This window comes from Protomyctophum parallelum (assembly GCF_964188405.1).
Source record: "Protomyctophum parallelum genome assembly, chromosome: 1".
NCBI lineage: Eukaryota > Metazoa > Chordata > Actinopteri > Myctophiformes > Myctophidae > Protomyctophum > Protomyctophum parallelum.
Genome location: NC_139697.1, coordinates 56,382,378 through 56,523,920, shown reverse-complemented (window position 1 = coordinate 56,523,920; position 141,543 = coordinate 56,382,378). Strand labels below are relative to the sequence as shown.

General features: G+C 42.7%; 11 protein-coding genes across 19 annotated transcripts in view; 10 read left to right on the top strand and 1 right to left on the bottom strand.

Annotated features, from left to right (window-relative positions):
- The window catches only part of LOC310877322 (multidrug and toxin extrusion protein 1-like), a gene marked incomplete at its 3' end in the record, with an annotated part of 69,599 nt that extends 59,855 nt beyond the window's left edge, over nt 1–9,744 (bottom strand). The window contains exons 1-3 of the mRNA XM_083791142.1: nt 9,680–9,744; nt 5,654–5,908; nt 5,287–5,363 (exon numbers count right to left, since the gene is read on the bottom strand). Coding sequence (XP_083647268.1) covers nt 5,287–5,304 — 18 coding nt within the window. The 5' untranslated portion in view covers nt 5,305–5,363; nt 5,654–5,908; nt 9,680–9,744. The remainder of the gene's footprint in view (nt 1–5,286; nt 5,364–5,653; nt 5,909–9,679) is intronic.
- Nucleotides 9,745–9,896: 152 nt separating this feature from the next.
- Nucleotides 9,897–15,633, top strand: pimreg (PICALM interacting mitotic regulator). Of its 2 annotated transcripts, XM_083773816.1 has the most exons (6): nt 9,897–9,973; nt 10,497–10,816; nt 10,951–11,294; nt 11,520–11,615; nt 13,565–13,603; nt 14,168–14,302. In XM_083773816.1, exons 2-5 carry the CDS (start codon nt 10,508–10,510, stop codon nt 13,593–13,595), a joined length of 780 nt encoding a protein of 259 aa, XP_083629942.1. In that variant the 5' UTR covers nt 9,897–9,973; nt 10,497–10,507; the 3' UTR covers nt 13,596–13,603; nt 14,168–14,302. The 2 variants fall into 2 exon arrangements, with proteins under 2 accessions (XP_083629942.1, XP_083629941.1); XM_083773815.1 differs by lacking the exon at nt 13,565–13,603 and having other exon boundaries at nt 14,168–15,633.
- Nucleotides 15,634–16,066: 433 nt separating this feature from the next.
- Nucleotides 16,067–24,948, top strand: cct8 (chaperonin containing TCP1, subunit 8 (theta)). 5 transcript variants are annotated; one of them, XM_083764999.1, is made up of 16 exons: nt 16,067–16,206; nt 17,838–17,928; nt 18,058–18,137; nt 18,230–18,379; nt 18,892–19,072; nt 19,244–19,305; nt 19,395–19,532; nt 19,713–19,891; nt 20,671–20,737; nt 21,111–21,198; nt 21,279–21,394; nt 21,874–21,945; nt 22,589–22,753; nt 22,943–23,062; nt 23,700–23,808; nt 24,636–24,948. In XM_083764999.1, the coding sequence occupies exons 1-15, from the start codon at nt 16,147–16,149 to the stop codon at nt 23,805–23,807; spliced, it is 1,677 nt and encodes a 558-aa protein (XP_083621125.1). In that variant the 5' UTR covers nt 16,067–16,146; the 3' UTR covers nt 23,808; nt 24,636–24,948. The 5 variants fall into 5 exon arrangements, with proteins under 5 accessions (XP_083621125.1, XP_083621126.1, XP_083621128.1 ...); XM_083765000.1 differs by having other exon boundaries at nt 23,700–23,828; XM_083765002.1 differs by having other exon boundaries at nt 23,700–23,838.
- A 1,043-nt stretch (nt 24,949–25,991) lies between these two features.
- Nucleotides 25,992–44,271, top strand: rskrb (ribosomal protein S6 kinase related b). Its single transcript, XM_083778001.1, has 13 exons — nt 25,992–26,101; nt 31,640–31,936; nt 32,190–32,273; nt 32,616–32,684; nt 33,480–33,549; nt 36,726–36,833; nt 37,162–37,202; nt 38,354–38,381; nt 38,687–38,776; nt 39,815–39,903; nt 42,972–43,082; nt 43,276–43,389; nt 43,681–44,271. The coding sequence occupies exons 1-13, from the start codon at nt 26,072–26,074 to the stop codon at nt 43,915–43,917; spliced, it is 1,368 nt and encodes a 455-aa protein (XP_083634127.1). The 5' UTR covers nt 25,992–26,071; the 3' UTR covers nt 43,918–44,271.
- A 4,143-nt stretch (nt 44,272–48,414) lies between these two features.
- aldocb (aldolase C, fructose-bisphosphate, b) lies at nt 48,415–64,627 on the top strand. 3 transcript variants are annotated; one of them, XM_083779049.1, is made up of 9 exons: nt 48,415–48,530; nt 54,695–54,832; nt 55,807–56,018; nt 56,755–56,809; nt 57,422–57,582; nt 57,746–57,829; nt 60,735–60,909; nt 62,304–62,503; nt 63,313–64,627. In XM_083779049.1, the coding sequence occupies exons 2-9, from the start codon at nt 54,721–54,723 to the stop codon at nt 63,403–63,405; spliced, it is 1,092 nt and encodes a 363-aa protein (XP_083635175.1). In that variant the 5' UTR covers nt 48,415–48,530; nt 54,695–54,720; the 3' UTR covers nt 63,406–64,627. The 3 variants fall into 3 exon arrangements, with proteins under 3 accessions (XP_083635175.1, XP_083635177.1, XP_083635176.1); XM_083779051.1 differs by lacking the exon at nt 48,415–48,530 and adding an exon at nt 49,136–49,262; XM_083779050.1 differs by lacking the exon at nt 48,415–48,530 and adding an exon at nt 52,489–52,580.
- Nucleotides 64,628–67,700: 3,073 nt separating this feature from the next.
- Nucleotides 67,701–76,851, top strand: pigs (phosphatidylinositol glycan anchor biosynthesis, class S; the record flags this gene model as incomplete). The annotated part of the gene is made up of 12 exons (XM_083791029.1): nt 67,701–67,719; nt 68,659–68,798; nt 70,214–70,325; nt 70,578–70,667; nt 72,263–72,354; nt 72,551–72,791; nt 73,188–73,330; nt 73,458–73,572; nt 73,920–74,065; nt 74,223–74,323; nt 74,744–74,954; nt 75,490–76,851. 12 exons carry the CDS (start codon nt 67,701–67,703, stop codon nt 75,766–75,768), a joined length of 1,689 nt encoding a protein of 562 aa, XP_083647155.1. The 3' UTR covers nt 75,769–76,851.
- A 59-nt stretch (nt 76,852–76,910) lies between these two features.
- On the top strand, nt 76,911–82,625 carry srsf1b (serine and arginine rich splicing factor 1b). 2 transcript variants are annotated; one of them, XR_014569934.1, is made up of 5 exons: nt 76,911–77,754; nt 78,614–78,822; nt 79,169–79,341; nt 80,214–81,499; nt 82,028–82,625. XR_014569934.1 is itself a non-coding variant. In XM_083776215.1 (4 exons), exons 1-4 carry the CDS (start codon nt 77,561–77,563, stop codon nt 80,388–80,390), a joined length of 753 nt encoding a protein of 250 aa, XP_083632341.1. In that variant the 5' UTR covers nt 76,911–77,560; the 3' UTR covers nt 80,391–82,625. The 2 variants fall into 2 exon arrangements, 1 of the variants encoding a protein (XP_083632341.1); XM_083776215.1 differs by having other exon boundaries at nt 80,214–82,625.
- Nucleotides 82,626–84,135: 1,510 nt separating this feature from the next.
- Nucleotides 84,136–87,755, top strand: dynll2b (dynein, light chain, LC8-type 2b). The gene is made up of 3 exons (XM_083784347.1): nt 84,136–84,259; nt 86,519–86,655; nt 87,050–87,755. Exons 2-3 carry the CDS (start codon nt 86,524–86,526, stop codon nt 87,185–87,187), a joined length of 270 nt encoding a protein of 89 aa, XP_083640473.1. The 5' UTR covers nt 84,136–84,259; nt 86,519–86,523; the 3' UTR covers nt 87,188–87,755.
- Nucleotides 87,756–89,685: 1,930 nt separating this feature from the next.
- heatr6 (HEAT repeat containing 6) lies at nt 89,686–105,485 on the top strand (the record flags this gene model as incomplete). Its single annotated transcript, XM_083790899.1, has 20 exons — nt 89,686–89,967; nt 91,628–91,735; nt 91,951–92,091; nt 92,471–92,586; nt 92,769–92,883; nt 93,011–93,112; nt 93,598–93,744; nt 93,937–94,199; nt 94,527–94,701; nt 95,247–95,453; nt 96,068–96,167; nt 99,153–99,559; nt 99,729–99,851; nt 99,945–100,031; nt 100,207–100,341; nt 100,454–100,576; nt 101,071–101,195; nt 101,387–101,483; nt 102,206–102,410; nt 104,682–105,485. 20 exons carry the CDS (start codon nt 89,686–89,688, stop codon nt 105,272–105,274), a joined length of 3,651 nt encoding a protein of 1,216 aa, XP_083647025.1. The 3' UTR covers nt 105,275–105,485.
- Nucleotides 105,486–107,278: 1,793 nt separating this feature from the next.
- On the top strand, nt 107,279–116,029 carry ddx52 (DEAD (Asp-Glu-Ala-Asp) box polypeptide 52). The gene is made up of 15 exons (XM_083788524.1): nt 107,279–107,389; nt 108,793–109,033; nt 109,385–109,515; nt 109,716–109,901; nt 110,303–110,446; nt 110,988–111,099; nt 111,193–111,265; nt 111,690–111,893; nt 112,613–112,703; nt 112,813–112,935; nt 113,421–113,571; nt 114,277–114,352; nt 114,752–114,823; nt 115,306–115,605; nt 115,836–116,029. The coding sequence occupies exons 1-15, from the start codon at nt 107,303–107,305 to the stop codon at nt 115,903–115,905; spliced, it is 2,061 nt and encodes a 686-aa protein (XP_083644650.1). The 5' UTR covers nt 107,279–107,302; the 3' UTR covers nt 115,906–116,029.
- Nucleotides 116,030–117,672: 1,643 nt separating this feature from the next.
- LOC310861734 (large ribosomal subunit protein uL23) lies at nt 117,673–122,280 on the top strand. The gene is made up of 6 exons (XM_083769332.1): nt 117,673–117,734; nt 119,407–119,587; nt 120,203–120,379; nt 121,664–121,733; nt 121,940–121,999; nt 122,219–122,280. The coding sequence occupies exons 1-5, from the start codon at nt 117,710–117,712 to the stop codon at nt 121,952–121,954; spliced, it is 468 nt and encodes a 155-aa protein (XP_083625458.1). The 5' UTR covers nt 117,673–117,709; the 3' UTR covers nt 121,955–121,999; nt 122,219–122,280.
- The last annotated feature ends 19,263 nt before the right edge of the window (nt 122,281–141,543 follow it).

Genomic DNA, 141,543 nt, shown 5'->3' with positions numbered 1-141,543 from the left:
AGAGAGAGAGAGAGAGAGAGAGAGAGAGAGAGAGAGGGGGAAAGTTTAAGAGAGGTGAGATAAACAGAATATAGATAACGAAAACAATCGAGGCACGCTGGGAGGGAGACGCATGACCAGGGATGGAGGGAGAGAGGGAGGAAGAAGAAGAATGCACGCAATGGTATGAAATGGAGCATGCCTGTGTGCTGTAATGACGTTGGAGTCGAATGCCTTGAGTGTAACTCTATATTTGAGGTTGAGTTAACCTATAATCAACTACAACTTGATTAGTTGATAAGCTTGGCTTTTGGTGAAGAAGGTACTTAAATAAAAACCTGCTTCTGTCATTTCAGTGGCAAGACTTCTACCCTGGTTGACGCGCAGACTAGGAGGTGGTGCAGTGAATGTGACACGCTTGCACATGAATCAGCAGAGAAGGACCACCACACAGACAAAGAACAAATTGAAGATGTTGAAGAAGTTCAGTCCAGTCAGGTCAGCTTTATATATATATATATATATATATATTATTATTTTTTTAATTTGAAATATAATGACACTGTCTTTCTTTGTTGTTGTTTCTTTATTTTCTGTCTTTGTTATTGCCTGTGGGATATGGTTCAACGGTACATTGGATTATTATTATTATTATTATTAGTAGTAGTAGTAGTATTGTTGTGGTTGTTGCCGTTGCCGTTGTTGTTGTTATACTGTTGCTGTAGTCTGTCTAGTCATCTGAATACAGTATACTTTCAACATAAAATATAAATGATCCGCAACCTCGTATCAGTTATCATTATACTAGCCATACAGAATTTAGAGACGTCTAGCTGTCATTTAGAGTAGGCCTAACGTTACACTGAAACTAACTTGAATTTTCACCCTGCTTTTTTAACCTGCCCAGACCACATGGTTGTGCAGTTTTTTTTAACTCCCTTACTCGCCTTCAAATCACACGTGTATTTACTCGTCGTTTCCCCAGTCCTCAGATGGTGATGTTACTAATGGGCCCTCAGATGGTGATGTTACAAATGGGCCACGAGGTAAGGTTGACACAGATTGTCAACAGGATGTACCTCTTAGTGACACAGAAACCATGCCAGAACAGACTCCGCTAGCCAGGGACCCACAGGAGGAAGCTGACTATCTCCTATTGTCACCGACTCCAACAGAGGCAACCCTCACTGAGAACTCACTATTAACAGAGGTCTCCAGCAGACTCAGTAAGTCACTTGGATATGCGGGCTGTGATGGTGTAGCTGACAATGGACCATATCCATGGTTAGTCTATGACTGTCATTGCAGTGTTTTAATGCATTTTTATTGGGTTGATTGTAGTTCAATATTCAGGTAGGTTCGGCGATGTTTTCAAAAGAGAATATGCTAAATCAAAAAATAAAGCCATTTATAAGAAAGGGCTGAGACTGTGACAACTGTCTTGATGCAGGTATGGTTTCTAAAGACCCACCTCTATATTTGAGTAGTTTGACTACCGAGTTCGAATCTCACACCTGCTTTGAAAACATTGTGAAACTGCACTATACAACAATTTAGTAGTCGCACAACGCGCCAAACGTGACGTCAGACAATGGCTGACAATAACAACATCAACAATAGGTATAGGAAATGTCCAGTCGGCTCCATTTAATGGTTTTGATGAGTAACCTATAATGATTATGGGTTGATAACATTCGAATCCGCTAAATCTCACCTCGGGCCTTCTCTAATGTGTGTCAGGATCTCGGGATTCGGGAACCACATAGAAATGTGGTGGCTCCAATGTGGACCAGCCTGTGACATCATGTCATCTATGACGTTGGCCGTCAATTAAATATGACTGGAATGTTGGAATGTATTCAATTCATCAACATAGCATAAAAAATAACACACTAATACATGTCATCAACAAATACAAAATACTAGATTAGCTTGACTGTGGACGTACATGTTCTTTTATACTGGATTGTTTGAATTCTATTTGCGTATTTAAATGACCAAAGCAAAGGGCAGCAGTGGACCAGGAGGTACAGTGGCCATCTGGGAACCCCGGTTCGATTCAGGGTTTCCTTATAGGGCCCATTTACGCTGGCAGCCTGGCTGATTTGTTTAAATGAGTGACATGTTGGACTCATTTAAACCGGATTTCAATCGGATTTCAATCTCGATGTGGCACAGATCTGATTCAGTGTTTGTCTGCCAGTGTAAATAACAGTCCCTGAGCAGGAGACTAACCCCCCCCCCCCCCTAACTGCTGCTAACGGCTATGTGTGCACACTTCTCCTATGTGTGCACACTTCTCCTATGTGTGCACACTTCTCCTATGTGTGCACACTTCTCCTATGTGTGCACACTTCTCCTATGTGTGCACACTTCTCCTATGTGTGCACACTTCTCCTATGTGTGCACACTTCTCCCAATAGGATAGGTAAAATGCAAAGAAACACCTTTCCTAGGGGAGCACTATAAATAGAGAGTATGCAAGTGACATCATCATACCCGGAAAGTATGCGGGAACACCTACTAAGTGTCAAAAAAATACTTTTTGGCCTTGAAAGTCCATACATCCAAACAGAAAAGTCTGATTGCATTAAACAATGTTAAATGACGTTAAACTCACTTTGTCACTCACTTTGCCACTCGATTTGCCACTCAATTTCCCATTCACTTCATGCATGCGCATACCCTCTATGCGCGTCGCCAATATCAAGGAGTGCCATGCGGTTAGGCTGTTGTCCAGAACCACCGATACGACTGCTATGCCCATTATGGTCATGTGCATAATGGCTTCAAACTCGGCCGACTTTGACAAGGATTTGAGGGGGTGCTGTGCCTGGCCATATATGGACATATCGGTTGGATCTGCAGTTTTGGACAATCATATATCAGAACAACTCTGTGGCGGGCACCCTTGCCGGACCTGATCACCCCTATATCTCCATATATGGAGCTGGCCTGTTCTGACATCACAATGATAGTCACAGGCTAGTCACACAACATTCCGAGATCCACGTTGTAGCCAGGTGTGCGATCGATCGATCCATATTATTTTCTTAAAATAAGTGTTAAATAGCTCTATATTCCTATAGCAACCTTTGCTATAGAGTGCTAGTGGTTCATGGACCATAATTATATGCACAATAATAATTACATGGGGAAATGTTTTAAAATGTTGTAAAAAACAAATCAAAGCTATGTTTCAATATTTTACAAGTCCATCAAATGTAAGAAAAATAGGCGTAGTGTGGGTGGATTAAAAATAAAAATAAACAAATAAATAAATGATATAATTAATTGCATGCAGTGATAATAGCAGATCTACAAACTGACAATAGTAGACTGACTCTTGACACTGACATTGATATTTTCGGTGTGTGACACCAGCCTGTAACTATTGATACAAAGAAATAAAAATAGAAATGGCAGTGTTTATGTCTTCTTATACTAAATATATGTTGTGGGGAGGTGGGGTGGTGCTTCATCTGTATTTGTGTGTCTGTCTCTTCACAGGGCAGCCTTCAGAGCCCTGCTGGTACTGTCTAATGTCTCTTCCCTTGGAGCTTCGCCCCAAACCTTTGGAACAGGTTTTATTTCCTCTCCAAACCTGCATTTATAGCTTGTATGGCATTTCACACCAAATGTAAGGTGGAGCTCAGGCTCACATAAACATCCTCACGGCGCAACTCATCAAGAGTCATCAGAGGTCATTAAAAGTAGCTCTTAGTAACAGAGCCCTCATCATGCTAATTTTATTCCATTGCATTTGCATGCTATTGTGTTGCAGGAAGAGGAGGTAGAGTCTGATCCTTTGTCACCACTGCCCTCTGGTGGCAAGAAAGTAAGCTACCAGACAGATCCTCGAGCTCACTTTGGTGTAGCCTGCTCCTCTCATTCCACCGCACTCCCTCTGTGGGGCAGTGAGGGGCCAAACTGCAGGCACCGGGACCAGGATGTGCCCGACCAGACACACTCTTGCCCTCACTGCCATCTTGGCATGCTACCTGACACACTGCTCTGGCATGAGGTTGGCATACTGACTGACTCTCTCTGATGTTACTTACTCTCTCTCTGTTTATACACATACTCAACGGTCATTAAATATCTATGCCTCTCTTTCATTCTGTTATATGCAAGCAGACAAACAAACGTGCATGCACACGCCACACGCACACACAGACACAGAAAAATAATAATACCATCATTCTGCATGTACAGAAAAGGCCCTGGCACATACTAATTGTTTTTCTTTTTCTACAGGCGAAATGTCTGCTGTTTGATAATTTGAAGAACACAGTGATCAAAACATACTCTCTCCCCATGCCGAATGACTTAAGTTAGAAGTGAGAAACATGTTGCTTCCAGATATATCTACGTTACTCAGGAAATGAATGTTCCTAACAGTGAAAATGTGCAATAGCTGCTCGGGTTAATGGCTTCTTTCTTTGTGTACAAAGTTCACCCATGATTATTTCATTATCTTTTTGTGTTCGTATTTATAATTTATACAGGGATATTTCCACAAATAAATATGTGTACAAAATAAATCTGTCTTTTTCTGTGTTCTCTAATATTCTTCTTAACTTCTGCAACAAAGCGAGTGTGAACTCATAAATCCTCCATGCCTGATAACTGTGGATGGATAACTGAGATTTAGTTTAAAAAATCACACCTGTGTGAAGTGAGGGGCGCTCTTATCATCGTACTGTCGTCTCATCTCATTCTGGCCAATCAGAATGCCTGTTGCCACAAATTTACGTCATATTTGGCGGACATTTGACCTAATTTAACCTTTCATTGTCGTGGCCTGGTACGAATTCATTCATTTTATTCTCTAGACCAGTGGTTCCCAAACTGTGGTGCGTGCACCCCTCGTGGTGCGCGAGCGCCTTCTAGGGGGTGCGCGACATGAAAAGTCTATGGTGGTGCTATGGTTTTATATTAAATATATTAACATATTATGCCAATATATGGCAATTAATGCAGAATATAGCCTATGCTGCATATATTATGCCATTATTCAGGTTCATATATGTGCATATACGTATGTATGTGGATAAAAAGGAAATATATGTCTCTATATAGCATATGCATTTTATATTTTCATCAACCCCCCTCCCCCCCCACACACACACACACACACACACCACCAAAATTGGTCTGTCTTACCGCCTACAATTGTGCTACAAAAATTTAATATATTACCTGTATATAACATCGAGATCAAAGTACATTACAACCCAAACTATTATCATTTTATCAATTCTTATTATTAGCATTGGCTTCAATATTAGTAGTAACATGACTCACCTTACTGTGCATTAACATGTGTTAAACTGCTGTCACTGCAAAACCATGGTGATGAGCCTGATAGACACACAGTAGGCCTACAGGTGAGGAGGAAAAGATGAGGTGTTAATCAATTGATTTATTTATTAACTGAATACTTTATTAGACAGAAATGTAAACAGCACAAGGTACAGTCAGACATTTGAGCTAAAAGGATAACAAAACAGTCCTGGGAACTTGTTTTATATGTGTACAGATGGATGGAGCCCTCACACCATAGTAGGTATAAAAGGACTTCTTTATTCATTTGACGAAGTATTTTTGTACCTAATATGGTGTGCGGGCTCCATCCATTTGTAAACTGAAGTCTCTTTAGCCCAGCACCCACCTGTCGATGTGTGTATTCTACGCCCTCTCCCAACTTGTTTTATGTGAGCATCCATGGCAGGTTCTTGGGGAAAAATGGACAAAAAAAGAACCAAATGCACCCGTAAGGGTCCTTTTGGTTCCATGTATACACTCTCAGAGTTAGGGTCCATTTGGTCCTCTGGTGGTCCCCGGACCTGATTTTGAGAACAAGTGGCTTTGATCAATGCTTGAGCATTCGTTCTGCTTTCTGCCATCCCACCCAGCAGTCCAGTACCTGGATGGGAAAGGAGAAAGATACATACATTCTTCAAGACATGTTCTATGTTCTGTGTTATAGTATTGCAATAGGTGGAGAGTCACTGTGGCATAATTGCAACAGTGGGCCCCTGAGAACACTGGGCACGATTAAAAAATAAATAAAAATAAATGGCTGTCTGTCAGTGGGGAGTGTTGGCTGGGAGGAGGAGTAGGACTAAGGCCCTATACGTCCTCTCTAGGGAGGGGGGGGGGGGTAACTACCTGTCAGTGGGGAGTGTTGGCTGATGAAGGAATATCAATATCCTAAATACAGTATATATAATTAGATCAATTGTCACACCCCTAAAGTCCTTGCATTGAGTTTGACAGATGATTAGGATGTAGTGGAGATCAGAGACAGCAGCTGGGGTTAGTGGGAGGGGTGGGGGTGGTGGAGCAGGACGGTACCGACGTTGCCAGTCTGGCTGCAGAGTGCAGACCGTGTAGGAATACTTAGAACAGTCCCTGTGAGTCCATGGTGGACAACCTAGCATGGAGTGTACGACCTGGAATTGATGGGCAACCTAGCATTGATGGTCAACCATATTTTATGTTTTATATTTGATTTCATTATGGCCCACCATTTCTGCAAATGCTACAAATTGCTACAGAACCCGGAACTAGTGGCAACTGGCAAGCAAACTGACACTGTGGGAGCCAACCCATGGTAAAGCCAAAAAAGGACAGAAGCACACCACCTACTGTACGTACAGTATACACTGTGGCTGCGGAAAGCCAGATCCAGTCTAAAGCCTGCCATGCACAGCGAAGTCTGTCTGTCTGTCTGTCTGTCTACCCCTATTTTGTTTCCAAATTGCGTACCACGTGGCCCAGGGCCAGGGGGCCCTACTACTGTAAATCTGCGTGTTAGCCAATAGCCAGTCATTTTGGGGATAAATGTTACATGTTGGAAAAAAGCTCCAATTTAATATTGAGGTGCCCACAAGGTTTATGTGCCTACTGGACCTGTATGGGCGCTTCTACACACCGTGTCACAAAAATGCCAAATGCCGCTTGCGGCACACTTCCTGGTTTTTAGACAGCTGGTGGCCAGAAAGCCACAAACCTTTGCCGATGCTGCAAGTTGCAGCGTGGGTGGAGCTTCATTCCCATCCACCAGCTGTCTAAAAACCAGGAAGAGACTCTGCCGCGACATTTGGCATCTTTGTGACGCAACTGTGTGGATGCAGTCTATCTGGATTCAAGCAATGCTGTAGAGAGCATGAAGTGGAAGTGCATTTAATTCAGATAGAAAATGCATGGATGCACAATTTAAGCACATGCGCAATAATGATAACAATGATGATACTGTTACCAATGATGCTGCTCATGATTAACACAACAGTGATGATAACACTGAACAATGTTTATGTTACAAATGATGACGATCACGATGACAAGAATGAAGATTATAACAATAACATGGACTCAGCTAAGAGTATATAGAGAATATATATTCTGTGAAGTATAGCAGTGGTTCTCAACCTGTGGGTCGGGGCCCCCACAAATGATTTTGGGGGTCCCCAGATAAGTGACAGTTTAAGGACTTTAAAAGAAAAGCAGGGGGGAGAGGCCATTATTACTGCATCAAAAATTATCAACAAACTATACTATAAAAACTGGTCAGATATTGGCTAAATTGTCAAATAATAAAAATAAACATTTGAAAATAGTTGATCTACAAGGCAAGCACCTCGTTGCGAGGCGTTGAGCTTATCAGCTATTTTCACAATATTTATCTGTGGAACCGAGGAAAATGTAATGCCTGCCCTAAACTCCTACAATCCCAAGTGTTTGTCAGTGTGCAGGGTGTCTGTCCCCTCTCCACTGCAGTTAAAATCTGATTATTTTGGGGGGTCGCGGCTTGAAAAAGTTGAGAATGAGAACCACTGAAGTATAATAGGACAATGAAGAGGAACAACGACATCTGGAGGAAGAGCTGTCATCATGATACAAACCTCTGCAGAACTGCCTTGATGTTCTATAGGCATCATTTGATGCCAAGCATACAAACACATACACTGTAGGCCTAGGCCTACTCACAAATATGAACTGGCTGCACTTCTGAAATATGACCTCTGATGAGAAAAGGTATCACTGCATATGGATACAATACATTTGATATGTTTTGTGTATTGTGTTTTAAGATATATTTTTTGTATTCACTCACTCTCTAGCCTCGATACCCAGGCTTTCATTTGCTCTGCTTAGGTCAGGCTAGCCTGACCTAAGCAGAGACATTTCTGGCCTAGATGGGAGGGTCGCGCCTCAGAAAAGCGCGCACCCTGATTGGATCTCATCGATCTGTCCGTCACCCCCGGCCCCTCCTCTCCCCCCTAGTGCAGCGCTACGTCACATCATTTAGAGCGACGCCTACGCGGAAGGGTTGACTCCCACTTTTAGACTGGTTCAGCCCACGGCTTTTCCAGGCTTTCATCTTTCGCGCAGACGAAATGAAAGCCTGGGTATCGAGGCTAGCATAGACTAGACTAGAGTATAAACATTAAAACAGGATGAGCAGAGTGAAAAGCAACAGCCATCTCTTTACAGACACCTCCTGGTGGTTCATTTCAACACAAATCACTTATTCCCCCCCCCCTTATTCCCAAACACAGAATTTAAGAATTACCGCATAGGCTACATATATATTATGTCTTGTCTTTGGCATGTGTTTCTACAAACATTTTGGGTCTAAAATGTATTTCCTATTGCAGTGTTTGTTTGTGAATCAGTAGCTGACAAGAAAGGCCTGTGTGCCATTACATATCTGTTATGGTTAGTATGGCACCTTGAACCTGCCAATGACCATCACACCTTAAACACTTATGTCTTACCTCATGTACTATATAGCTTTCCTACCTATACATTTTATATTAATATATAATTATATTTATAATACTATATCTAGATTTATTTTCCTCCTTAGCCTATGCTCCTTCCGCTGTATCATTTCTTTTCTGAAAACTATAGGCTACAGTGGACTGGAGCTAGCCCAAACATTTAGAATCTCGTAGAGGGTTTTTTTCGATTCTGACGAATCTCTCTACGAGAGTCTAAAACACAACCCCCCCCTTTACCGTCGAAAGTTGAACGTTTGTGCCTCAAAATCACTCTTACCTTGTACAAATGCAAAATCTAAGCTGCTTTTAATGTTGCCCCACTTGTTTGTGAGGTGTACGGATTCAGATTAAACACGGAACATGCTTATTTTTCAATAAAAAAGCTATTTTAATCCACTCTGTCTCGGAATCTGGCGGCCATCTTGCTTTTCTCTCCATTGTAAATGCGCAAGAGAACCCTGGCCGCTAGGGGCGCGGGCAATATTCTGTTGCGCCGTTTACCGCATTTACAATGGAGGATTCAGAAACAGAGTGGATTAAAATAGCTTTTTTATTGAAAAATAAGCATGTTCCGTGTTTAATCTGAATCCGTACACCTCACAAACAAGTGGGGCAACATTAAAAGCAGCTTAGATTTTGCATTTGTACAAGGTAAGAGTGATTTTGAGGCACAAACGTTCAACTTTCGACGGTAAAGGGGGGGGTTGTGTTTTAGACTCTCGTAGAGAGATTCGTCAGAATCGAAAAAAAACCCTCTACGAGATTCTAAATGTTTGGGCTAGACTGGAGCGTGAATCAAATCATTCCACCCACTTCTTTACACTTCTTTTAATCAAACAGTAATCTCAGCAAGGCTGATTCTTGGTTAGAGTGCGTGACAATATTATCACACGTAAAGATGAAATTACCTGTTGACATCTGGTCACGGTGACGGATGACGGTTATGACAGACTGACCGTCACCATCCACCCGGGTGACTGTCTGACCCTGACCCGGACTAGCAGCACTGGATTTAGGATTGTTGCGTGGTTACGTCATTGGTCTCTACGTTTGACTTCGGTGGTCCACCCACCCTATGCACCACCCACCCACCGCCAAATCACCACATTCAAATAGTAGAAGCAAGAAAGAAAGAACCCAACGCGGAGCGGCAGAGAAAAGTACATTTAGCGGACTCAAACTTTTACATTAGACGGTATACGGTAAGTTATGGAAAAGATACTTTTTACTTTCATCTTGTTGTTTTATCTATCCATGGGTAACGGAGAAAATGTGGAATCTCAGTGAGCACATTGTGATCGAGTGTTGGGCTTGGATCTAACGTTAGCAGCTTAGCAAAACAAAGCCCTCAGAACCGCGTGAGATCAGATTTCTTAATGTTTTGTCAATTGAATGTGATTTAAATGTGCTCGTATTAAGGATCGGTACGTCCTCTTTTATGTAAACATGTTTTACATTTCTAAATGTATTTGCACATGAATAGTTGATTCACAAATATGACATATCAAAAACTATAATGAGGCTATAGATGGGGATAAATATGAAATTACATTCAGTATACCGGTACAGTACAGGACATAATGAACAGCAGTAAATACAGGAGAGAGAGAGTGAGAGTGTGTGTGTGTGTGTGTGTGTGTGTGTGTGTGTGTGTGTGTGTGTGTCTGTCCTGCTGTGCTCGGTGTGCTTACAGTATACATTTGCAAATACACTACTCTTTATTAGATTGAATCTACATGGCATCTTCAGTGATGAACGGTCTTGGTCTTGCTGTGGTGGGAGTGTGGCGGGCCCACACGACCCTGGATGAGTCTGACGAGGCAGAGGGCTCTCCAGAAGCCCCCGATCGCTTCCGCAAGCTCCGCTCCTCATCCTCGCTTAACTCCCTTCGAATGTCTCTGCGGAAGCGGCTTCCACTGCGGTCTGTCCAGGCCAACTCCCTCCCAGAAAATCCAACCTGGGAAAACCTGCAGGAGGAGCCCAAAACCAGCACCATCCGCAAACTCACCCGCAGCGCAAGGAACTCTGTTACAGAAGTATATCAGGTAGGTCTAATAATAATAATGAAATGACATGATTTGAGTGTTGTTAAATCAAGGCCCAGGGATGCGCTGACAAGTGAGAGGAAAGAATATTCCCTCATGCTGTCCCTGATGGCCCATTCCCTCCCTCCCCTCAGAGAATGCAGAGGAACTCTTCACGTGAAGAGTGTTTGGTTGCAACACCGGTGCGGATATGTGATGGTGAAGAAGAGAATGGCATGTCATTGTCAACCTCTCGCACCCCAAGACGCACTCCTGGTCGACTTGCTACCACCACGACCCCCGGGCGGACGCCAAGACGCACCCCGAAAGCGGCAGTGACACCCCGGCGTACTCCGGGCTCAAGACACAAGTCGGGGATTAAGGGGGTTCCAGAGGCTGATAAAGATGTGCGGGGGGTGAAGGCAGGTGGAGGACGGAGGCAGCTTATCCGCATGGCTGCGTTAAGAAGTCCCTTTGCCTCCCCCAACATCCAGAGACAGTGAGTGCTTTATGTACAGCCCTGTACATACAGTAATAGTAGGCTATAACATAGACTGTGGAGCATATTTGTGAATTAGATACAATTTTTATTTCCACATTAAAGAAAAGTTGTGAAGACATAAAACATAAAACTCCCCCGTTTTATATTGTTTTATTTTTTAGTTATATTGTATAGTTTACCCGTATTTCTTTGATCTCATTGGTTGCCTCTCTTTTCTGACAGGAAGTTTGACCAGGACTTGGAGAGTGTTTCCAGTGGGCTTCGGAAGTTGAAACGCCTGTCCAGAGCCTTTGATGACGTCATCAGGAGAGAGGACAGGTAAATTCTCAATGTTGTTGACAGTGCTGCCAAGACGAACATTGTTAAGGCCTATTCATACTAGTTCTAGGTGATACGGTGACCACCGAACACAACAACATGACGTCACTCCAGTGGTAAATAGGGTTGGGAGATTGAAGAACCGGAGCCGGTTCCATCGTATTTAAATGATCGGTTCCCCAAACGGGTCTCGTCTGTCTTCTTTTGGCTCAGTTGTGTCTGTGTGAATGCATCCATGCGGCGCCACCTAAACGTGTGAGTGAGGTGGATACGCCCACTGATCTAAAAGGATCGGTATGCTAGTAGAAGTGTGGTTGAATGCTTTCGTGCTAGCACGTTGACTTTAAGGAAACCTCTCCACAGAAACAAGGTTATAATATTATCTAATCAATGTATCATACCTAGTCTGACCCAACCCAAAGCACGACAAAATACGTGACCAATTGGACTCGCCCAAGTTAAAATAATAGTTGTACAATTTGTAATAATAGTGTTGTATTTTTTATGTAGCCTAGTAATCACGCCAGTGAATCACTTTTTTACAAGTAGAAATTCTACCGTTAGGAACCGGAACCGTTAAAATCCTAACGAGTCCCAACCCTTGTGCTAAGCGACCAAACAGGCAAACACGTCTCTCTGTTTTTACTAACCACTGTTTGGTGGTCACCTTATCACCTAAAACTGGAGTATGAATACTCACCGAACACATCGCTAGTTGTTTTGTTATTGCTGAGGTAGTGGAAAAGGTTAATTTCATTTGACAGGTTAAGTGTCTTTGTTTTGTTCTGATAGGCTACCACTCTACTGCCAAATTTACTGTATAGTCATCCACAGGCCCATGTGGACATGCATGTATAGTGAACCCAAAGCAGACGCAGACCATAGGAGTAATAATTTTTTTGTCTATGTGAATCTGGCAAAAGGCAGTGGACATTCCATCCATATCTATCATGTGTGTGTGTGTGTGTACATACAGTACATACATACATGTATACATACAGGTAGGTATGCGGTCTAGCTTAAACTTGGACTCAGGGGGGTGGACGCCTCTGCCTTGCATAGTCCCCAGTGAATAGGCAGTTTGCCCTTCACTGGTAACCCTATTTTGGACTTATTTTTAAATATATGAAGGTATTGCGGGCAGGGGTTTTTACAAAAAAGCCCCCCTTTTAAACTACATACACACATACATACCTACATACATTTCAGAAGTTTTAGCAGTTTTTAAGTACCCACTTTTAGGCCTAAACAGATGTTGGGAATAAAATCAGAATCCTGTCTGTTTTCAAGTTATCAACTCTGGGTAAGGAAGGGGCGGCACTAACAGTAGAACATGTGAATATGGATAAGTGAAATGTAGATAGATTTCCATGGATTTTTATGAATGGACTCATTTTCCATCTCCCTGTTGTTGAGCCATGATATTAATTTCTGATGATTTATTAGAAAACATGTGCTGAATGCATGACTGCCCCGACCTTCAGTGACCCACCCACTAAAAGAATCCCAGTGTGCTCTGCAGCATCTCCCCCAAAGACCCCTCACCCCTCCCCCGCTCACATTCTTCCCGCCCGAGTTTCAAACTGGGGTCTGTGTTTCTGGTATTTAGTTGAAGAGGGTGGGGTTAATGGGGGGAGGCAGTTGAAGAAGGAAGCCTGATGAAAACAAATCATATATGGTGTGTGTGTGTGTGTGTGTGTGTGTGTGTGTGTGTGTGTGTGTGTGTGTGTGTGTGTGTGTGTGTGTGTGTGTACAGTGACACTCAAACATTTGAAACATGCAGGCAATGAAATTCATGAGTCCAGTTGGTTCCATTGTCCTATTTGTGTGAATTCCAACTGCTCAGTGAACATTCAATGCCTGGAACAAAAGCAAATGAAAAACATGGATTATTTTTTTTATAAATGTAACAGCATTAACATCATTATTCATTTTACTCCCTACAACAGGCGGTTCAACTATTCCCTAATTACAGAGTAGGGATGAAGGTACATTTGCATCCCGAAATGTGAATGATACTGTAATAAGTTAACTGTATGCTATATTTACTAAGAGGATGGCATTTTTGAGCATGTCAAAAAACAGCATGGTTGATCCGGCTTGCCAGATGCATGACGGGGCTGCTCATCAGAGCTCTCAGAGCGCTTTCTGATAGAGAGTCAGAATACAAAGTTGGTTCTTCTTCTTATGTTTTACTTAACTGGTAATATACTCACATATTCAACAGACAAATACATGCTCTTCTGCTTGCATCTCACTTCACTGGCCTCTTCGGCTCTCAAACCCAACTTTTTCTTCTTTCCCAACACTTATGTGACTAGGGTGATGTAATGCTCTATTCTATAATCTATGTTTGACAATTATCGACATGATATGCAGCATTACCGCAATATATTTTCTTTATCAATTCCTGTTGTGTCACTTATTGCATCTAATATTAACTGATCATAGCAAAACATTTGGGATTATGCAGCATGCAGCCCTAACATACACTAATTAAAGTGCTCTTTTGGCATTTTGATCGATTTTTCTCCCTCTCCACTATTCCTTAGAGTCCCTACCAGGACCAATGCAGTGGAACATTATGGGGGCATGATGAGGAGAAGATTGGACCCCAGCGGTAAACTCAGCCGCTCCAACCTCTCACGCAGAGCTGCAAACCTCTCGCACACATTAGGAGGCTGGGCACACACAGCTGTCAACAATGTCCGCAAGCCTAACTGAAACAAATGTTTCTGTGTCTGTTTAAATGAACAAATGGACCTTTTTTGTAGACAATTTCTATACATTCTGACTGTTAGATTTGCAGTTACGGTTTATGTGGACCTTCATGGGTAGTACCTACTTTATGTAAACGGGACTGTCATTTTCATGTGCGTTTACATGTTTCAATGTAGCTTGTATTGTTGTCGTAGCTACCAAAGGGATTCCTATGTCGTTATGTTATGTACGTGTTATAGCTGCTACTTCTGTGATAATTTTGTCACAGCTGGGAAAAGCTGTTGTGCTTTATGTTCTCTCTATGCTCGTCACACAATGAGCATGTTTTCCTGATCTTTTTGGGCTTATGACCAAATTCTTTGCAAGTATGTTTCCCTAAATACTATATTTTGTACTCACACTAGGGCTGGCAATATGGATGAAATCAAATATATTTTGACCAAATACTGTAATATCAATATTGTGACAATATTGTGAAGTTGGCTATTGGTGCATTCACTATGCTTATCAAGTACTAAGTGGGTAAATCATAGAACGGTCAGTAAACTTCAGAAAATTACTATAATGCACTAATGCAGCCTTTATCACAAAGAAAAGACACCACTTCAAAATCCCAGACAAAGTGCCATATACCAGTAACTCAAGCTATGCTCAAAGAAAGTGGCTGAAAACGTCACTTAGAAATCATGAAACCAAAATTATGTGATAATAAACTAACACAAAATCTTTGACAGGAGCTATATGCCTGTTTTGTGAAGTAGGCAATAAATAACATTTACAATACCTTAATATCAATATATTGTCCAGCCCTGAATCACATTATTCTCATAGAAACTGTGTCTTAATACCCAATTAGAAATCATTATATGAGACCATAATTGTATGTGATAAACTAACACTAAATATCTTTGTGACAGGGCCTATTTGCCTCTGTTCTATTAAGTATGCAATTAATAACTAACATTTATTATACCCTTTTAAGGGTTTGATCCTGCCAAGCTACGTATATATACTGTAGTATACGTACTATGAAAGACACTTTTAATTTTGTACGTTTCTCTGTTGGAGCCTGTATTGACCTGAATATTGTTTATTAGACCAATACATTATACATGAATGATTCCGTAGTATCCAGGGGGATGTGAAGGTCTTGACCTCATTCATTGGTTTGATGTAATGAAGCCATATATAACTGGGGACTGTGACCTTTTTACTAATGTTTTTATATATTGACGACTAGCTCCCAGTTTGTCTTATATAAACAAAGGGAGAAGAATGAATTGTAAACCTTTTTTGTAACTACACGTACACAGCAATAAACCCTTTTAGGAAAAAAAATGTTTTTGTTGATTTTTAATATTACACAACTGAAGTAAAAATGTACTTGACAAATTATTACGATTATTGTGCTCATAGTTAGATAATTCATTGTTACAGTGCACTATTCAATGGCAAAGCTGTTAGTACAACTACATTGAAATGTATGGCATACATCAGTACTATTCCTATTAAGCTTTGAGTATATTAAGCTATTAAGACCTTTTAAACAGGTGACTCCTACTCTCCTAGCCTCGGTCCCAGGCTTACTTTGGTGACTCCTCTCGCACTGAAGGCAATGGTGTAGCCAAGTGGTGGAACTATGCAATAACCATTTTCCAAATTTGTCCCTCACTTCTTCCCGTCGGTAAGCACAGCAGTGACGCTGTATAGGCTCCTCCTCTCCGCTCTGTCTCTCTGGCTTTGTGTTTAGTGCCGAACCCACGCTGCAGCTGCCTTCTCTTGGATACCCGGAGCTGCAAAACACCTGAAAATGGCCCTCCACGTACCCAAAGCTCCGGGCTTTGCCCAGATGTTGAAGGACGGTGCTAAGGTGAGACTCGATAGCAAGATGAAAGGAGTGAACGAGTCTAAAACGAGACATTTGTGATTTTGTGAGCTAGCTTCTTAGCTAGCATCTTGAGGAAGCAGCGCAGTCATGGGCACAGTGTCATCATCATGTGGGAGAGTTCTAGAAACACCGCTAGGCCGCTCGGCTCAACCTGTCCGCATGCGGTGCCACCACGGCTTCTAGTCGGTCTTATTGTACTCCTCCTTGTAGAATATGTTTACGGATGTTTACGGTGTGTCCTGTAGACATCACATTATATGCTGTACACAATTAGTGATTAGCGATTAGCCATTGTAGACAAGGATACACCCATTGTACACAGATAAATCTGAGCCATTGCACTGTGAGTAATCTTTCAAGTGATGCTCAGAAAAGTTGTGATGCATTTTATTTAAGCCCAATTTAAGGCTGCAGAAATTCCCATTTGTTGCATCTGACGTTAATATAGCCCTCCAAGCAGAACCCAATGGTACTGAAGTTTCTGCATTTTTTTAGACCCAGACCATGGGGTCCTGTTCCAGCAGTACCCTGCCACCTGGTACGCGGACAGAAATAAAACGTATACACCGTGAATATGGCCTGTCTGCGCTCTTTTACGGCTTTTTTTCCTCTGAAGGCTTCTGAATCTGTGAACTTTAAGTACCTATACATACCGCTGCGAATATCTCCTGTGGCGCGGAAGCCGTTAAGTATTTTTAATCTTTGTTTGACCGATTTGGTCGCTTTGATTCTTCTCTTCCTTCCTTGTTTATTGACACCTCATTGTACCGCCTATCTGGCTAGCTAGTGGCGCTATAGCTATGACAGAGCAGATCAGAGGCAGGAACGTAGCTGACGCAAGCCAACCGCACACCGGGAGGCGGTACAATAAACGGTAAATAAACTAGAAGAATCAAAGCGACCAAATCGGTCAAACAAAGATTAAAAATACTTAACGGCTTCCGCGCCACAGGAGATATTCGCAGCGGTATGTGTAGGTACTTATAGTTCACGAATTCAGAATAACTCAAACAAAAAAAAGCCGTCAAACGCCGCAGATACAATGTTAGCGAGCATATGTCCGCGTTCCAAAATTCCCATACAAAAATATAAATATGGACAGGGACCCTACACAAAGCGACATCCAAATTTCAGAAAAGCTTTATGGAGGGTTCCGAGAGGGGCTAACGTTAATATTACTTTTTCGTGCTAGACAGTGCCATTACTTAGTAAGGGCAGTGAGGCGTTGGATAGCCCCTTTCGAACCCTGTATAATTGTTTGTATTTGGGATAATACGGGTTCCGAAAGGCTAGGCGTTGGAGTACATGTTTTAATATGACTTTATTTCAAAGTCGTAATTACAATCTGTATGATGTCTACTGTCATTTTCAGGCCTTTTTAATTTTTGGACCCCCGGTTTGATTTTTGCCTCTGGGGCCCCAATCTACAGTCTAAAAGCCCTATTGAATTACTGTCAGACCTGTAAGGGTCTATACTTAGTTGACCATCAATCAGTTAGCTGATGACCCCCTGGAAACCACACAAGATCCCATGGTGGTCCCCAGACTGCATGTTGGGAACCAGTGTTCTTTGGCCTTTCCCATGTATTGATTCATTGTGTCTTTCATTTCAGCACTATTCAGGACTTGAGGAAGCAGTCTACCGTAACATCCATGCCTGCAAGGAGCTGGCTCAGACCACACGGACAGCTTATGGGCCAAATGGTGAATGTCATAAATATTATAAGCTCCTCCATTTCTGATAGGAAAGTGATTTGTAAACTTAAAAACTGTGAGTTTTGTGAAGCCTGTTGATACTACATACTGATTTCATAATGCATGTTGTCGTCCCAGGCATGAACAAAATGGTGATCAACCACTTGGAGAAGCTATTTGTCACCAACGATGCTGCCACCATCCTTAGGGAACTTGAGGTGAGGCTATCCGCGGTATTTGTTCAACACGTTCCCCTCTAATGCAAATTTAAATTCAACAACTTCAATATCCTCTCGCGTGTCATTTACAGGTGCAACATCCAGCTGCCAAGATGATCGTGATGGCCTCCCACATGCAGGAACAGGAGGTTGGTGATGGGACTAACTTTGTGTTGGTGTTTGCTGGTGCTCTGTTGGAGCAGGCAGAAGAGCTACTCAGAATGGGTCTGTCTGTGTCTGAGGTAAGTTATACTCCTTTTACAGAAGTTAACAGAATGGGCTTTTTGTTGAAGCCCATCAAGTTATCCAATCGACCTGAGACAAAGATCATGTATTTTGAAATGACAACACAATCATACTCAACAACTGATAACGGTGTGTTTATTGATCACATGGGGGAAATTAAGTTGTACCACCCCCGGACAGATGTAGTAAAATCACACATGTGAAGTGAGGGGTGCTCTTATCCATCATACATCATCTAATTCTATTATAGCTAACTAAAAATCACTAATAATAATATTCAACAAAGACAGTCATAAAACCAGATAAATAGAACATTACATTTAAAAATGTAATAAACACCCATTTCCAGTCATAGAAAGAATTCTTTAATTACCTTTGGTATATTCCACTCCTCCACCCTTGTGTATTGGAATTTGGAATGAGCTTCTACCTACCTTATGTTTTAGGTTTGGTATAAGATACAAATGATGCTGTATGCTTAGCCTTCCTATCCCACTTTGTCTTGTAGGTGATTGAGGGCTACGAGATGGCAATGAAGAAGGCACTGGAGATCCTGCCAGAGTGTGTGTGTGCTTCAGCCAAGGACCTCCATGACTTAAACGAGGTCACAGCTGTGATCCGCCCAGCCATCATGAGCAAACAATATGGCAACGAAGACTTCCTCGCCAACCTCATTGCCCAGGCCTGTGGTGAGTCAGCAAAATATTCTAGTAGTAATATAATTCAAATTTATTAGAAAATATTTGAGGAATTGCTTGAAAATGATTGAGGAAACCAAAAAAGTTAATTGGATTACATGGTCTTTGTGACAACAAAATGTTTTAATTTGCACCTAATTCTCGAATATTCTGTTGCTGCAGTCTCCATTTACCCGGAATCCGGCAATTTCAATGTTGATAGTGTCCGAGTATGCAAGATCTTGGTGAGTGTGGCATTGTATACTTAAAGACATCTAAAAAAAATCAGTGTGGGTGTTGGCTTCTTCTAAATTGCTATCTGTGGTGTCTCAAGGGTTCCGGTTTGACGGCTTCCACCATGCTGCATGGCATGGTGTTCAAGAAGGAGGCAGAGGGAGACGTCACATCAGTAAAAGATGCCAAGATCGCTGTTTTTTCCTGCCCGTTTGATGGCATGGTGACAGAGACCAAAGTAAGGAAGGCTTCAATGATTTTCTAGTGCTTTATAACAGTAAAGCCGAAATTTACTTTTTGCATTAGTTTCTGTTGACAGACAGTGGCATGTCCAGGGGGTGGCCTGGGGTCATTACACATTTTGTGTAGCCGATCGACTCACCAGTGTTTCCTGGCTGTCAATTTCTCCATGTCTTAGGGCACAGTATTGATAAAGAGTGCTGAGGAGCTGATGAACTTCAGTAAGGGGGAGGAGGACATGATGGAGGCCCAAGTGAAGGCGATCAAAGAAGCCGGTGCCAACGTGGTGGTGACTGGAGGCAAGGTGGCTGATATGGCACTGCACTATGCCAACAAGTACCAGCTCATGGTGGTCAGGTAGGAAAAATATGACGTCCCTGAAATGTTCGTGATCAGACCACATGAAAGACTTGATCCGAATTGGTGAACTGGAAGAATAATCAATCATATATAGTACCGCGAGGTCACAGGGATTTCTTTATTGAGTTCCTAAAACATTGATGTTCTGTATGAACACCTCAATCTGAGCTTCAATTCCGAGATAAACGCCGCTAACGCTAAATGATAGTAGCTCGATAGACAACTCGTTCAATGTCGTCCTAGGCGATCTGGGACTTTTATAAAAGTCGTATTTCTTTTTTTTTTTTTTTGGCTTTTTTTTTATGGAGGGACAGACGTCCAATGTCATTTTTAATCAGATAGTGAGTTAAAATGATTCGGTTCCTGTCTTACATCGGTTGTATGTTTGTTTTATATAATTTTGTTCCTGCTTTTATCATTTGTCCTATGTTTATCACTAGCTTTATCATAGCATTTTTAAATGGTTATTAGTGACATTTTGAGTTAAAATAAGTTAGATATCAAGCCAATTTATCTTGTAGATGTAACTTATGAGTGTCCAACTGAGGGGGGGGTTGTGAACTTGTGAGTGCTGATAAATGCACATTTCAAAATAAGATGATAGTTTGCCCTAACCTTATGAGACACTGCAGCCTTTCTTAGTAAATCCTAAAATAGCCAATCTACTGTACAAGCTCGGCACGCATCAAATCGCAGAACGCGTAGCTTGGCACACGGCACTGCTGCATAACTAAGTATACATTTGGCTCAACTTACTCTTTTATGTCCCCCTCCAGGTTGAACTCTAAATGGGACCTCAGAAGGTTATGCAAAACAGTGGGAGCTGTTGCACTCCCCAGGCTGGTGAGTTCTCAAGAGTCTGGTCTGTGTTAAAATATTACAGTAACGACAATACCTAAGAGGACCTTTTAATCTCACTATGGAAATGGTGCAGTGCCAAATTAATCAATTTGATTTGAATGAATGAATGCATTTTTATTTGTATAGCACCTTTCCAAACGTATAGTTACAAATGAACCCACATTTTGCTTAGTGGTGAATTTACATGAAGATTTTTTAGTGGTGAATTATTTTCATGTAAATTCACCACTAAGCAAAATGTGGGTTCATTAGGCTGTTGGTGGAATATATAGAATGCCTCTCAGCCAATCAGAATGTGAGGGTCTAACTGGTATTTGTATCAGCCATGTTTGACATCAGTTATTTTGTGTTGCAGACCCCTCCCACTCCAGAGGAGATGGGTCACTGTGACAGTGTCTACATTTCAGAGATGGGAGACACGCAGGTGGTTGTCTTCAAACATGGTAAGAATCTCAGACCTGGACCTTTATTTCTCCAGAAGGTGTTTCACCTTTGTAACACATTCTAAATAAATTGTTAACAGAGAAAGAAGATGGAGCCATCTCCACACTGGTGATCAGAGGGTCCACTGAGAATCGAATGGATGACATCGAGAGGGCTATCGATGACGGAGTCAACACCTTCAAGGTCCTCGTCAGGGTAAGTCCCTTTTCACAAGGACACATGCAGCATTGTAATCAGATTAAGTATTTAACAATGAATGCAACCTGTGTGGGGTGTTTCAGTCTGATTTCAATAATTGGGATGGAACATTTACGATGTATCCACTAACTACTGGTAAGCTTAATAAAATAAAATATTGTAGTATACTCCTTGGTAAACCAATAAATATTAAACTCATCTATCTCAAGAGGTAACTATGACATAAGATTACATAGAAACTAAGCAGTTTGGAGTTGTATTGTGTTCTTAGTCTTATCTTAGAATTGAGCTTAAGATATACTATGTGTACAGTCTCAACTCTTTAATATAGAGATGTGCCCATATTTCTGCACTTATTTTTGGTGCAGTAGAATAGTGTTAAACAGAAGGTGAATAATGGCAAATGTTTTGCTAAAATGTCCAGACATCTCTGTTGACTCAGCAAAATTCTAAACATGGTTATTTCTTTTCTCTAGGACAAACGTATGGTACCTGGGGCCGGAGCCACTGAGATTGAGCTGGCCAAACAGATTACATCATATGGAGAGGTACACGGAATTGATTGTACTGACATAGGCTAGGTTTACACTTAACCATTTATTATATGAATGGGTGGATGTGTACGGTAGTAATTTTTTTTTAGATATTTTTGGGGCCTTTTCTGCCTTCATTAATAGAGATAGTAGACTGACAGGAAATGGGGAAAGAGAGATGGGGAGTGACACGCAGCAAAGGTTGTCGAGATTAGCACCCTATGTGCCCAGACTGCTACGCTAGCTGCCCGGGCCATTATAATTGTATCTTGAGGGGAACCAGATATCATACTGTAATAGCTGTCAACAATATGGTTTGGATCACTTTCAGAGTGATTTGATGAACCTGTGACAGACTCACAGCATATCAAAATCCACCAGAAGGACAACTGGGATGCAGTCGGTCGTTTTGTTATAATGGGGGTGGGAGATGATTATGCTAATACAGTAGCTAACAGTGGTAGGCTAGCTGGTATGAGTGTGGACTGTGGACGCTCACATAATTATCGTTATAGTTATTGATTTTGTTATTTGACAAGCCTTAAGACTTGTATTTCCTGCACAGTAATAATGTAATACAGTCTATCTTTACACTGAGTTAAACTAACTGATTTTTCTGCGTCCACAAACATGTCCTCTGTCTCCTCCGTCTCCCTAGTCATGTCCGGGTCTGGAGCAGTATTCCATTAAGAAGTTTGCTGATTCCTTCGAGGCTATTCCCCGTGCCCTGGCAGAGAACTCTGGTGTCAAGGGCAATGAGCTCATTTCTAATCTATACGCAGCTCATCATGAGGGAAACAAAAACATGGGCTTCGACATTGAGGTATGTGTACTCATTGTGCATTAGTGCAGTTGTTAAATCATGTGACATACTTTGTTGTCTGAGAAATTGTGTCCAATTGTCCAATGTAAAATACTTATTGGATGTATTTTGTTGCTTAAAGGGTTACCATTACATGCACTATATTTCAGACCCTATGACTAATTGTGGGGGTATGTTTGTGTGATGTAGGCAGACGGTCCTGTCCTGAAGGACATGCTAGAAGCTGGTATCATGGAACCTTACCTGGTCAAATTCTGGGGCATCAAATTGGCTACCAACGCTGCCGTCACAGTTCTTCGAGTGGACCAGGTGGGTGCCCACCCACCCACATACACAAACACACAGGCACTACAATATGTGTAAACTTAGTGTTTTCACTGATTTTGTTTTCTTGATTGTGCTATTTAAGTTCTGTTGTCTAAGACCATATGTTAGGGGAGAATGCAAGAAGCAAAACAATATATCTGATACTTAAATGGTATAAAAGATTGGTTTCTCCAGATTGGGTAAATAGCCGATCGAGTCATTTTGAGTGAAACTCGGCCGATCACCTACCTCCCATCTGTTTAAACAACATGCCATCTAAATGCCATACTTGGCTACTGTGGACAAGCAAACGGATACATTATCTAAATCCAATACAGTACTTGTATGTGAACAAGTAACCAAACAACATGCATCTACATCAAATAATTGGCATCTATCAAAATAAGTGACTCCATTGAGTCACGGTCTGTTTACCTTTTCCAGATGCCTATCTCGGATTCAAATCCCAGAGTCGCGATTCTAATCAAAATGTTCTTGTTTCGGATGACTTAGATATGCGATCCGATAGATCCAACGTTGGTGGCTTACACTAGAATGGACGGCATGGCAGAGGCGAAAATAATTGACAAAATACCTGACAAAAAAAAAGTTATAATGTAAACTCTATGCATATGATCAGATCATCATGGCCAAGCCTGCAGGGGGACCCAAAACTCCCAAACAGAGAGGCCACTGGGACAAGGATGACTACGACGAGGCGCCCGATAAGTTTGAGACTCACCATTAAGGTTGTGCTCTCTCTCAGCAGGTGCTGGAATGTGTGTGCGTTTGACACCGGGGCAAAATGCTGCACCAATATACTGACATAACTCAAGACACTGGGGGAAATGTTGTGTTCCAACTGACTGCCTGTCACTACTAACATTAGTTTGTCCTGTATGCGTGTGACACTAAACTGTGCTCAATGGTGTTTGATTATTTAGAAATGAAAACTGCAATAGATTTAAAATGAGAATTCTGTGTTTTCAATTCCATTTTAATATGCACGAGGTGTGTCACTGACATGATGAGACTAAATCACTTCCAAGTCTTGCACAGAACTCGGATATGGTGTGACTGCATGATGCATGTATTCAGTGATCCATTTTAACTGCAACAGTTGGATACAGAAGTTGAAGAAATGGAAATATTGCAAGTTGCAGTTCTTGATAATCCAACTGTACAATCAGGAGATTCAGGACATATCTGAGAAATGCAAAATAAGAGATGTACCTCACCTCAGGTGGTGATTATTTGTTGCCAAAGGTGAAGGTAGACAATATTTTTTAAGATATGCTCAATTAAGCTTCAATTGTCACTTTGTGAGCTGGAGAACGTTGAACTTTTTAGTTCCGTTGCTTTGATTAATTTGTGCGTCATTTAAGCCTAATTTATACTTTTCATAACAACGGAAATCGCGGATACTGTGGAAATCTGTTATTTTCGGCTATTGACACCATCATGTAAAGTATTAATTAGGTTTTAGCAGGTATAGCCAGCAGTCTGGATCCCCAGAAAATTGCTTTCAACTTGTATGGGAAAACATTGTTTGACTGCTCTCTCTCTCTCTTCTTAGATAATTATGGCCAAACCAGCAGGGGGACCCAAACCGCCCAAGCAGGGAAAGAATGACTGGGATGAGGAGGACTGAACCTGAGCCCCTAATCTCTCACCCTACCCACAAAGAACAACCAGTTCTTGTATCAAAAACACCCTTTTTTTCTACTTGTTTATTTAAGGCCCAGCTGTTGGTTTTTTTTTTGTTTTGTAGCTATGACCATGCTTTTGCTTTACAAAGAAAGATGTTGTTTGAAAAAAAAATGTAATGATAGCACTGTCTGCATTTTATGTTCTGAGTCCCAAAAAATAAAAGGCACTTGAGCTGTCAACATGTCCTGTTTATTTTTAATGAATGTACCACATTGTAATTCATGTATGACTTGACACCAGCTAATCTCTCCAGAACAGAAGGAAACCGCAGATGATGCTTTTCTTTCCTTTTTTTTGCCAATGGGTTTCCAGATGGGACTCCAGATAATCCTAATGCACACTTGACCCTTCATTAGTAGTGGCAGCAAGTAACTAGTTGAATGTACTCTTAACTGCTGTTCATTGGTACAGACCTTTATACACTACTATAGACTAAAGGATTACTTAATAATGCTTTCATTTAAGTAATTTGCCCGTATGAACTACTGTGTCTTCCGTGAGGGCCCAACAAACCCACGGTGAGGCCTTTAGGAGTACCATTCAAGCCACCAAGGGCAAGGTGGAGCCTGCGGAACCGTTGCAGCTTGAGAATCCACCATTCCTGAATAAAGTGCCTGGTGCTGGGAGGGGTGCAACCCCTCCTTTTAATACTCTATGGGTGCAACGCACAGGGGTGGACCTGGTGAGACATAGGAGGTTCTCGGGCAGGAGTCAACCCACAGAGCCTAGTCCTTCCACGCGCCAGAATGGTACCTCCCAGCCCCGGCAGAGTAGTTCAGGAGGAACGGATTGTGTGGCCCTGGTTTTTCCCTAATGGGACTGATCGAGGGTAGCTACTGGGACGTAAATCGGGACTTGATCACCCCGGCTGGGTCACCTGAGTGAGGGTTATGTGTGTGTGGCTGGCTGCAGCTGCAGCAGCACGACCACGAGTGTGAGCGTGTGTGTGTGCACGCCACAGCTAAACGAGTTTGTGTTCTCATTGGATGACGAAGATGTGGGCGGACTTGCGTTGACGACGTTGCGGGGATTCTCGGATTAACTTGTTTACGGTATGTCGCCATATCTCACAGAGTCACAGTTTACACAACCCAGATAGTTGTGAAATGACACTTAATGAACAGACTAGCAGCTAGTAGAGTTTTAAAGCACATGACACATCCGTAAACAAACAGGTGCGTGAGCCCGTGTGGTGCCGACCGTGCAGAACCGTGCAGGGAGACTGCACTGCATGGACGTGGACGAGGAGTTGACGACATACGATGAGGACCATTCAATGATCACCTGGCTGCTGTCACAGAAATGGGGGCCGAAGCCAGCAGAAGCAGGAAGGTGAGTGCGGCTCCTGGCTGCGTGCTGCATGCGTGTGACGCACGTAATGGGGATCCCCATATGGAGACCCCCCACCCCCCCCCCCCTTTACCCACGCTTTAATCCGGATTCCTGAAATGTAAACATCGCAATAAAAGTGCTATATTAACTCCATTCAGAAATCTTAGTTTGTACACTACACGGAAACCTTTATTATCATAATGGAAATTAATATAAACGCACAGATTCCATGTTTTTCGGGGGAATCCATGAATTAATTGCCAATAGAGAGAATGAGAGATTAGAGTGGGGGGCGGGGGGGGGGGGGGGGGGCGGCATTCGTACAGTGTGTGGATTGATGTTTAGCATTTGGCAAGAATGATGATGATGGACATCTTGCATGGTTGAACACACACGCATCATGTCGCATGACCATAGACTGTAAAGCGCATGACGCATCTTTGTAACAACGCAGAAGATCTGTCCTGTTGCGGGGGGGGATGAGTGACAGTCAGATGGATGGAACAAGATGGATGGATCATAGATGGATGGATGTAGCATCATGTAGGGCACAGCTTTTCCTCCCATAGCCTACTATTAGTGGTGGTGGACCACTATTATGGTAGCCCGATAATGGACACAAAATGTAGTAGCCACAAATAAATTGCCTCCCTGCTCCCATAATAATTGATAGATAATTTCTATCTGTTTATATTTTATGCTTGATTGACCATTTCCTTTGACCTTTTGACCCTTTTGGCCCTGTGTAGTGACTTCGCGCTGTTAGTGTGTATCACTCACTGTCTCTGTCTTGAGCCTACATGAATTTGACCTCGCATGGCATCTTATCAGCCAGGTGCCATGGCAACCGGGCCATACCCCCCTTCCCAGCTCGCCGAGACGGCAAGCTGAAGACAGTTATCCATTGAGGCCTAAGACCAGCCTCTGTGCTGTTTTTGGTTTATCTATCTGGTAATTTTCCAGTCGTATACTTTGTAATTTTCCATTTCAGTAGATTTCCACTTTGAGTACGTTATTCCTCGTGTCGCCACGTCGGCTTTGTACCATCTTCCATTTTGTATTGAAAAGTATAAATACCGGATTCCATTTTGGGATCGGTAGAGAGAAACCCAACCATTCTACTAGACCCCACGGGGTCTAGGCTCTGTATTTGATTATTATTGCTGTGTTTGTGAGTCCATGTTCTATTTCTCTCTGAAACGATGATATAAAACGACTAAAAACCTCCCTCTGAAATGGACGTCTCTCTTTCTGGTGAAATAAGGTAATCTTTTGCTATATGGAGTAATCCCTCTGTTCATGTTTGCTAATTTACTTAAAGTATTTTGGTCAAAGCTAAAGTTAAGTATAAGTATTGTAATGGGATTGCTCCTAAAGTAAATGTACTCTGTGAGCATCCGGGGCAGTTTGGGCTTTTGCTTCGGAGACTCACAGCTTATAGCTCTTCGGCTAACGAGAGCTGTTATCATAATTCATAGTCTTTGCAGGGTTTTTTTTACAGTCCTCCCCTGCCTGTTTTATATCATGATAGGATAAAATTCCTATCAACTAGTTGATGAGTATTTTATCCCATCATGATAAAAAATGACAGGGGAGGACTGTAAAAAACCCTGTAACAGAATCTAAAGATAATAGCTTCGTTTCGCAAAAGGCTAGAAGCTGCGAGCTGCTCCGGAACAGAACCAAAATGCTCCGGAAGGCTCACAATACATTTACTTTTAGGAGTAATCCCATTACAATACTTATACTTAACTTTAGCTTTTACCAAAATACTTTAAGTAAATAGCTAATATGAACAGGAAGGATTACTCCATAACCAAAAACATTACCTTATTTTACCCCACAGAGAGACGTCCATAGCAGAGGGAGGTTTTTAGTCGTTTTATATCATCGTTTCAGAGAGAAATAGAACATGGATTCACAAAACACAGCATGATAATCAAATACAGAGCCTAGACCCCCGTAGGGGGGGTCTAGTAGAATGGTTGCAGGTTTCTCTTTACCGCCTCCAAAATGGCAGACAGTATTTATACTCTACAATACAAAATGGAGAATGGTACAAAGCCGACGTGGCACGACCGAGGAGTATCGTACTCAAAGTATGGAAAAGTACTGGAAGAATGGAAAATTACAAAACACAGAGGTCTATCTAGGCCTCAAAGGATAAATTTGTCAGGGAAGGGGGTGCCGGCCCGGTTGCTATGGCACCCGGCTGATAAGACAGCTATGCAGCAAGGCCAAATTCATGTAGGGAGACAGTGAGACAGTGATTCACACTAACAGCGCGAAGTCACTACACAGGGCCAAAAGGGTCAAAAGGTCAAAGGAAATGGTCAATCAAGCATAAAATATAAACAGATAGAAATTATCTATCAAACCCATCGCATTTTATGCGCGAATGATCATATGACCTTTGACAAAATCAAAACCTCAGGGGAAACTTTACTGGAACAATGAAAAATAAAAAACACAATGATTTCAACTTTACTAGGCATAAAATCCTTGATTAGAGGGTACTGTGGGAAAGAGAAAAAATGGCTTTTCTCTTTTGATGATGATGATGGAGATGATCTTCGGGAGTGGCACCCACCCCAGCAAACCGTTGCAGCCTACCTGGCCGGCGAGATGTGTCATTTGACCACATGAATGTTCATTTTTAGAGCAGTTCTTCTGTTGGCTCGTCATCAGTTCGTTGTCAGAACTGAATCTGCGAGAGTTCTTTTTTGGGCTCGTTGTCGGAGCCGATTCTTCGCCCCTTCCCCCCCCTAATGACAGGTTCACAGATACAATGGTTCATTCATCATTATCTGCTTGGAGAGGGGAAACGGGGTATTCTGCATGCGCTCCAGCGCGATGTCGCAACAATGTCTTTGGGAGTCCCTTAAGTACCATATACAGGTCAGATATAGAATCCAGTTGATTCCGGGGTGAATTAAATGCCTAGTCCAATCAAACTCATGATGATAAAAACCAAAATAATAAAATGTAGAAGGAAATGTTCCTATATTGACAATTTAGGGGAAATATGAAATGACTAAAACCTTTTTATAAAATCAAATGAAATCAACAATAATGTAATTCAATTGGAGGTGATTAAACGTAGCTTGGAAAGCGTAAATTAGCAAACAAATAACAACAACCACATAATAAATTTGTTCCAAATGGGAAATCTATGGGCAACTAGTTAGACTGTTCTGGGGTTGGGCCTAACCAGTGAATTTAGACAGATCTGCTCTGGGGAGTCGGGTCTGCGGGTCAAACCTTGTATACAAAAATGGAATTTCGAAGTCCACAATCCACCACAAACTTTTCAGAGACTTGACGCTCCATCGCATTTGTGGGCTTTGAAATTCTCGGCCTGTCCACCGACCCCAACTCCCACCTGCAGCAGTCCTTTTATCTGTAAATAACAGAAAAAACAAACAAAGAACGAACTGGTGAATGACATGAACAACTGGTTAACAAAAATAACATCGTATCAAGACAGAGCTATAGATAGGGAGAAAAAGGTATGCGTATTTCAGATTTTCAACAGATACAGACAGACTGACATGTGGGCCACAGGGCAACATCGCACATGAAATATAGACAGACCGTTGAATCCTAAACTACACATGTTATGTTTCATAAGAAAAACAGGTTACCACATGGCAAGACACTGAACGCAGAGAGAACATTACCGAACTATGTGCACACCGGCTTGACATGTTATGTTTCAAGACACTGATTCTGATCAGGTTAAAACATTACGATGACTCGCTATGTGCACTGGAAATTGGTGAAGATTCACCAGAAAAGTAGATTATTATGATACGATGTATGGCAAGGGAAAATGCCAGATAATAACTATTAAAAAAAATGAACTAATTTGACAGGCGTTCACAATGGAAACCTCGTAAGCGCCACAAACAACCCAGCACGCACATACACACAGAGGCACACGTACGCATACATTCCCAAGGAAGCACGCACGCACACACACTAACTAACTAACGGGGGTGAAATGGGAGACAAAAACAACTGGAGATAAGGAAAGTGTAAATCAAAACAGTAGGACAGAGAAAGAAATCAAGCATTGATTTACTTAACTGAATGTGTAGGAGAGGCAAGCAGGATTCAGATTTATGGTGCAGACTTTATGGACACGCGTGGTCCACAGGTCCAGTTCGTGAAGGCATTCACGAACCCCATAGCTGGTAGTGTCCAAAAGGATAATCCAATGTTCCTGAATCGATAATGCCGACTTAAAACAGCCCCCTCTGAAGATAAAACAGCGGAGCTCTCGGGGAAAAAAGGAAGAAGGATTTTTTTCCTTATCTGATTCTTTGTGCCTTTTCGGTAACAGCTAATTAAATAAATTAGACTTACGCACTTCAAAGGAGACTCGAACGGGACCAAGTTGATGAGTATTTTATCCCATCATGATAAAAAATGACAGGGGAGGACTGTAAAAAACCCTGTAACAGAATCTAAAGATAATAGCTTCGTTTCGCAAAAGGCTAGAAGCTGCGAGCTGCTCCGGAACAGAACCAAAATGCTCCGGAAGGCTCACAATACATTTACTTTTAGGAGTAATCCCATTACAATACTTATACTTAACTTTAGCTTTTACCAAAATACTTTAAGTAAATAGCTAATATGAACAGGAAGGATTACTCCATAACCAAAAACATTACCTTATTTTACCCCACAGAGAGACGTCCATAGCAGAGGGAGGTTTTTAGTCGTTTTATATCATCGTTTCAGAGAGAAATAGAACATGGATTCACAAAACACAGCATGATAATCAAATACAGAGCCTAGACCCCCGTAGGGGGGGTCTAGTAGAATGGTTGCAGGTTTCTCTTTACCGCCTCCAAAATGGCAGACAGTATTTATACTCTACAATACAAAATGGAGAATGGTACAAAGCCGACGTGGCACGACCGAGGAGTATCGTACTCAAAGTATGGAAAAGTACTGGAAGAATGGAAAATTACAAAACACAGAGGTCTATCTAGGCCTCAAAGGATAAATTTGTCAGGGAAGGGGGTGCCGGCCCGGTTGCTATGGCACCCGGCTGATAAGACAGCTATGCAGCAAGGCCAAATTCATGTAGGGAGACAGTGAGACAGTGATTCACACTAACAGCGCGAAGTCACTACACAGGGCCAAAAGGGTCAAAAGGTCAAAGGAAATGGTCAATCAAGCATAAAATATAAACAGATAGAAATTATCTATCAATAATTAAAGTGTTTGTTTGTTTGTTTGGGCCATATTCTTTTTGTCAAACCTTATCTTAAATCGGTTCTCCCTACTGAGATTAAAATATCCCTTTCAGGGGAGAGCTGACAAACAAACATGGATTATTCTGTTTGATTTATCTCCCAATGCCCCCCCCCCCATTCAGCATGAATTAGGTCAGAGATTTAGCACGGCACCAGAATAATTAGGTTTCAGAATCTCCTCTTGCAGTATGGATATTGAATTACATATATATATATATATATATATATATATATATATATACATATATACTGAAGTCACTTTCTTCTCCAGGGGTATTCTGAAAGGCAAGAGGAGGAGCACTCCTCCTACTCGTCCGGATGGCGTGGCTTCCTCTCCAGCGTGGGCCTGTCCATCCCAGCAGGTCTCTGTCGCCTGGCTCCGTCCGCCCTGCACCTACGGCAGCGCCGGATGCTCCAGGGGAAGGCCGCAAACATCCCTGACCATGTACTGAGGCTGGCCGGAGTGGGTCCAGAGAGGCTGAGAGCGGAGTGGAGTCTGCCAGCGTTCATCACCATGTTCCTACCCGAATTCCCCCACAGAACTATGCCCAGGGAGCAACATTTTCAGGTAGGTTTCAAGTAAAAATCCAACATGATCTCATTGCTCTTTAATATTTAGTGTAAATAGATATAATTGTGCTATTCAGAGTAAGAGGTTTGTATATTTGCCAAAACAACTATATCTTTATCAAACTTCAAAACCTCCATTTTTGAATTGCCTTTTCTTTCCCAGGAGAGAAAGAATTTCCAATTTTTTAGTTAATCCAGGCACCTTTTTTCACCCTGACCTGTCTTTAAATGTCTTTCTGTCCATTGCACAGGTGTTGGGTTACATCACCAAAGGTTCATTTGGGCCCATCCTGAAAGTTAAGGACAAAGCTAAAGAGAAGACTTATGCTGTCAAAGTAAGAGTCCTATATTTATTTAATTGATGTGCCCACTGCCTCTAGCTATGTCCACTTTGTGTTCCCTATGTGTGAATGTGACTTATAATTGACTTTGTAATATATCATGTACTGTACTTTAACCCTCAAGTTAAAGTTTACATGCTTATAACTTGGTTAATTGGTGTCAAAATATCCCTGGCAAGCATCGGACATGCAGTGTTTCATTGTGTGTGTGTGTGTGTGTGTGTGTGTGTGTGTGTGTGTGTGTGTGTGTGTGTGTGTGTGTGTGTGTGTGTGTGTGTGTGTGTGTGTGTGTGCGTGTGCGTGTGCGTGTGCGTGCGCGTGCGTGTGCGTGAACAGGTTATACCTAAATCAGAGATTCTAAGGCTTGGTGTGCTGGAGCAGTCTAAAGAAGAGGTCATTGTTCAAGTGAGTGCTAACATACAGTATGAGTTATAGGTCAATGTGAACAGGAGCAAAATATAAAAGAGCAAATCAAGAAAAATAACAGGTCTACCCATCTTTAGCAGCATGATACAGTTTTCACTATGGTTTGTGGACAGTAAAATCCTTAATTATTAAACACTGAAGAGTGTACAAATGGAACAAAATTGATCCAATTGGTTCCATTTGAGTAAAATCTATATGAAGGATTTTACTGTGTGGTATTAATAGAGAGATGTCTTCCGCACACCCGGTAGGTAATTTGGAGCAGGTGCGATGATGATGAGGCATACAATATGTCTCTCCTTTCTACACTGTGTGGTATTAAGAAATGGATTTTGATTTGGATCTCTTTTAGCCTTTCGGCTAATCTTCCAAGAGTCCAGTCAGGAATAAGTTAAATCATTACAGAATACATTACATTACAAAATACACTGATGCTAAAACACAACAGTCAAGTATCACAGCGTGAAGTACCTATACCTGGCTCTAGTCCTCTACTCACTCATCCGCACACACTCACGCACACACAGGCACAGCATATGCCTGCCCACAGATACAGTACATTCACCTATCCATAGTGGACTATGCATGGTCCACTATGGAAACAGAATGATTCACTGTCGGTCAAGTGATCCTTCACAAAACTGAAGAAATACTGGTGGGTGGACTGTGTGTTGAAAAGCAGGCCATGGTGGGAGCCAACCCCTGCCCCTGTTCTGTGAGTCTCTCGTCAGTAATGAGCTGTGTTTCAGGTTGACCTGTGACCTTTGCCCACAGCGTCAGGTTCATCACCCATTTGTCCACGAACTGCAGGACTGCTGGCAGACCCAGCGGCACCTCTACATTAGTGAGTCCTATAGAGAAACAGCCCTGATCCACGGTCCAAATCCTTCCCTCACTCTACCCTGTCTCACCTCAACACCAGTACAGCACTGCCCAAAAGCATCCCACAATCCCTGGCATGACATTGTCAATGTTTAGATGACGTAATCATCTCTGAACCAGCCCGAGAGTCATTATCCGAAACCATCCCTCCCACACTGTCTAACGTTAACAGTGTCCAAAAAATACCCATGGTCCTTATGCAACCCCCTCGGTGTGTGGATTTAATGATTGGACGTGTCCTAAACCAGCCCAGACCCACAATCTCAAAACTGCTCAGTTTAAAATCAACCGTTTCCCTCTCAGCTTTCCTGCTTTCTATTTCAATGAGAATATACAAGAGCAGTGGACTGCTACTAAATCCCTTTGAATAAATATGAAAATGACAAAAAGAACATATGGGTGGCGTAGAGGTAAAGCACTCACCCCACCACCGCAGAGGCCTATGTTCGAGAGTCGGCGGAGATCTCTAACACTAGGTGACAAGAAACAACTGTTCACTTCATGTGTATCGAAATGGTACATGGTAGTCTACACCAGTGGTTCCAACTTCCAAGGTGCGATTATGTGTCAACCACAATATTTTGATAAAGAAAGAAAAAACAGGTGTGCTTCCTCTGGAAACTGCCCTTTGTTTAAGGCAGTGGGTGCTCAGCTTTGAAAATAACTTAACTCATGAACCAACAAAATTTGGTCTGCTCTGAAGAAGGCTACTGCCGAAACGCGTCAGCGTTCTCAAATAAACATGAGAAATTGCATCTGAGCCAGTCTTGCATCTTTTATTTTGTAGCGCCACTTTTTCCATATTATTGTAACTATACAGAATTATTAATATTTTTTAAATCAACTAAATCATTTCCTTAAAAAAATATATACTTAACCACTTTTGACATTTTATTTATTTACATTTTTAGAAAATCTTAAAAAGCATTGCAAGAAATAGCCCATCCAACACATTGAGATATTATTGGGGCATTTTCTGCTTTCATTGATAGAGACCAAAAATCGACCAGAAATAGGGAGAGAGAGACGGGGAGTGACACGCAGCAAAGGTCGCTGGGATCGGAGGTCAAATCCGCGACACGCTGTCAGGTTGCACTAGCAGCCTACTGTAGGTGCCCAGACGGCTACGCCAGCCATACAGGCTCTGCTATTCTCTATTTTCTGCTATTATGAGCACACTAGCACAGGTGTGCTCCCCAGACCAACGGTAGTGGTTGGCAACAGGGACCTCAGTGTGGGGGAATAAGAGGTTTTAAAGTTTGCTGTGAGAGATTGCTTATGGATCTGGCCTAAACATCACCTAGACAACCTAACTTCACCAAGCTAATTAATGCTTTGTCACTCAACACTTCTTTCAACAAAATTATTCTTTATTCGGTCAAAAAAACCTCTTGTCAAAATGTCCATGCTACAAAGTGAATTAGCCTGAACACTATGTACCTGCATGTGCTGTGTTAGCTGTATAATCCCCTATAGCTGTGACATTATGTCTCCTCCTACTCCTCTCTCATGTGTTCAGCGTTTCTCTCCTACTCAACCACTGACTCAGATAATGTGACCCAGTTTGTTGCCCACCCCCCCGTGAGCAGAGGGCTGAGCTAGCCTGGGAGCCAGATGTTGAATGCTGCATACATGTACAGTCTATGTCACACCCAAAGGATATAGCAACCCTTTTTCCTTAAGCCAAACAGTAGAAAGGCTGGGTGTGCTGTATCTCTTCACCTGGAAATCAAATGATCCTATCCTCTTTTCCTGATGTCACCCCCTCTTCCACCTCTGCCTCAATAACTTTTGCATTGTATATCTTGATTGTCTTCAGCTGCATCAGCCTCCATTACAATTGCAGATATTAAGATTTGCCAGAGACAAAGTTCCTTGAGCATGCATGTTTACGTTATGAATAAAACTGACGTTGCTTACATCAGTGCCCTGTTTTAACCACGTATGCAAGGATCTATGCTCATCATACGCCGTTGTGCTGCTGCGAATGATGGAGTATCAATTATTTAAGGGGGATATAACTAGGCAGATTTGTTTTTCAGTTCAGGTTAAAAACTACAGCAGGGAGACTACATACAAGGCTGACCTTATAGTACACCTTGATGTAAGCAACACAGTTGCGGCAAAAATGGGTGTGTTCGATGGGCCAATGTGCAAGAATGTATGCTGTTGACGACTGTCTATGCTTGCCCATTGGTGCACCAATGGCTTTGGGCAAATATACATAAATACGTATGTGCCACATTGGCCACATAATGTCAACATCGCCGCATTGGCCACGTATGTCAGCGGCGCCGCTGCCATATTGAGAGGGGCAGCTTATAACCATAAATCTGCTGCAAGAACATGCCTGAGTAGTACCTGTGAGACTAAAACTATGTTCTGCTTTATAATCATTACTGTTACTATCAATCTACAGGTATGTAAGACCAGTAAGTCATAGAAGTTTCATTTTAAATTGTCTCATAAGCATTGTGGTCCAAAAATGTTTATACTGTCTCAGCGATATTGTCAGGGAGTTGTCTCTGTGTCGTCACAACTGTAAATAAACTGGCTCAGAAATTTTTAATAATTCGACGGCAGTAACATTAGCGTTTTCTCTCAGTCAGTTGATTCATTATATCCATATGAGTCAAACCACCGCGATCATGGGAAGTGGATGGCAGTCAAAATGACAAAAGCGATCTTTATAATTTATATTATAAAGATCATATTTATTTATACTTAGGCACAAACCAACTATTTTAAGATAAGGTGTCATGATTGTTTTCATTGTGGAGAGACATACAGTACATGCATTAGGAGGCACTAGCTTGCTCTCACCAATATGGTGGCCATGTTGACGCATTGCTCCAGTGAGTACTAGCACCAGTGAGTAGCAGCAGCCATTGCAGTATCTACATATCTACAGTATGTCTGGGCATGACTACATTTAACATACATTATTAATTGTATTAGATGCAGCTGTGTTGCTTACTAGACTGTAATGTTTTTACCCTGAACTGGAAAACAAACTACAAAATCAGCCCAGGGTTGATGTCCCTAAAGGCCTACACTATTTCTGAGAGTTTTAATATAGTGACATGACCAAAATAGGGATGCCAGGTTTAATGCAGTTAATTGTCCCCACTCCCACAGTGTGCGATTACTGCAGCACAGGAGACCTGTATACATACTGGGTGATGATTGGCCAATTCTCAGAAGACAGTGTGAGGCTGTTTGCAGCAGAGCTGGGATGTGCTTTAGGTGAGTTGAAAGGATAGGTAAGGACAGAGACATGAATTTGACCTCATCAGTGTGTTTTAAACACTTTATTTGTATAGGGTATTTGTATAAGGTTCTTCTATTTTTAACTGATGGGGATTTGGCAATTATTTCCCTACCTTTTCAGTTGCTATACCAAAAGATAAAGTAAATAGTCAAAATTAGTCAAAGTCTGAATGCTGAAAATTAATATAATGTGGATATTAAAATTTGTATGACTATCAGATACAATGTAATATTAATCTAATACATTTTTAGAGATGGTTCTACATTATAGATAATTATGTCAGTTCTTTCATGTCCCCTGCAGGATTTCTCCATGACATTGGGATCATTCACAGAGATGTAAAGGTAAAGGTGCATTCACACCAGATGCCACATGATTTCTTTGAGTTATGGATGTGAAAACGGACTAATGTAAATTGTCCCTGATAGATGAATGAATGAATGGATGGATGTAAAGGCGTAACCTGTCCTCCAGCGATATTTCGATATTCAATACCCAAAGCAATGCAATCGTGTGCAATCTGAAACATTTTCAATGAATCGATTTGCTCAGTTATGCGTTTCCCACGATTCAAGTGACACCATTATTGCTATCGTGGCAATATTTGGTCTCATTGCTCTTCTATTGAAACTCTGTTTTAAAAAATGGTGTCTAACCTAGACAAGGTTAGACACAAATTTTGACCTTTGTATCAAACAAATTTTTAAATTGCCCCAGAGCAAGCGAGCAGGCAAGTGGTAAAAATGTGACTCTGCACTTGCACAGTAACCCTGGGTTAAAATCTGGGATAGAACAGTACAGTGTGCAGTTTTAAATGTGAAAAGACAATGTAGAATATTGTTATAACATGAGATATTAATCATTTGAAAAGTTGTGAAGATTATATTTTGTCAAAATTCTTTGGATTATCTGAAGAAGCTAAATATCCAATATCTATTCAGCAAAAATAATATATAAACAGCCTTAACCTTTTGCAATAGGGTTAACTTGGCTTTACATTGCAGTGATTGAGGTGGAAACTGGAAAGGCTACAGTAACTAACAAGAAAATGACATGTAGGTGTATATAAACATTTACTTCAAATAATTACTACTTTTATCAGTAGCAATAAACATAAACAAGAACCAATAAATTATAAAGTTAGCCCCAAATACTGAGAGCATTCACAGACAATTGCATCGTTCTCAGCAATATTGAAACTGTGACCTATTTTTTGGTACTTAACCCAATAAACTGTTCAAGATAAACATGTTTTACTGTATTTGCTGTCTGTACTTGTTCTCACATCCGGATATCCCGTCCAGGACAGGCTTCAGACGCGCCTCCTCAGGAGACTTGGCTCAGATCTGAACCCATTTGATTTGGCGTTAGGAATCCATTGCCACCGCATGCCCTTGCTGACGTCGACCCCAGGCAGGGTTCGAACCCACAACCTTCCGCATGAAAGGCATATGCTCTAATATGTCTTAATGTCCCTTTTTCCTTTTTTTCCTAGATGGAGAATATCCTACTAACAGACAATGGTAAATAATAAATTATATTCTACTCAGCTTCCACAAGAGGGCCTCATAGCTGTGGTTCCCAAGAGACAGGATGTGGAAGTTTGGAACATCCTGTCAAGGCTGTCACTGTGCAGAGGTCACAAAAACACACAAAAAGCATACTTGATTGTAATAGGGATAATAAATAGACTATTTTGCGGTCAGTTACACTATCTATACACGGAAAGCAAAATGTAGAAGCTCTACATTTTGCATAGCAAAAAAAACATTAAGAATGCTTCTCTTCTCTACAAAAATAGAGAATAATGGTCTGTTCCAACTTCCAGGTCACCTCCGCCTAGCTGACTTTGGGTTGTCCCGGCGTCTGGAGCAAGGAGGTCGAGCCTTCACGATTTGCGGCACCATCCAGTATATGGGTGAGAAATGGAAAAGACGGAAAACACATTCCTTACCCACATTACTGCTATCGCACCAGCCAGATGTGTCAAGTGCTGAACCGCAGACAACTTGCATTGTATGTGAATACAATCACAGTTGTGTCCTTATTATTAAATTAATAATATCAACAATTGGTGAAACTGGCCTCAAGCTAAATGACATATTCATATTGCATATTCATAGTTACATTTCTTTTTCAGCTGATAATTTAATATAATTTAATAACATTTAAACACATTTAATCTAGACGTATCTACAGATATGCAGTGCATTGTTAATCTATCAACTATGGAATCGCGCATTTCCCGTCAGTTGGTGTGTCGGGCATCATATATGGTGGTCGGGGTGAGAGAGCATGTGACATCATCTGGGATAGGAGCACTTGACATCACATGACATCATCAGGGATGGAGCATGTGACATCACGTGACATCATCAGGGATAGAGCGTGTGACATCACGTTAGCCTGGTTAATAAACCAGACCGAATCAGCCGTTGGCAAAACAAAATTGCCTGCCATCACGTGACATCATCAGGGATGGAGCATGTGACATCACGTGACATAAGGGATGGAGATCCCTGTTGTCATCCATATTAAGCCATATATGGAGATCCCTGATGTCATCAATATTGGCCAGCAACTGGTCAGATGTAGATCTGACCTCAAACCCTTACATCTCCATATATGGAGCTGACCTCTTCTGACATTCCATATGTTGATCCTTCACCCATCCATCTTTCCTATTCGATGTCTCCCTTTTGACTGATACCTGTCCATTTAAACGTTATTAGTGCAGCCGTGCCTGGCAGCCGGCGAAAACTAGAGTTCTCAACAGGCCCAAAAATGAAGATCTTACCCCCCCATGCCAAAGCGCCAGTGCTCGCCCAGCAGTCTGCTGTCACCTGGGCGGATTTAGGGCGAGGTCGCCTCTTGCCCTCAGGTGTCTTACTGGTAGTACAGAGTACAGACACAGTACATAATCATGCAGTGCAGTGAGCATGTTCTGTTTTCACAGCTCCTGAGGTGCTGAGTGGGGGACCCTACACGCATGCAGCTGATTGGTGGTCCCTGGGCATCCTCCTCTTCTCATTGGTTAACGGGAAGGTGAGGTATTCATCATGTGTAACTGAATGTGTATTCTACACAGTACGCATGCATGACGTTATTGTTTATTTGGTCGTGACTCCATGGTGTACTAGTAGTTACTCGTGTCACTCTCTCTCTTTCTCTATCTCTCTGTCTCTCTCTCCCCCTCTGTCTCTCTCTTTCTCTCTCCCCCCTCTCTCTCCACCCCCCCCCCTCTCTCTCTCTTTCTCTATCTCTCTCTCTCCACCCCCCCCCCTCTCTCTCTCTCTCTCTCTCTCCACCCCCCCCCCCCCCCCTCTCTATCACTAGGACATGACATCACAATAATAGAGATACTAGTAACTGTAATAGTGTAATAAGTCTAATAGTGTAATAAGTGTATTTAGTGTATTAGTGTAATAGTGTAATAGTGTAATAGTGTAATAGTAGTGTAATAGTGTCTCTCTCTCTGTCTCTCTCCACCCCCTCTCTCTCTCTATCTCTCTCTCCCCCTTCTATATTTCTCTCTACCCCCCTCTCTCTATCTCTCTCTCTTTCTCTCTCTCTCTCTCTCTCTCCACCCCCCCCCTCTCTCTCTCTCCACCCCTCCCCTCTCTCTCTCTCTATGTCTCTCTCTCTCTCTCTCTCTCTCCACCCCCCTCTCTCTATCACTAGGACATGACATCACACTAATAGAGATACTAGTAACTGTAATAGAGTAATAAGTCTAATAGTGTAATAAGTGTATTTAGTGTAATAGTGTAATAAGTGTAATAGTGTAATAGTAGTGTAATAGTGTAATAAGTGTTTTAGTGTAATAGTAGTGTAATAGTAGTGTAATAGTGTAATATAACAAAATACATACATAAATGGATGCACCTGGGACGTATCCTCAGTGATGTATCCCAAGGTCATCAGGGTTTCGGGTCTCGCAACATCATACCCCTCACTCAGGTGATCAAGTCCCGACTTACGTCCCAGTAGCTACTAGCTACCCTCGATAAATCCCATTAGGGAAAAACCAGGGCCACACAATCCGTTCCTCCTGAACTACTCTGCCGGGACTGGGAGGTACCATTCTGGCACATGGAAGGACTAGGCTCTGTGGGTTGACACCTGTCCGGGCCCCTCCTACGTCTCACCAGGTCCACTCCTGCTCTCACCAGGTCAGGCCCTGTGCGTTGCACCAGACTCCCAGCACCAGGCACTTTATTCAGGAATGGTGGATTCTCAAGCCGCAACGGTTCCGCAGGCTCCACCTTGCCCTTGGTGGTGCCGCAGGCTCCGCTTGAGGCTTGCATGGCCCTCCTAAAGGCCTCACCGTGGGTTTGTTGGGCTTCTTCCTCACGGAAGACACAGGCTGGGGCGCTAACCCATACTGCTCCCGGGTGCCGTCTAATTTCCGGCTGCCACCCGTCTCTCCGGTGGTCACCAGACTATTCCTGGTTGTCACTTAGTCTATTCCTATGAGTCACTATAAATAGAAGAACTATAACAAAATACATACATAAATGGATGCACCTGGGACGTATCCTCAGTGATGTATCCCAAGGTCATCGGGGTTTCGGGTCTCGCAACATCATACCCCTCACTCACCACCCACCCCCCCCCCCCCCAAATACAAAAATTCTGCAGATGTGGTGTACAAAAGGATGAGGACATCAAATGGGAAATGGTTAAAAAGTTCACAGTGTTCTACATCCCCATCAAGAGTATACAAAAGGCCCTAGTTGTATTGGACAATTAAGTCACATCCAGTGCAGGTGTGATTACTGGAAACTGGAAGGTAACCCGGTTCGATCCAGGCTCCCCGAGAGTTAGTGTCGAAGTGACCTTGAGCAAGACTCTGAACGCCTAATTGTTCCCGCCTTGCATGGTTTCTCTTTTCATTGATTGTGTAATAAGTGTAATAGTGTAATAAGTGCAATAGTGTAATAAGTGCAATAGTGTAATAGTAGTGTAATAGTGTAATAGTAGTGTAATAGTGTAATAGTGTAATAGTGTAATAGTAGTGTAATAGTGTAATAGTGTAATAGTAGTGTAATAGTGTAATAGTGTAATAGTAGTGTAATAGTGTAATAGTAGTGTAATAGTGTAATAGTGTAATAGTAGTGTAATAGTGTAATAGTGTAATCAGTGTAATAAGTGCAATATTGTAATAGTAGTGTAATAGTAGTGTAATAGTGTAATAAGTGCAATAGTGTAATAGTAGTGTAATAGTGTAATAAGTGCAATAGTGTAATAAGTGTAATAGTGTAATAGTAGTGTAATAGTGGCGTAATAGTGTAATAAGTGCAATAGTGTAATAGTAGTGTAATAGTGTAATAGTGTAATAGTGTAATAAGTGTAATAGTGTAATAAGTGTAATAGTGCAATAGTGTAATAGTGGTGCAATAGTGTAATAGTGGTGTAATAGTGCAATAGTGTAATAGTGGTGTAATAGTGTAATAAGTCTTCTCTCTCTCTCCACCCCCCCTCTCTCTGTCTCTCTCTCCACCCCCTCTCTCTCTGTCTCTCTCTCTCTCCACCCCCCTCTCCTTGGTCCCGCCTTATCGCTGCTTGCAGCTATATTTATTATTATTTTTATCCCAAGATTTTGCAACCCAGTTTTTTTTCACCCAGTGCCAATTATCTAATGTAATCCTGGGCGCTACACTTCCTCGGCCAACCTGGGGGGGCAGCAGACTGACCTCATGCCTCCTTCTATGCATGAGGAGTCCAAGCTGCTTCTTTTCACCTGACAGGGGGGAATTTCCCTAGCCAGACGTAGCGCGTGGAAGGAACACGTTATTCCGACCAGTTCCATCAGGCTGGCCAGGGGGAGGTAGTTTTAGAGACCAGGATTACTGCATGTTTTTGTGAGGGTACCTACCCTAGGGGACACGTAACATGCAAACTCCACACAGAAAGGCCCTATATTCTCTTGTTTTCTGTAATCGTGTTGACTTCAGGCATTGTTTTGGGTGCAAGAAACCTTTATCTAGGATGAATTTTGGAAAGTCACAAAATGAAAGAAGTGGGGAAAAGGGGACATTGATGTTTCTAACTTTCTATGCGTTAATTATTTGTTAATTTCTTTTCTCCCTTGCGTGTCCAATTCTGCTCAGTTTCCTTTGCCTCCAGAGGCAGACCACTGCCACATGTTGAGGAAAGTCAGGAGTTTCCCCTATGAAATGCCACTTAGCTTTAGCCCTCCACTGGCCTTGTTAATCACTGAGGTAAGTACACATGCACATGCATGCACACAAGCATACAGACAGGCACACACATACTGTACACACATAACTGCAGTAGCCTTGCTATTCACTGAGATACTGTAGGTCATTTACACTGGATGAAATAACCTTTAACTTTTAACTGCAAGAGAGGGCTAGAATGGTGTCATGTTCACAGTCACAAACCTCTCTGCAGTTACTGTGCAAGACTCCTAGCCGCCGGCTCAGGACCCTTGATCGTTTCAAACGCCAAACGTTCTTCCATGGAACAACTTTTGACCTTACGCTGCTCCAACGCCGACCTGTGGAGGTAATTTGACAGAACTTTTTTGATGCACAGCTTTGTTTGTAGGTGTGTTTGTAGCATGGAACGTGATGATTTGATTGGCTGATATATGATGATGTATGATGATCAGAGCGTCCCTCACTTCACACGAGTGTGTATTGTTTGAATTATAATATTATTGCAAGATTGGAAATGTGCATATTTCCCTCAATCTTGCTCCGAAAGCTAAATATATACGTATAAAACTGAATGAATGAGCTCTGAATGAGTGGATGAAGTTGAGTGAAGTGAACTTTCTCTTTTGTGATGTTACAGGTGATTCTGGAGCTGAGAGAGAGACCCGACCGTTCGGCCAAAGCACGGCGGGGACTCACCTTGTCTCTCCAGCCTCTCAAAGGCTTTGATTACGATTTGCTTCTCAGCCCTCCCACACCAGACACACACCTGGATGCTGACTCTCACACATGTGCTACCACCACGGCCCTTCCTGGACCAGCAGCACCTCATTACCCTGCTCAGGATGAGCATCCAAACAGAGAGGTGTTTGTGTGAAGGACTCTCAGGTTTAATTCTGTCCACACACCCAGGCACACACGCATGCACACACACACACACACACGCATGCACACACGCATGCACACACACACACACGCACACGCACACGCACACACACACACACACACACACACACATTTTGAATCGTTACATTTTGTATAAGGCAGACAAGTCGGCTGCTGACTGTTTGACCAGGTTTATACTACAGAAACAAGTGATTCTCTAGTCTGAAGCGAATTATTGTATAACAAGAACTATGTATATTCAACTGACGAGATGATCAATGCTTTTCTCAGTCTCAGATATTCACCACTTATGTAGAGCTTAACACTTAAGTGTGTTGTTTTTATGGTATGCTGTGCACAATTTATTTCTTCTACATTGCTTGCCTTCCTCCAACAAACTGATTAGCTGGTCACTTCACACTCACTCATTCAGTGACGTAGACTCTGTGGGGTGGCGGGGCTCCAGCCCGCGTGGTTTCTTTCTACGTCTGAGTATAGACATGGTAACGCCCCGCCTGCCTCTGATTGGCCTACCGACACTGCCCGTCTTGCCTGTCCTCCGAGATGCAAGGCTACTCCGTGGTGGGAAATAATACAAGTACAAGAGAATGGCAACACGCGACAGTAACTTGTAACTTTTAGTAGAAGAGCTCCCGACCGGATCATCGTTTGGTGAGGCGAGGTTACATGCTGGATAGTCTGCCGCAAGGTTTTCTTTTTGCAGATAAGTAAGCATGGGATGGGACAGAGGCTACGCGGTTACTCCGTGGTGGGAAATAAATAAATGTCTTTTTAGTATTAGTTTACTATAATAGATTAATACACGATATTCAACACTAACACTTTAATTTAGAACACAGCCAAATCAAATCATAGTTGTTCAATCAATTATTCAATCAAAGCAAACGGCACAAACAATATTAGTTTGCCTCTTCTACAAAATGTTAAGTTACAAGTTACTGTCGCGTGTTGCCATTCTCTTGTACTTGTATTATTTCCCACCACGGAGTAGCCTTGCATCTCGGAGGACAGTCAAGACGGGCAGTGTTGGTATAGGCCAATCAGAGGCAGGCGGGGCGTTTCCATGTCTATGCTTGGACGTAGAAAGAAATCACGCCTCCAGCCCCCATGAGGAATTGGACCTAAATATATATATATATATATATATATTCGCCTCAGTTCGTCCCGTTTGTACCGCGCCAGGTCGCGCCGCATCACGCAATTCTCGTCTTTGCATTGACTTTGTATGTAATCGCGCCGCTCTAACCATCCAAGTCTGAACACACCTTAACACCTCTTGGGGGGAGGGGGAGGGGGGGCGCCCGCCCATGACGATTATAAAAACATTTCGTCTCTGCACTCATTCACATGTATTCAAGCGTTTATGTATTCAAGTTTACTGTCAGTCAAACGGGAAAGGCTGTACTACACAATTTTCCATGTCTTGCGCAAACTTGATCACCCTGTTAGCAAATCACTGGAGGCTAGTAGTACTGTAAATTCATCCTAAGACATTAAACAAAGACATTGTTCCTTTTAATTCTATGGCCGACTTTATGGCCAGTGCAGTTTAGAAATTTTAAGTTGCAGCTGATTTTTTACTTTTGGACCAATTATTCACCAGCATTGGCCGAAGTGGCAGTCATGTAATCTTTCCTCATTTTAATTTCCCCAGTCAATGTTTTTATTGTTAAAATTATGATATTGGTTAACATTTTAATTAATTAATTCAAGCATCAGGTTAAGGTTGCTCATGCTGTCATTCTTTGATACTGTATATAATCTTAACACAAGCCCTGCACAGATTTCCACTTTGTCAAAGTCATAATATGACAGGAGTCACCTGATATTTCTATGAAATGTCTATGTAATCATTACATAACATGACAACTGACTGCCAAATAAAAATTATTCAAACATAACATGTTTCTTAGGGCCGATTCATACTCCTATTTTAGAGCCGAATAAAAGTCGGTTCGGCGCTGTAGAGCCTACAATTTGACGTCATTTGAGGTTCGGGGGGGCGGGTACCGTCCTAAAGTCGGCTCTTCGGTGCTACTGAAAATTTCTGACGAGCCGAAATCATTTCGGCACTACAGCGCCGAAACAGCGGTAAAATAGGAGTATGAATCGGCCCTTAGCAGACTTGGAAGTCAGGTCTGAAGTCAAAGGCTACTGTCCTAGTCCTAGTCTTGTATGACCAGCCATCCATTCTCGCTACACTCAGATTCAGAATGGACTGTGAAACCAACCTGTACCCGCACCTCTGTGCACTTGCCTGAGTAACAAATTTCAATTTTATTTGTATATTACTGTCCCAATGTGTGCCCAGAATGCCTCACATTATGTAATCCTTTATCTGACTTTTTGTCACAAATATGCTTGTTTATAAGATTGAAATCCCATTTATAAGATTTATATAAATATTTTGGATGCAATGGTGGTAGCCCTACATCATAAGCTGTGATGCTATTCAATGCAATAATGTATTGTTGTACAGATGTTCTATTCTGTATTTTTGTAAGTACCTGTGGCTCAGATTAAAATACGCAACTGTTGATACATTGGGGGTAAAACATCTGTGCATCTTTTGGCTGGCTCTGTGTGTTTCACTGTGCGTGCGTGCGAGTGACTATTTTACGATTGAAAATGATTTGGGTTTTTCTTTCTCTACTTAATCACTTAAACCCTCTCGATTTAGTAAACTGGACCTGAGTTGGCTCTGTACTTGGACCTCTTTTTCCATCTACACACCTCGTGTGGCAATTAAGGGCCCAAGTCTCTTTGCCAACAATAGCCGGTCTACAAGCTCACAAAGTGTTGTGACTTGTGAGCTTTGTTGTAAGTAGACTATTTTTGGCTAATGCTCTGCCCAGAATATGGATGCTGCGGTTCCTTTTAATTCTATGGCCGACTTTATGGCCAGTGCAGTTGAGAAATTTTAAGTTGCAGCTGATTTTTTACTTTTGGACCAATTATTCACCAGCATTGGCCGAAGTGGCAGTCATGTAATCTTTCCTCATTTTAATTTCCCCAGTCAATGTTTTTATTGTTAAAATTATGATATTGGTTAACATTTTAATTAATTAATTCAAGCATCAGGTTAAGGTTGCTCATGCTGTCATTCTTTGATACTGTATATAATCTTAACACAAGCCCTGCACAGATTTCCACTTTGTCAAAGTCATAATATGACAGGAGTCACCTGATATTTCTATGAAATGTCTATGTAATCATTACATAACATGACAACTGACTGCCAAATAAAAATTATTCAAACATAACATGTTTCTTAGGGCCGATTCATACTCCTATTTTAGAGCCGAATAAAAGTCGGTTCGGCGCTGTAGAGCCTACAATTTGACGTCATTTGAGGTTCGGGGGGGCGGGTACCGTCCTAAAGTCGGCTCTTCGGTGCTACTGAAAATTTCTGACGAGCCGAAATCATTTCGGCACTACAGCGCCAAAACAGCGGTAAAATAGGAGTATGAATCGGCCCTTAGCAGACTTGGAAGTCAGGTCTGAAGTCAAAGGCTACTGTCCTAGTCCTAGTCTTGTATGACCAGCCATCCATTCTCGCTACACTCAGATTCAGAATGGACTGTGAAACCAACCTGTACCCGCACCTCTGTGCACTTGCCTGAGTAACAAATTTCAATTTTATTTGTATATTACTGTCCCAATGTGTGCCCAGAATGCCTCACATTATGTAATCCTTTATCTGACTTTTTGTCACAAATATGCTTGTTTATAAGATTGAAATCCCATTTATAAGATTTATATAAATATTTTGGATGCAATGGTGGTAGCCCTACATCATAAGCTGTGATGCTATTCAATGCAATAATGTATTGTTGTACAGATGTTCTATTCTGTATTTTTGTAAGTACCTGTGGCTCAGATTAAAATACGCAACTGTTGATACATTGGGGGTAAAACATCTGTGCATCTTTTGGCTGGCTCTGTGTGTTTCACTGTGCGTGCGTGCGAGTGACTATTTTACGATTGAAAATGATTTGGGTTTTTCTTTCTCTACTTAATCACTTAAACCCTCTCGATTTAGTAAACTGGACCTGAGTTGGCTCTGTACTTGGACCTCTTTTTCCATCTACACACCTCGTGTGGCAATTAAGGGCCCAAGTCTCTTTGCCAACAATAGCCGGTCTACAAGCTCACAAAGTGTTGTGACTTGTGAGCTTTGTTGTAAGTAGACTATTTTTGGCTAATGCTCTGCCCAGAATATGGATGCTGCGGTTCAAGCCATAGAGTTATATATATATATATATATATATATATATATATATATATATAAGGTTTAAGTGGTTAATCCATTTCGTCAAAGATGCAACATCATGCTGATGGTGATGCTGATGCTCGTGATGCTGGGGATGGGTCACCTGGGTGTGTCTCCAGAGCAACGAGAGCATGCGCAGCAGTCAAAATTAATTCAGGATGACGTAGAGATGCTCGTCCCCGCCCCCTAGGGGCTGTGTCTTTAGTACAGAGCGTACAGAGTCACGTTGCGTTGCAGTGTTGAACCACCCGACTGAACAGCAACATCCATTCTCTGCTTCCTCTCTACTGTACACCTGCACCCAGCATCAGGTAATATAGCCTACATCTACATATAGATTCAAAACAATTTAGTTTGTTTTCTGGATAGTGGTGATAAATTATGCTACACACATCTAACTGTATGTTGTAATGTCGCTCCTCGTTAGCTAAATTAATCATTAGTAATTTACGTTCTGCGCATCTCGCCAGGCTCCAGCTTGACAACGTTTATGTAAATACGGCTTTCGCGACAGTGTTGTCAATATTAATATGACCATCATCAAATGCGACAAATAAATAAACACGATGCACTGCAGCCTGTTGCGTTGTAAATGTAGTTGCAGTGAACGCAGTCGCACGCATGCACGGTCATTACCTAGTCATTTGTCACTTCCGCTGATGATAAGTCCCATCATTCGGCTGGTTATCGCTGTTGACTTAAAAGCTTAATTGGAATGTATGCTCCATCGCACTAGCCACTAGGCAGCTAGGCTACTAGGTTGCCACTTGCCGATCGCGATGCATTAACATTGTTAGCTTGTTGTGGATCAGCCACAGTCGTACTACGAGTACGAAGTAGACAAGCGACTATGTTTCCCCCCGCCATGTTGTCTTTTAAGCCAGACACGCAGGCAGGTACTGGTGTCACTGTGTGGGTGTGAGGTCTGAGGTGTCATCATAGAGCACGTACACCTGACCTAATGCGGCCCTAGACTGATGGGTGAGGGTGGCTGGTGCCATTGGTTCCTGGAACAGGCCGGGTTGGTGCTGGTGGAAAGCAAGGTGATCCTCTATCCTCTTATAGCTCATTCTGTGGATATTAAAGGCCTCCAAATAGAAACCTACCGCACCTGGAATCAGCTGGTCTCTGTGTGCGTGCCTCTCCATCACGTCTACATGCCATGGCCTACAGAGGGGCAGGGCACTGTATGTATGCAGAGTTGCAGACTATGAAAACTGTGTACTGTACTCTAGCTGCGATATAAATCATTTAATATAATTTAATAACATTTGAACACTTAAATATAGGCACACTAGATGAATGCAAGCAAAACAAGGCACTGCGAACGTTTTTCATCATGCTAAGCAAAGGTTTTCCATAGATAATTTTGACTGTTAGACTACTAGACCCACCCATAATAAAAGGAATGTAAATATTTTAAGTCAGAATGATAGCTCAGGCATTTTTTTATGATCCAATGTAAACGTAAAAGTTGTCGTCATGGCATCTTGTCTCTTATGTGACATTACATAATCTGAGTGTTATGACAATGATTGTTGAATTAGTGACAATGTTTGGCAATAAGTGTCTTGAGGACAGGTAAGACGTAATATTAATACATCAAAGCTCTCGTGACGTGAGGGAGTGTACTGTATGTGCGCATGTTGAGGTGGCTCAGCATGATGCCGTGGGGAGTTGGCTGTCGCCTCGTCATGTCGCAGTGCAGAACCATGTTTTCAAATTTCTTGTTTTGTCGACTCTACAGTACGATTTTCTACTATGCAGCATGGTAGGAATAAGGAGACATCCAGTTATGCATCATTGAAGCAAAGTCTGTTTATCCAAATAAATCCCAGAGGAGTTCTGTTATGTTTGCATACAAAGACTGCCTCATCTCTGGAATAAACACTGCCAAAGCCCAATTTATACTTTGTCCAAGGAAGGACAGACTTCAAGAAAATAAGTATGTGCTGCATTCCCCGGACAAAAGCATGTTATGTAAATGCCATGTCCCTAACTCCCTATAATCTGTCTCAGCCTTGACAGTTGTGGCTCCAAAATCATACACATCAAGCTGTTCCACTGATCATGGATGAAATGTTATTTTATCCATGATGACGCGGATGGATGTGGCTGTGGGATTCCCTCCATGTTCAGACTAGTGATCGCCATCTTGCTTGTTCTTGTTGATTTTAAATGATGACCTTTGTTACAGCTTGGAAGGTCTCCACCAAGTGCAATTTCGGCTGATTCATGGGGCAACTTGGCATGTAAAGTACAGTTCATCCTTTATTGGGACAAAGGTTATCTTTGAGAAGGTCACTCTGATGCTTTCTGAATGCAGCTTCAAAGTACTTGTGATGCTGCCAAGTCTCTTTGCAGGTTGATTAGGTTACACAGGATTGATTGATACATGAATAGCATTGGGCCTCACAGCCTTCAAGTTTTCTTTGTGTGCTTTTAGTCTCAGTTTCCGTGATGGGAATGACAAACTGCAGTCTACAATGCTAGTCATCAGTATCTTTGAAGAAACAATAAGAGAAGGTGTGTGTGTGTGTGTGTGTGTGTGTGTGTGTGTGTGTGTGTGTGTGTGTGTGTGTGTGTGTGTGTGTGTGTGTGTGTGTGTGTGTGTGTGTGTGTGTGTGTGTGTGTGTGTGTGTGTGTGTGTGTGTGTGTGTGTGTGTGTGTGTGTGTGTGTGTGTGACTGCTGCAACTAATCATTGTTTTCTTAGTGATTATTCTATCGCTTATTCTATCGCTTTATCGAATTATTTTAGAAGCACATTTTTATATATATTTTATTTTATATATCAAGAAATCTGTTAACCAATGACTTAAGCATTATTTATATTTTCCCCATTTGCTTTTCATTGAATCTTTAAACAAAAAGGTTTCTACTTTGACGAACAATGGTGTCATGAATCTTTAAACAAAAAGGTTTCTACTTTCTACTTCTTTTCAGGACTCCCTAAGAAAGCGACTGACAGATTACAACTTGTCCAAAATGCAGCAGCCAGAGTTTTAACTAGAACTAGGATGAGAGAACATATTACTCCAGTTTTGGCATCACTGCACTGGCTTCCGGTTGTTTTCAGGATTGACTTTAAAATTCTGTTACTTGTCTATAAAGCTCTCAATGGTCTCGCACCTCCGTACCTCCGTGACTGCCTACCTAGATATGTCCCTAGCCGCCCCCTCAGGTCCTCCAACGCTGGCCTACTTGAAGTGCCTAAAGGTATGTGCACAAAAAAGTACGGTGAGGCAGCTTTTTGCTTCTATGGCCCAACAGCCTGGAATAAACTTCCATTCGAGCTCAGACACGCACCCTCTGTAGACATTTTTAAATCTCAACTCAAGACTCACCTCTTCACCCTTGCTTTTAGTTGAGTTTTATTTATTTTATGTGTTTTTATTTATTTTATGTTCTTATATTCGGTTTTGTTCTCTGCTATTGTTCTATCATTTTAACTACTTGTGTTTTATTGTATTTTATTTTTTGTGTCCTGCCCTGTGAAGCACTTTGAGCTGCATTTTATGTATGAAAAGTGCTATACAAATAAAGTTTATTATTATTATTATTATTATTATTACTTTGACGAACAATGGTGTCATGCAACATTGTAAGTACAGTACTAGTAAATGACTGTACCGGTACTTCGTTACTTTCCACCATATCATTTTAATTGTGTTTTTAGGATTAGGATCACAAGTTGCAGCTGGTCAGCGGACCTGAAAGACAGACAGAGTGTAAACATGTAACATGTTGCAGTGGCTCTGACAAGACTCACCTATAGACTCACCAAGACTATACCAACCACATTTGGAACCAGAGTCAACTGGTAGCGTAAATAACATTATATGGCCATACGGTTTGGTTCCTGTAGCATAACTTGCAAAACACAGGTAACTGCAATGATAATAGTGTCACGTGTGCTGTGACTGCTGTCATGCTTGAGCAATTGGGTTATCCTATATCAAATGTAAATAACTTACCCCATTCACTAAAGACCTACTATGTCCCTGTTCTTGCCTGTTCCCTTGTGAGGGAAAAGCCTGTGGGTCTGTAGTCTGTACTGACAAACTCCATGTACAGTAGGCCTGTAATAATATCACCACATTCTTTTTTACATGGTAGCCGTGAGCACTCTTTTGTTCTAGCTTTTGTCCTGTGTGTGCATGCGACGTGCGTGCGTGCATGTGTGTGTTGTGAAGGTTGTTATCTTGTGGCGGTAAGCTGGGATTAACCGAGAGAATGCAGAGTGACAGGGCATAGCCACACAGCCTTGTTAGGGAGAAACGTGAACAAAACCTCTCGCCCGTACATTCACGCGGGGTACCGACCAAAGTTGATGTTTTGGTTACAACGAAAACATCACAAAGTGAGTAGGCTACAAGCACTCTGGAGGCCTGATCTGCTTAACAGTCGTAGTTAGATAAATACTGTACTCATGTCTAGGCCTGTCATGACTGGGACATTTTACTTGAGGATTAATTGTCATACAAATAATTAAGGTTAATGATTTAAAAATGATTAAAAAAATGGAATTGAATATTGGAACATATGAATACAAATGTCTGTTGTTTCTAGATTTAGAACTACAGTCCAATCTATCTACCAGTCAGCAAGCTTGGGTTTCCGAGACTGACAGTCAGCTATCACCAGTTGTCAGAGGAGGCAGTGGAGCGACTGAGATTTGAGTTAGAGTTGTGTTGACGGACTGCGATGAGTTCTTCAAGGCACACGATAATGAGCTGACGACATGGACAGCCTATGCCAGGCTATGACAGATTAGGTTCTGTCATAGTGCGTGCGTCGTCTGTCTGTCTGGTCTGGCAAAGGACTATTCACGTTTAGAGTACCATTGCCATAGATCCCGTGAGTAGGCGTAGGCCTATTCCTTTCTTTATTGTTCCTAGCGGTAAACAAGGAAGTGATCTTGCATCGTCACACACCCTAACATAAGATCATTTGGCTCTTAAAAATAAGAGTTGTACAGGGAAAAATGCTGGCGTGAATTATATCACAATTTTGCTGGCGGCCTAAGCGTTAAATTGAGTGGGGAGGTTATTTTCCATTACACTATTAAGTGTTGAAGAGTACTAGCTTACAATATTTACAGTAGTATGGTGTTGGCTGATCAGAGTGTCTTTCTTTGCACTCATTTGGAGAGATGCAAATTGAGGTGCCAACTGCCAAGACTTGTATGTTGGCACAGCTCAAGTGGGAGACATGAATTTGAAGAATGTTTTGGAATGGAAATTTACAAACTGTGCGTGTGCTGGCACGTGTAATATGTTGGCCTCTCTACCCAGAAACGGTGTGCATCAGTGAACCAACAGTCTGGGTAGTGGGTACGCAACTGCTTATGTACGGCAGAGTGAAGAGAGGAAGAATGTAAGCTGGTTGGAAGCTTGTGTGCATGTCAGCATGATGTTTGTTACTGCCACCAAACACATGACATCACAAAGACTGCTCTCATTGCAGCTGACCTCCTGTGAAGAAAGGTTCTTGTACACAATGAAATCCTAATAGTTATTTGAGGCAAATCGCTCACATCATGGAGGCCTTTGCATATTGTTTTTGTAATTGCCATCTTAAGCTGAATTTAGTAAGAATTAGTAAGACTTGGAAAAAAAAAGTTATTTTGCATTTGAAGAAGGAAAAAAAAACCTATGCAAAAATATCTGCACAGCCTGCACCGCAAACACCCGGTTTTAATTATTGGCCAGGGCCGGGCGCTTCAATGGACACAGTTTTCACAGGGGGAAGCCTGCAGGGATTGACTGTCCTATTGGACGGGATGTATGTTCAGCAGGGCAGTGGAACTGGGGAGATGGCGTGATCCTCCAATGCTGAACATTTCACTCTCTCTGTCACAGTCGGGCAACAAGGAGCATGTGTTTCCTGCTCTTCCCAGGACAACAGGGACCATAGTACACTACTGTGTAAACAACTTAAACAATTACTAAATTGGAAGAATATTGGGGGAAATATTTAGTACACACTTGCCGTATTATAGAACATCTTTATTTTGAAAATGGACACATTTAGTCTGTGACCTTCATCAGCATCATTAAGTAAAGGGCTGGTGAAATGCTGGGCAACTGTTTTTCTTTTTTATGTATATAGCCCCTGTCACACTAACTGTCAACACCTACTGTTTTGTCTTGGGGCGGGTGTAGACAACCTTGCATCTCCTCCAATACACATGACGTCGCCAGCCACTTCTTTTCAAATGATAGTGAAGATTTTCCCCGGGAGTGCGTAACGCATGTTGAGGAACATGCTATCCTTCCTACTGTAGCTCCACTCCCTGCTGAACAAGTTCCCCAACCAACCTGTAGGTGTTGCTAGTGCAACCACAGATACCCTCCCTACCCGACTTATCCACGTGGTGGGCTCCAACCACCCAGATATTGAATGCTAGGATACTGTACAGGTCTACAAATCGTTAAGCAAAGTAATGTCTCTCTGTTTGTTTTTATTTCTCAGCCAACGCTCAGCAACGCACAGCCACCATGACACACCAGTTTCCCGCATTTACTCCTGAGCAGAAGAAGGAGCTGCAGGACATCGCTGAGAGGATAGTCGCCCCTGGCAAAGGCATCCTGGCAGCGGATGAGTCCACCGGTATGAGTGTGTGCGTGTGCTTGTGAGTGTGTGTGCATGTGTTTGCATGCATGTCTGTACATCTAAAATGTAAATAGTGATTAGAATAGAAACATGGTCTCTGTAGTCAACATACTTGTAAGACTTATGTGAGTCTGAATGTCTAAAGATTTTTAAATATAATAAACGCTTCAGCTGGCTTGAAACATTTTAACACATTTCGAGCCATACACGTTCAAATTCGATTGAGAAATCCCCTCACTTCAATTCCCGTGTACAGGCGCGTAGCGTGGATCAAATGATTGACTGGGCAAATTAACATCGGGGGGGGGGGGGTTGGGCGGGGCTGAGCTGAGCAACAGACCAGGATGCGGCTAATACTTCCGGTTCAAGAGCTGTGTCACAAGACCCGCGATTTGTAGTTTTTGCCGGTAAAAGGGTGCCCGTAGAAACGCCTGGCTTTTAACATTTCAAAATCTGGTAGGATCACTACCGGATCATAATATCAAATACGCACAATACAAGATTATAAAAATAATGGGACGCCACACACTATGCAGCACTGTGCGTCATTTCATCACATGCGGAAGCAGCAGCTGACTAGAACAGAGACTGTTTAAGTGGCAGTGGTGACAAATAGTTGGGATTTATCTGTGAACACACATTCTAGACTGTGTTCTTCCCACATATCTGCAAGCCTCAGCTGTCCAACGGATCACTGCTTTTAGATTTATCTTTCTTGGCCAGTAGCGATTCAGATAAATATCAAACATGTTTGAACATTCTCTGGACGGCCCGACCGTCCTGTGAGTAAGATTGGATCTTTGAACCCCCCTGATACTTGGGAGTGTTGTTTCTGACCACAAATCACCCTGATTATCTTGTAGTGTGAGCAAAGCTTAAGGTTGCACATGGCTAATAATGATGGAGAAAATGAAACTGTGTGTATCTTCCATTTGCCTAGTCATTATTTGTGTCTGTCTGTGTGTCTACAGGCAGCATGGCGAAGCGTTTGAACCCCATCGGGGTGGAGAACACAGAGGAGAACAGGCGGCGCTACCGCCAGCTCCTGTTCACAGCCGACGAGCGCATGGACAACTGTATTGGCGGCGTCATCTTCTTCCACGAAACCCTGTACCAGAACACAGACGATGGCACGTCCTTCGCCCAGCTCATCAAAGACCGTGGAATTGTCGTGGGCATCAAGGTGCGTTCACTAGCACTCCTTCATTCTTTCAGTGCTTATTTTTGAGCGAGAGGGGTTTTCAGGGCTTTTAGAGCTGTCAGTCAGCGTAGCCAAAATGTATACTATTGTGTGAGAGAGAGCAGACCAGAATGTGAGTGTGATTAAATCCTAAGCAGTTTATGGAATTTTTGAAAAGGAAAGGGTGATGGTTTTACTCTGAGATTCCTCTTCTTAGTAGGTCGCTGTTGTACTGCTAAGCTTTTAAAGTAAACAATAGCCTTGACTTGATCTGCAGTTGAAACAAGACCGGCTGCCACTATGTTTATGAAAACATACTAGCTGTGTCTCTGTGTTGTGTTTAGACACACCTAGTCATGCGTACACACTTGTACAAACTGACATTTCTGTAGGTATCAAGAGGGGTGAAGAGGATAAGCTAAGCCTTAGAACATGTATTACGTCACAGGAATAGGAAGGTCATATTCTGTTATTCGAGTGGAAACAAGTGCGGGCTTGTGTCATCTGTTTTGAGAATAATTCAGGCTGCCACTATGTGGTTTTTCCCCCTCATAACAGAGAGGGAGCCGTTTATTTTCTTTAGATAGTAAAATCTGAGAATGAAGGAGAGGCACCGGCTGGATCCTGGGCCAGGAGGGCTTTTATGGATAGTGAAGAGCATGTTAAACACAACATTATTAATAACTATTAAATGCTTGGGGATGATATAAATGTATTATATTTGTTTGCCTCTTGGCAGGTGGACAAAGGTGTTGTGCCCCTGGCAGGAACAGATGGCGAGACAACCACCCAGGGTATGAAATTAAGTCCTATGCAGTCAAACACTACCATACAGTAAATAAACAAGAAAATTGGCATGGGATGTATTTGGATGAGAAATGTATTAATATGCATTAATCTACAAATTATCCCATGCCTAATCTCTCTTCTTATGTTACTTTTGTTATTATATAGAATAGTCTGTCTTTGTGGATGGCTGCAATTCGAAACTGGCCTCTGTAAAATCTGAATCCCCCCCACCCCCCCCACCCCATTTTCCCTCACTGTATATTGTATCTTTTTCCTTTTTTGCTTCCCATATGATGAATTCCTGTTCTGTTCTTTAGCTACATAGAAATGTCTATTTGTATGTCTCTAAATGTTTGTATGTCTTTAAATGTTTTGATGAATTGAACAATGTGGACCCTGTTGTAAACAAGTGTAATGCTTAATTGGGTCGTCCACTCACAGTTGACAGTCTTTGTATTGAGTTTGTGCTTAAAATGTACTGTAAATTCTACAAACTGTTAATAAATATTTCAATCAATCAATCAATGTCATTTTAAGAGTGTACTGTACATGGTGCATGCTTATAGTTCTATTGATTCTCATTCTCATCTTCTTCTTCATCTACTCTGCATGTTCAGGTCTAGATGGTCTGTCTGAGCGTTGTGCCCAGTATAAGAGGGATGGTGCAGACTTTGCGAAGTGGCGCTCCGTGTTGAAAATCTCAGACACCACACCATCTGAGCTGGCCATCATGGAGAACGCTAATGTACTTGCCCGCTACGCTAGCATCTGCCAACAGGTCATTGTTTATTTTTTTCTTATTTTTTTTTCAGTGTTCAGTATGCTTTACATACTGAACACAAGGGGTCTTATACTACTAGTGAAATTACAAATCAAAATGGAATCATTCTAGTACTAATATAAACGCTAATAATAAAAACAGATGTTTTCATGTGTTCCAGAATGGTATTGTTCCTATTGTGGAGCCTGAGATTCTTCCTGACGGAGAGCATGACCTGAAGCGCTGTCAGTACGTTACTGAGAAGGTCAGTACAATTCTTATGGTCATATACAGTAGTTAGAACACGGTGATCAGAGCTGTGCTGAATCCTTTAACAAGCCAATTATGTAACTGAGGTGACCACCAGACCTCCACAGGTGGTTGACCAGAAATAAAACTGAATTTTTACAAAACATATTAAACTCCCAAGTATTAAATACAAGTATTAAAAGTATAGAAAATGAGGAGAGGGTAGATATCAAATCTAGGTACTTTATTACAAAAGTTAAACGCCAACATGTTTCGACTCACAGAGGAGTCTTCATCAGGGCAAGTATGAACCTCTATTGAGTACCTAGTTGATTTTCTTTTTCAAATTGCATTAAACTTTTAATTATAATCGTAGCCCTAGGCTAGGGTACTAAAGGTGCTAACTACCTACATGTTCGTAGACAACCGTCCATTTACCTTTTAGTATTGCTGCGGTACTATGGAGAGTCCTTACCAGCTATGGGATTTTTAAATCCAGCTCCATTGAGCCTCCATTATAACAGGATTTTCAAAGCCTTGTGTCTCTAAAGCTTTGAGTGCTGTCCATGTTGAGCTGTCGCACATCCCGACGATCGTAAATCATTTGTCTCATTTGTGAACATGTAACTGCTTCTAACGAGAGCTAAGCGGTATGAGCTTACAGCTAACGATCAATGTCCTCACAACAACAGCCCCCACCTCACTGATAACCCGGAAATCAAGGATCGTAGAGTGAGAGCGGACGTGTGGCACAGGTTAAGTGCTTTACAGAGTCGAACGTAATCGGCGCAAGAAGAAATTTCTCCCCTTGCGTCAAGTCAGTTACGTCACGATCCGTCCGGTTGGGATCGGATCCCAACCCACTTGTGTTGCATCGAGGACAGCAAAAGTACCCCTAGTGTCATTCGGCAGCAGATAGCAAGAAGGCTTTTCCTCCTCTGCTCGACCCCTCTTGAAAGAGGATGACACTTCTGCCGGCACATTGAGTTGTAAACGTAAACACGATCGGCATAGATATATCACATTGAAAGTTAAACAGGACAACATGACATCATCGTTCGAAGCACTGCTTTGCAAACTCATCAGTGATTATCAGGCCTGGACTGACGTTATGTCCAGTGGGCAGTGGGCCGCCCAATGAATGGGCCGTCCCCCTTGCTTTAATATGTTTTTGGGCCAAATGTTAGCCCTGCATTTTTGACCCAGTCCAGCCCTGGTTTTCAGACGAGAACTCTGCGGAATTATACAGCGGAGAACAGCAAGGCATCGCGGTGTGAGCTTGTAGAGGCACTGAGGCAGTGGTATATAATTCAATTATGATGATATAGTGTAAAACTCACTCTATACCAGTGTTGGGCAAGTTACTTTTAAAAAGTAAAGAATTATAGTTATCGTTACTTATCTAAAAAAGTAGTTTGTTACTTTACTTTACATAAAATTATGAAAGTAACTACTTTACTTTACTTTAAAAAATAATAATATAAACAATTTAAAAGAAGGTTTTTTGTTCTGTCGCACAGTAAGAGAAAAGACAACCCCCTCTTAACATTATGAAATGTAGTGGAACAATAAAACATGTTCAGGAATTTTGACAGGCATCTTTATTGTATTTGTAGCCTCAACTTGCCTTAATTTTTTTTTAAATAATAATCAAATAAGAAATGAGTCCATATATATGCAGTGATATAGAGATATTCTAATTCATCAAATTATTTTTGAGCTCATCTTCCATTTTAGAATATTCACTGTTCAGGTATTTGGAAAATGTATTTCTGCACATTGGCCCTGCTTTCACTGGTATTTTGCTGACCAAGGAACAGACTCCACCGGCGTTGAGAGGGGAAGCATTTCCTCAACAACATAGGCTACCTAGCAATCATTTTGTCAAGTTGACTCTTGGTGACATGCTACTGTGGCGATTTAAAATCGATATTTCCAACCCACAAACCATCCGATCTCGCTGACATGATCCGCATTTGCCATTTTAGCGTGTGGTACTGTACTATAATTTTCGTTCAACCGGCGATTTCTGTCTGTGTAGTGTCTAGTGTGTATGCGTTTGTGTGTCTGTGACTGAATGTGTTACTGTTTACCACAGCCAGTAAGCCCGCCTACTCTGTAGACTGTCTCTAATTGGCTTACCCTGAAATCTGGCCCTACGTTAGCCAATCAATGACCTCCTCTGCGACGTGCTTTTATGTTAGGGTGTGAAGCCAATCAAGCCATGTGGGCTCAGAGGCTAGTATGACTGCACAAACGAAACTGTAAACACAGAGAGCGCTCTCTCTGCACTGCAGTCAGCAGCACAGAGACGCCTGTATGATAGACTCACGGTCGGAGCTGCATGGCGAGACTTTTCACTGATCACATAAGTTGACATAATAACGCCATAACGCGGTTAACACACGCACAGTAATTATAATGCCGTTATGGAATGGGAAATGTAAAGCGTTAGGTTACATATTATTGCAAATAGTAGTTTCGTTATGTAACGTAAAGCGATGTAAGGGCGTCAGTTACAACACTGCTCTATACAGTTATAACTACTTCTCAACTCGTAACAAAAATAAAGTGTCACATGTATCAGTAGCCTACAGTTTGTACAATCCAATCTGTCATAGCTTCCATCTAGTGGACGAATAATTGATTGCACATTAGAGCACATATAGACCGACACTAGCCTTCAATAGCGACGCAACTCATGCAGGGACTATATGTAAGGACTAAAAATAACCTTGTGTTTTTTGTGTGCATTTGACTTGGCACAAACAGACTCTGTCCAGGCCTTTAGGTGTGCTTATGCTACCACCTAGCGAGCAATAATGGAGTTAATGTTGTTGCAGTCTTGTTTTAACGCTTGTATATAATAACTTTTCGTTTAAGACCTTTTCATATGTTCTCATTGCACCGTTAACTTGTAGGTCCTAGCTGCTGTGTACAAGGCCCTGTCAGACCACCATGTGTATCTGGAGGGAACCCTGCTGAAACCAAACATGGTCACTGCCGGACACTCCTGCCCCGACAAGTACTCCAATGAGGAGATCGCCATGGCGACCGTCACTGCACTGCGCCGTACCGTACCCCCAGCTGTCACAGGTCTGTGACTTCACAAGCAGGGTTGCACCAGTTAATCAAATTACTGTAACCAATTATAAAAATGTATCTATACTTTGATAAAATAATCGATTAATAATCACTTACTATTTTGGCCATGTCAAGATTCAGAAGTTTAAAAAAAAAATGAAAATGGATGATCCACAATCTTTCAAAGCAACATGTTGTGAGCTTGTAGATCTGCTATTTCCACTATTTTTGCATGACAATGTTGTGCAATAAAGTATAAAATAATGTGTAGGTGGTTAACAAATAATTACGCCCAGCGCCCAGGACGGAGATTAATCAAAAGACGGAACATTACTCGTTACCTAACATAGCACACCAGTCTACAGCCTGGGAGCGCTTGTTGGGCAATATTCAATGTCATTTCCGGTTGGGACGTCACCCAAAGTGTTCCCCCTCCATTTTAACCCATTCTGACCTGAGATCAGATTCATACGAGGTTTCCGCCGGACACACGCTGGTCTGACGAACCCATTCTGACCTGAGATCAGATTAAAAAAATGTCAGTCGTTCTTCGATTTCTTTCAAAAATAGCAGACCTACAAGCTCGTATCGCGCCACTCGGTGGCGCGATATGAGCTTGTAGATCTGCTATTTTTCAATAGCTAAAGCATAACATGATGCTAACACCAAAATGGGTGCCCGGTCAGAATGGGTTAATGGATGGGATAAACAATCTTAAAACGTGAATAACTCTTAATCTCAATGATTCCAATTACAAAGATTGTGTTTTTGACGGCCCATCGCAGTCCCATCACTAGTCGCGTAATCACACCTCCGTTGGTTGTCGATCCCCTCGGGGGTCTTTTGGCTACATTTTATGTTATCTAGCACAAACCAAGATGTGGTGAAATGGGCTTTGAAGCTGCAAATCGCTGGGCCCCCTGATTCAATGGTTCCAAATACACCTGGGTGATAAGAGTAATACCGGTAATTGTCGTCATTAAAAAAACCTTCATGGTAATGTGATTAATCGAAAAAGTCATAGAATAATTATTCAATAGTTGCAGACAGTCCTACTTACAAGAAAGAAAGATGATTTTTTTTTTTTTTTTTAAGATATTTTTTTGCGGCTTACGCCTTTATTGATTTTTTAAGGGATAGAAAGTAGGCTGACAGGAAACGGGAGAGAGATGGGGGGATGACATGCGGTAAAGGCCGTGTCGGGTCCGGGAGTCGAACCCGCGGCACACCGCGACTGGATCACCAGTCCGGTGCCCAGACCGTTACGCTACGGCCTGGGCGAAAGAAAGATGATTAATGGGGGGTAAAAATTTATGCCACTTTCAGCTGAATGGAAAGATGAATCTGTTCTGTAAAATCCTATCAAAAAATTAACTGTGTGTGTGCACGACTGTCTCTTCATGCAGGAGTGACATTCCTCTCAGGAGGCCAGTCTGAGGAAGACGCCAGTGTTAACCTGAACTGCATTAACGTCTGCCCCCTCGCCAAGCCCTGGGCTCTGACCTTCTCCTATGGCCGTGCCCTGCAAGCCTCTGCCCTCAATGCCTGGAAAGGAGACCTCGATAATGAGAAGGCAGCCACCGAGGAGTTCCTCAAGCGTGCTGAGGTACGTTTTGAGGTCTACGTGGTTTATAGGCGTCTTTCGGTGAAAAGACTTCAATGTGAACTGGTAATCTAGTACATAATAGCTACGGGTTATGTCAATCTGGAAACCCATTGTCAAAACAAAGGGAAAACAGTGCCCTCTTTTAGGTCGGTATACTCGCACACACTGATGATGGCCGAAGAATGGCTTGAAAGGTCTATTGCTTGTGACTGATATAAATGCCTATTTAAATGCAGAGAACCTGAAACGTGTTTGGACTGCAAGTATTCTGGTGACTTGCATCAGACACATCAGATACTCTAAAATGTATGTCACTTAGCATGTCTAGCATTCGAATGGTACATACAAAGAAAATAATAACTAAATCTACACGGATATCATGCATTCCTGAAGAATACATGGAAGTACAAACCTGCACAGAGAAACATCCATCAAAATAACATTTCAATAACGCATATAAAGAACTTAATTAATGTATGTTTGTGTATTCATATTAGGATACAATACAATGGGCCTGGGCCTGGGCCGTGGCTCAGCGGTCCAGGCACCTTGGCTGGTAATCCAGTCTGGCAGTGTGCCGCGGGTTCGACTCCCGACCCCGATGGCCTTTACTGCACTTCCTGTCAGCCTACTTGTCTGTCCCTCCATAAAAAATATAAAATAATGGCGAAAGCCAAAAAAAAAGGATACAATACAATGAGCAAATAAATGTAAACATTGCCATGGAAGTGGGGGCATGGGTTCTGTTTAATGGGTTCTGGCTGTCTATGGCATGTGGCCCATATTGACCTCTGTTCTCTTCCCTCCAGGCAAATTCCCAGGCATCGCTGGGACAATATGAGTCTTCTGGACATGACGCTGCTGCTGGACAGTCCCTCTACGTGGCCAACCATGCCTACTAAACACCTCACCTTCCACCCACATACTACTGCCTCCAACTAATAGTTTTACCTGCTCTGTCACTCTGTCACTTCCCCGTCAGTCACAGGCCTGCGCTGTCTACTGTACTTTAGGGTTGTCACTGATGCTTTACTATGACAACTGTTATAGATGTCTTCTTAAAATATATATATTTTGAACTATGAACAAATGAAATTAGAAGTTTGAGCTTTGAAGGGAAAAAAAAACATATGATCAAGGTTGACAAGTTGAACATTTAATTGATTAATTTCGGAACCAGTTAATGTAGAGAGTTCAGGTGGGATCTCACAAAAGTTATAAAGTTTTAAGCTTGTGTTCTGTTCAGTATTCAGTCCATGTCTAACCTAATCCCCTCTCACTGACACTCCGGACCCTCCAGAGCAGAGCAGAATAGCATGATGTGTGACTCGTTGTTTGGCTTCTGTCTGACTGCAGCTGTGAACTTATCTGTGAAACTCTACAACTGTATTAACACCCATTGATACCAACAGATAATCAGTGACATGACGATCACCATCGAACAGAGAATGAACCTCTGGCAAGATACGATGGCATCTGTGTTTTTGCAGAGTGACAGATTTTTTTAGCGGCCCAGTGAGAAGTCAAGTATGGAGGGCGTAGTACTCTACACTCCATTGGTTGCACAAGAGACAGTTGTAGCTTCAGCAGATGTGGGGATAGATAGACAGCAAAACCACTATACACCCAAGTTTCATCGTACGTAAATGTTTGTTTCCCACTCTTCTAACTATTAGTAATTGAGGAAACATTATGTGTCAATCAGTATAACATTTAGCTTTGAATTATTACACAATCAGAGTATTCAGTTGGCGTGATGGTATAGGTATTATGTGATACTCGTGTGTCTCACCCCCCTCCCCCATTGAAGGAGAGCAAACTAGCAGACCAGCAAGAATTGGGGTTTGTAGGGGGAAACATTCAATGCAGTTTTGAAATGTTGTGATGCTTGTGATGTCTCTATTGTTCTTGAAGCCCTTGGTGAGTGAAATAGTGGAGAAAAGTTATAGAAAATTAAAAATATTAACTAATTAAAAAAATGCGTGTGTCTATTTTGTGTTTTTCTTGTCATGTCCACTTCTCTAGTCTCTTGGATAGGTCCAGTAAAAATACCAACAGAAATAAATTATGACGAATAGAGTTGTACTTTTATATTGTAGCTAATAAAAAGTTAAATAAAAGTTGCATATTTTGAGTGTCTCTGATATTGCAGTTTTGTTTTTGTTTTTTCAATTTCACACATTTCACCCTGCCCACCCAATCAAAGGTTATGGGGAATATTTCTCTTTAGCCAATATACAAAATATTTGTAGGCGAAGTCTACCATTTTTGATTAGGTCGGTAGGATTAGAGAAATTTAGACCCACCGTTGCCAACTTGCCATCAGTGCTTTTGTTCAAAGAAGAAGGAGAAGATAAACAGATAAACTGATATGATAGTTTTCTAGGCATTTCGGGCGGTGGCATAGGCTACTTATATATAGTATAGTATATATATAGAGTATATAGAATATACTTATACTATATTCGTGCTGCCCAGTGCCACCCAAGTGGGGCAGCTGGCAGCTAGAACCGGCCCTGTAACCTCGTTTCTGTGGTCAGAAACTAAAAACCAGGTTTACTAACATAAACATCAAATCGAATAACACCCTCATCACTGACAAGATTGATGTAGCCAACCACCTGAACATCTTCTTTACAAACATTGCAACAAAGCTGGTTAGCAAACTGCCCTCCCACTCTGGGCGTTTTGGTGTAGAGCACATCAAAGCCTTCTACAAAAACCTTGGTGTTTGTAAAGATGATTTCAAAATGGCAATGGTAACAACCGAGGAGGTACTTAAAAAACTGAGTGCCCTACAACCCCACAAGGCCACTGGCCATGACAATATCCCCTCCAAATTTCTCAGAGACTCAGCCTTTTCCATAGCTCCAGTCATCACCCACATAGTTAACCTCTCCATCAAACAGGGACAGGTCCCCCAAGATTTTAAACTGGCCAAAGTAACCCCCTTGTACAAAAAAGGGAGTAAATTAGAACCCGGCAACTACCGACCTATTTCTATTCTAAGCTCCATCTCGAAAGTGATGGAAAAAATAGTCTATGAACAGGTTGAAAAGTATCTTGCCACTAATAAATTGCTGTACGAGTTCCAATCTGGTTTCAGAACATCCCACTCCACTGACACATGCCTCCTCTATTTGAGCGACCACATCAAACACGAGGTGGACGCTGGAAAATACTGCGGCATGGTCATGCTGGACCTCCAAAAGGCTTTTGACACCGTGAACCACTCCATACTGGTTAACAAGCTTAAAGCTATTGGTTTTGATAGCACATCAGTGAGCTGGATGCAATCCTACCTGGAGGGGAGAGAACAGATGGTGGAGGTGAACGGAACACTGTCCCCTCCCCTCCCAGTGAGCTGTGGCGTCCCACAAGGAAGCATACTAGGGCCTTTACTGTTCCTAATATATGTTAATGACATGACTTCAGCTTGTGACTGCAACTTGTTCCTGTTCGCAGATGACTCAGCACTGCTGGTCTCGGACAGGAACAAACTGCAGGTTGAAAAGACCCTCAGCTCTGAACTCGGTAGAATCTGCACCTGGCTCGCTGATAACAAACTATCCTTACACCTGGGAAAAACTGAATCCATCCTCTTCGGATCAAATAGTAATCTCAGCAAGGCAGATGGCTTCTTGGTTAGAGTGGGTGACAATATTATCACACGAAAAGATCAAATTACCTACCTAGGTTCCATCCTGGAGGCCAATCTTTCCGGTGATAAGATGGCCACCAACGTAATCAAAAAAGTCAATCAAAGAACAAGATTCCTTTACAGGATCTCCTCACTGGTCAGCAAAAACACCTTGAAGACCTTAACAGGAGCCCTCGTACAAGGTTTCTTTGACTATGCATCCACCTCTTGGTACCACAGCACCTCAAAGGCCCTTAAAACAAGGCTCCAGACCTCCCAAAACAAACTGGTCAGGCTCCTACTTGGCCTCACCCCCCGAACCCACCTCACCCCTGCCCACTTTGACAGGCTGGGATGGCTTAGGGTCGTCGACAGAGTACAGCATCTTGCAATGGGTCTGGTCCACAAGATTCGATACACCACCAAGATACCCATGTACCTGTCTAAATACTTCCTTAATGTAAACGAAGTCCACACCCACAACACCAGAGGGAGTGCAACAAACCATGTACAACCCAGATTCGGCACAAACAAGGGACTAAATTCTTTTCGCTCCTATGCCACCAAAATGTGGAACGCCCTACCAACAGTCATTAAGACATGTGAATCCCTTGACTCCTTCAAAACCGCTCTCAAAGGGCACCTACGGATGGCTGCAATTCGAAACTGGCCTCTGTAAAATCTGAATCCCCCCCACCCCCCCACCCCATTTTCCCTCACTGTATATTGTATCTTTTCCCTTTTTTGCTTCCCATATGATGAATTTAGCTACATAGAAATGTCTATTTGTATGTCTCTAAATGTTTGTATGTCTTTAAATGTTTTGATGAATTGAACAATGTGGACCCTGTTGTAAACAAGTGTAATGCTTAATTGGGTCGTCCACTCACAGTTGACAGTCTTTGTATTGAGTTTGTGCTTAAAATGTACTGTAAATTCTACAAACTGTTAATAAATATTTCAATCAATCAATCAATATCACCACCGGGCTTTCGTCTGAAACAGACCGTACCCGTACTGGGTTCTACGTTTAGGCGTACAAATATCAGAACCTGTAGTTCTTCAGCAGGCATATTGGCGACACAAGCGCAAGAGGCGCTAGTGGTCACTTTGGGCGCGTTCGGAAATACCGCATCGGAGGCGGAGCGCACTCGCCTATTAGTTTGCATTGCACAGTGCGCTCAGTCGCCTCAGTGCGCTATTTCCGAACGCGCGCCCCAAGGGTGCGCGCTGTGCTTCCGGCAGAAATAGGTGCATTTATTAAAATTGAACAAAGGGTTAGCCGACGGTGCGGTTGCTTTCTTACCAACCAAGTCCAACCAACATTTTGCAGTGAATGTGTTGCTGTCTTCTCACCATAGATAGACTGTAAAAAGCTTCTCACATATATAGAGTAAATCATGTTTACTATTTAGCTATATATACCGTCGTTTCATTTTAAATAAAGAGAATAAGAGATCCACCCCTGGGCCCTGAGTCTACGTAGGTCACGTGATACAGCTTAAACCGGTTGAAAAGAAAGTAACGCACTCTCTCTGGCTGGCTCGCATAAGTCAAATGGCGAGCACGGAAGTGGGTGAGTGAATTCATGATAGTAGATGTGTGGGTCGATAGATGGTTATTATTACATTTCCACTCGCTAACTTCGACTCGTTAGAACATAGTTGATCATGATGTCTAGGAATTACTTTTCACGCCACACAGCGGTACTCAAGCAACGACCTAGATCATGGTCACACATGCAAAGCTGTTCACAGTCTATCCCTGAAACATGACTGATGCGGCTTGGCTGTCACAGCTACAGTACACTACACAGTTCTCTCTGCTCTGGTCCATAGCAGACCAGAGCTAAGTTCTCGGGACAGGACAGCCAGATCATGTACTAATATAATATAGCCGTTTCAAAACTGTATTTCATTCTGGGGGTGCACACACTGACTGCACAGTGACACAACCAAATGACTGTTCTTGGGCTCAGCATCTGCAAAGTTTTAGCCTAGCACACAATTAGCTTGTGGGCTACATCTACAGTTGTTGTCATTTGTCACTCATTTAGCCATGGTTCACGTGTCATAATTACCTATGTTTCAGGGCTATATCTCACCAAACCATACAAACTCCAGTTACTCCACATATTTTCTTTTTATCTCTTGATGGGTAAACAGCTGAAAGACTACACAGTGAAATCCTGAGTGTTAATAACTCTGAGAGATATAGTAACAGTCATGTTGCTGTGTATAACTATGTAATAATAATTACAATGGATATTGTTTCCTGTATGTGTTGAGCATGAACCGCTTCTGAACAATTAACCTAATATTCTGGCGCACCAAATCACCTCTAAATAAAAAAGAACCAATTCACATTCGCTTTTACCCTCGGTTGCCTCGGTGCTTTGAAAATCGTCCATCCATTGCTTGCCTGATACTTTTACTGATTCCCAAACATTTCCATAATTTCCATTGGCTTCTTCTTCCTTGCTGTCTGTCTGTGTCTCTCTGTATCTCTCATACAGAACGCAAGCGAGGCCAGCTCGCTGCTCTGGCCATCGCAGCAGTCGTGATTGTCGTGGGCGTCCCTCTGTGGTGGCGGACCACTGAAACGTACCGTGCATGGCTACCTGTCAGTGAGATCCAGGAATTGGCCAAGCTTCAGGTGTGTGTGTGTGTGTCAGTGAGATCAAAGAATTGGCCAAGCAATACAGTCATGGAATTCTGGGCCCTGTGACAGCATTTGTACAGCCAGAGCAGAGCTGCTGTAAGCGATAGCTTCTCGCTTTCTAGGACAACCCTTTTTTCTTTCCAATGAAAACTGCCAGCCAAGTCTATGGACTTTGAGGAGGATATTACATTGTTTGTTTAGAGCACTTTATAGCCAGCCAACTCTATGGACTTTAATGTTTGTTAGGGCACTTATGATGTAAATTGTTTGCCAGCCAAATCTATGGACTTCAATGTTTGTTCAGGGCACTAATTGACGACGTTAAGTGCCATGTGGCCGATATAAATATTTTTATTTTTTATTTTATCTTAAGGACCCCCAATTTGATAAGATTTTAATCTCTGGCGTCTCTAAGAATGTTTTTTATTGTTATACAATGATTTAGTCTAATACGGTGTGGTGTAATTCCTTTACTGTAGTGTAGATCAATCTTCATATGACCACCGCGCTCTGACTATAGGTGCGCCACCCGTTCAAAACATATCAAAACTAGAAAAAGTGCCCTTCTGGGCACAGGTCTCCACCAGGTTATCCACAGATCCGTGCAGTTAGAGGTAAAAACACTTTTCGGCCAGTTATAGCGCCACCTTGAGGCTGAGTTGAAATTGTTCATGTGGCATTTTGTCCTCGGCCTAGTGGGAATGTGGGTGCACAATTTCACGGAAATCACGCGATGTGTTCATGATTTGCAGCATTTTGTTTGAAACTGAGCACTCCTGTGAACTTTGGAAGCCAATCTTAACCAATCAGGATGGAGTCTGAGAAATCTGAAAGATCCGTTTGGTTGAATGGCTCTAGAGAGACTGTGTACCAATTTGCGTGATGTTTGGATAAAATCTGTAGGTGTGCTGTGCAAAAACTTGTTTTGCACAAAGCGGCCTCCTGCTGGCGCTATAACAGGCCGTTCTGGAAATTATGGGGCAGAGGTTCATCGTTGGCATCCAGGGAGTGTGTGTGCAAAATTTGGCATCGACCGGGTTAACGGTGGCCGAGATTAGCTGCTCACGGACACACACACACACACACACACACACACACGGACACACACACACACACACACACGGACGGACACACGGACGGACGGAGTGCAAAACATACTCTCCCCACATGCCTTCGGCCTGGTGGAGACAATAAAGGGTAGTGGGTCGCAGACTCGCATACACCTTTTAAAGGAACCTACATTCAGTCACACTCCAGTCCACACTGATGTGGAGTGTGACTGAATGTGTCCATTTGTTTCAGATATGAAATAAACTATATTTGAACTGCAGTCTTGGTGTGTGTGACCCACTACCCTTTATTTTGATATTCCTTTACTGTAGATCTGAAAACCCTAATCTGTTTTGCAGCTGCAGCTTAGTGTTGATGTGGAGGTAGTGTTTGCACGTGGAACCCTGACCCCTGAACAGCAGAAGAAGGTTCCATTGACACAAACAGAAGATGAGGAGCACACGGTAGATGGTGAGACTGTCCAGTGTTACTGTAAAGCTTGAATTATATTAAACTGGCATTTTATTATACTGTTATTTTTCATCACTTGTTTTCTAAGTAGAGTAACAAGGTTCAACTCAAGGTTCAATAACGTTCACTCTATTTCATCTAAGGTGAACTGACGATAATGTTAAATTGAATTGCTGTGTGTGGTTGTACTACGAGGTCATCCCATGACATCTCCCCTTAGACACAGTTGTTGTGACTTGTCCTTCTTTGCAGAGGACACAGCTTTAAGGTACAGATATGAGACGAAGTACCGTACAGCTACTATCATGGAGGAAGATTCTTTAAAACAGCCCACTGCTGCAGGTGAGATGTTATATTCAGCTTTCATCTCTGTCTGAATGTATCTTAAAGAGAGGTGAGGAAGGGATGAAAAAGGCAGCAAAAACGGTTAATTTGTGACTTGACTGGGTGTATAAAAAACGATGAATGCCCCTCGGCCCTCATTTGTAAATTGGATGCGTGTGCCTGCCTGTGTCTTGTTCAACAATGGCTGAATGATCAGGCACAGTTTAAGACAAGTATTGCTCATGTGAGTCATGTCATGTCAGTCTATGATCCGCAGTAGGAGGGAGGGCGTGGCACTGGAACTCTGCTATCTGATTTGGATCAGAGAATAAGCAGCAGGCTGCTTTATTAATCCAAGAAGGGAAATTTGTCCTGCATCGGAAATGGACAGATGTTATCCAGACTGCATCAGATGAAAATACTTTAACCCATTCTGAACGGGCACCCATTTTGGTGTCAGCATCATGTTATGCTTTAGCTATTGAAAAATAGCAGATCTACAAGCTCATATTGCGCCACCGAGTGGCGCGATACGAGCTTGTAGGTCTGCTATTTTTGAAAAATCGAAGAGCGACTGACATTTCTAGAATCTGATCTCAGGTCAGAATGGGTTAATCAGACCAGTGTGTGTCCAGCGGAAACCTCGTATGAATCTGATCTCAGGTCAGAATGGGTTAAATTGTGTTTTTATGGCGTTCATTTGATCAAGCCATTACAAGTTGGATAATTGCTGCTCTATTGGAGCTTCAAAATGGTCTTATAATGCCCCACAAAGGCCACAACCTCACTGTCCCACCACGGGCCCAGGCGGTGTCTGCCACTGTCCTGCAAAATCAAAACATGACATGGCAATGTCTACAAACGCTGTTATGCATGTTACTGTTACTCAGAGTGTTGCATTTGTCATTTTGTCATTGATACCACGCCGTCCGCCCAGATATTTTTCAGGAGCACAAGCACGAAAATGCATTGATTAAAAACATCCCTTAAGTTCACACCTCAATAGTTTACAAAGCCTGCTGAATGTCACACCCAGCCTACATTGATATGAATGAGCCTAGATGCTAACATGCATATCAATTGCACATTGTGTGACCTGTAGTGTAGGTGTTAAGCGGCGTGCGCGTGACGTGACGTCTTTAAAACACTGTCCCACCAGAGATAGTTTCACCAATGCAACACTGTTGTTACCGGTACTTCAAAACCAGGCTCTCATGATAAAATTCAACAGGCTTTTTTTCTCTTTTCTTTTCTTTTACATATTACACTTAAACATTTAGTTGTAATTCTAATGGCCCCCAACATGTTTTCAAATGCATACGCAAGCACACCTGAGTTCAGCTAATAACTAAAATAATGCTTGCAACATTTATGGTATAAACCTGGAGCTTCCGCAATGCTTCTGTCTCAATGTGTTTTTACTGGTTAAACTAATAAATAAATAAAATTAATTCATTAATTAAAAAAAAATCAGTTCCCTCATATTTTACTGCCTAACACTCTTTTTTTTTAATGGTAGCGATTCAGGGCTGGAGTCAAGTGTAAACAACCATAAAGGTTTTCTATTGAGACCACTATTTGACTATAATATTTGTTCCTTTTGTTTTCTTTAGAGGCAGATCTCTCTCTGCACATGCTCAGTGAGAACCCATGTGGATCTGTCGTTGTGTATGTCATTCCAGAATCATCATCCTTGCTGCCTGAGGTTAATGTCTTTCGTGTTCTCTCTATTTTTCTGCACTCCAAGGTCTCATACCTTTTCATGGACATTTCATTTCCAGCTAGTTTTCTTTGCATTCCCTCTTCATCAAGACATTTTCTTAGTCATTAGTTTAATTTATTCTTTGTGTAACATTACTCTTGTGTGTTGTCTGTATGTGCCTGTCGGCCAATACTCTCAGGATGTGGCGGTGTACATTGGTCATCGGCGGACAGCCGTGCTTCGTATCGGTGCAGATATGAGAGTGGGCAAGACTCTGCCACAGCTCCTCACGCACCTTCAGCCGCGGGTCAAGCAGGTGCTGCAGGTTATGTCTTTCAGCCACGCTGACATCACCGCCGCACTTAGTGACAGAGTCCGTCTCAGCCCAGGCAACAAGGAGAGCATGGCTGGTAGCATGAGAGCCTTCAAGTCCAGCCCAGGTTAGACTTTGTTTGCATCTTAATCTCTCCCAATGAACATGGCGTTGTTGATTCAACAATAACAATAAATATTTAACACGGCAAACCATGCTGAAACCCCAATCTGCAACCCATCGACAAAAAAAGAGATCGGATGTTGGCCGTTCACTCTCCTAGCACTACACTTCCGAAAGTCTTTACTCTACACATTGTAACAGGAGTTGCCGACAAATTCAGCTGTGGACTGGAGCTCTGAATCTGTCTTGAGATATTAAGCAATGCCTAACTTTAATCACAATTAAACACAGCCTAACGCCCTACCTATTAGAAAACAAAAACATGATCTTTTGATGATGTGCGGAAATTAATCAAATTTCACATTTAATTTCTTACATCTATTTTGTCGTCATGTTTCAGGCTATGAGATCACTTTCAGCCTGTTGAACCCGGACCCAAAGTCGCACAACCTACAATGGGACATAGAGGGCGCTGTGCAGAGCTACATCCAGCCTTTGCTTACAAAACTGGCCCCTGTGGCCAACTTTAGCATAGACTCTCAGGTAAAGTCACTGTGGGCATTTTGTCCCTAAAGATTCCCATCCCTTGTTTGTGCATGTGTGTTTGCAAAGAATAATTTGCAGAGTGAAAATATACTCCCTATACCTGCTATACCTGTTCTCCATACAGATTTTGTACTACGCTGTGCTGGGGGTAAACTCTCGCTTTGACAGCAGCCTCAATGCCTACACTCTCAACGCTGACAGCCTCGCACATGTCATCAACCCCGTGGAAGCTAGGCTAGGTACGAGAGAAAAGAAAACTATGGGCTGCACAGTTCTAGCGAACATGATTGTCCTGTTTTGCTATAGATGTTGAAATAACTGATGAGCAAAGTGGTATATGGTCAGTGGTTCCATCACTTAAGAGATTTCACACATTTTCTAAAATAGCAAAAATATCTAATCTAAGCTTGTAGATCAGCTATTTCACTTTTTATTTTGGTAAGGTGTAATGTATGAGTGGTTAAACATGAATAAATAGAAATACATTTTTACACATTTTGACACGTGTTATAGAGGCTGTTTTACATAGATTTGAAAGATTGAAAACCACTGATGTGATTGAGGGTGATTTATGTTTTGTGTCCAGGTTCAAGTGCTGCATCTTCCAACCCAGTCCTGAACTTTCTGCTGTACGTCCCTGACGCTCACCACTCTCCACTTTACATCCAAGGCCACAGGAAGCAGCATGTACCTTCCAATGCATTTCACTCACCACGGTGGGGCGGTATCATGGTAAGATCAACTCTGTTCTAAGGATCAGGTTTTTTGTAAATGTCTGCTCTGTGGGTGGAATAAACCCAGTCTTCTTAAAGTATGTGTGATGTGTGTAGCTGCAAATTAGGCAGACCTTGTTCAACCTTCAGTGTAAAATGATATATTTTCTTAATAGGTCTATAACGTCAATGATAACTACGGGCCAGAGACTGACTTTCCTGTAAACATCAACATTAACATGGCTGAAGTCATGGGAGTCTTCCTCGCACAACTTCGGTAAGAAATTTGGAGAGTGGCCTGGCTCAGCGGTCCAGGCACCTTGGCCGGTAGCCCGAGTCTGGCATTGTGCCGCAGGTTCGACTCCCGATCCCGACGGCCTTTACTGCATGTCACTCCCCCATTTCCTGTCAGCTTTGTAAAAAAAAGCCCTCTATAAAAAAATATAAAATAAAGGCGAAAGCCGCAAATTTGGAGTTTGTACTACCACAAATCAATAACAAATTCAATGCACAGGCATTTGAAGATGAAACATCTGGGACATGCTTAAAAGACACTTCACAAATAGCTGGCCATTACTAGTGTCACTTTGAAGTCACGTTTTTTCTTTTTTTTTTTATATTTTTGGGGCTTTTGCCTTTATTGATAGATGATGTGCAAGAAAGCCTTATAGAACTTTCCTCTGCCCTGTTCCCCCAGGCTTATGTTGGGTGTGAAGTCATCTAACTCTCCCCCTGGCTTCCTGGTGGCACCATGTGACAATGCAGGATTGGCTGACTGGGAGCTTGATCGCCTCATGTGGAGTCGTAGTGTGGAGAATATTGCTACGGCAACTACCACCATCACCTCCCTGTCACAGCTCCTCGACCAGATAGGCAACATTGTCATCAATGACAACATTGCCCAGCAAGTAAGCTGTGTTATATTAATTTACTTTGTTTGGTTTTATGTATAAGGTTGTTATATTAAAAAATATTAACTTTTTCATCAGGCGTGCTACATTCTTTATGGGCACTACAGATGGGTTTCTTGTTTACAAACCTTGAGTCTGCAGGTGCTGGTTTCATGTGATCAATTCTCAACAGATCCCCAAACCTGTTGTTTTGGGGAGCACTGGTTTCAGTTCAGTCAACCCCTCTTGTGTGTTGGCTGGTGAGACGCAGACGCACCCTAATGAGACAGATATACTGTATACTTCACCCTGCCAACAGTGTTGCACACAGAGAACAGCTGACATACAATCTCAGCTTGGAGGTCTGCTGTTCTCGGCCATTCAATGCACGCAACACCTCGATGAACAAAGCAGATTCTGACTATATAAAGTTTAATGCCAGTAATATACAGTATACACGGAAAGTGAAATGGCTGTATTGATATTCTATTTTAGTTCTCTAGAGCCAGGATTTCACACAATTTCTTATTTGATTGTTGTTCCTATTGTGCAGGTATCCAGCGCTGTCACTGCTCTACAGTTGGCTGTGGGTGAGCTGGAGGCAGGGAACCTGGGCTTTGCTCTGCAGTACAGTAAAGAAGCTATCCTTGCTTCAGAGAGAGCTTTTTTCGACCCCTCCCTCCTCCATCTTCTCTACTTCCCTGATGACCAGAAGTTTGCCATCTACATACCACTGTTCCTGCCCATGTGTGTCCCTATTCTGCTGTCACTTCTCAAAATGGCATCTGAGGCCAGGCAGCGACGCAAGGATAGGAATGCCAAGAAGGACTGAGGAACTGAGGAACATTCCGGCATGAAGTACTCAAGTGTTCCGATGTGTGATGCCTTACAGAGGATTGTAATGTTATGTTTGTCATCAACACTACATCATAACGGTCCTTGAAGACTGGTTGAAGAATGTTTTTGTTTGGGGTTTTTTGGGAGGGGGGGGGGTTGCTGAATAATGCTGCTAAAAATCCGAAAAATGTGTGCAGGGATTCTGAATTCAAAACATGTCACAAGTTAAACTTATTAGTTGTGTTATGGAAGTATTATGTCCATCCGGAAGGTGAATGTATCTTAGAAGTTTATTCAGAAGAACAGCATCAAGCAAACGGCATATCTCAATCTATAAGGCTTGGCCTGCATCTCTCAGTATTCTCTCCCTCAGCACAGCCCTCTCTCGTGGTCTCCTCCCCACCAGACTGCAGGTCCACAGATAAACATGCTGAGACAGGAACTCCCTAGCCAGGCCCAGCAGGGACTCATAACAAACAATAGGTGTGACATTGTCTTTTACATACAGCTTGATCAAAGGGTTGATTGGATTGAGACAGGCCTTCCAGCCACATACATTCATGAAATGACATTAGGTCAATATATGACAGTCCAATATTGCCATAACACTTGTGAATGGCCTTTTGTTAGTACAGTGGTTCTAAACTGGGTGTGCACTGGGACCTGAATGTTATGTTGGCCAAGAAGGCTCAATATATGTAAGGAATGAGTGACTGAGATGGTTATTGAACACAAACCAATAAGATGAAGCACGACTGTTGTGTCAAGTCATAGAAAATAGTATTAAGTAGTTACTTAATTAATGTACAGGCTAGGATACAGTACACATTTTTGCTGCCATGGCAATGTAATTGGGCAGCAGAGAGAGAGAGAGACTTACAGCATGCAGAGGATTGTGGTATTTATTGAAGGTAAAATGCATTATTTAGGATGGTTCTGTGGGATATTTTTTTCTTTAAAGGAATGGATGGATGTATTTATTATGTTTTCTTGAATGACTACTGTGGATATTGCACTGTTAACATTTGAATGGTTGTCAATTTAACATTTTTATATTTGTTCAATACATTTAAATTGTAAACAAACTGCTGTTTCTCTGACATTTTTTATGCTGGTGACAACAAGCCAAGTAACAAACACCATACATGTGCATTTATTTATAGTACTTTAGGCCTACATAACAGGATTATGGCACAACACAACAGCCAGCCACTCTGAAAAAGTAATTATAGCCAGGATTGTTTCTATATCAGAAAACTTTAAAATATGCAATTTAGACCTAAATGCACTCTAGGCTATGTCGACTCCTCTTGTGACTGAACATAACAGACAGTAGTATGGTATATAAGTTTGCACTCTGCTCCCTGCCCCTTGTACCCTCTTTTGATAGGGCCGATCTTTTAGCAATACGGCTTATCCCGGAGGTACGCGAGCAGGGCGGAGGCGGCAATCCAGTTAGAAATGTCCATGCATTCTGAGAAAACAAACACTGTGTATCAAAAGGAGCGCACCAGGACATTTGCTGCGATGACGTAGTAGGCCCTCTGTTCGTCAAGCTACAGAAGCTAGTAGGTAGGTACCTCCCAACGCGACTGCTTTTCTTTCTTCAGTTTCGTCTTGGCTTTCGTTGGAGATTTTACCATTTGTTTTTTTAACCCCCACCGCGACACATTATTATCATCCGTGTAACGTTAACTAGAGGGTTGTAGATAATTTGGCTGTCCCGAAGGGCAAACCATCGTTATTTATAGCCTTTGCGCGCTAAAAGCAGCAGCTTGATTATCGGCATGTCTGGCGGGGAAGTGATCCGGGGCCCTGCGGGGAACAACGACTGTCGGGTGTACGTGGGGAACCTTCCCCCCGACATCCGCACAAAGGACGTGGAAGATGTTTTCTACAAGTACGGAGCGATCCGAGACATCGACCTGAAAAACGGAAGAGGAGGACCGCCCTTTGCATTCGTGGAGTTCGAGGATCCGAGGTGAATATACCGCGCATAACAGACACTAGCCCCGGTCCAGAGTGTTAGCACCAAGGCTAAACACACTAGCCCTGGCCAAGAGCGTTAGCATTAGCACCAGGGCTAAACACACCAGACCTGGCCTAGCTCTGGTCAATAGCCCTAATGCTTCTATGATTAGAAGCATTAGGGCTATGCACCAGGGCTAAACACACTAGACCTGCTTCAGAGCGTTAGCACCAGGGCTAAACACACTAGACCTGGCCCAGGGCTAAACACATTTAGACCTGGCCCAGAGCGTTAGCACCAGGGCTAAACGCACGTCGCACACACTGGTTCTCCAAGTGGGGTCCTGTCCGTGGAGGGGAGAGTAGTCCGGCGTCTCCGAGTCCGCACAATATTTTAATTAATTAATTTTAATTGATATTTTAATTGTGCACCTTTACGACAACGGCATTACATTTGGCACACCGTTGGAGCATATTGGCCCTGAGGATGGCAGCATTTTTGGCTACAGGCCCAGCGCCATCGCAGATTTAAGCCGCGGTAACCATGGCAGCCATTTTCCAAAATGGCCGCAACGGCGCCGCCGCCGCCACCTGCTCCCATAGATAAGAGTGACTGAGTGAGTGATTTAATTAAATGCACATTGGATTCAGATAGCTTTCCCTTTCATATCGAACAAGGCAAAACATTCAAAATAAACTATTTAAATCAAACTAATTTTGAGACACGAATGTCACCACTGTCAAATATTGACCCAAAGTGTTTGTTTACACAGATGACTGAGTCGTTCAAGGCTGTGTGCATTCATCTGTTGAGCACGTACCCCTCATGGGTTTGGTATAATCAGTGAGTAATGGACGTTTTGTCTTAATAGAGATGCCGAGGACGCCGTTCATGGACGCGATGGATATGACTATGATGGGTACCGCCTGCGTGTCGAGTTTCCTCGAAGCGGAGGACGTGGAGGTGGTGGCCGAGGAGGAGGAGGTGGAGGAGGTGGTGGTGGTGGAATGGGAGGAGGAGCCCCCAGAGGAAGATACGGACCCCCTTCACGGCGTTCAGAGTACAGGGTTATTGTGTCAGGTGGGTGTTGTGTTCTTATCTCTTATCGCAAATCTTGCTGTATTTATCTGTATTTATAGTGTATGAGAACATGCTGTAGGCCTATATTGCAGTTTTTGTTTTGAAAATGTAATGTGGAGAATGTCAAATAAAATGTTACCTAATTTTATTTATAACTAACTTGATAAAACATAATAACAATACATTTTATTTGTTACGCACTTTATATAATTAAAAAGAAAACGAGATGCTAGGAAGAAATGCAATGACAATTTAACCATGTCATTAATGATCACAATTAGTTGCAAAATATAGTATATTTTAGCCATAATTGCATGCTAATCTCTCACCCATTCTTGGTGTCCAGGTCTTCCCCCCAGTGGAAGCTGGCAGGACCTAAAGGACCACATGCGCGAGGCAGGTGATGTATGTTATGCTGACGTGTTCCGTGATGGCTCCGGGGCGGTGGAGTTCGTTCGCAAAGAAGACATGACCTATGCCGTCCGCAAGCTGGATAATACTAAGTTTCGCTCTCATGAGGTAGGTTTGGCTTACAGTCGTAGAGTAACTCGACAAGGAATAACGGGAGGGGGGGGGAAACTATGTTTTGGGATTGGACAGGTAAGACCTTAACTAATTTCCTGCCAAAGACGGGTTTCCCTCGTCCACTCACTGCCATGATAACTGCAATCTTAAGACGCTTTTTACTCTGAATCATTTCGCATTGTAAATGTTTGAAGAGACAAATGGAATGAAGGTGAACACAATACTGATTGTTTTCAGGATGGATGGATATAACAAACCAGTTTATCCTTTCTGAAATGCGCCAAATTGATGTGTATCAGTTTTGTTTCTACTGGATCAACTATTGCAGTGCTTGGCTAGACCAAAACCCTGAATCACTGTGAATTTAGGTATGGTGGATGCCACTACAGAAAAGGTCTTAACTGCATTAGGGTTCCTAATGCAGGCATGGACTGCATTTAGTGTTTGCTATATTGTGACTTTGTTAACCCATTTAGGCCCGACCTCGAAATTAAAAAAAATCTTCTAAATAATTTTAGTTTAGTTTTCTGAAATAAATATTTTCACGATTTTTCAAAAATAGCAGACCTACAAACTTGTAGCTATGAACTTGTAGATCTGCTATTTTTCAATAGCTAAATTACAACATGATGTTTAAAACACCAAAAGGGGTTCCCGCCCAGAATGGGTTAAATATATTTCAATGCACTGAGTTGATATCAAACATTTACTAAAGTCTTTTTGTTTTTGTCAAGTCACTCACTGCTCATCCAATTGCTTTTATTATGTTATCAGCTCTGTATCTGCAGGAATCCCTGGTTTCTTTGAATCTCATGGAATAGCTTTCCTCTTCGTGTTTGTGTGTGTGTGTGTGTGTGTGTGTTTAGGGAGAAACTGCCTACGTTCGTGTGAAAGTGGATGGTCCACGCAGCCCCAGCTACGGCCGCTCTCGTTCTCGCTCCCGCAGCCGGAGCCGGAGCAACAGAGGGTCACGCAGTTACTCGCCACGTCGCAGCAGAGCGTCACCGCGCTACTCCCCCCGTCATTCTCGCTCACGCTCCTAGATATACACGAGACCCTCTGTAAAAAACCAGCCAGCTCAACCCAACAACGCACCTCAGACTGCCAGGAAGAGAGCAAACGTCATGACATTGATTATAAAACAGAGCTCACACCCCCATCTGCTCTGTTAACCCTTTCAGTGTTGTCCTACTGTGGTTTGTTTATTTTTCCATTTCTTTGTTATTTTTCTTTGGCAGGGTTATCTTATTTTTTCCCCGTAGCACCAAATTGGTTTTTATTATTTGAGTATCTGTTCTGTTTGTGGGCCTTTCTTATTTGTCACCCGGCTTCACACCCTCACCTCGAGGTAATGTACACCCACCCCCACCCCTTCTTTCTTTATCTGAAAATTATATCTCTGCTGTCAGGCAGAAATCAGCTATGTCCAAAATATTAACTTATCAGGGGTCCGCATCAAAGTTGGTATGGTGACTATACATTGTCACATACTTGAATGTGTCCTATCACTTAAACCCACATACAGCTCAAGTGGAGTTAGGTGTTTTTTGACCATTAATGACTTTGTCATCCAAATCAATGATGGAAAAAATGATCTCCAGATTTGGAGTTGGGTGGTTTGACTAACAGTGTTGAGGATCAATCAGTCTGTGTGAAAAACAGACCAATTATCCACATTCTATTGGGCAGCGCCCCCAGAGGCAAATTCAAATGAAACAAACGGCAGAAGGTGCTGCTTTTTCCCCGTTTTTGCCGATGGGTTCCCGCTTCCCAGATTGGTGTGTGGGTAAAACCTACGCACAGACGTAAACCGTGTTCAATAGCAATTATAGCACTGATTGCAAAATGGAGATAGTTGAAAAATGGGAGATGGCTGGTTTTTGCCCGATAGCGACGATATGTTTCCTCTGCTGAATCCAGGAGCTTTTTGATGGGTAATGGCACCATGTTGTTTTGGTTGGTTAGTCATTGTATTGCTTTATGTGGAGAGGCTGTTGCTTTTCTTGACCTTGGATTTACTGTTGTACTGTGACCTTCTCGTGTGTCTCTCTGTAGAGATCAGAGGAGCAGTATAGGATTGGATCACAGGAGCAGGAAACACAGTTCATATTAGGATAAACAGGAGGAGGAGGTGTCAAAACTGGAGTCAATGGTATGATGCTGTGGCCTCTAAACTCTGAAATCTACATAATAGGGCTTCCTTGTTTTTCTTTTACGCTCAATATTCGCTTGACAATGCCCGAGTACCATTATTGAATGTTTTCAATAGTAACAGATTTTTGTTTTGCTATTCGCTAGTTGCTGTAGTTACTTCTGCATGCCTCATTTCATATTTCTATAGTTCAATGCACCAGTAAGGCTACTTGGGGCCCTGTGGTTCTGCGCACAGAATTTCCTAATTTTATTGTTTGGAGACCACATCCTTTATCTGGATGTAGTACGTAATACTTTTTGTTTGGAGAAGCAATCGTGTGTTCTGGCTTTGGTTAATGTTTCAACATTCAAAATACAAACTTTTGTTTGTAAGTGATACTCGATAGTGTCCTTTTTTAGATTTTTCCCCCCTCACAAAATATTCAACCTCCTAGATGTATTTACTGATAGATTTTTGTATTATTATTTACTATGTGCGAAGGTGTGATTCTAACTGGCCTCCTTCTCTTTGACTGGTATTCTGAAGGTTTGGACTGGGCTCATTGTCTCTCCATTCCGGAGCCGGATCAGTGGATCAGGATTCAGGATCAGTTCAGGATTAGAATTAGGCTTCAGGATGGATACATGGAACAGGAGCATGGGAGCATTTTACTGGGAGAAGATCCCGACCCCGGCCCAGTCCAGCCCGCATAATGCCCAATAATCCCACCAAATTAACACATTTTATTTAATTGGCGTTTCAAATTACTTTTTTTGTGAATGTGGAACCTCAGAGACATGATGGTGGCATCTGGATGAGCTTTTTTATTTTTTTAAAGAATTTCCCCCCCTTTTTTCTGGTGTTTATTAAAAGAAGGAGCAAAGTTCGGATCAAAACCAGGAGGCGGGCTGGGAGGTGCAGGATGGATCCACGCATAAGGAGAGTGGTAAATAGTGGGTGCACATAATCAGAGGAGGGAGGGAAGAGGGAGGCATGGGGATTTCAAGGGAGTGTGTCATTAATGTGTCTTTTTTCCCCTAGGAGGTTTTTTACATGAGGAAGACGAGTTATTTTTTTCTTGATTCAGATAAGGTGTTGGAAGTGTGTTGATCGGTGTCTTCAATAAAACTTTCAGTCATAGTAATACATGTTTGTGTTTTTCTTATGGCAGTGGAGCTGCTTGGATTTCTAGGTCCATGACATCCATCACACTAGGTTTGAGATTTGACACTATAAACGTATACAATGTTTCCCAACCCTGGTTCTAAAACATCCCTAAAGTACAATACGGCTTGCTGGTGTAACAGGATTCTGCTATTTAAAAAAAATCTTTAAGTTTTGTATGTGGGCCCTAGCACAAAATATCTTCATATGAGTGTGGCCAAATACCTGGTGATTTGGGGGTTTCACAGAAGAAGGAATCTTGTCCGTGACATGCCTGCAATTACATAAAGAGCAAGTGTATATGAAATAAACATGCATATTTATGTATAATGTTAAGTACAAATGTCCACTATTTATGAACAAAAAGGTTAAACCTAGCCTTTTTTCTTTACTTTATCTATGAAATTATGTATTTGTATAATATAGGCTTAGTTAGTAGAGCACAAACCTACGTTAAACACACTATAAAAAGTATTTTTATCATGAGTACTGAGCTCTGGTAGAGGGGGGCGACTAGCACCTCTAGGATTATTTACTATTTTTTACTAATTTTTTTACATTCCAGGTGTGAATGTGAGCTCATAACTATTATTATGAAGTAATATGTTTGGAAATAGGCTCATTTGAGCGTGGGGGGCCAACTTGTTAGTGAAAGTTTAATGTATGCTACTAATGGACTGGACCGAAAACACCAAGGCCCTCGCCTCTACAGGAAGGGACAGCGCAAGCTGTTCATAACTTCATCCTCCAGGCTCAGGTCCTTATGCAACAGGCAGGTGTTTGTAAAGTCTGTACTGACCAACGAGTGTCCTCTTCTTTGCCATGGTTTGATGGGCATTACATCATCACAAGGAACAAACTGAATAAGGCAAGATGATGAGGAAGGCTAGCTTCCGTAATTGGACAACCTGGAGGTGATGGAGAGGATGAGGATGAGGAAGTTATCCTGATGAACCACTCCCACTACCCTCTATTAGTCAGTCCTTTGTTCCAATAGTCATCAGACTCTCTAACCAATTAAGCCCCCATATGTTATGTACCATTCATTGTCAATGGCATTCAATGTTTGTGTAAAGACGCACACTCAAAGCTGGCCATTCATTGTCAATGGCATTCAATGTTTGTGTAAAGACAACATTTGTGTTTTAATACACAAACCCAAGCTCTGGTCCATAGCTCTATGCCTTGCAATGGCATTAGAGCTATGGAATCAGAGCTACACAAACCCTCAAAGCTGGACACATAGGAAATAGAATAATGATGAAACCATTTATGTAGTGAAGCAATTATTCTAGCTTTGTAGAGCCTATATAATATAGGTCGATATTATTAGAATATCAGTGCTTGAAGAATGAGGATCAATGATAAGGATAAGTAGGGATCAATCACTCTCCCTGGGGGCGCAACGGTGCATTCTGGGTGGAAATAAGATGCGGCCGGTGGGCCGCTAGTGGAAAACGCCAGCAGTCGGGCGGCGGCCTGAGTCGAACCAATAACAAAAGCGATGCAATGCAGAAGGCGGAGCAGACCCTTACGTCGCATGTAGCAGCATAAATGAGCAATAAACGAACTGTCAAAGCCTACTCAACACACGCTGAGCTTCATTGATAGACGGTAAGCATGGATGATGATTGCATGGCGGGTGATGTGGGTTCAATGATTGTTAGTTAACCAGAACCCGAGCGAAATTAATTGATGTACGCACTGTTGTTTGCAAGATCATTGAATTGGCTTACAATTTGTAGGCGTTCACAAAGTTGAATGATTCTCATGAGCCAGCGTCTAAACTTGTAGAGTGTATTGCTTTATCTTATCTACTAATGGGCTTTGTTGCAATGTCATGCTCCCACAGTTGGAACTGTTTTAACTGTATGATTTACTTGTCGGGAGAGTCGTATAATTATCCACGTAAGTTATGTCTATGCGAATGGGCAGGTGTTTCGGACAGCGAGGCCTTTAAGCACATTCCTCCCAGGTTCATCATCGGCTTTATTCGGCTATGTCAGTGTTTCTCAAACCTTTTAATTTCAAATACCCCCCAATTTGATATGCATAGGCCACGGATGCCCAATTGGATACAAATTTGGTTTATCTCTGGGACTCCAATGGCCCAATCTACACTATAAAATGATCAGTATTTAATTCTAAGAAAGTACAGATCCAAGTGGTTCCACTTGTACAGGGACCCAGCTTAATTATTTAGCTGGGGACCTGGTGGCCCCCAGACCCCACACTGAGACCCAGTGATGTTGTGTATTTATTTAGTACTTTAGTTAAGGGCCTTACTGACAACCACATTGGACTTTACAGGACATGCTGGCTAATGAGTGCGTGCAAAGTTGAAATTATGCTCACACACAGAACAGAGGGGGACACTGGCCCAAGGAGCAAGGGAATGGACTCTTGAGTTGTTTGTCTTCTTTCCTTAAACATGAGCTTCTGGGGAAACTATTGCATATATTTTTTAAGATATTTCTTTGCGGCTTACGCCTTTTATTGTTTTTTAACTATTGCATTTTTAATCTGATAACATAATCGGTGCTTCATCATTGTTCTTGACTTCATGGGCTTGTCATACCTGAGAGTGAGACAAACTTATAGGTTCAGTGATGTAAATAGGTTTTCAATGTAATGGGTCCCAGGGGTGGTCTTTACCGTCTTTTAGATGGGTCCCATGGACATTTTATGAGTCCCGCTTCAACGACGTTGGGAGTCATATTTTGTCATTTTTACAAATTGCAGCATTTAACTCCCATTTCATCTTTTATGGTTGTATTCATGTAGAAATAAACACAATTCTAAATCTGACAATTGCAAAGAGTTATGCAAACAACAGTGCAAAGTATATGCAAACAAAGTGAATTAAATGGAACGAAATTACAGTACAGTACTGAGTACAGTAGTGCGTCCATGGATCCATTATCAATAATCTGTGTTTTAGGATGTAAAATGTACCCTATTAGCATCACTAGTTCACAATGGGATGGTGTTCTCTTTTGTAGAGTAACGTATGAGCTAATTCTCTTGTGCTTTAACTACATAAACCCCAGCATCTGTATTCTGGTAAACTGCTGAAAGTACAGTATGGGGTTAAGAAGTGGTTCATTTCAATTCCCAATACTATTTTAAGTTAACCGCTGCTTGGTACATCACAAAGGGGAGTTAACACATCACCCCACTACAACTGACAGCTCATGGAATTCACATTACATTTCGTTCATCACTTTGCTGGTGAACTATCCACAATACTACCATTTGTAGAAATTGTTTACATAATAACCAATTGTTTGCTTGTGTGTAGGTAATTGACGGTGTTCCTTTGCAATGCTTAAATTAGCTGGGGATTTGGACTCAAATGTGTTCAAACTAGGAGTTGACTCCAGTGCTTTGTACTGTTGTCAATATGGCTGGCAAAGAAGAGGGCTCCATTCCATCTCCTACAGATGATCAATTCTGTTGAGTTCTCTAAAGTAGAATTTGCTGCCATACCTTGTAAGCAAACCTTGGTGTGTACTGTATTATCCTGCTGGGAGAAAGAGAATGCATTTGTAGATGAATTAACCGTTGCCATGGTGTGATACTTGCAGCGTACATGACTGTTTCCATCAAGTGGTTCAATGAGTGCCAGAAAAACGGATACATTCTTATGGATTCTGGATTCATTTAACACAAATTACAATGACTGTGTTAAATCCCTTTAACAGCATTTGAGAATTTGTGAAATTCGAAACCTTCTACCCCTACGTTTGCAACTGCTGATTATTGTAGGTTTATTATATTATCTGTCTTTATTTATTTTACTATGATTTGCCTCAAGCTGCTGTCACGTTTATTCACCCCCATTATCCTGTCTCTTTATCTGTACTTCTGTAGCGATCATGAGTGACAGGAAGGCAGTGATAAAGAATGCAGACATGTCTGAGGACATGCAGCAAGATGCAGTGGACTGTGCTACACAGGCCATGGAGAAGTATAACATCGAGAAGGACATTGCTGCCTATATCAAAAAGGTACCCGGGACAAAGAGTTCAGCATTATTAAAGGAATGCTCTGCAACATCTTGATTGCATGCAATTCCGTCTGAGAAAATGTAGTCGTCGTCCCGTGAATACAGACAGACATTTGCTGTCACTTCACGTAACAGCAAAGGACTCATAAGTCTTCGTAGTCAAACAGTTTACAAGACTATTGTTTCTACAGAAGGGAAATTGTCTGTCTGTAGTTTTCATGTGACTACGTCACTGTGTGGACAATATGTGGTGCCTTTTGATTGGCGGCTTCTGTGATGAAGAGTGTGTATTGACTGACTGTGGGGGGGGGGGGGGGGGGGGGACTGTTGGTTTATATACACTTGTATAATGCCCTCTAGTGTAATATAATCTACATTGTTTTTTGTTCCTTCAGGAGTTTGACAAGAAGTACAACCCCACATGGCATTGCATTGTGGGAAGGAACTTTGGCAGCTATGTGACACATGAGACAAAGCACTTCATTTACTTCTACCTGGGTCAAGTGGCTATTCTCCTCTTCAAGTCTGGCTGAAACCAACACATGCCTTGTTAACCCCACTTTTATTTCCAACCCCAACATGCCTGACCCAATGCTATGTTTGCCCAAGCTTTTTTTCTTTTCAGATCGTCTGCTTTAGCCCCCCTTCCCGCCACACTCCCTCTGCCTTACCTTTTGTTTTCAATCTCCCCCTTTTTATTTTTCTACCCACCACACTAACAACGATGGTGGATGGAGCGGTGCTCCTGTTTGGACTGTGATACAGATGGCTAGGGGCCATTCTCATGCACATGCACACACCCACATACACTCAACACGACACAGACAATACACTCACTCACTCACTCACTCACTCATTCAGAATGCTCATTGTTCTAGCATAATACTGACTCATACTTTCCAAACATTATTTGGCTGTGCACTGATGCATGGACCTTGTACATTAGTTCATATGTATACGTTGTATGATACATTGTTTTTCATGGAAATGCCTAGCAACAGGAGATTTTTGTTAAAATGCCTAAGTTTCTGTATGGTTATCGCACAGTTTGTGTAAAAATGTCTTTACTGATGCTTATAATGAATAAAGAGTAGTATGCCAAAGGATTAAACGACTTGTGCTATCTTGAATATTGATCTGAACATTGTGATGCTCTGAACATTTAAACGGGCATGTAAGCTACAATTAAAAGACATGCAAACTCTATTATGTCAGGCATGTGGCATGGTATACAGCTTGCTAGGCATAGGCTAGATACAGAAATAGCCCATCCTCTTAAAGACATTTTGTGAGGCTGCCAATTCAAAAAAGTAGAAAATTGCCTCTTCACTTAATGGACAAATCCCTCCCACGGTCCCACCTGTTTAGTCTGACTGCTTTTTTCTAGTGCTGCCATTTCAGATTTCAGAAGTTCTTGAGTTGAGATCAGCATAGAGCATGGGTTTTCAACAGGTGGTCCGTGGACCACTGGTGGTCCGTGAAGGTATTGCATGTGGACCCTGACCATGCATTTAGTAATGTAGGAAAGTGAAGATTTGTATTTTAATTTATTGTATTGACCGCAAGTTGAGAAACAATGCAGTAAATGACATGATGACGCGTCAATGTTGTCAGTTACTGGGAAGTCAGACGTCAAGAACTTCCACAGAAAAGGGAAAGGGAAACTGATTGACTGGTTGAGTCACCAGTATAAGGAAATGCCCATAATTAATTGCATGGGTCTGCTTACTCATACATACAGTAAGTTACAATAGCAACATGATTTTAATATGGAAGATTAATTTCCCTCCCACACAACGCCCATATCCCCCCTCCCAACACAACAGTGGTCCCCAAGTTGATTCTCAGTCAGGGTGGTGGTCCCTGGTTCATAATCAGTTGAAAACCCCTGGCATAGAGCATATGTCATGTTTAGCTCTACACTATATGACAAAGTCAGACACTTCACACTAGACGGTAGACACTAATTATTTGTTTGTTCCAGTAAATGGAAACCTTAATGCTACAGGCTTAAAATTCTAAACCTAGACAATTGTGTCCTTGCAGTTTAGTGGAAACCGTTTATGGAATTATGTCCGTTTCATGTTTCAGAATGACAATCCCTGCACCCCGTGCCCCCATGCTCCCCAACAATTTGGCAACAACTGTTTTGCTGAGGTGAGTGAGGAACAACTTGAAGGAAGTTCAAGTCATGGTTCACATGACGCTCGTACTTCATGACAGTCATGTTTCAGGGCTACAACTTGACCAGCCTGCAGTGCACAGAGCCCTGGTTTTAACCCTATTGAATACCTCTGGAATTAGAACAGCAAATGCTAGCCAGGCCTAATAGCCCACTCACTAATGAATGCTCTTGTGGCTGAATGGAAGAAAATAACTGCAATGTTTCAACTAGTGAAAAGCTATCCCAGAATTTAAAAAAAGAAAATCGTGATTTTGTAATTCGTTGTTTTGAATGCTGTTTATCATTAAATAAATCAAAAGAAGCTATCCCAGAATAGTGGAGAATGTAGCAGCAAAGGGGGACCAACACCATGATGTCTGGTGTTGTCATGTTCTCCACGCACATGTCTCAACTGAATCAACACCATGACTCTTAAGGGACCGTGGGTGGTCTACCCAAATCACTACAAAATCCATCGTGCATACAATTTTATATTGTTACAAATACAAATGTGTCTGCTCGTTGTTTTGTTTCTTCACTTCCCATTTCATTTGTTTACCCCGTATCCTGGGTGAAATTAGCCTCGGTCCCAGGCTTACTTATCTGCGAAAAGAAAAGGGGTGAAATTGGTATCCTGACCTGAATTTTTTTCCCCCGTCTATAAATAGAGTTGGACTGCTGGAGAGAACCAAAACAAAACACTAGAATCAAAACAGACAAAAACTGAAAAAAGAAACCTGTGACATATTTATCTTGACCGGTAGATGGCACTGACAATTCTTGGACGCAACGTCTCTGCCGAAAAGCTAACAGACGAAGAAGATTCATACACGGAAATAGCAGATATAGACCTTTTTTTCTGGAAGTATGGCGGCTACGCTTAACTTTCTGCCGGCCTCGAACAATTGTAATGCTACTGCATGTCCTCCGGTGACTCTGTCTGTAGATGCCGTGCCCTTCACACCCTCCCCGGCTTCAGAAGGTATAGTGTCGGACGCCGGGTCTCAGTTTTCTCGCTGTTCCTCCAGGCTGAGGTGTCTGCGGAGCGACTCAGTCAGTCTGAGAGAAGAACTCAACCTGCTGTTTGACCAGCTCATCTCTGAGAACTACAACAAAACCCTAAATCCCACCATCACTATACGACCAGAGGTAACTGTTATTACGCTTCTGCATCAGTTCAGCTTGGGCTGCTTAATGCTTTCATGCTTGTCCATTTTAATGGCTTCTGGCATCTGTTATAGATTAAATCCATGGAAGATGATTTGTAAAATGATGCTGCTGGGCTCTTCAGTGTGGCAGTATGCTGTTGAAACTTGTGGAATGTGGACTAATATTTGTAGACAGAGAGAAGATTACACCTGCCTTGTTATGTTGAGCAAGACTACAACCCCTCTGAGGGTGTGCTACTGTGCTTACTGTGCTACTCAGCTAATTGGTCCACTAGTGGACAGTGGTGGTGATTATAACATTGATCAATTAACACAGGATTTTACAGCAATAATGGTCTACTGGTCCACTCCAATGGAACCTGTTCCAGTCGGAGCTAATTCAACAGGCCCCCCATAGGTTGCCATTCATATGCCATTCTGCCTGAATGTACAGTTACTTGAAGGCATAATTGTATAAATGATTAATATACCGGTACACATTATTTATATATGTATACTCAAAATGCTGTGTTGTATTGCACACTGCAAGTTGCTGTTGTCTCTGATACATGGTATGACATAATATTACTATGCAAGTTTAAGTGTGAAACCATAAAGAGTTACTTTTCTCTCCATATACTTGAGCCTCCAAATGATCCAGAGTACGGTACCCTATAGCCCTAGAACGGCTCTTGTTGTTACATACAGTATGTACAGTATTTCACATACAAGAGCCATAGAACACAGCCATATATTTGTGGTAGACCGTTACCATGTGCGGCATGAATGTGATAAATGCTCCGTTTGTACTCACCCATTAAATTATTCCAAAGACGTGGAGTGAAAAATGGTCCTCTAGTTTTATATCCATGTGAAAGTTCTGGCACAAAACGCGTATTTAGTGAATTATCTCCACTTTTTCAAGAGATGCACACGGACGCCTTTCTCTCCAGCGAGGGGACGATTTTAGATACTTCCTGTTGTCATCACAAATTGACCGGAGAAACACAAAAGTTTGCGGTCACACAATTGGCAGGTGGTGTGATTAATTACCCAGCACCTATCGCAAAGCACCTGCCAATTGTGTGACCCAAACTTTTGTGTTTCTCCGGTGAATTTGTGATGACAACAGGAAGTATCTAAAATCGGTTCATCGATATTCCAGTGCCCCCCCTCGCGCGGAGAGAAAGATGTCCGTGTGCATCTCTTGAAAAAGTGGAGATAATTCACTAAATACGCGTTTTGTGCCAGAACTTTCACATGGATATAAAACTAGAGGACCATTTTTCACTCCACGTCTTTGGAATAATTTAATGGGTGAGTACAAACGGAGCATTTATCACATTTATGCCGCACATGCAACGGTCTACCACAAATATATGGCTGTGTTCTATGGCTCTTGTATGTGAAATACTGTACATACTGTATGTAACAACAAGAGCCGTTCTAGGGCTAGGTACCCTACTGGCCTGAATATAAGGCATTTTCTTCCAATGGAAATATCTTAAAAAACGGGGTCATATTATAATCGGGGACTAGACTATTTGACATTTAATGTTCTTTTTCCACAAATGAGTCTTGAAAAATAGGGATTGTCTTATAATCAGAGTCGTCTTATATTTGGCACAATACGGTAATTTTGATGTAAATTTGCCTTTCAGGATGTGTGTGCCTTGCTGAGACACGCAAGCAGTCTGGTGCCACTAAGTCAAGAACATCTAGTGGTCAAACTATGCCAGTTAATGCACCATCTGCTCAATCAACTGAAGGTATGACTGTTTTATGACAGTCACCCAGTGGTGTTTAGGTCGGATGAGCCACTTTCACTTTTACTATGAGGCTTTAAGCTGAGTTTAGATGATTGGGGAGATAAGTAAAACCTCCCTCTCCCTCATGATAATCAAAGAATGTAATGATACATAAAATAAATACAAAAATAAGAATACTTTGTGTTCACTCACTGTTTTTATTTGATCTCTTTTAGGTAATTGTAGATGAGCAGACATTGACTGTGTTGATTAGTTACACTGTCCGTGCATTGAGTGTGTGCAGTACATGGACTCACCTGGAAGTGCTGCTGGCCCTCTCCACAGTAGTGTATGGGAATGGACCTCAATGCCAGAAGGTAGGTGTTTGTTTGGGTGTTCTATGTGTCACACCATACTTGTTGATTGTCAAGTTGACAACTACTGTACATTCTTGATTTTATGTTCTGAGTACATAGCATGGTTTCTATCCTTGCAACACTTTAATTCCAAACACTATCTTGAACACTTCTACCTCGGGTGTTGGGAGCAGCTTGGCTTTCAGGGAGGCTTTTTATTTAGCCTTTTGGTGGGTAGTCCACAAGTTTGACTGACTGTATGTTCTTTTCTTTATTGAGTCAGATAAATTGAGTAGAAGAAGCACCCAAGAAAGATACAGTTCTGTAGTTCTATGAAGTATTAGTGGGTCATCATTACAGGTCCTTGATTTGAGTTACTGAGTGATTTTCATTTTTGTAGCACCTTGGTGAGTTACTGAGTGAGGATGGAGTCCTGGTACGCTACAGCTCCCCATCTCAACCCAATGTGGAGTTACGGCGCGCAGCACTTACCTGCATGGCCAGTGTCTGTCTCGGGTAGGTCTTCCCAGTCTTAGAAGATTTAAGCGGACTATTTTAACTATTATTACGTTGTGTGGCTTATGGCCTTTTATCTCCATAGCAATTGTAATTTGTGATAAATGCAAAACAAAAAGTGAGCAAATGTCAATGTTGCTGCTTTTAGGATAATTGTGTGTGTGTGTGCTGTGCTTATGTAGGATTCCTGGTCATCCCCCTGTGGAGGACCAATACAGGAATACATGTTTTAGAGCATTCCTGCAAACACTGCAATCAACCAAACCCCCCCAAACTGACGAACTCTTCTACTGCACGGTATGAATTTTAGTTTAGATTAGGTTATTTTAGTTGTATTTGTTTTTAGTTGTGGTAGTAGGTACTACTAACTAATATTATAATATAGTTTGGATTATTGTATCTCACAATTTTGTTTTGTGTGCAGGTGATTCAAGGAGCATTGAAGGGTCTTCAGTGCTATCTATCAGGTGGGAAGTGGAGATTTGGTGGAGGGGAAGAGCTTGGGTCTCTGCTTGCCACACTAAAGGTATTATCTATTACACTTTTATAAATGTATCAATATATTACATGTTTGCACAGATGCTGGAAGTCCTGGAATATACCTAAACTTTATTGGACTCTTGCTCTCACAAAATACATATAACATACCGGTAATAAGAACGTGTAATGTAGCAATGTCTGAAAAGAGAGGCTTTAAAAAAAACTTGACATTATGCACCTTCTTAGTATTTTCTTAACATTTATTTTCAGAATTTTGCGTCATTAACCTTTTGCATGCATTAATTACCGCATAGTACTGAAATATAGTTATTTTCTTTAATTGAAATTTGTTTTAGTTTAATTATACAGTGATGCTAGTCACTTCTACTAAACCCATTATATTTCATCCTATTCTGTATGTTATTCTGCTACTGGACATTGCAACATGGACAATTGGACATACTAGTATTCATATCCACGTGGATATGAATGCAAGATTTATTGTGTAACATTTTGCTGTATGTTCTACAGAGGCATATGTTTCAGGGAGCTCCAGGTGTGAATGTGGAGTGGCCGGCTGTTCTCTACCCAGCTCCTCTTCCTCAGTATGAAGGTCTGTCCTCACCTAAACCCGCTGAACCTCAGAAGGAAGCTTCCGCACCAGGAAAAGCCTCGGGGGTGAGACCTTATAAAATGCTTTTATTCCTTTTTGCTTCCTTTCTATAATAGGCCCCTGTACTGCGAAAACAATCACACTGTTGGTGTTGGTGTGATTGTAAAAAGAAAACATTTAGACCTAGATCTTACTTAGCACCACCTTAAATTAATAAGAGTGTTTAAAACAGCCTTTGCTAAATGTCTCTGTGGCAGAACAAGAAGAGGAAGTCCAGAGGGAAGGGGAAGAAGACCGCTGTGGAAGAGAAAGGAGGGGAGAACGAAGATGAAGATGAAGCGCTGCCTGTTGTTCAGAAAGGAGGTAGAGGAGGAGGCAGAGGTGGTGGTGGTGGTGGTGGAGGGGGAGGAGGAGAGTCCTGGTCTAAAGCCCCTGCTCCTTCTCTATACCCCTCCTGGAAGATGAGCAGTTCTGAATCAGAGTTTTCAGACCCAGAAGGGGGAATGCAAAGCAAACTGAGGTAAAATAAATAAATAAATTAAGTCATGCATTTGGTCACAGTTTCTTTGATTGTTTTGAGAACAAGTGTCTTACGGAAATAGCTAACACAATGCACAGTAGAAAATGAATGGAATGAGGATACTTAACGGAGCAGCACTTTATTTTGTTGGGAAAACAGAATATGATTGTTCATTGTTTATTGATATTTTGCTATGTGGCCATGAGTAGTTATTCACATTTTATGTAAGCTAATGTAATTGCCCAGGCAGGCACACAGGTAGAACAACAAATGCATGTTTTTTTTTAATGCTGTGTGGGCGGTCACTTCAGCATTTGACTCTTTCAGACTTTACCATGCTCGCGTGCGTCAGGGCGCGCTGCACTGCCTGCTGGCAGCAGTGAAGGCAGTCGAGAAGAAGACTCTGTATGGATACTGGTCGTCCTTCATCCCTGACGCTCCTATAGGAGGACCACCGGCCCTCACCCTCCACACCATTATGCTGAAGGACCCCTCGCCCAAGGTGAAGCACACACTTGTGTGTGTCTTTGTTGGGTCTTGTGTGTTGCGAGTAGAGCAAGACCGATATGTCAGTTTTGCCAATACAGTATATAGACTTTTTGGCGACCCCGGTATCGGCAATATTATTCAGCCGACGTGTCTATCAAAAAGTTGTTTCTTTATTATGTGATATGCTTATAAGATTTTGTAATGAAATCAAAGTTAATTTTAATTCTTGCTTGGGCTTTTCTGCCTTTTATTGGATAGTACAGTTGAGAATGACAGGAAACGGAGTGACACTCAGCAACAGTAATCTGCTCGGGAATCGAACACGTGACTCGATGTCAGGTCGCATTTGAGCCTTTATTTGGTATGCGCCTTAACCACTAGGCCATTGGCGCCCCTATTTTTTGATATGGTCAAAACATCAGTAATCTGTTGTCTAGGACTCTCTCCAACATCGGGATCAGCATCAGACCCCAAAATCTGGCATCTGTCAGGCTCTAGTCGAACTTGTGAGTGTCTGTGTGTATTATTTACCCCTTCACCTCTGTCGTCATCCTCCAGGTGCGTGCGTGTGCTCTCCAGGTGTTATCCGCCCTCCTGGACGGCTCTCGTCAGTTCCTGGGCGTGGCCGAAGACACGTCGTCTCCCCGTACGTCTTTCACGCCTTTCTCCTTCACTGTGGCTACCACCATCAGAGAGCTGCACCGCGCACTGAGCCTGGCTCTGCTGGCCGAGACCTCCTCTCACACACTCACGCAGGTCATAAAGGTATAAACACACGTACACTGTTTTTTATTTTACACACCATATTTTACCGTGTAAGATAGCATTGTGATTCTGTGACTTGTTACCGTTACTGCGGCAGTGGCTCAGGAGGTATGGCAGCACTCTGTGTCTGAAGATCTAAAGATCCCCGGTTCACTTCTCCATACTTGGTGTCGAGTACAGTGTCCCTGAGCAAGACCCCCCTAATGGACCCTTCTCTAAACCCCACCCCAAAAGCCATTGTCCAATGCTAGCTTAGCAACCGTCACTACACTGTCATGTTATTTCTCCCACACACAAACAATAGGAATATCACAATAACGCAATGGTGACTATGAACCAGCAACAGATTCCACATACCCAGGAACACCACTTGTTGACTAGATTAGAAGCGAATTTTTAACTTTTGCTATTTAAATGATCGATTATTTATATGGAGAAATCCCGTAATTTAGTGTGGGTGGAGTGGGTGGAGCTTAGCGAAGAGTCCATTGCTCCCTGTGTGCTGTAACAATTTGATAAATGTTGTATATATCAATGAACCACAAGATGGGTCAAATTCAGAGAAGTAATTATATCCAGGGATGAGTACAAATACTAATTGTTCTTTATTCCAGTGTTTGGCCTACCTGGTGACCAATGCTCCCTACCAGCGGCTGAGACCTGGTCTGCTCACACCTATATGGAAACAGATCCGTCCATATATACATGACAGAGGTGAGAGATCTTTCCAACCTGGTGAAAGAGAGCTTTAATGATGCTAGTCTGCTGTGTATTGTACACTGATGGTTTAAATCCTCTGTTCAGTCTGACATGTTGTGTGGATGACAATGCTTTATTAATAATACAAATGTAATTTCAGTATAGCTTTAGCGTTTGGTGTCATGTTCCTTCTGCGTATTGTAAATAACAGGTGTAATGTTTCTGTATCTCAATGAAGAAACATTGGTTCTTGTTATGATTCTTTATTTGAACTGGTAGGGTTGGTAGCATACAGGTCATACCTTCTATTCTAAGATCTGGAAATGTGTGTAGGTGTGTCCATGATATAGGTGTGGCACAGTCATCATCATTACCATCTAGTGGCTGTTATAAATATCACATAATGATATCACATATCACATTGATTGATTGATTGATTGATTGAAATATTTATTAACAGTTTGTAGAATTTACAGTACATTTTAAGCACAAACTCAATACAAAGACAGTTAACTGTGAGTGGACGACCCAATTAAGCATTACACTTGTTTACAACAGGGTCCACATTGTTCAATTCATCAAAACATTTAGAGACATACAAATAGACATTTCTATGTAGCTAAAGAACAGAACAGGAATTCATCATATAGGAAGCAAAAAGGGAAAAGATACATATACAGTGAGGGGAAATGGGGTGGGGGGGGGGGATTCAGATTTTACAGAGGCCAGTTTCGAATTGCAGCCATCCGTAGGTGCCCTTTGAGAGCGGTTTTGAAGGAGTCAAGGGATTCACATGTCTTAATGACTGTTGGTAGGGCGTTCCACATTTTGGTGGCATAGGAGCGAAAATAATTTAGTCCCTTGTTTGTGCCGAATCTGGGTTGTACATGGTTTGTTGCACTCCCTCTGGTGTTGTGGGTGTGGACTTCGTTTACATTAAGGAAGTATTTAGACAGGTACATGGGTATCTTGGTGGTGTATCGAATCTTGTCGACCAGACCCATTGCAAGATGCTGTACTCTGTCGTCGACCCTAAGCCATCCCAGCCTGTCAAAGTGGGCAGGGGTGAGGTGGGTTCGGGGGGTGAGGCCAAGTAGGAGCCTGACCAGTTTGTTTTGGGAGGTCTGGAGCCTTGTTTTAAGGGCCTTTGAGGTGCTGTGGTACCAAGAGGTGGATGCATAGTCAAAGAAACCTTGTACGAGGGCTCCTGTTAAGGTCTTCAAGGTGTTTTTGCTGACCAGTGAGGAGATCCTGTAAAGGAATCTTGTTCTTTGATTGACCTTTTTGATTACGTTGGTGGCCATCTTATCACCGGAAAGATTGGCCTCCAGGATGGAACCTAGGTAGGTAATTTCATCTTTTCGTGTGATAATATTGTCACCCACTCTAACCAAGAAGCCATCTGCCTTGCTGAGATTACTATTTGATCCGAAGAGGATGGATTCAGTTTTTCCCAGGTGTAAGGATAGTTTGTTATCAGCGAGCCAGGTGCAGATTCTACCGAGTTCAGAGCTGAGGGTCTTTTCAACCTGCAGTTTGTTCCTGTCCGAGACCAGCAGTGCTGAGTCATCTGCGAACAGGAACAAGTTGCAGTCACAAGCTGAAGTCATGTCGTTAACATATATTAGGAACAGTAAAGGCCCTAGTATGCTTCCTTGTGGGACGCCACAGCTCACTGGGAGGGGAGGGGACAGTGTTCCGTTCACCTCCACCATCTGTTCTCTCCCCTCCAGGTAGGATTGCATCCAGCTCACTGATGTGCTATCAAAACCAATAGCTTTAAGCTTGTTAACCAGTATGGAGTGGTTCACGGTGTCAAAAGCCTTTTGGAGGTCCAGCATGACCATGCCGCAGTATTTTCCAGCGTCCACCTCGTGTTTGATGTGGTCGCTCAAATAGAGGAGGCATGTGTCAGTGGAGTGGGATGTTCTGAAACCAGATTAGAACTCGTACAGCAATTTATTAGTGGCAAGATACTTTTCAACCTGTTCATAGACTATTTTTAACATCACTTTCGAGATGGAGCTTAGAATAGAAATAGGGCGGTAGTTGCCAGGTTCTAATTTACTCCCTTTTTTGTACAAGGGGGTTACTTTGGCCAGTTTAAAATCTTGGGGGACCTGTCCCTGTTTGATGGAGAGGTTAACTATGTGGGTGATGACTGGAGCAATGGAAAAGGCTGAGTCTCTGAGAAATTTGGAGGGGATATTGTCATGGCCAGTGGCCTTGTGGGGTTGGAGGGCACTCAGTTTTTTAAGTACCTCCTCGGTTGTTACCATTGCCATTTTGAAATCATCTTTACAAACACCAAGGTTTTTGTAGAAGGCTTTGATGTGCTCTACACCAAAACGCCCAGAGTGGGAGGGCAGTGTGCTAACCAGCTTTGTTGCAATGTTTGTAAAGAAGATGTTCAGGTGGTTGGCTACATCAAGCTTGTCAGTGATGTCACAACAACAGGGAGTGAGCAAGAATAACCCCCCCCCCTCCCCGAGGAGAAACAGAAGAATCTACTAGTGGAGGTCAGAGTTTACAAATCATAGCAGCGGTGAGCAGGTACTGTAGCAGCAATGACGGTTTAAAGAGTGAGAAGGTAGTGTTTGACTGCAAATCTAGATATTATCGATTTACAAACTCCCAATGTGTTGCAACGCAGCAGGTTGTCTGCCAGAAGAACTGCTTTGCAGGCTCACTTTTGTGGAAAACACATTGTCATAAACCTTATCAACTGTAACGGATACTGTATCACACCCAGAAGCGTAGTGTCCATTCGGCCACTCGGGCACATGCCCAGTCAATTTAGATCTTGCGCAGTCTAGCCTGTAAAAAGACGTGATCGAAAAACAAAACGACAAAGGATGGTACCGGCAGCCCCTCTCACCCCTATGCATGCAAATGTCTGTTGTAGCGAACCATCAGCCAGTGTTTTGCTTCTTGTGTCTTTCACAGCCCATGATCCTAAAATAAAGAAACGACCCCTCACCTGCCTCTTCTCCTTTTCAGACGTGAACGTGCGTGTGTCGGTCCTGACACTCTACGGGTCGCTGGTAATGACCCAGGCCCCTCTCCCAGAGGTACAGCTCCTCCTCAGACAGCCGGAGGGCAGCAGCAGTGCGGGCTCCTTTACGCTGCAGGAAGCCGCGCTCAGCTGGAGACAAAGGGACGGAGTCCCTTCGCCCTCACGCACGCCAACCGCACACTCTCAGCACAACCCACAGCGCCCACCGCACACCCCTTCACCTCGCACTCCTCACACCCCGAGCGAGATGGAGGCCAGTCCGCCGTGGCTGCTGCAGTTGTGCATTTCCCTGGCGATTCAGCCCAGGGAGGACCAATCAGACGGTGAGGGAGTAGGAATGGGTGGAGCCGTTTCTCTGGAACCTGCCCCTGTCCGCCTGGAGGCCCTTCAGGTGAGAGACTGTCTTTAGGTAGACTTCCAATGACAATGATCATATGAGAAGCTTTCTTTGTATTTTGTTCTTCTCTGACTGTTCTGTTAGCCTATTTCTGTCTGTATCCTATTAATTCCCCCTATCTTGTCCCTGTTTCTCCACTTGCATATGTGCGTGTGTGTTCCAGGTGCTAGCTCACCTGGTGCGGGGTTACTTCTCTCTAGCCCAGGTGTGTCTGTGTGAGATGGGCCAGGTGAGTGCTCGCTGCCTGCGTGAGCCAGAAGCCGCCATACAGCTCCATGGAGCCAAGGTACCATGAACACCCTTTAGGCTGTGGTCATTGACATGCATGAGCTCTGCATCCATGCAGCATCAGCGTCATCTTTTCCTTCTGCTCATTTAGTTACTGGAGGAAATGGGGATGGGTATCATCCAGCAGTATAAAGCAGAGAGCACTGTGCCTGAGAGTTCCAGGGTTCCCATGACTCGGGTAATTACAAACCTGTCTTTATGCATTTTAATATGGCTCAATTCATATTTATTTAGTTGATTAGTGCTTTGCTCTGAAGAGGTTGTAGAAATGTGGTGTTACACATTGAATGTACTTAAAATGTTTTGCTTGATATTGGCGTCTGGACAACAACCCGTACAAACCGTGACTGTAGGTGGTGCAGTTTTGGTCTGACATGTTGAGTGGACCGCTGAACGGAGCCCTACAAAGCGAGCAGCACCCCACCCTGCAGACCAGCGCCTGTGATGCTCTGTCCTCCATACTGCCACAGGCCTTCACTCAGCTGCCCGTGAGTTCTTATACAGCAAATGTATGCAAACGCCTTTCAAATGCATTGCCAGGTTTCATAAATGCACCAGGGTTAAGATTTGAGTATTGTTTTGATTTATTCTTGTGTTTAGGATAAGATGCAGATGATGTGCATCACGGTTCTTCTGGGGCTGACCTACAGCGACAACTCTCTGGTGAAGGCAGCAGCTGTCAGAGCTCTGGGAGTCTACATAGTCTTCCCCTGTCTCAGAGAGGTAGGCGATTACTTTACCCATAAGCCTTTTTATTAGAGATGCAAAATAATGAGATGCTTGTGATGTGAACATCGTTTTATCGTGGAGATTAGGGGAACCAAATTATTGTAAAATCTCTCTCCATAATACTATCTAATACTATACTAATAATAATACTATACTAATATACTATACTATACTAGTATAATACTAAAGCAGAACATTGGGTTTTCCTGGTGGCTCAGCCAGTTAGTAATCTGTGCTCCTTGTGAGCCGTGTGCACCAGAGTTTCAATCAGACTCCTGTCATGTCTCACATGTCTCCTTTCTCTTCCTTTGGTTTCCCAAATAATTATAAAATGCTTCAATATACGGTACTATGATTTGTAATCGTGGAAATTAGAATAGCAGTATATGCTTACATATACTTACTATTATGTGTACAACCCAAACATTATCTCCTCATATCCGTATTGTTACCAAGAGGTTACTTATCCCCCCTTCCTGTTTTTGCAGGATGTGATGTTTGTTGCTGATACTGCCAACACCATCCTCACCGCCCTGGAAGATCGTTCTCCTAATGTGCGTGTCAAGGCGGCCTGGTCATTAGGCAACCTCACCGATACGCTCATCATCAATATGTAAGTGAGCATACGCACAGATGTTAAACGTGCTGTTGAAAGATCAACTACTCATTTCAAAAACATTTACAGAGCAAAAATGGAAATGAATCACAGTTGTGTGGGTTTGTGGGTGCATGAGTATGCATGGGGGAAAAAAATGTCCTAGTTAATTTTCACATGCTATCATGACTTCTCTAACTCTTGGCCAGGGAGAGCCTAGGTGTGGAGTTCCAGGAAGAGTTGTCAGAGATGCTACTGCTAAAGATGCTCCAGTCAGCCACTAAAGCCTCAGCAGATAAGGACAAGGTGAGACCACTCAAACATGTATTACAACACCGCTTTGCAAAAAGTTGGTGAGGACCCATATGTGGGTTGTGGATCAATTTCTATGGGTTGCGAGTGCATTTCCTTTTATATTTTGTTTTTGATTATTATTATTACAAAAGATTTAGAAGAAAGCACACATTTAAAAACAGTTAAAAACAAATCCCAGAGATAGCCAATTGTACAAACCAGATCTTTCCAGGTCTTCAAATCTAATTTAAAGTGGTCTCATGTTACGTTTGACACCACCTTCCACATTTTCTTTGACACCTACTGTCCACCCAAATAACATTTTAATATAAGATGGTGGTCCTAATGCATATCATCAACGCGGGGGTCCATGACATTCAAAAGGTTGAGAATCACTGTATTACACATGCGTTACTTGCACAGAGCTACGCAACGGTAGTGTGCATCACAGCCCTGAAAAATATTTCTGATACATGAAATATGTCTGTTCTGCAGTGATATCAGTAGTCTGCTTTTCTGCCTACATTGTCGCGATTTTCCAAAGCTTATTCTACATTTGAAAACTTGAAATGGGCCATTCTGCATAATTAGTACTAGTATTTAGTATTAGTACTACTTTTTGGTACTTCAAGTACATTTTGATAACCAATACTTTTGTACTTTTACTCAAGTAAATTTTGAATTCTGGACTTTAACTTTCTACATTGCATTTCCCACCACCGCTTCCTCCCCAGGTGAAGTGTAACGCAGTTCGAGCGCTGGGTAACCTGCTGCATTTCCTGCGCTGTGGTCAGCTGACCCGTGCAGCGTTCCAGCGGCCGCTGGAGGACGCTGTCCGTGCCCTGGTGCACACCGTCCAATCAGAGGCCACCATGAAGGTGCGCTGGAACGCCTGCTATGCACTGGGAAACGCCTTCAGAAATCCTGCCTTGCCTCTAGGTAATAAAACACTCACTGTAAAGGTAGAAATTAATACGTTGTTGCTGTCAGGCAGAAACCTTGTATCGCCATATTTCAACTTGTATGTTTTTGAGGGGTGCTAGCCCCCCCCCTATGCCCAGCTTTGTCTGTTTGTGTGAATTTTAGTGATGATTTGATTGGCTGAGCAGTGAGCACCCCATAGCAATGATTTGATTGGCTGAGCAAAGTACATATTGAGGATAAAAAGTTAGGGCAGAAAATTGAAGACGCCTATTGTGATTGGCCATAATTTAATAATTTCATCAATGGGGTGTGGCATGAAGATGATCAGCCTGTGGCACTGTTGACGTGTTGTGGAAGTCCAGGTTTTTGCTTTGATAGCGGCCTTAATCTCATCTGTGTGGTTGGGTCTGGTGTCTCTCATCTTCCTCTGTGTGGTTGGGTCTGGTGTCTCATCTTCCTCTGTGTGGTTGGGTCAGGTGTCTCATCTTCCTCTGTGTGGTTGGGTCTGGTGTCTCTCATCTTCCTCTGTGTGGTTGGGTCAGGTGTCTCATCTTCCTCTGTGTGGTTGGGTCTGGTGTCTCATCTTCCTCTGTGTGGTTGAGTCTGGTGTCTCATCTTCCTCTGTGTGGTTGGGTCAGGTGTCTCATCTTCCTCTGTGTGGTTGGGTCAGGTGTCTCATCTTCCTCTGTGTGGTTGGGTCTGGTGTCTCATCTTCCTCTGTGTGGTTGGGTCTGGTGTCTCATCTTCCTCTGTGTGGTTGGGTCTGGTGTCTCATCTTCCTCTGTGTGGTTGGGTCTGGTGTCTCATCTTCCTCTGTGTGGTTGGGTCTGGTGTCTCTCATCTTCCTCTGTGTGGTTGGTTCAGGTGTCTCATCTTCCTCTGTGTGGTTGGGTCTGGTGTCTCATCTTCCTCTGTGTGGTTGGGTCTGGTGTCTCATCTTCCTCTGTGTGGTTGGGTCTGGTGTCTCTCATCTTCCTCTGTGTGGTTGGGTCAGGTGTCTCATCTTCCTCTGTGTGGTTGGGTCTGGTGTCTCTCATCTTCCTCTGTGTGGTTGGGTCTGGTGTCTCATCTTCCTCTGTGTGGTTGGGTCTGGTGTCTCATCTTCCTCTGTGTGGTTGGGTCTGGTGTCTCATCTTCCTCTGTGTGGTTGGGTCTGGTGTCTCATCTTCCTCTGTGTGGTTGGGTCTGGTGTCTCATCTTCCTCTGTGTGGTTGGGTCAGGTGTCTCTCATCTTCCTCTGTGTGGTTGGGTCTGGTGTCTCTCATCTTCCTCTGTGTGGTTGGGTCTGGTGTCTCATCTTCCTCTGTGTGGTTGGGTCTGGTGTCTCTCATCTTCCTCTGTGTGGTTGGGTCAGGTGTCTCATCTTCCTCTGTGTGGTTGGGTCTGGTGTCTCATCTTCCTCTGTGTGGTTGGGTCTGGTGTCTCATCTTCCTCTGTGTGGTTGGGTCAGGTGTCTCTCATCTTCCTCTGTGTGGTTGGGTCTGGTCAGGTGTCTCATCTTCCTCTGTGTGGTTGGGTCTGGTGTCTCATCTTCCTCTGTGTGGTTGGGTCTGGTGTCTCATCTTCCTCTGTGTGGTTGGGTCTGGTGTCTCATCTTCCTCTCTGTGGTTGGGTCTGGTGTCTCATCTTCCTCTTGACTATAGAGCGTCGCAGTCCCTCCCCCTTTCAGAACGACGAGTGGCCCAGGAAATGGTTCTCCATTCATTTTCATTTTCCAAAACATAGTGTTCATTGTCATGATTTGTCACGATCCGAGTTGGCTTTGTCCGCGGCGTAACCGTCTTTAAATAAATACTTTAAGAAAAGCCTATGGGCAAAATGCATTGCGATTCATTTCCTGGGCCACTCGTCGTTCTGAAAGGGGGAGGGACTGCGACGCTCTATACAACACACGTTATCTATGGGCTTTAGTTAAGCATAGTATTGTGCTCTACAAGAGTGTCGCGAAAAAGTAGCAAAAATATCAGATCTACAAGTGACGCGTTGTGAGCTTGTCGATCTGATATTATTTTTGTGTGTGTGTGTGTATTTTATAAATATTGAACCAATGTAAGAGCTTTTGAATAAATACCAACTACGTTAGATTCATTGGAACGCAGGTCATTATTATTTTTATTTCCTGAATGTTTTGGATGGTATACAGCTTGAATATAATGTTCTCTTTAGTAACTTGTAATGATTGTGTGTATGTATTATTGTTTCACATACTCTTGGGTGTTTTGCAAAATATAACATCCTCAAACCATTATATCCCCCCCCCCCCTCCCCCCGGTCTTCTCCGTCAAGACTCTGCACCATGGTCCAGGGATGCGCTCTCCGCCCTCTGCTGCGTCGTCACTTCTTGCAAGAACTTCAAAGTGCGCATCAAGTCCGCCGCTGCCCTCTCCATTCCCACCCTCCGGGCTTGCTATGGAGACGCAGAGCGGTTCGGCCACGTGTGGCGCTCCCTGGCCGAGGCCCTGGAGAACAGCGAAGACACCCATGACTTTCTGGAGTACCGTTACTGTGCCAGCTTACGCCACACGCTGTCGCAGGCTCTGCTGCACCTGCTCAGCCTCAGCCAATCGCAGGACATGTCCACCCTGGGGGCGTCGCTGGCCGGGGAGGCGGGGAGGGCCGTGCGTGAGCACCTGGTCAAATACCTCCTCGGAGAGGTGGGAGGAGAAGGGGTGGAGAGCACGGAGGGGGAGAAAGAGGGCAGTGACGTTGATCGCTCCAGCCCCCGGCAGAGAATACTCAGCCTGCAGGAGACTCTGAACAGACTGAAGGAGTTGAGGTTGGATGAAGAGGGGGACAAAGGTGCACAGGAGGTGGTCGTAGACTTCCTGGAGGATTTGTTCAACAGCTGCGAGGAACTGAAAGCAGACTCCTCCACCTGACCACTGTCCCACTTTGGACGCAGCTTTCACGCTTCAACCTCTGACCCCTGGTTGCATGCTGCTGTCCCACACGGTTTAGGCCTGTCACAATTATTTACCCATTCTGACCTGAGATCAGATTCTTACGAGGTTTCCACTGGACACACACTGGTCTGATGAACCCATTCTGACCTGAGATCAGATTCTAAAAATTGTCAAACGTTCTTCGATTCTTCAAAAATAGCAGACCTACAAGCTCGTATCGCGCCACTCGGTGGCGCGATATGAGCTTGTAGATCTGCTATTTTTAAATAGCTAAAGCATAACATGATGCTGACACCAAAATGGGTGCCCGGTCAGAATGGGTTAAATAATCCTCATCATTGTTTCCATATTGAAAAATGTTTGTATACATTTAAAAAAAAATGTGGAAATAGCCAATTTACAAGCTCACAAGCATCTAGGTTGGCTATTTCCACTATTTAAACCAAAAGTATAAAATTATGCAATATAGCTTATTTTGACCTACATTGTATTTAATTATTATTTTGATAATTGGTATCGTTCATTGTCAGTCATTTATTTCTTTATTTGACTTATTTGTCATATCTGCCCTGTGCAGCTTTTTGTTTACAAAGCCTAAAAGCCAAACTTAATACTATTTTTATATTCTGTGTTGTGACAAAAATATAATTAAATCGTTAATCACAATTGACAATTAAGATTTGACAATTAAGCATTAAGTACAATTTCATGATGGTGACACCCCCTAAAGGGTGATTCACACTGAGGACTAGAACTATAAAAAATATAGTTTTATCTTTATTAGTGCTCAGTGTGAATGGCACTTAACCCTGTTCACTGTAAAGGCCCAAACAGGAGAACACAGAAGTCAGACGCTACAGCGGTGGTTCTTAAACCTCTTCATGTCAAGAATACCCACATTGATATGTATTTTATTTGGCCACAGACCACCATCTGAAAGTGTGTCGTGCCAGGGACGGCTAGAAAAGATGTGTGATTTATTTTCCCTCAAAATTATTAAGATCTTTTCAAAATTAGCAGATGTACAAGCTCAGAGTGTGCTCTGTGCTGTGAGTGTGACCTTATGGATAAAGTGGTTAAGATAATTGTGATGCTGCTAGCTATTTTAACAAATTTAGCTGGGGACCCCCTGGAACCCACCAAGGACCCCTGGGGTCCTCGGACCACACATTGAGAACCACTGCGCTAGAGGAGCTGAGCGGCCTGGAAGAGACGACATCACACTACAGTGATGAAGGCAACATACTTTTTCTGCAACTAACAATAATTTTCATAACTTTTTTTTTAATGAATTAAGCAATCCAATGAATGTACATAAGATGGTGAAAATAAGATAATAAATAAATGTATGTACAAATGATGTTATCTAATCTGTTTCCAGCAGTCAAGAACATAGCTTTTAATTTAGTTTATTATCAGATGTGGTTTGTTTGTTGATGAATCAATTATTTTATTGATCATTTCACCCCTCATACCTCTCATGGCTATCACCACCTCTTTACTTGTATTTAACTTGTGGATATTAACTTCAAGGCTGTCTTGAAATGTGTTTTGTGCTTTATGCTTTTTATTCTTCATAACATATCTACTGAAGTAATGGTATAGTACTGTTTGAACTTAAATATTTTATAGATATGAACTATATACTGTTCAGATGCATCGATTATGTTATATTTGTAAGTCACTTGGAGGAATATTTTTTAGAAGAGTCCCATTTAGTTCCCTGTGTTATTTCCCATAGTATACTTGTTTGTTTTACAATTTTTAGATGACTATGCAACGATAAACAATGACACTTGGTTCAATAAAATCTTGAAACCAAATTTGCAGCCCGCATATAATAAGAGATTATTGACAAATGTAGGCTGCTTCTCAGAGATCAACATAGTTCTTGCTGTTTTAATCGCAGCCACCAGAGGGCAACATGGCCACTTCTATCTACAGGAAGTGCTGGCTGGATGTTGCGGATGTTGACTACTGATGACAGAGTAGCACGCTGCTACCATGGACGCCTTCGACTTGTTCAGAAAGCTTGGATCGGGAGCAAAGTTTGATTTTAAGAGGTTTGGGAAAGATGCTGAACGTTTTAAGGTAATGTTGGAACCTCCGACTGTTGCTCTATCAACACAATACGGCCAATAATTGTGAATTTCCACCAGTTCGTCATTTTATGCTGATTTCTAGTAGTACGAACTCCTGCTGTGATGTCAACAGCCTTTTTACTCGTGTGCCTTAATTGATTGATTGATTGAAATATTTATTAACAGTTTGTAGAATTTACAGTACATTTTAAGCACAAACTCAATACAAAGACTGTCAACTGTGAGTGGACGACCCAATTAAGCATTACACTTGTTTACAACAGGGTCCACATTGTTCAATTCATCAAAACATTTAAAGACATACAACCATTTAGAGACATACAAATAGACATTTCTATGTAGCTAAAGAACAGAACAGGAATTCATCATATGGGAAGCAAAAAAGGGAAAATATACAAGCACTGGGAAAATATACAATATACAGTGAGGGTGGGGGGGTGGGGGGGATTCAGATTTTACAGAGGCCAGTTTCGAATTGCAGCCATCCGTAGGTGCCCTTTGAGAGCGGTTTTGAAGGAGTCAAGGGATTCACATGTCTTAATGACTGTTGGTAGGGCGTTCCACATTTTGGTGGCATAGGAGCGAAAAGAATTTAGTCCCTTGTTTGTGCCGAATCTGGGTTGTACATGGTTTGTTGCACTCCCTCTGGTGTTGTGGGTGTGGACTTCGTTTACATTAAGGAAGTATTTAGACAGGTACATGGGTATCTTGGTGGTGTATCGAATCTTGTGGACCAGACCCATTGCAAGATGCTGTACTCTGTCGACGACCCTAAGCCATCCCAGCCTGTCAAAGTGGGCAGGGGTGAGGTGGGTTCGGGGGGTGAGGCCAAGTAGGAGCCTGACCAGTTTGTTTTGGGAGGTCTGGAGCCTTGTTTTAAGGGCCTTTGAGGTGCTGTGGTACCAAGAGGTGGATGCATAGTCAAAGAAACCTTGTACGAGGGCTCCTGTTAAGGTCTTCAAGGTGTTTTTGCTGACCAGTGAGGAGATCCTGTAAAGGAATCTTGTTCTTTGATTGACTTTTTTGATTACGTTGGTGGCCATTTTATCACCGGAAAGATTAGCCTCCAGGATGGAACCTAGGTAGGTAATTTGATCTTTTCGTGTGATAATATTGTCACCCACTCTAACCAAGAAGCCATCTGCCTTGCTGAGTTTACTATTTGATCCGAAGAGGATGGATTCAGTTTTTCCCAGGTGTAAGGATAGTTTGTTATCAGCGAGCCAGGTGCAGATTCTACCGAGTTCAGAGCTGAGGGTCTTTTCAACCTGCAGTTTGTTCCTGTCCGAGACCAGCAGTCAGACAGCAGTCATTACTAATTAAGGAGTTTGATTGTGAGACCGGTTTGTGGAGGCAGACTTTTTATAAACCTTTGTGTGTTGTTTTGTACAGATGTCGAGACCCAAACGAGGGGAGGCTTCCTCGGACGTTCTCTCTGGAATCAACTACTTTGGCTCAGGGACAATCAATGGCATTCCGAGCATGCCTGAACAGGAGGAGGAGGAGGCTATTGATGGGGATGAAGAGGAAGGTGTGGGACAAGAACCTGAAGCTGGAGTTAAGAGGAAACGAGTTGAGGAGAAAACTGTAAAGAAGAAGAAAAAGAAGAAATGTAGCCAGGTGGACACGGAAGGTAAAGTATCATCACAGGAGTTCAGATTCATTAGTTGTTGATCACTTATTAGTGGTCAATAACATATTTATATGTATGACATGTAAACATGAACATACGTTTTGACTATTCTTTATAAGCTTCAGTTCTTCTACTCTAAACATGGTTCTCAAAAGCCCAAACCAGGGCTCGGGTCGGGATAAGGTAAACCACACCAATGCGACTCATTGAGTTTGCAAGGAGTTGCATTGGTGTGGTTTACCTTCAAACCGTTTTGTCCCAACCCGACCCTTTGTTTTGGTTTGGGCTCTAGAATGTAACCATCACAGAGATCACAAAGCTGCTTTCGTGTGGTTTCATTTCAATGTGAAGCCTCTCGGGGAGAGACGGAGGGCTCTGGCATCCTTTGGACCTCTTCTCTGGACAGAAAGACCAAAACTCTTCAGAAGGATGGGAACGAAACCACCTCACTGAAAAGGCTGAAGCATCTCCACCAGGAAAAGGTATCTATCTGACTTGTTGAGGAACGCCAACAAATGTGGATTAACATAAGCTTTTAAAATTTGTAAAATTGTCGTACACAAAAGACAGCGTTTAGTAGTGTCCATGTGAACCATTAGAACGGCACGTGACTTTTAATTGCATGTTTCATTGTCTGATCTTTGTGAGTAATAGTGAGTTTGTGCCTTCTGCTCCGATTCAGGTGAACCGCATTCGTGCCCAGCACCGTATAAACGTACATGGCAGTGACTTGCCCGACCCAGTCTCCACGTTTGAGGAGCTGCAGTCCGAGTACCGTCTAAATGCGCGGGTGCTGCACAACCTGAGAGAGGCAGGGCTGAACACTCCAACGCCCATACAGATGCAGGCCATACCCCTGATGATGCATGTGAGTTCACCTTTTTAATGCACAATCCCTATATTATCAACCAGTCGTCCTTGAGGAGGTTCCAGGTGGTCCCCAGCTATATGATGGAGAGTTGCTAACCAAATGGACGCTTATTAGATCTTTAACTCTTGAGTACTCAAGAGTAAATTTTTTGTTAAACATCAGCATTACTTAATTTACAAGAAGTTTACACATTTAGAGAATGTAGAAGAATTGTTATTTTGATCGTTTGTTTTGAAGTTTTGGACTGTGGCTCAAATTCCGAATACGGTATATAGGCCTATATATATATATATTGCCCCCCCCCCCCCTGTAATGCATTATCAAAGTGTGTGTGTGTGTGTGTGTGTGTGTGTGTGTGTGTGTGTGTGTGTGTGTGTGTGTGTGTGTGTGTGTCACAGAGTCGTGAGCTGCTGGCCTGTGCTCCTACTGGCTCAGGGAAGACTCTAGCCTTCTGCATTCCTCTTCTGGCTCATCTACAGCAACCAGCCAACCTGGGGTTCAGAGCAGTTATCATCTCCCCAACCAGAGAACTGGCTAGTCAGGTATACATTACAGAACACGCATGCATTCACACTCAATAAGGTCATCTATTTGTTTTTTTATACATGAAGTTGAAGGTTGATCATCAACAGTAGGTAATTGCCACGGCAAGCTTTTTGTTTTACTGATGGAAATGTTTCCGCAAAATGCCTAATGATTTCTCAGGTAAACTTGTTAGACAGCACAGTTGTGAAACAAGTGAAATCCAGCTGTGTTTCAACTGATCCTGATTTGTTTGTTTAGCTTGTACATGAGCATGTACATGAGAGCGCAATTATCCTCTACAATTATTTGAAAACCTTTTCTAGTTACCAGTACTAGTTTTTGCTAATATAAATTATTATTACATATATTAACCACTTTACGATCTATTGTGATCTTGTAGATCTGCTATTTTCAAACATTTTAGCACTTTTACTTTTGGTACTTTTAAGTGTATTTTTATGCTTTTACTCAAGTAGCATTTTGAACACAGGCCTTTTACTTGCAACAGAGTTTTATATTGTGGTATTTCTACTTTCACTTTCCACCACTGACATCTAGACACACAGAGAGATACTTCGTCTGTCTGAGGGACTGGGCTTCAGAGTTCACATCATTGACAAGACTTCCATCGCAGCCAAGAAATATGGGCCACAGTCAAACAAAAAATACGGTAAGACTGCGGAAGATGCCAAATGCACATGTCTTTCTTCTCTCATCGGTTTGCCCCTTTCTCACTCCCTCGTTCTCATTCTTGTCACTGTAGATATTCTGGTCAGCACACCAAACAGACTCGTCTTCCTCCTCAATCAGGACCCTCCAGCAATAGACCTAAGCAGGTGACAATGACACGTGTGTGTGTGTGTGTGTCACATATTTTCAAACATTTGTATTTAAAGTTATTCAAATATGGAAGTTATTTGTCATGTTCCCTGTGCACCTTTGTTTACGAAGCCTAAAAGCCAAACATCTTTTTTTTATGTGACCCCTGGACGATTAGCTGTTGCTTTGCACCAGCTAATGGGGTCCTAATAAAATTCTATAAACTCTGTTCCAATGTTCAACGTCAGAAACGCAATTACGCAGTTAATTGCAATTATTTGAGACAATTAATGATTAAGTAAAATGTCATAATCGTGACAGACTGTGTGTGTTGTCTTTACAAATTACACTGATATTTGGTTCATTGAGTTTGTGTTTGACTTTGTGTTTTTTCTGTGTGTGTGTGTGTGTGTGTGTGTGTGTGTGTGTGTGTGTTGTCAGCGTGGAGTGGTTGATAGTGGACGAGTCTGACAAGCTGTTTGAAGATGGTAAAACTGGGTTCAGAGACCAGCTTGCCACTATTTTCCAGGCCTGTACCAGTCCCAAGGTCCGCAGGGCTTTCTACAGTGCCACCTGCACACCAGACGTGGCAAAGTGGTGCCGTCTAAATCTGGACAATCTGGTCTCTGTCAACATCGGACACAGGTAGCATTTAATCTACATAACACACCCTGACCCCTCTATCTGCATCTACTAGGTCTACATTTCTTTCTAATATATTTTAGAATGACTCTTTATATTTCTTTACTGTTTGTAACTCGTTTTTGTGACCCTTGATAAGCACATTGAGCTAGCGATTAGAGAAAATTGACATTTGGTTGATTAGATAAACCTTTGTTGATTAGATGCACTTTATTATGCCCAAAATTACATATGGCACTTCTACTTTTTTTTTAAATTAATTAGGGATTTCATGATTCATTTAATACAATACGATACAACTTTATTGTCAGCTTTCACTGAAATTTGCTTTGCGTCCATGACGTCACCGTTCAAGATACAGACAGGACATACACAATACATTACACAAGGTACATTACAGGACACAACTCACAGAAGCACAATCTAATTGTTGTGAGGTCAGTGAGCTCATTGGTCTTGCGGTTAGAGTGTCCGCCCTAGGATTAGGAGGTCGGGGTTCGATCCCCGGCCGGGTCATACCAAGGACTCAAAACGGGACCCAATGCTTCCCTGCTTTGTCCCTCCCAATGCCTCCCTGTGACATACTAGCGTCAATGTCCAGGGGTCTATGTCTAGCTGCCTCACGCTGCAGAAACAGGAGATAGGGCCTCATGGCTCGGCAAGGCTTACTTACTATTACAGTGTTATCTTTGTTTTACATGTTGAATAACCTGTGTTCTCAGGAATGCAGCGGTGGAAACAGTGGAGCAGGAGTTGCTGTTTGTGGGGACAGAGAACGGAAAACTCGTGGCCATGAGGAACATCGTCAAAAAGGTATGCATACCTTTTATAAATGCGATTAACTGAGAGAGAGAGCGACAGACGTTTTCTCTGAATGTTTTCTCTCTAATCGTCTTGTTCAATTTACTGACTCTCTTACCAGGGGTTCCTGCCTCCCATGCTGGTGTTTGTACAGTCCATAGATCGTGCACGGGAGCTATTCCATGAACTGGTGTACGAAGGCATCAATGTAGATGTTATTCATGCTGACCGCACGCAGCAGCAGGTACTACAGCAAGTGTATTACAATCACTTTGCACAGATACTCATGTGGAACATGTTGGACTTGGGATTACACAAAATTGTTTTTGAGGTGTGCTAGCCCCTCCTATGCCCAGCAGTAAACACAAACGTTGAAAGTGTGTAAACGCATACATTGAAGACAAAAGTGAGGACGCAAATTGTGATTGCGTGGGAGATGTGTCATTGGTTGAGAATGAGATGTATGATGACGTACTGTATGATAAGAGCGCCCCTCACTTCACAAAGGTGTGATTATATATAAAGGCAGTAGATAGTCGGGTGTTCAAACAGCATTGGTAAAGGGCCTTCCCAGATTCTTGCCCTTAACACTTTAATGCGCCGGGATTTTTCAAAATAGCGCGGGGGCAGCTGGACCAGCTGCCAAGTCATAGCGTTAAGGTATAAGGAATTTTGAGCCATGATTCTTTGTGTAAGTTGATAGTTGTCTTTCTTATCAATGTCTCCCAGAGAGACAACGTTGTCAACAGTTTCCGCTCAGGGAAGATCTGGGTCTTGATCTGCACTGCGCTGCTTGCTAGAGGAATCGACTTCAAGGGAGTCAACATGGTGCTAAATTATGACTTCCCCACCAGTGCTGTTGAATACATCCACCGGATTGGTTAGTTCCTCCTCTTCAGTAATCAATGTATTTTAGTTTTTCTCTCCCTTTCTGTCAATGTTTCATTGCATGCTTTATCTGTTTCTTATCTATTAGTAGGGATGTCCCGACTTTTTCCTTTCCGATCCGATCCCCATGCCATAATTTCTGTGTTAGCCGGTACCGAATACTGACACCAGAGAATAATATATATTATAATAAAAAAGAAAAATATCTTATTTTGTCCACCGACTGGGAATAGTGTTTATAGCTATCTAGCTATTTATCTCGTGTTGTGTTTATAGCAGACTCCTCACTCAAAAATGTGCACTCAAAAGCAAACTCCACATGCCCCAACATTTTATTTACCTGCCATAGTGTCAACCCCTTACACCTGTGTCGGATCTGTGGTTAGACTGGCATATTTACCGATACCAATATGACCAAATAAGGGCCGATACTTTACAGATACAGTATCGGGACATCCCTATGTATTAGTATTTGCAGATACTTTGTACTTGTTTTATGATGTTTTAGAAATATTTAATAATCAGACATAGCCTTAAAATATTAACTATAATGTAGTAAAACTATTAATGATGACATGAAAAAGACATTGGTGCCTACAACAGCATTTATAGTGTAACATAGTGTCAACATAAGTCTAAATCTTATGTATAATATAGCCTGGTTTTTGACTTAACATCTACACATGCTGCTTTCCAGGCCGTACTGGTCGAGCTGGACACACAGGAAAGGCCATCACCTTCTTCACAGAGAATGATAAGCCACTACTGCGCAGGTACACGCCACGGGGTATAATACACGCCATTGGCATTATTTAAAAACTGCTATTTTGTTTGAATTTGAGATTAGCTGTCCTGACAAAGTCAACATGGAAATGTATCCCACAGCCACTAGTGTTGCACAGGTGTTTCATATTTCACTATTCATGATAGTAAATAAATAAAACTGGACAGAAACTTGCCAATGTTTTGTAACAGAAAAGTCAGGAGTGCACAATATTTGATTCACTTTCAAAAGAAGTGAACAACTTCTAGTTCATCCAACCAGAACAGACCATTACTTTACTCCGTAGTCCCAAAGAAGTGGGCTAGCTATCCAGCTCAACTAGGCTTGCTTAGCCTGGTCTTTATCTACACTTTGAGTAACAATTTTGTCTGTTCTGTCTGTTCTACAGCATCGCCAATGTAATTAAGCTAGCTGGCTGTCCTGTGCCTGGCTACATTGTGGGCTTCAAGAAGACACACAGGTATGGTACCTGTTCAGAGAATTGTGATTGGTTAAACAAGACTGGATCAGATGTCGCTTATCTAGTTGTTGTTGGGGTATTTGCTACATTTTCACATATACTGTATGCATTTTATTGATGCCATTAAAAGTGTCTTGCTCAGGGACACTTTGTCAGATAGACCAGGGGGAAAACTTAGGGACCTTCTGATTCCCATGCGTTCTTTCTACCTCGGCTAATAATATCTATGACATATCATTGTCTATGACTCCAATTGTAGGCACGGTTTCAGCCCATTAAGACCGCCATTGACTTCCATTATGAAATTACTTAAAGTAAAAAAATTGGTCCAGTGGTTTACAGACCGACCCATTTCTAGATGGCATGCAGTTGTTTGCAAGATTAGCCTTGGACAAACTCACCTTGGACAAAATTACACAAAATGGCTTGAAAGGTATAAAGACTGTAGCATTAACGGGGCTGTATATTGTTTCTGTGTCCAGTAAGGTGAAGCAACGGCTTCAGAAGAAACCTCCCAAAAGGAGCACTATTTGCACAACACCACGTTTCCTGCAGAAGAAGAATCCCACCCAGGACAGGAAATCTAAGCAAGGACAGGAAAGCACAGTAGAGGGTTTGCAGAATGGAGAAAAGACGCCTAAAAGATCAGATGGGCAGAAGAAAAGAGACAAGAAGAAGAAGAAGAATGCAGAGAAGATGAAGGAAGTGACATTAGAGAAGCCAGTGGCAACAGACAAGCAGAAGAAGAAAGTATCGGTTAAGACGGGAGCCAAACTGAAAGAGTAAGTATTTTATTTATTAAAAAAAAAACAATGCTCACAATTACGACACACGGGGTAGTATTCACACAACCCACCTCAACTCATGCATACACATGCCTATTAAGAGTGAGACCATACATTGTTTTTCTTGTATTACTTTCATCACTTATTTGTAGAGAAACCGAGAATTATATATTATTTTTGAAAGCCAAAATGCATATACTGTAGTTTTTCCTTTTTTTTCTCCCCAGCTCCCCTGTGAAAAAAGTAAAGAATAAGAAGCTGGGAGGTGTACAAAAGCAGAATGAACCAACAGCCTGAAGTACAGAAGAAGACGAACATGAAGATGTACAGCATATCTTGCTGTAATTCTACTGCTGGTTACCATATTTGTGTGGTGAACTCTTTAGACTTTCTACCAGAGTACGATAATGAAGTGTTTTTTTAATGACGTCAGACATGTGTTTTCATTCTTCTCAACACCGGTATGGACTCCTTGGGACAAAACCGTCTTAAGGTCAACCACACCAATGTGGTTGACCTGGTATCAGTGTTCTTGTATCATCCATGCAAACATTTTAACACTAAAGTATTACTTTAGTGATAAGCTACACAGAACAGTACACCATTTGTAGTAATCTTATAACTTTAAATAAAAGCGCATAATTTCTCCACCTGTCGGTCGGGGCTTTCTTTCTTTCTTTTATTTAAGGATTTTAAGATCTTAAAAAGGGGAAATGAATAAATGAAATAAAGACCATTGCTGCATCAAAATGTATCGTCAAACTACTATAAAACTGGTCAAACATTGGCCAAATGATTGTAGTCCATCTACAAGCTCACACACCAATGCGTTTTGATCTGCTATTCTACAATATTACATAACAATATTACATAACAATAACAATAGAAACTATTTGGGAGGAAGAATAGGGTCTCATTGAGAAAGGTACAAATCTAGATTCATTGCACATAAAGTGAAATATTTCAAAACTTATTTATTTTAATATTGGCATATTTATTCTGGCATATAGATCATGAAAAATCAAAAATCCTGTACCTCAAAATATTACATGAGACAGTTTTATCAAGACCAGAGTCAACAAAGCTGTTCACCAGGTGATTTTGGAGAGCTTGCTGTATCTGCTACTAAAACTATGAAAGAATAAATAAAAGAAAAATGCTGTTAATAGGAGTTTGCACACAGTATATTTTTGGTTTAAAAAAAGCCAGTCTTCTACAGACAGGAGATTCGACATGTGAGCTTGTACATTGGCTATTTTAACTATTAAAAAATGTTTTTCAACAAAGGCAAAGCCGTTTAGGGATAAGGGGTTTAGCATGGAGGAGGGTTAGTACAGAATGGCTGTACTAGGCTGGATCTGGCTAGAATAGGCTAGACTAGGTGTACTAGTAGACTGTACCAGACTATGGGCTCTATTAGGCTGTACTAGCCTCTTGTGAGCACTAGCTCCTAGGCAGTACAGTACAGCCTACTAGAGCCGAAGTTAGATGGCTCTACTAGGCTGGAACCGGCTTGAATAGGCTGCTATATGGTGTATATACTCTAAAAGGCAACGGTTCCCAAAATGGGGGTCTGAGGACCCCCAGGGGTCTTTGAGGGATAGTTCCAGGGGGTCCCCAGCTAAATAATAGTTTGGAACCAAATGGACCCATATTGGTCTAACTCTGAGAGAGAGTGTACAAATGGACCTGTTAGGGTCCATTTGGTTCCATTTGTACAATCTCAGGGTTAAATTAACATTGATTTTACAATATAAATTAGGGTCCCAGAGATAGAAATGCCATTAAATGGGGGTCCATAGACTAATATTCATGTCAAACTGGGGGTCCTTGAAATTAAACTGGTTGAGAATCACTGCTAGAGCCGTACAAATCTTCTCTTATGGCATATCTTTTCAAATGGGGGTCCGTGGGCATTAGTGAAAATGTGGGGGTCCCTGACATGAAAAGGTTTGACCAAAGTCCCTTCGGGCTTGGCCTTCGGCTAATGACCAATAGTGGGCGTTATTTGGTTGTGTGTAATATCGCGATATAACGACGCATGAAATCTCGCCCGTGCATTATATTGCAGGAAACCCCCTTCCATCTTTCTTTCCCCAACATGGCACCGAAGGTGAAGAAGGAAGGTTTGTCAATCCATACATTTAAATGATATAAACTGTGTAAATGCTCCATGTTATTCAACACCGTACGGCTTGACGTGGCATCGTTTCAACCCGTCTCAACACTGTGTTTTTGTGGGTCTAAAATACGTTGATAATACGTATATATTTCAAGACGTAATTCAACACGCATGTCAGTGGCGTTATGCGGTGCTTCGTGCTAACGTTAGCAAGCTATCATGCTAACGTTTATTATGGTGTCAGAAACACGTTTTAACAGCCTACCGCCTAGATTCAGTCAGCTTTTGTGTCAACAACGGATGTATAATAACAACCGCTTGTCATTTCCTCTTATTGTAGTACCCTGTAAATACGTTTGTTGTAGATATTATGATAGCACGAAGGCCGGTAGTGTAGTGGACAGTGTTTGCTACACGTGAACATTGGCTGGACATGCGTACTGTGTACAACTTAACGCAAGGAAGCTAGAATGAGGCTTCTATTAACATGTTTATTAGCATCATTCAGCGTGTCGAATGAAAGTCATGGTCTAAAGTTTAGACTCAACTACGATCTTGAAAATACTAGACATCATTGCTTTTTCATTGATCGTAGCACAGGATTACTACACTAAACTTCAATTCCCACGTGTGTAAATCTGTCTGTTGCACCGTTTTTATATGGCACCAACTGAAAGTGACCTCAGGTGTGTCTGTGATCTGGGGTCAGTTAAGTGTGCCGACAGTAATGTGGTACGTAATGCTTATCGCCTGCCTCTGATTGGCAGGGCGATTAAACCCATGTGCCAACAAACCCACTGGATGATGCTGTGTTTGATGGGCTTTCAGACATGACGTCATGTGGCAGCCAAGTCTATGGACTTAAGGTTTCTCTTATTCATGCTCTCCCAAAAATCAGCAAGCCCTCAAAAATCAACAGACCCCCACTCATGACGTCATGTGGCAGCCAAGTCTGTGGACTTTTAATGTTTGCTTTAGAACAGTGACATTGTGTGGCAGCCACAGTGGGCACACCTTACTTCACACAAGTGTGATTTCTTTTTTCATCACATATTTATCTGTTTATGTTGGTTCTTCTGAAAACTGAGACTTTTCTATTTTATTTAAACGTGTAATTTGTGCATGTTAACTATTGCACACAAATCTCTAAATAATGGACTTCTAATAATGTTTGCCAGAACTATGCTACCTGCTGTTCTCAGATTTTTGTTAATTTAGTTAATATCAGAGTTGCAGTTGGTATGCTTTAGTTCTGAGCAATTTAATTATTTCTGTGCTGCTAGCTGTTAGCGTAAATGTAGTTAACCTGTGCCACGGTATATATACGGACATGGGAGAGAAATAATTACATTTAGTTTTTCTTTCACAGAATTACAGGTGTAAAGAAGTGGGTGAAATTATATTTTTCATGCTCAATCATTTGCCTAACAGCACAACCTTAAAAATTCTATCAGCCATTGGTACCCTGAAGTCTTTATATGGTACCATTCAAATGCTGTTTTTGAATGGTACCATTCAGAAACTTCAAAAATATATACTATTTAAATATAACAAAGCAAGTTAATACAAGTTGTATAGAGTTGTGTGTTTAAAGGATCTAAAATATTGCTTTTCAGCATCGGGTGATTCTAGAATCTAGTAGCAAGAAATGTAATGTCATATTTTCCATTTCATAGCTGTCCCTGCCAAGACAGAGGCCAAGTCAAAGGCCCTGAAGGCCAAGAAGGCTGTGCTGAAAGGAGTCCACAGCCAGAGGAAGAAGAAGGTCAGGACTTCTCCCACTTTCCGTCGCCCTAAGACCCTGCGTCTGCGAAGACAGCCCAAGTATCCTCGCAAGAGTGCTCCTCGTAGGAACAAGTGAGTACCTCGGAGTGATTAGTCGAACCAGTAAAGACGACGTGACTTGGACGGTGCAGATGATGGCAATTAGCGATCAAAGTATGAAATCACATGATTCTAGGTTTTTAAACTACTGATGCACCTAAACGGAATGAATAACAAAGACTGTCATCATTTTCCAAAGTTCTGTTCTCAGGGAGCAATTGTAAAGTCAATTTTAATCAAAGTTTAAACCTGCTAGGGCCTGGGCCATGGCTCAGTGGTCCAGGCACCTTGGCTGGTAATCCAGTCTGGCAGTGTGCCGCGGGTTCGACTCCCGATCCCGACGGCCTTCACTCCCCATCTCTCTCCCCATTTCCTGTCAACCTAACTGTCTGTCCCTCCATAAAATAAAGGCGAAAGCCACAAAAAAACATAAAAAAAAATAAAAAGTTTAATCCTGCTATAGAACAGTTAATTAGCAAAAGCTCCAGAAATGCTAAACACTTGGGAGTTTGAGTTTGTGTCCCCTCCTTGGAGACCGTGAGCTTTTGAGTCTCATGCATTAATTTCAAGCTAATTATCCTTCAATGATTTAAAATTGTTAAGATGATGGAGTTTGAACATCAGCCTAACAAAATGCTCATGTTCTAGGTTGGATCATTATGCCATCATTAAGTTCCCCCTGACAACCGAGTCGGCCATGAAGAAGATTGAGGACAACAACACGTTGGTGTTCATTGTTGACGTCAAAGCCAACAAACACCAGATCAAACACGCTGTCAAGAAGCTGTATGACATCGATGTCGCCAAAGTCAACACACTCATCAGGTATGATTTAGGATTAGTCTGTTAGTCCGAACACAAACTTGCATCTTGAACCCAGCTTTGCTAAATTAATCAACAGTACAAGGGTTCAGTCATTCAACTCTGAAGATTGGGGAATGATTGAGTTGAGGGTGAATGATTGTTTTGATAAATCGTAGGCATGTGCTTAATTTTTACATTGTGATGAAGCCAGGGGGGCAGTGAAGCCAATATTGTCTGAAGCCAGTAGGAAATCCTGACTTCCTGAAAGTTCATATTGCCTGTTGTGGCGCTGTCATTGTGCCCAAAAAACCCCATAGCTCCATAGAGGTCCATGTATTTGGGCCCAACTTCACCTAGACTGCATTACCTTAATAAACATGGTCATGAATACTTTCTGCTTCCAGTCACTAGTTTAAAGTCTAATTTATCATGTCATAATATTCTTTTTGGAAAATGATGGTCCCATTTATTTAAAAAATGACCATAAAGTCGAGTATGTTCTGAGGGGCGTGCCTACCTTTACAGTCTATGATCAGGATACACCCCCGCTCGAGTCAAAATAAAAACCAACGAAGAAGGGGCGAAGTCCCACCTTGTTGTCTGGGCCAGCCAATGGCCAGCTGGGCCCAAACGGTTTTTAGAAAGATGGCAATTTACAATTCAAGGACTGACCGGCTTCATCTTACGTCCATATCAGACCCGGAGAACGCGTTGTCCATATTATTATTTTTTACAGTCTATGGATGAAACTAGAGATTGTCTGGGATTTGGATGTCCTCACTTATACTCATACAATGTCATAAGTGCTGTCTCAGAGTAGGGAAATGACTACCAGTGACATCACAAAAACATTAATTAATTAATGATGCGGAAACAATGGTTTCTATGGTATGCTACCTTTCCAGGAAGATTAAAGCTGTAGTTGATGTTAGCTTGGAATCCCCATCAATGTATGTCATTCATGGGTAGATATGCGTCTGAACTGTCCCACCAATAATGGTGTGTGCCATCTTGTGGGCATTATACCAATTATACTGATAAAGTATGGCTTATCTTGTTTTTCCTGGTTTTAAAGGCTGCATTTCTAAACTTGCGGGACTCTTTGCTTTTACCTACTAGGTTATTACTGATTATCCCAAAAAAGTAAATGGTCGTCCCCACAATATCGTTGGATAAAAAATAGTCATATTTAATGTTATTGCCAGGCCCTGCCATGCAGGTTCTCTAGCACCAGTTTGCTAAAGGTAAAATTATGCTTAAGCCTGACATGTGCCTTATATTTTCCTCATTCTTCCTGTCTTGCAGGCCTGATGGTGAGAAGAAGGCGTATGTTCGTCTAGCTCCAGATTACGATGCGTTGGATGTTGCAAACAAGGTGAGACTGTTGGATCACACTATCTAAATCAAATGTTTAACCGTCTTGATGGACTCGTTAAGATTCTGTGCAAGTGATGTAAATTTAGATCGTCTGACTGCCTGTGATGATTACAAAGGAACCACTGATGCCAACTGGATTCTGTATGGTGTGCATAATGTTGTGGACAATATCTAATTCTTATATATATATTTTTTCCTTTCCAGATTGGCATCATCTAAACTGTGGCTGAAGAGACATGTGGAATAAATATTTGTAAAAACAAGGTGAGTGTTGGGTCACACTGAGTGTTGGGTCACACTATCTAAATCAAATGTTTAACGGTCTTGATGGACTCGTTAAGATTCTGTGCAAGTGATGTAAATTTAGATCGTCTGACTGCCTGTGATGATTACAAAGGAACCACTGATGCCAACTGGATTATGTATGGTGTGCATAATGTTGTGGACAATATCTAATTCTTATATATATTCTTTCCTTTCCAGATTGGCATCATCTAAACTGTGGCTGAAGAGACACGTGGAATAAATATTTGTAAAAACTCTGATTCAGTGTCCTTTGTCTTTGAATGACTATATTATGCTTTGCTTTAAATCTTGAGAAACGCCACATGGTACTGTCAGACTTTAAGCTAAAGGATCACACAAGTTCTGGGGACTCATATTCTACCAGCTTATGTGCAGCATTATTTTTTCAAATATGTAAATGTGTGAGACTTGACAGTGACACTATGAGCTCTAGTAGAAGTTAATTAACAATAACTCATTAGCTGATATTGTCATGTATGTTTTGCTAGATGGTGTAAAGATGTAAATGAGGCTATTCATAATCATATGACTTACTATAAGTTAAGTATTATGATTGTCTTGACATTCCATGATTGTGATTAGCCTAAATCACGGCCTCGCTTATTGACCAGGATTTTCTAAGAGTGCTTGAGGTTTTTGTTAAGTAAAGCACTTATACTTTGGATTATAGTGAAGGCTTACATGAACCTGATTAAATAAATTTGGTTCCGTATATACACTATAAAAGGAAATATGCTATTCATGTTTAACTTTTATATGAAATGATTGGCTATATATTTAAAATGTGTGCTTAAATTGTTAATTTATAATCTGGTACTAAAATGAGTAAAAGTTTGAGTACATCTTCTAAAAGGAAACCTTTAAATTAATTGCACATACAGTGAAATATTCAAAACCAGTTTGTTTTCATCTTGATTTTGTTTATGCCATAAAGCTCATGCAAATCTAAAATTACACAAGACCACTCAAAACTATAATACAGAAATGGCGACCATTTGAGTTATTTTATGCACTCAATACTTTATATTATTTTTGAATGAATTTATAGGGAATCACAAAGTAGGCTACTCTAAAACCACCTGGTAGATGGCTGTGTTGACTCAGGACTTGATAAAACATTGTATCGACACCAGCAGATGACATGACACCAGCATCAAGTAACCTTGAATCTTCATTTCATGTGTTTGGAGGAAGGAGGAGAGGTATTGATGATTTGGGGTGCCATGGCATCTGCTGCTTTTGGTCCACTGTTTATCAATTGTCAAAATGATTAAAAAGAAAAAGGAAAACAGGCTACTATCATGAAAACGACATGTGTAGTCGTGTTATGAACAAAATGTGTAGTCTTTACATGATTCTTATCGCCTAAAACCATGGAAATGTATTTTCACCATTTCTTCATCTTCAAAAAGCATGGCAAACGACATACTATAGCCTACAGTGAGGGGAAAGGGGTGGGGGGATTCAGATTTTAGGGGGCCAGTTTCGAATTGCAGCCGTCCGCCCAGCTAACATGTCCATCTGGGCCCATTTGGGTTTTGACATGGGCTATGGACATGGGTTCCAAGTGGGCCGTGCACCCAGTTTTCACAAAGGGCCCACCCGTGTTAGCCCATATGGGCTTACGTGGGTTTCTAACTGGATCTTAGGTGGTATCCAAATGGGCCATTTTATTTCAGAACCATGTGTGCACCACCTGTGTTTGCCTATATGGGTTTGAACTGGGATCTGATTGGGCCTTAAAGGTATATTCAGTGATTTCACTCAAAAAACCTTAGGTTTCGTTTTTGGCTGTGGGACCCAGCCTTTCGTCCAATCAGGATAGAGAGTCAAAAACGAAACCTAAGGTTTTTTGACCCCCAGGGGTTAACTGGGGACAGGAAGGAACTCCTTATATGGCCAGCACACTCTATAGTAGGGAGGATTATCACAACAAAACAAAAAAATAAGTGATATTTGAATTAAGTGAAATCACTGAATATACCTTTAACACATCGTTTGCGGGGTCAGTATCTATACGTCATTTGTCAGCCGATCGCCATGTGCGTATCACGTATCTATACGCATTTATAGCTTTTTTATTGAATACTTTAGTTCTTTTTCTTTTTTTTCTTTACATTTTTATCCCACGATTTTGTAACCCAGTTTTTCTTTTCACCCAGTGCCAATTATCTAATGTAATCCTGGGCGCTACACTTCCTCTGCCAACCTGGGGGGGCAGCAGACTGACCTCATGCCTCCTTCTATGCATGAGGAGTCCAAGCTGCTTCTTTTCACCTGACAGAGGGGAATTTCCCCGGCCGGACGTAGCGCGTCGAAGGGACACGTTATTCCGACCAGTTCCTTTCCCCTCCATCAGGCGCCCCGGCTGGCCAGGGGGAGGTAGTTTTTAGAGACCAGGATTACGGCATGTTTTTGTGAGGGTATCTACCCTAGGGGACACGGGGAGAACATGCAAACTCCACACAGAAAGGCCCTATCGCCGAGTTCATCTTTCTATGCGCCCGGACAATATTATAATGTAACTCTGATCGCATCTTCAAAGTTCCAGGTATGTGATCCTGAAAAAAGAGGGGAAAAAAAAGCCCCCCCTCATGAAAAGAGGCGGCGGTCTATGGGCGGTCCGCTTCCTTTACGTGTATATGTCAGGGGATCTAAAATGGACGCGCCCATGGGGGGGGGGGGGGGGGGGGGAGGTCTGTCTCGTTCTCGGAAAATGATTGAACGCACTACGCAGCCTAAGAAGTGCATCGACTTGCCCGCAGCCCGTATATGCCAATCGCCATAAAACCCCACGGCGAATAAGAATAATCTGCAACGGATCACATGGAGTCATGGACAGATGCATGTTTCCTTCTTCATATTATGAACTAACAAACGAATCACATTATCGAGGGACCGCCATGAAAACAGTGGCCGCTGACATGTCTTCCGTTGGGGATCTGCACATAGCCGTCTTCGCCAGCAATCACTATAGCTCGTGTGATTGTAACACCTTTTTATTCATTATAATTCCACTTCCAGTGATAAGACCGCAATGAACGCGTCGGGGACGTCATCGACCCGGTTGTAATGTATAACGAATACACATTTCCTCATCCTAAACCGTTGTGTTCTGTGGTGGAAGCCATTTCCCCTTCCTCGTCGAGTTGTCATCTTGACATCACAGCCGGGCTTAGCTCCTTTTTAGACGTTTTTTATCCCATTTTTAGACGCACGTCTAATAGCCGGCTATTGTTTAGTGGGATGGTCAAAAATGATGAAAAACGGCCCAGGCCGTAGCGTAACGGTCTGGGCACCGGACTGGTAATCCAGTCGCAGTGTGCCGCGGGTTCGACTCCCGGACCCGACACGGCCTTTACTGCATGTCATCCCCCCATCTCTCTCCCGTTTCCTGTCAGCCTACTGTCTGTCCCTTCAAAAATCAATAAAAGGCGTAAGCCGCAAAAAAAAAAAAAAAAAAATTATGAAAAACGAGGATTAAAAAAATAAACGATGGGCTATAACCCATCGTTTCATTTCTTTCAAAAATGATGAAAATCGGCGTGCTATAGTATGCCGTACGGTATGGGCTATAATCCATGGTCAAAAATGATGAAAAACGAGGATTTAAAAAAAATCAAAAAATCTAAAAACGATGGGCTATAACCATCATTCTTTTCAAATCCTCAAAAATGATGAAAAACGGCGTGCTACAGTATGCCGTATGATGGGATAAAAAATGTCTAAAAATAGACGTCTAAAACACGTCTAAAAATAGACGTGTTTTAGACGTCTATTTTTTGACGTTTTTTAGACGTCTATTTTTAGACGTTTTTTATCCCTTTTTAGACGCACGTCTAATAGCCGGCTATTGCTCAGTGGGATGGTCAAAAATGATGAAAAACGAGGATTAAAAAAAAATCACAAAATCAAGTCTACTCATCAGGTTCAATCAGCACTTCACATGAATACAGTTACAGGGTACAGTATGTGGCCCATGGTGACATCGATCAATTCTGGATCTAATAGGCTGATCTAATAGGCTATATTATTTATGCCCCAAAAGCAGATTTTATTGTTAATACAAAAATGGTTACAAAGCTGATCTGTGATGTGACGTTATGAGCATGTGTAACAGTGGCTCAGAGCCTATGCCTGATGGCCTCAAAAGTCTAATATCTCCCCCAGTCCAGAGGGTTATCCCTTTGGTCTAGTGGTTAAGATCTTGGACTTTCAAGCGGGAGGCCTGAGTTTGAATCCTGGGCTTTATTGATGCACATTGATGCTGTGACCCGGATTGGTTTCCCTGTGGGAGGTCGTCAAAAGGGAGGTGAGTGTAGTAGAGTGGCTCAGAATGCCTGATGGCCTCATAAGTCTGATATCCTTTGAAAGACACCCCATTCAAACCTATTTAGGTTCATGTTTGCCTGAAAAGGAATCTTTGAAATGTTTCATAGTTTTAGAAATATAGTGCTTTCAAATTTCAGACATTGATAATGGGGCTCAATGGCAGCTCTATGGCACGTCAAAAAGTCACTTTCACCTAGAAACTCCATTCACACTTTTTATAATTCAGCTTACTGTGGAGACACATGCTGGAACATTTTACTTTGAAATGTTTTGTAGTTTCTGAGTTATTTAACTTAAACGCCCAATGCATTCTCAATGACAATAGCACAAACTTTGGCATGCTATTAGTCCTACATACTTACACCTAGAAACCACATTCAAACCTATTTAAGTTCATCTTATGGTGGACATGTTTGCCTGAAAAGGAATCTTTGAAATGTTTCATAGTTTTAGAAATATAGTGCTTTCAAATTTCAGACATTTATAATGGGGCTCAATGGCAGCTCTATGGCACGTCAAAAAATCACTTTCACCTAGAAACTCCATTCACACTTTGTAAAATTCAGCTTACTGTGGGCACACATGCTGGAACTTTTTACTTTGAAATGTTTTGTAGTTTCTGAGTTATTTAACTTAAACGCCCAATGCATTCTCTATGGCAATAGCACAAACTTTGGCATGCTACTAGCGCGCAGGTAGCATGCCTGCATGCTGCAAGCATAATTCTCCTGTGGGTCGGTGGTGGTGTTGGTCACAACTGGTGGCCAACTGTCGTAACCAACACCGCCACCGACCCACATAGAATACCATCTCACAGTGGTATCAGACCAACCACAATCAGCCAGCCCTCAAACCAAACCCTTCGACCTAGAAGAACTAAACTGCAATGGGAAAGTTGAAACCCGGAAAAGCAGCAAGGATTGATGGCATACTGGCAGAAATGATACAGCACCTGGGACCTAGCGCAAAGACCTGGCTTGTGGGGATGCTGAACACATGCATAGCACAGAAAACCATCCCTTCTGTCTGGAAAAAGGCCAAAGTGGTTGCAATCCCTAAACCTGGCAAAGACCCATTATCCCTGAAGAGCTACCGACCCATTTCCCTCTATGAGAGGCACTAAAATCTCTGAACAGACTATATTTACATCAATATGTCTGGGACCTGGGTCCCCACCTACTCACTCAGGGTTGACGTGTCACACCTGCAGTGATGGGAGGGGAACCAAAATGTGGTGTTTTGATTGGTTAATGGGGGCACTCCCTTAGTATAAAAGTGTATGTTTTGTGTACACATGACCTGATGAAGATGAAATAGATCGAAACGTTATCAGTATTTCAATAAAGAACGTCTTTCTTATACCTGTGGTGTGCGGGCTCCATCCAATACCTACACCAGTTGTGATGCAACAGAGTTTGCTGTGACCGTTGTGAATTATGGGTGGTGTGGTCTTTGCCAAGACGGTGGATTGTGGCCCATGACTTCCTGCTGTTATTTGTCATGTTGGTGTTCTCTATATCTTTTCGTCCTGGGCATGACGTTAAACTGTTCCGTTCGAGAGGACCGGCGACCCTCGAATGTAAACAGCCACGAAAGGAAACTATGTGTGTGTGAGGTGTTCTCTATCATTTCATTCCAGACTTTCCTTCGTTCATCCCCAACTTCACTGTCTATCTCCTGTGTTCTCCATTCATCTTGAGTGATACACAGTCGTCTGATGTGCGGGGTGAGGTGCCGGCTAGCGCATAAAGGCACGGGACAGGTGTTGTCTTGACGCATCCCGTGATGATGCGACAGGTGTCATTTAGGGCTGTGTCGACCAATTTTGTGTGACGTTGTAACAATCGCCCCCTTGTATCTTAAGGCAAATTATTAACTAAGGAAAATTAAACAACAGATTCGTAGGGATATAGTTCAAATTATTTATATAGAGAAGCAGCATATGTATACTGTCACACAAAACGGTGTATCGTCAAACCAAACGCTTGCAAAGTGCGCCTGTCCCTGTCGCTCCCCCTACAACATAAAAAGAATAAACAGGCAGACAAACTGAAATCAACAAACAATTCTTTCAAAACCCCTCTCGCCCCAAACAAGCCCCGACGCTCTCTGTCGCGTCCTGCTACAACGTGTATAACCCACCAAACAATTCACAACCCGCCCAAAGTCAAGTGCGCGCGCCCGCGCTAAGTATTAAATAAATAAATAATAAAGTCCGCGTTCGTCCTCTTCTTAATTGAATGCGGCACGCCCGCGACAGTCTTTAGTAAGTTCCTTATCCGAAGAAAAGAGCTCCTCTGCTCTGAACTAAACAAAAACAAATGGGGTACCCCTTAAAGTTACAATCCAAAAGAAAGCCTTTGGCTCGATCTCACCGGTGGATAGCAGGTTGTTCAACTCCAATGGCCGCAAACCTCCGACCGGATTCCAGACAGTCCAAACGCCCGACGGCGGCAACAATCAAGCAGTAGCCTAATTCCCCGACGGTCCCGACAGTTCTTTTGATAACGGCAGCAGATAGCGCGATCACACTTAATGCATCAATCTGACTGCTACCTGGCGCTCCTCTTCTCCCGTGTAGGCCTACACATTCATTCACTGTTTTTCCCCCAGTTCCCCGTGTGTCACTTCCTCCCTATGTAATCTCGTATGGGTGGTGACATCAATCTCTGTCACCTGTCACTCACACTGTTCAAGGCCCATTACCACTCTTGCGAATAGGAGATAATACTATGCATCACACGTTATATTTCTTTTCATAAATAACAACATGTATAATGAAAACAAAGTAGAGAAACATTAAAATGTGCTTCGTCACAGTCCCCCCCCCCCCAAGCTGGAAGCTGTCTTTCAAGTCCTACCAAAGTAGGGTTTGAGATTGACCACATTAATTGTGTCTACTTTATTGTTGTCCCTCCATTTCACACGGTAATTTACCGGACCTGTCTGACTCGTCACCTCAGCTGGACCTGACCATTTAGGCGCTAGCTTGGACGAGAATGCGTCTATTGCTTTTGAGAGTGGGTGTGCTCTCACCCAGACCAAATCACCCGGCTGGAACTGTACATTTTTCCGCCGGGCATTATAGTATTTGGCTTGTCGGGCCTGAGCAGCACCCACCCTTCGTTTGACCTCCCCTATCATGGTTTGCTGTCTCTCTAGGAGGCTATAGGAGGGCTGTGTGGGCATAGGTGGGGATGCCAGCATACGCTCCAGAGGACCGTACAGCACACGACCCATGGACAGCTCAGCAGGAGTACGGCCGGTAGTCTCATGCATGGCAGTATTGACTGCGTATCTGAACTCGGGCAACCATTGATCCCACTTGTTGTGCTGGTCTCCGACGAACGAGGCGATCATGGTCTTGATGGTCCTGTTTGCCCTCTCCGTGAGGTTGGCCTGGGGGTGATAGCTGGTGGTGAACTTGTGTTTAACCCCCCAGGTCTTGCAGAGATCATCAAAGACGCTCCCGGTCAGTTGTGGGCCCCGGTCGGAGATCAGATACTCAGGAACCCCCCAACGGGTGAATATTTCATCCTTGAGGATCGCACTAAGTCTCTGGGCTTTTCCATCTCTCAACGGGAACATTTCCACCCACTTGGTGTAATAGTCTATGGTGACCAGCAACATAGTGTTTCCCTTCTTGCTCCTCGGGAACGGCCCCATCAGGTCGATCCCGAGAGCCTCTCCTGCCTGGCTCACCTGGGTGGCCTGCATCATCCCGGATGGTTTCTGATTCTCTGGCTTGTACTGTTGGCAAACCAGACACCTCTTCACATGCTCCCAGACATCCTTCCGGATCGTGGGCCACCAAGCCACCTCGAGAGCACGCAAGAGAGTCTTCAGCTTGCCCAAGTGTCCACTCATGGGTCGGTCGTGGAAGTACTCCAGGAAGCACTGGACAAGACTCCCAGGCACCACGACCTGGTACTTCAAACCACCGTCCTTGGTCGGCATCCTCCGATACAGGACTCCCTGCAACTCTTCATAGCCAATCCGATCTGTCCGCTGGTCAGAGGGATCCAGTTTGTCCCGTACATCTTTGACTTCCGGATCGGAGCCTTGCGCTATGGCTAAGTCATCCAGGGTGGTGGGGAGTTCCGAGTTGCCTGCCACTGCCACTACTGCACAGACTGCGGGCTGCTCGGTAGGAGTCACGGCCCGAGACAGAGCGTCGGGGACGATGTTCAAGTGACCCTTCCTGTAGTGGATGTTGAACTGGAACTCCTGGAGGCGTATAGTCCAGCGAGTGAGCCTAGAGGAAGCCTTCGGGTTGCTGAATGCCCAGGTGAGTGCGGAATGGTCGGTGTATACATCGAAGTCCACCCCTTCTAGGAAGTGCTTCCACTTCTCCACCGCCCACACCACTGCGAGACACTCCCTCTCGGAGGCAGAGTAGTTGAGCTCCGCTCCTCTGAGTCCCCGAGAGGCAAAGGCGATCACCTTCTCTAGGCCGTCCACCTGCTGGGTCAGCACAGCTCCCAAGCCGACACCACTGGCGTCGGTATGCACCTGGAATGGGAGTGCCAGGTCGGGCTGGACCAACACTGGTGCCTCGACTAGCGCCTGCTTCAGCTTCTCAAAGTTCGTCTGACATTCCTCCGTCCAATTCCATCTCACCCCCTTCTTCTTCAAGTGGTTCAACGGCACCGCCAGGTCCGCAAAGTGAGGAATGAATTTGAAGTACCACCCCGCCATTCCTAGAAATCTCTGCAGTGACTTCAAGTCATGGGGTGCTGGATACTTCATCACGGCAATGGTTTTTTCTGGGTCCGTCTCGACCCCTCGGGCAGAGACAATGTGGCCCAGAAACTTTAGTTGGTCACGGTAGAAGTGACACTTCTCCAGATTCAAGGTGAGGTTCGCAACGTGCAGTTTGGCGAACACGGCATCAAGGTCTCTCAGATGCTGCTCAGGACTTGGGGAGAACACTATAATATCATCGATATATACGAAGCAGCACCGTGTCTTTAGCTCCCCAAGCACCCTCTCCATCAATCGCTGGAAAGTTGCTCCGGCATTCTTGAGCCCAAAGGGCATGGTTCTGAACTGGTACAGTCCAATCGGTGTTATGACTGCCGTCTTGTGCTTGCTCTCCTTGTCCATAGCAACCTGCCAGTACCCAGCCTTTAGATCCAAGGAGCTAAAATGGCATGCTCCATGCATTGACTCCAGGATGTCATGAATCAGGGGCATGGGGTAGGCATCTTGCTGGGTCTTGGCGTTGAGCCCTTTATAGTTCACACAGAACCGATTACTCCCATCTGGCTTCTTGACCAGCACCACGGGTGCGGCCCAGGCCGAGTCAGAGGGCTCCACGATCCCCTTGCCCAGCATCTTCTGTATTTCGTCCTCAATGATCTGGCGTTTGAACGGTGAGACTCGGTAGGCTCTGCACCGCACGGGTATCTCATCCGTGGTGTGTACCTTGTGGGTGGCGACGTTCGTCTTCCCCAGCTGCCCTGAGCACACGGAAGGCCACTTCAGGAAGAGGCATTCCACCCCAGGAGGGACATCTGGGAATCGGAGCTGCGAAGCACCCACCGGATTCCCCACCGAAGGCGTCACTGGCACGGCCAGGTACAGGTGTACGGACGGTGGGATCGGTGAGGCCCGGGAGGCAAAGGGATGGTATGTGTAGCCATCTGGTCCCCAGACCCCATAGGTCTTGTCGCCAAAGTTGATGACCGTTTTGGTCTTGAGGCAGAAATCAAGACCCAACATCAGGGGGAAGGTCAGGTCGTGGTCGTCAAGGACGTATGTATCCACAGACCACATATGACCATGCCAGTCAAAGAGCAGCTTCACCTTCCCCACAGCCTGATGCTGTTTTCCGTCCGCGAGGATGAACGTCCGATCCTCACACGTCTTCAGCTGCTCGTCGGCACGGCAGATCTGCCGCCAGTTGCCCCTTCGCATCAAGGTGTACGAGCAGCCCGTGTCCATCACAGCGTCGAACTCCACGTCTCTCGTGGCAATGGGCACGAACAGTAAGGACATTGGCTCCTCCTGGTTGTGTTGCACCAACTTGACGTCTGCGTGGGTCACATGGGCTCCTTTACCGGATGCCTTCTTGGATCCTTTGTCGCTGCTCTGCTGATTCACCTTCTTCCAGTAGGCACCGGAGGCTTCACAGTCCTTCTCCACCAAGGAGCCAACCTTCACCAGCTGCTCCACCGTTTGCACGGTCCCGCGGAGACAGCCAGCAACCCGAGGATTGCAGTTATTGAGGATTTTCCTCACCAGCTCACTCTCAGTGATGTCTGGTTTCCACTTCAGACATAGTGCACGGTAGTCATAGGCGAAGTCACGAAGACTTTGGGCAGGAAGCTGCAGCATGTCACGCAGCTTCTCCTCCACCTCAGATTGATAATCGGTGGGTAGGAAGGCCGCCAGAAAGGCTTCCTTAACCCCCGCCCAAGACGTGCACTTCTGTCTCTCGGCTGTCCACCAACTCCTGGCGGACCCCTCCAGGACACTCGAAAGTGTTCCCATGAGTTCCACATCAGACATGGGCCTAATGGAGAGGAAGTTCTCACAACCCTCCACAAAGTTCAGGATATCGGAGATCTCCTTAGATCCGTCGTACTTTGGAAACTCCATTCTGATGGCTGGCTTCATGTACTGGTAGGCAGGGGTTGTCCGAACAAGCGGTGCAGTAGTGGGCTGGTCAGCAACTAGACTGGAGGTCTGCCCCTGGGATGCCGTGATGGGAGGTGCAGTAGCTGGAGGTGGAGCAGTAGCTGAGCTAAGGAGCTGTCCCTGAGGCGTGGCCGCAGCTATGCTGACAAGCTGTCCCTGAGGAATAGCAGTAGCTGTGCTAAGAGGCTGTCCCTGAGATGTACTGACGGGACGAGCCGCAGCTACGCTAGGGGGCTGTCCCTCAGGTGTAGAGACGAGCTGCCCGGGGAAAGGCAGGCTCAGAAAGTCAGGCCCCTGTGGTGTCGGGGGGGCATGACTATAGGGGGTGCTAGTGGGAGGACCGTGAGGTGTCCGACCTCCATAGTAACTGAGGTCGGGGGGTGGTGGTGCCCGGGCCCTCGACAGGCGTGACGCAAGGGCACCTCTTATTTTGGTGACCTCAGCATTCCACTTCCCATCTCTCCTCATTAGACACTCCACCACTCCCTGCTCTAACTGTTTGACCGAGTTTCTGACGAGAACTTGCATGTCCTCCATCCTGCGGTCAATGTACTCCCTCAAGACTCCTTCCCTATTAATAGTGCTCTGAAGTGATTTGTCAAATTCCCCATGCACATGCTGTACCTGATTATCCAGGATCTGTAGCTTGTCTCTAACCATGGCAAACTCACGCTGCACTAGGATGTCAGGGCCCTCGATCTCCTCTTCCTCCTCTGATTCATCCCCACCCTCCTCATCTGAAATGTACAGCGAGCTAATGAGTGAACTTAGTTCCCCTACAGGGTTGCGGTGCCCTTGAAATGACCCCAATTGCTGCATTGGAATGCTGTCTCCCCTGACCTCTGGAACAACGGCTACCTCAACTGCCCCTGGTTCTGGGTTCACAATCTCACCATTTCCCTCCATTGTGTTTTGTATGTCTTTTTCAGATTTTATTTGAGTAAAAATTAGTGTAAGTTTTTACAGTGTACTTTTGTTTGTTTGTTTTTTTTTTAGTAAAAGTTAGCGTTAGTTTTTACAGTGTAGTTTTGTTTTACCGTCGTCTAACAAACACAGATTCAGGCTCTCTATTAAATATACATTCCTAGATCCCCGTATGGGCCACCACCTGTAACAATCGCCCCCTTGTATCTTAAGGCAAATTATTAACTAAGGAAAATTAAACAACAGATTCGTAGGGATATAGTTCAAATTATTTATATAGAGAAGCAGCATATGTATACTGTCACACAAAACGGTGTATCGTCAAACCAAACGCTTGCAAAGTGCGCCTGTCCCTGTCGCTCCCCCTACAACATAAAAAGAATAAACAGGCAGACAAACTGAAATCAACAAACAATTCTTTCAAAACCCCTCTCGCCCCAAACAAGCCCCGACGCTCTCTGTCGCGTCCTGCTACAACGTGTATAACCCACCAAACAATTCACAACCCGCCCAAAGTCAAGTGCGCGCGCCCGCGCTAAGTATTAAATAAATAAATAATAAAGTCCGCGTTCGTCCTCTTCTTAATTGAATGCGGCACGCCCGCGACAGTCTTTAGTAAGTTCCTTATCCGAAGAAAAGAGCTCCTCTGCTCTGAACTAAACAAAAACAAATGGGGTACCCCTTAAAGTTACAATCCAAAAGAAAGCCTTTGGCTCGATCTCACCGGTGGATAGCAGGTTGTTCAACTCCAATGGCCGCAAACCTCCGACCGGATTCCAGACAGTCCAAACGCCCGACGGCGGCAACAATCAAGCAGTAGCCTAATTCCCCGACGGTCCCGACAGTTCTTTTGATAACGGCAGCAGATAGCGCGATCACACTTAATGCATCAATCTGACTGCTACCTGGCGCTCCTCTTCTCCCGTGTAGGCCTACACATTCATTCACTGTTTTTCCCCCAGTTCCCCGTGTGTCACTTCCTCCCTATGTAATCTCGTATGGGTGGTGACATCAATCTCTGTCACCTGTCACTCTCACTGTTCAAGGCCCATTACCACTCTTGCGAATAGGAGATAATACTATGCATCACACGTTATATTTCTTTTCATAAATAACAACATGTATAATGAAAACAAAGTAGAGAAACATTAAAATGTGCTTCGTCACAACGTGATCGGCTCCAGCTTGAGCAGGCATACTCTGCTGTAGAGAAAGACAGGGCCATGGCAGTTGCACGGATTGTTTGTGGGTCTGCACCCCACTTGGAGTTCACTAGTTTTCACAGGATGTTATTGTGGGTGTTGACCGTGGCTTTTGTGTTCTCCAGGTGTTTTTTGAAGAAGAGTGTCCTGTCCAGTGTAACTCCAAGATACATGGGGTGGGTATGGTTGGAGAGTTTGTGACCATCCCAAGTGACGCTCAGTTCTTTTTTCGCGTCTCGGTTCCTCAGGTGGAAGCTGCATAGTTGGGTTTGTGTGTGTCTTTATTTTTCTGTCTTTCTTTCTTAGGACGGAGATCAAGGTAGACGCCGTTGGAAGGCTCAACACAAGCCGATGCCCCTAGAGATCCATCCCAAAGCTTCCCTCAGGGAGCCCAGCTAGCCAGCAAGCCTGCCCAGTCAGCCAAAGCAGCCAGTCAGCTCCGCCAGTCTGCCAAGCCAGAGCATATCAGCCCTTGCAGTCAGCCATTGCAGCCATACCAGCCTTGCTCATTCAGCTCAGCCAGGCCTCTCTCGAGGCCTGGCTCTCTGTCTGCCTGGCCCGGTCTGCCCCGCCCTGCCTTGCAGCAACAGAACCAGCCTTTCTGGCAAGCCAGCCAGCTCAGAATGCGAGCTGAGCAAGCCAGTGCAGCAACAAGCCCAGACTAGGTTACTGCAGCCTTACTGTGCAGCCACAGCCACTCAGCCCAGACCAGCAGGAGCAAGCCAGGCTCCAACCCTTGCAGCGCAGCCTTAGGCCGGATAGTCCCCCTGCCTGCACTTTGTTGCCTTCCTGGCCTGTCTGCCTGCCTAGGCGCCTCGGTCTTCCTGTCTCTGCCCTGGCTTGCCGGTCTGAAACTGGTTTAGACTAACTGCGTGCTTGCCAGCTGTGCTGGCTTGCTGAGCTCGTATTCTGTTGCTGCAAGGCAGGGCGGGGCAGACCGGGCCAGGCAGACAGAGAGCCAGCCTGGCTGAGCTGACTGAGCAAGGCTGGTATGGCTACAATGGTTGACTGCAAGGGCTGATGTGCGCTGGCTTGGCAGCCTGACTCTCTACACTGGCTGACTGGCGGAGCTGGCTGGCTGCGTTGGCTGACTCGGCGGCCTTGCTGGCTAGCTGGCTTGCTGGGCTCCCTGAGGGAAGCTTTGGGATGGATCTCTAGGGGCATCGGCTTGTGTTGAGCCTTCCAACGGCGTCTACCTTGATCTTCGTCCTAAGAAAGAAAGACAGAAAAAGAAAGACACACACAAACTCAACTACGCAGCTTCCACATGAGGAAGGCAGGCAGGTCCAGTTGCTGCTCCATTTGTTTTCCCTCAAACCCATCCTCAATGTGTTGGGTGAGGTTGAGCTCTGTCCAGCACAGGAGCGGCCGGGACGGAAACCAGCTTGGTCTTTAGTCAGCTTGGTGTCTATGAGTGGCATGAGGCGTTGGAGTAGCAGCCTCTCTTGTAGGTGATGCAGAGGAGGGAAATGGGTCGGTAGCTCTTTGGGGATGATGGGTCTTTGCCAGGTTTGGGGATTGCAACAACAACAACTGTGCCATGCATGTATTCAGCATCCCCACGAGCCAGGTCTTTGCGTTAGGGTCCAGGTGCTGTATAATTTCTGCCAGTATGTCATCATATCCTGCTTTTCCGGGTTTCAACTTTCCCATTGCAGTTTCGAGTTCTTCTAGGTCGAAGGGTTTGGTTTGAGGGCTGGCTGATTGTGGTTGGTCTGATACCACTGTGCGATGGTATTCTCCTGTGGGTCGGCGGCGGTGTTGGTTACGACTGTTGGCCACCAGTTGTGATGCAACAGAGTTCGCTGTGACCGTTGTGAATTATGGGTGGCTCCCAGAGGTCCTTGATCCCCATGGGGTCCAACAGTGGTCATTGAAGCATGCACACACACATGCAGTCATGCACACATGCGCCTACACACGCACAGACGCACATGCGTATGCACACCTGGACCTGTAAATGAACAACAACACAAAAACTAAGGCACTGGTGTCGGACTTCTGGTTTACCGGAACGGGGTTCAACTCCCTGCAGTGCCCTGCTCAATGTGTTGTATTTACATGGTTCATTGGTCCATGGTCTCAGGTCATTGAGCGGCGCGCTATAATGCGCGATTCCATCGCGAAAAAACGATGGGCTATAACCCATCGTTTCTTTCATTTTTTCATTTTTTTCAAATCCTCAAAAATGATGAAAAACGGCGTGCTACAGTATAGTATGACGTACGATATGGGCTATAGCCGATATCCTTGCGGTGTATAGCGGTGTATGAGAATGGGTGTTGCGGAGGATGAGAGCATTCCTCTCATCCTCCGCAACACAATGTATTCTCTATGGCAATAGCACAAACTTTGGCATGCTACTAGTCCTACATACTTACACCTAGCAACCCCATTCTAGCCTACTTAGGTTAATCTTACGGTGGACATGTTTGCCTGAAAAGGAATCTTTGAAATGTTTCATAGTTTTAGAAATATAGTGCTTCCAAATTTACAATGGGGCTCAAGGACAAAAATGGAGAAATGATGAAAAACGGCGTGCTATAGTTTGCCGTACGATATGGGCTATAGCCCATGGTCCAAAATGATGAAAAACGAGGATTAAAAAAAAATCTAAAATTCAAAAAACGATGGGCTATATAACCCATCGTTTTTTTTATTTTTTCATTTTTTTCAAATCCTCAAAAATGATGAAAAACGGCGTGCTATAGTATGCCGTACGATATGGGCTATAGCGCATGGTCCAAAATGATGAAAAACGAGGATTAAAAAAAATCTAAAATTCAAAAAACGATGGGCTATAACCCATCGTTTTTTTTCATTTTTTTCAAATCCTCAAAAATGATGAAAAACGGCGTGCTATAGTATGCCGTACGATATGGGCTATAGCGCATGGTCCAAAATGATGAAAAACGAGGATTGAAAAATAATTCAAAAATTCAAAAAACGATGGGCTATAACCCATCGTTTTTTTTAATTTTTTTCAAATCCTCAAAAATGATGAAAAACGGCGTGCTATAGTATGCCGTACGATATGGGCTATAGCCCATGGTCCAAAATGATGAAAAACGAGGATACATTTTTTTTATCAAAAATTCAAAAAACGATGGGCTATAACCCATCGTTTTTTTCATTTTTTTCAAATCCTCAAAAATGATGAAAAACGGCGTGCTACAGTATAGTATGCCGTACGATATGGGCTATAGCCGATATCCTCGCGGTGTATAGCGGTGTATGAGAATGGGTGTTGCGGAGGATGAGAGCATTCCTCTCATCCTCCGCAACACAATGCATTCTCTATGGCAGTAGCACAAACTTTGGCATGCTACTAGTCCTACATACTTACACCTAGCAACCCCATTCTAGCCTACTTAGGTTCATCTTACGGTGGACATGTTTGCCTGAAAAGGAATCTTTGAAATGTTTCATAGTTTTAGAAATATAGTGCTTTCAAATTTGAGACATTTAACATTGGGCTCAATGGCAGCTCTATAGGCACGTCAAAAGTCACTTTCACCTAGAAACTCGATTCACACTTTTTATTATTCAGCTTACTGTGGAGACACATGCTGGAACTTTTTTTTATTTTTATGTTTTGTAGTTTATGAGTTATTTAACTTAAACGCCCAATGCATTCTCTATGGCAATAGCACAAACTTTGGCATGCTACTAGTCCTACATACTTACACCTAGCAACCCCATTCTAGCCTACTTAGGTTCATCTTACGGTGGACATGTTTGCCTGAAAAGGAATCTTTGAAATGTTTCATAGTTTTAGAAATATAGTGCTTTCAAATTTGAGACATTTAACATTGGGCTCAATGGCAGCTCTATAGGCACGTCAAAAGTCACTTTCACCTAGAAACTCGATTCACACTTTTTATTATTCAGCTTACTGTGGAGACACATGCTGGAACTTGTTTTTATTTTTATGTTTTGTAGTTTATGAGTTATTTCACTTAAACGCCCAATGCATTCTCTATGGCAATAGCACAAACTTTGGCATGCTACTAGTCCTACATACTTACACCTAGCAACCCCATTCTAGCCTACTTAGGTTCATCTTACAGTGGACATGTTTGCCTGAAAAGGAATCTTTGAAATGTTTCATAGTTTTAGAAATATAGTGCTTTCAAATTTGAGACATTTAACATTGGGCTCAATGGCAGCTCTATAGGCACGTCAAAAGTCACTTTCACCTAGAAACTCGATTCACACTTTTTATTATTCAGCTTACTGTGGAGACACATGCTGGAACTTTTTTTTATTTTTATGTTTTGTAGTTTATGAGTTATTTAACTTAAACGCCCAATGCATTCTCTATGGCAATAGCACAAACTTTGGCATGCTACTAGTCCTACATACTTACACCTAGCAACCCCATTCTAGCCTACTTAGGTTCATCTTACGGTGGACATGTTTGCCTGAAAAGGAATCTTTGAAATGTTTCATAGTTTTAGAAATATAGTGCTTTCAAATTTGAGACATTTAACATTGGGCTCAATGGCAGCTCTATAGGCACGTCAAAAGTCACTTTCACCTAGAAACTCGATTCACACTTTTTATTATTCAGCTTACTGTGGAGACACATGCTGGAACTTGTTTTTATTTTTATGTTTTGTAGTTTATGAGTTATTTCACTTAAACGCCCAATGCATTCTCTATGGCAATAGCACAAACTTTGGCATGCTACTAGTCCTACATACTTACACCTAGCAACCCCATTCTAGCCTACTTAGGTTCATCTTACGGTGGACATGTTTGCCTGAAAAGGAATCTTTGAAATGTTTCATAGTTTTAGAAATATAGTGCTTTCAAATTTGAGACATTTAACATTGGGCTCAATGGCAGCTCTATAGGCACGTCAAAAGTCACTTTCACCTAGAAACTCGATTCACACTTTTTATTATTCAGCTTACTGTGGAGACACATGCTGGAACTTTTTTTAATTTTTATGTTTTGTAGTTTATGAGTTATTTAACTTAAACGCCCAATGCATTCTCTATGGCAATAGCACAAACTTTGGCATGCTACTAGTCCTACATACTTACACCTAGCAACCCCATTCTAGCCTATACTTAGGTTCATCTTACGGTGGACATGTTTGCCTGAAAAATAATCTTTGAAATGTTTCATAGTTTTAGAAATATAGTGCTTCCAAATTTACAATGGGGCTCAATTGCAAAAATGATGAAAAACGGCGTGCTATAGTATGCCGTACGATATGGGCTATAGCCCATGGTCCAAAATGATGAAAAACGAGGATACAAAAAAAATTTAAAAATTCAAAAAACGATGGGCTATAACCCATCGTTTTTTTCATTTTTTTCAAATCCTCAAAAATGATGAAAAACGGCGTGCTATAGTATGCCGTACGATATGGGCTATATATAGCGCATGGTCCAAAATTATGAAAAACGAGGATTAAAAAAAAAATCAAAAATTCAAAAAACGATGGGCTATAACCCATCGTTTTTTTCATTTTTTCATTTTTTTCAAATCCTCAAAAATGATGAAAAACGGCGTGCTATAGTATGCCGTACGATATGGGCTATAGCCCATGGTCCAAAATGATGAAAAACGAGGATTAAAAAAAAAATCAAAAATTCTAAAAACATGGGCTATAACCCATCGTTTTTTAAATTTTTTCATTTTTTTCAAATCCTCAAAAATGATGAAAAACGGCGTGCTATAGTATGCCGTACGATATGGGCTATAGCGCATGGTCCAAAATGATGAAAAACGAGGATAAAAAACAAAAACAAAAAACAAAAAACGATGGGCTATAACCCATCGTTTTTTTTAATTTTTTTCAAATCCTCAAAAATGATGAAAAACGGCGTGCTACAGTATAGTATGACGTACGATATGGGCTATAGCCGATATCCTCGCGGTGTATAGCGGTGTATGAGAATGGGTGTTGCGGAGGATGAGAGCATTCCTCTCATCCTCCGCAACACAATGCATTCTCTATGGCAGTAGCACAAACTTTGGCATGCTACTAGTCCTACATACTTACACCTAGCAACCCCATTCTAGCCTACTTAGGTTCATCTTACGGTGGACATGTTTGCCTGAAAAGGAATCTTTGAAATGTTTCATAGTTTTAGAAATATAGTGCTTTCAAATTTGAGACATTTAACATTGGGCTCAATGGCAGCTCTAAAGTCACTTTCACCTAGAAACTCGATTCACACTTTTTATTATTCAGCTTACTGTGGAGACACATGCTGGACCTTTTTTTTATTTTTATGTTTTGTAGTTTATGAGTTATTTAACTTAAACGCCCAATGCATTCTCTATGGCAATAGCACAAACTTTGGCATGCTACTAGTCCTACATACTTACACCTAGCAACCCCATTCTAGCCTACTTAGGTTCATCTTACGGTGGACATGTTTG

Excerpts from the sequence above, each read along its gene's own strand:
- ddx52 (XM_083788524.1), top strand. The coding sequence starts at position 107,303 with ATGGACGCCTTCGACTTGTTCAGAAAGCTTGGATCGGGAGCAAAGTTT. Across the intron at positions 110,447-110,987 it reads CCAGAGAACTGGCTAGTCAG|ACACACAGAGAGATACTTCG; the intron begins GTATACATTACA and ends ACTGACATCTAG. Across the intron at positions 112,704-112,812 it reads TGAGGAACATCGTCAAAAAG|GGGTTCCTGCCTCCCATGCT; the intron begins GTATGCATACCT and ends CTCTCTTACCAG.
- LOC310861734 (XM_083769332.1), top strand. The coding sequence starts at position 117,710 with ATGGCACCGAAGGTGAAGAAGGAAG. Across the intron at positions 117,735-119,406 it reads ACCGAAGGTGAAGAAGGAAG|CTGTCCCTGCCAAGACAGAG; the intron begins GTTTGTCAATCC and ends TCCATTTCATAG. Across the intron at positions 119,588-120,202 it reads AGTGCTCCTCGTAGGAACAA|GTTGGATCATTATGCCATCA; the intron begins GTGAGTACCTCG and ends CTCATGTTCTAG.
- srsf1b (XM_083776215.1), top strand. The coding sequence starts at position 77,561 with ATGTCTGGCGGGGAAGTGATCCGGGGCCCTGCGGGGAACAACGACTGT. Across the intron at positions 77,755-78,613 it reads GTGGAGTTCGAGGATCCGAG|AGATGCCGAGGACGCCGTTC; the intron begins GTGAATATACCG and ends TTGTCTTAATAG. Across the intron at positions 79,342-80,213 it reads CTAAGTTTCGCTCTCATGAG|GGAGAAACTGCCTACGTTCG; the intron begins GTAGGTTTGGCT and ends GTGTGTGTTTAG.
- rskrb (XM_083778001.1), top strand. The coding sequence starts at position 26,072 with ATGGGGGCCGAAGCCAGCAGAAGCAGGAAG. Across the intron at positions 37,203-38,353 it reads TCATTCACAGAGATGTAAAG|ATGGAGAATATCCTACTAAC; the intron begins GTAAAGGTGCAT and ends TTTTTTTCCTAG. Across the intron at positions 38,382-38,686 it reads TATCCTACTAACAGACAATG|GTCACCTCCGCCTAGCTGAC; the intron begins GTAAATAATAAA and ends TCCAACTTCCAG.
- dynll2b (XM_083784347.1), top strand. The coding sequence starts at position 86,524 with ATGAGTGACAGGAAGGCAGTGATAAAGAATGCAGACATGTCTGAGGAC. Across the intron at positions 86,656-87,049 it reads TTGCTGCCTATATCAAAAAG|GAGTTTGACAAGAAGTACAA; the intron begins GTACCCGGGACA and ends TTGTTCCTTCAG.
- pimreg (XM_083773815.1), top strand. The coding sequence starts at position 10,508 with ATGGCATCTTCAGTGATGAACGGTCTTGGTCTTGCTGTGGTGGGAGTG. Across the intron at positions 11,295-11,519 it reads TCCCCCAACATCCAGAGACA|GAAGTTTGACCAGGACTTGG; the intron begins GTGAGTGCTTTA and ends CTTTTCTGACAG. Across the intron at positions 11,616-14,167 it reads GTCATCAGGAGAGAGGACAG|AGTCCCTACCAGGACCAATG; the intron begins GTAAATTCTCAA and ends ACTATTCCTTAG.
- aldocb (XM_083779049.1), top strand. The coding sequence starts at position 54,721 with ATGACACACCAGTTTCCCGCATTTACTCCTGAGCAGAAGAAGGAGCTG. Across the intron at positions 56,810-57,421 it reads TGGCGAGACAACCACCCAGG|GTCTAGATGGTCTGTCTGAG; the intron begins GTATGAAATTAA and ends CTGCATGTTCAG. Across the intron at positions 60,910-62,303 it reads CGTACCCCCAGCTGTCACAG|GAGTGACATTCCTCTCAGGA; the intron begins GTCTGTGACTTC and ends CTCTTCATGCAG.
- cct8 (XM_083764999.1), top strand. The coding sequence starts at position 16,147 with ATGGCCCTCCACGTACCCAAAGCTCCGGGCTTTGCCCAGATGTTGAAG. Across the intron at positions 19,306-19,394 it reads TCCGAGTATGCAAGATCTTG|GGTTCCGGTTTGACGGCTTC; the intron begins GTGAGTGTGGCA and ends TGGTGTCTCAAG. Across the intron at positions 21,946-22,588 it reads AGATTACATCATATGGAGAG|TCATGTCCGGGTCTGGAGCA; the intron begins GTACACGGAATT and ends CCGTCTCCCTAG.